Source organism: Leuresthes tenuis, unplaced genomic scaffold (genome assembly GCF_036924035.1).
Source record: "Leuresthes tenuis unplaced genomic scaffold, fLeuTen1.0.hap1 SCAF_8, whole genome shotgun sequence".
Lineage (NCBI taxonomy): Eukaryota > Metazoa > Chordata > Actinopteri > Atheriniformes > Atherinopsidae > Leuresthes > Leuresthes tenuis.
The window spans coordinates 28444237-28588415 of NW_027325362.1; positions in this window are offsets into that span (position 1 = coordinate 28444237).

Genomic DNA, 144179 nt, shown 5'->3' on the forward strand with positions numbered 1-144179 from the left:
CACATCTTTTAGTAGCCGAACAACTCCGCTCCCGCTATTGATTGTGTACAGTCGGGTATTTTAACCTTTTCTTACCCGCTTTTTACCAACTATGGTCGGATATTCACACCTTCTTACAGCGGAACACCTCCGCTCCCTCTTTTGATGGTGTATGTTCGGGCAGTCAAACCTTTTCTTACCCGCTTTTTACAAACTATGGTCGGACATTCAAACCTTCTTGTAGCCGAACAAATCCACTCCTGCTTTTGATTATGTATAGTTGGGCATTCGAACCTACTTGTTGCCCGCTTTTCATTAATTATGGGTGGACATTCACACCTTGTCTCAGCCAAACACCTCCGCTCCCTGTTTTGATCATGTATGGTTTGACATTCGCACCTTTGCTTACCCTCTTTTTATACTGATTGCTCAAGATTAAGCTGTTCTTTCTCAAACTACAAAATTTTTTTAATTGTTGAAACTTGATTTGAAGTGGATAAATAAGGAAGACAAACAGTTTTAAGTCAGGCTGATAGCAATTAATTTTATAGCAAAATCTGTATTTCGTCATTTGTCGAGAGATGCTTATTGCTGAAGAAGTTCTTTCTCATTCTACAAAGTACAACGTTGTTTATCATTGAAACTTGATTAGACATGAATAAATATGAAGGACAAAGCAGTCTTAACTTGGTTTGAGTTAAGGAATTCGTTTTATAGGAGAATCCGAATTCGTGCATAACTCGTAAAATAGAGCTTATTTTCGGATTCCTGAAGAATGAGTCTGGTTCTTTCTCATAATACAAAGTTTGTTGTTTATTGTTGAAACTTCATCAGACCGTTAGATATAGTCGGACTCACCTCGACGCACGGCTTGGGATCTGGAACCAGTACTCTTGAGAGGGGTTGGACTCTCTTCCACTCTGGAGTTGCCCGTGGTGAGAGGCGCAGAGCAGGTGTGGGCATACTTATTGCCCCCCGGCTGTGTGCCAGTACATTGGGGTTTACCCCAGTACCCTTTTTGGAGTCTCTGGGGGAGGCACTGGAGAATGCTCCTACCGGAGACTCCCTCATTCTGCTGGGGGACTTCAATGCTCACGTGGGCAATGACAGTGAGACCTGGAGGGGTGTGATTGGGAGGAACGGCCCCCCCGATCTGAATCAGAGTGGTGTTATGTTGTTGGACTTCTGTGCCAGTCATAGACTGTCCATAACGAACACCATGTTCAGGCATAAGGGTGTCCATATGTGCACTTGGCACCAGGACACCCTTGGCCGCAGTTCGATGATCGACTTTGTGGTTGTATCATCGGACTTGCGGCCGTATGTCCTGGACACTCGGGTGAAGAGAGGGGCGGAGCTGTCAACTGATCACCACCTGGTGGTGAGTTGGCTCCGCTGGTGGGGGAGGATGCCGATCAGACCTGGCAGGCCCAAACGTATTGTGAGGGTCTGCTGGGCGCGTTTGTCAGAATCCCCCGTCAGAAGGAGCTTTAACTTCCACCTCCGGCAGAGCTTCAACCATATTTGAGGTGGGGGACATTGAGTCCGAATGGGCCATGTTCCGTGACTCCATTGCCGAGGCAGCTGGTCGGAGTTGTGGCCGTAAGGTGGTCGGTGCCTGTCGTGGCGGCAACCCTCGAACCTGCTGGTGGACACCAGTGGTGAGGGAAGCCGTCAAGCTGAAGAAGGAGTCCTATCGGGCCTTTTTGGCCAGTGGGACCCTGGAAGAAGCTGATAGGTACCGACGGGCCAGACGGGCCACGGCTTCGGTGGTTGCTGAGGCAAAAACTCGGGCCTGGGAGGAGTTCGGTGAGACCATGGAGAACGATTTCCGGACGGCCTCGAAAAGATTCTGGTCCACCATCCGGCGTCTCAGGGGGGGGGAGTGGCTCACAGTCAACACTGTTTATAGTGGGGACGGGGCTTTGCTGACCTCAACTAGGGATGTTGTGAGTTTCGGTGGGGGGAGTACTTCGAGGAACTCCTCAATCCTACCAACACGTGCTCGGAAGAGGCAGAGTCGGAGAGCTCGGAGACGGGGCCTCCCATTTCTGGGGCTGAGGTTGCCGAGGTGGTTAAAAAGCTCCTCGGTGGCAAGGCCCCGGGGGTGGATGAGGTCCGTCCTGAGTTTCTCAAGGCTCTGGATGTTGTAGGGCTGTCTTGGCTGACACGCCTCTGCAGTATCGCGTGGACATCGGGGACAGTGCCTCTGGACTGGCAGATTGGGGTGGTGGTCCCCCTCTTTAAAAAGGGGGACCGGAGGGTGTGTTCCAACTATAGGGGTATCACACTCCTCAGCCTCCCTGGTAAGGTCTATTCGGGGGTATTGGAGAGGAGGATCCGTCGGATAATCGAGCCTCGGATTCAGGAGATGCAGTGTGGCTTTCGTCCTGGCCGTGGAACAGTGGACCAGCTCTATACCCTCGGCAGGATCCTGGAGGGTGCATGGGAGTTCGCCCAACCAGTCTACATGTGTTTTGTGGACTTGGAGAAAGCGTTCGACCGTGTCCCTCGTGGAGTCCTGTGGGGGGTGCTCCGGGAATATGGAGTGCCGGACCCCTTGATAGGGGCCGTTCGGTCTCTGTATGACCGGTGCCAGAGTTTGGTCCGCATTGCCGGCAGTAAGTCGGATACGTTTCCGTTGAGAGTTGGACTCCGTCAGGGCTGCCCTTTGTCACCGATTCTGTTCCTAACTTTTATGGACAGAATTTCTAGGCGGAGCCAGGGCGTTGAGGGTGTCCCATTTGGCGACCTCAGAATCGGGTCTCTGCTTTTTGCAGATGATGTGGTTCTGTTAGCGTCGTCAGGCCGTGACCTTCAGCTCTCACTGGAGTGATTCGCAGCCGAGTGTGAAGCGGCTGGGATGAGAATCAGCACCTCCAAATCCGAGACTATGGTTCTCAGCCGGAAAAGGGTGGAATGCTCTCTCCGGGTCGGGAATGAGATCCTTCCCCAAGAGGAGGAGTTCAAGTATCTCGGGGTCTTGTTCACGAGTGACGGACGAATGGAGCGGGAGATTGACGGGCGGATCGGTGCGGCGCCTGCAGTGTTGCAGGCTCTGCACCGACCCGTCGTTGTGAAGAGGGAGCTGAGCCAGAAGGCGAAGCTCTCTACTTACTGGTCAATCTACGTTCCAATCCTCACCTATGGTCAAGAGTTGTGGGTAGTGACCGAAAGAACAAGATCGCGAATACAAGCGGCCGAAATGGGTTTCCTCCGCAGGGTGTCTGGGCTCTCCCTTAGAGATAGGGTGAGAAGCTCAGTCATCCGGGAGGGGCTCGGAGTAGAACCGCTGCTCCTCCGCATTGAGAGGAGTCAGATGAGGTGGCTCGGGCATCTGGTTAGGATGCCCCCTGGGCGCCTCCCTGGGGAGGTGTTCCGGGCACGTCGCACTGGGAGGAGACCCCGGGGGAGACCCAGGACACGTTGGAGAGACTAAGTCTCTCGGCTGGCCTGGGAACGCCTCGGGGTCCCCCCGGAAGAGCTGGAGGAAGTGGCCGGGGACAGAGACGTCTGGGTTTCTCTGCTCAAGCTGCTGCCCCCGCGACCCGACCCCCGGATAAGCGGCAGATGATGGATGGATGGATGGATATATCCTCCACCAACCAGACTTACAACCCCCGTCTAGGGTAGCAGAATTTCTAAGCATCTGTACCCCAAAACTACTATCAAAAATATATAAATTATTGTCTAAGATAGATGACACAATGTCTCTTCCATCCTCAAAATGGGAGGCAGATTTATCCATCAGTTCTGGTCATAGCTTCTAACCACAAATATGTTTGAACACCTTCATAAAGACTCGAAATCCTAATTTACAGCTCATACAATACAAAATCCTTCATAGAACACACTATACAGGACAAAGGATGTTCAGGATGGGTCTAACACACTCAAACATCTGCTCACATTGCACAGATAACACACCTGATGATTATGCACACGCTTTGTGGTTTTCTGCGCCTGTCCAGAAGTTCTGGCTTGAAGTCTGTGAGGACCTATCAACATGGCTAAAGTGTAGCATCCCTGCATGCCCCACACTGTGCATACTGGGTGACTTAGACAACATCAACATGGAAATTAACTCAGCACACATGGTTGTCACAGTGTTATGTATCGCAAAGAAAACTATTCTCATGAACTGGAAAGCGAAGAACAATCTGTGTATTAACCAGTTTAGAAATTTTCTTTTAGATTATATTAGCATGGAAACAATGTCTGCCTCCTCAAAACATCAATTGGCTGAATTTCATTCTCTCTGGTCCCCTCTGATTAGTTTTATCACATAGTGGTGGTGGTGGGTTGCTGGGTGATGGTGGGTCTCAGGCCCGGGCTGCTGCGACAGGTGTGACCGGGTGGTTTGTTTGTTTGTTTTTTGATGTTGTTTGTTTGTTTTTTGTAGAGGTCCTCCTGGGTGGGGTTGGGTTGAGTGGGGTGGGGCGGGATGGCTACCTTCTGGGGGTACAGTAGCTCCCGGAATATGGTCGCTGCAGTCCCCGAGCCTGGTGGACATCAGGCCCTCCTGCCCATTGTTGGCTCCCAGTCCCTGGCTGCCCTCTCTGGGGGAGAGTAGCTCCCCCGGTATATATCCCCATACCCCTCTCCCTTCTGGCTCCTGTACACAGCACACACTCACACATGAAGGGTTTTGGGGGCGTGTGTTTTCGGTGGGGTGTAGTGGATGGGGCCACGTAGGTGGTCCCCTTTGGTTGCACTCTGCAGTTCCCTGCCCCTGTTTTAATTACCACTTAGACATTACTACTTATCAAACACACTCACACACACACATTAGGTCTTGGGGGGTGGTTACACTGAGTGGCATCTGGTGGGCGGGGCTCTTTGGGTATGTAGGCTGCCCAGAGTGCCACGCTCCCAGTTCTACAAGTTTGGCTGCCCCTCAATTTTAATTGCTCACTATTAGAAAATATTGTAGAGCCAGAAGGGTGAGGGGAGGGGTCTTCTTCGCACACCCCTGCTTCCTGGTGTCTGCTCGGGGCAGGAGGGGCCAGGAGGATTAATTAATTGTTCTGCTGGTTCGGGGTCTGTGGTGGCTGGGGGGTTGCTGGCCTCCTGGTGTGCCCGCTGCACTACACCCCAGCAGAGTCGAGGGAGGTAGGATGTGTGGATGTGTGGATGTATGGGACGTGAAAGTGTGTGTGGTAATGATTGGGCCTGGATCTGGGACTTGCTGTCGCCTGGCCTGCCTGTGTTTCTCCCGATGGGGCATCAGCGTTGCCTCTCCCCACTGCTCGCGACTTCACCCACCTGTGGGCACGTCTTGACTCCCAGGGCACTTGGCCAGGGGCGCTGGGGCAGGCGCTGACCCACTTTGTGGCTGTCTGGGGCGCTTGGCCCTCCTGGGTATTGGGTGGGGCCTCTGCCGGGGGGTTTGGGGGCGCTCGGGCTCCTGGGGCCCAGGTCCAGTGCACGGCCCATGTCTGGGCGGCTGGGGCCTGGCGGGGTCGGTGGGCTGTTACCCCTGGTTCCCGGAGTGCCTCTGCCCTATGCTTATGGGGGCTCTTTCCGGGGGCTTCCTCTGCAGTCTTCTGGGTGGATGCGTGGTTGCCCCTGCAGTGGGCTGCCTGGGTTCTGTGCTCTGTGGGGGCTGCTGGTGGCCTGGGTCTTGTGGCCCTCTCTGCCTGCTTCTGATTGCTTGGGGGGGGGGCTGTGGATTGTGGCCCTGTACGCTTATACACTCATAACTAAGCACGGTTATCATGTAGGTCCTGTGCCATGGGTGTTGCATGTTCTCACACACACACACACACATTCATTAGTCCAGTAGCATGGTCACTAAGCAGTTGATGTATTATCATGTCGTCTCAGGTCATCTATATCCACAGCTGTGTTGTATGCGATTGCCGCTTCTTGTGCTTGTTTTTGTTTGTTTGTGTGTTTGTTTTTTCTCTGCTTGTCTGCTTTCAGGTGCTCCTGGTGGCGCTAAGGCTGGATTCCCCTCATAGGCCATGGATTGTTGTCTGTTTTGTTTTTTACAGGTGTAGCAGCTGGTTGTCTGGTTTTTGTTTCTATTTTTGTTCTGTTTCCTCTTCTTTCCTCTTCTTCTTTCCTTGTCCCCCGGTCCGGTTCAGTTCAGTTCATGTCATATATTGTAAACAGAAATAAATAAATGGGCATCAAGGGGAGCTTTACATTTATAAAACTTCCCTTGGCAAAACCAATCTGTTTGGCATCAAAGGTATTCAGACTACAATTCTTCTGACATAATGCTGAACAGGACAAGGGGAAAAAAAAGTAAAGAAGACAGTTCTGCCGAAAGCCAGGGATAGACCTGTTCTAAGTTCTATACTTTTTAAAAGGGGCGTGTTTATCAACTATGGAATTAGAAGATTTACAAAAATGGTCAAGTGCTAGATCTTCATCTGGGATTTTAACAGTGTCATATAACTATTCAACAGATCAGTTAAAAAAAAGCCTGCTCATGGAGATGTTTCAGGATCTGGATACCAAGCGTGGACCTAATGTTTTCATTTTTGCAATTCTGATACAGGCTATTGAGCAGTGATAACTAACACCAAGTTCAGATACTGCGGATTTTCTACCTTTGATATGTTAAGATTGAGCCAATCAGGGACAACCTTGAAGGATCTCTTTGGTTTTGTAGGATCAGTAATTACCTGAGAAAGGTTGATATTGGTACACACCTTTTTTAAATGATCAGAGGCAGAGTTCAACTTGTTTAAATTAAAATTGCCACACAGAGATTGGGTTTAGGCCACATGCACACAGAATGACATCAACAAATATAAGAAATATTAAATATTTACACATAGATTTTTGAATACATGTAGAGGAATGATACTTTGAAATGTGCTCATTGCAGAGTTATGATCAGTTGAGTAATGAAGGTTGACCTATTCTAGGAAAGAGGTTCTATTCCCAGCATCATGATGGACACTCCTGATATAGAAGGTTTCGCTAACGCATTGGAATTGTTTTACTATTTTCATATGCATGTGCAATGAAGAATTGCTTGCTGCTGATAAATGCAAAGAAGAACAGCTTACACATAGATGCTCACATATAGGCTGCTGAATGCAATGAAGACCTGCTTATCAAGTAAAGTTCAATGTCAATGTGTAATATTCAATTAGGATTTGCAAAACAGTGAAGTTAAACAATGAATGGGTCCATAGTCGGTATGAGAAGACTACAGGAATATTTACCTGGGTGTACGTTCAAACAGAGATGAGAAAATTGCGATAAATAATTGTTTGTTTGTTTGTTAGTATGTATAGGAATGTTATGTGTATAAACTGTGTTGAGTTATAGTTACTCAGTAGTGTCTCAGTGAAACAACCGACGGGGGAAGCCTTGCGGTGACAACAAAAGCAGTGTTTTACTGATCAGTCAAGTTGCTCCAGTGTACTCCATACAAACTGGTTGGCTACTGAAGGGATAGAAAATGGGGAATACTTGTTTTAAAGCAAACAAGGAATTAGATGGGAAAAATACATGTTTTAACGGGACCCAGACAATATTAAATACTCAGACAGATGGGAGAAGAAGTGTAGTTTTGTAGGAAATCACAAAATTATTACATAGAATTAGTGAAATCAATTGAAGAATGCCTTTCTGAAGAGCTGTTTACCACAGATGAGCAGCTTTGCGACCAAGCACATTGTAGATCGCTTTACTGCCAAAATGATCTAATTTAATGGATTGGTTTAGACATGCATAACAGCATTTTAAGAACAAAGAGAGAAACAAAAAGGGACAACGCTTCATGGTGGAAGGGGATGTATAAATAACTGTGTATATGATGAAGGGGGTGGCAACACCCATTCCGAAATCCCGCCATTCCGACATCCCGCTATTCCGACATCCCACCATTCCGACATACCACCATTCTGACATGCAAACGTCCCACCATTCCGACATCCCACCATTGCGACATCCCGCTATTCTGACGTTCAAATGTCCCACCATTCCGACAAGGCTTTCCGTATAAGGAAATGTGTGTTACTCAACAGGTGAGTCCCTTCTTTCTGTTCATGCAATTTATATGTTTAACACATGTTTATAGACAAGCGTTATTAAAAACACAAAGTCTCGGCAACTGGAGGAGGAGAAGCAGTCCGCGGTGGTTTTCAATCACACACTCCAATGCCACTTGTTTCAACTTCCGAAAATTTAATCCAGGAAAAAAAGGCTTACAAACATGGACCAAAACGGCTCCATAACACGCACAAGAATCCAAAAGAAACGAAAGTTAACTAAAAGAAAGCAAATAAACAGTATGAAGTGGTCAAAATTGGTTTTACGCATGCCTATGTGCGTCTGGCACATGCGTCTTCGGGCTCTCCCACGTTGGTTTGTGGATGAAAGCTATATGTTCAGCTGTAATGTCATGTAAAAACAATCTCTACATGACATTTAGTCCCAGGTGTGACCAGTTAGGTCCTTAAGATATCAACAGGCTGTATAAAGCTACAACCGTTGCGGCTGTGTGTTTGTGCCAAATGCGCAAAGCCCATCCGCGCTTCCCAAAATTGGAGTGAGTACTCATAAATCTCGTGAATAACATGAATAAACGTTTTTACTGAATTTTGTTGTGTTTTATACGTTCTATGCTGTCATTTCTCTCTTCTCCTATTGGCAAGGCAAGGCAGAGTGCTCGCAACTGTGTCCTGTGCAGTAGCCGTGATATCTATAATTGCAATTATTACTTTTGCATATGATGACAGCGTGCAAAAGACGCATGGGCTCTGTGGAGAGCTCCGCTCCAGCTGGCTGCTGTGACAGCTCACTGACACTGTATTTCTGCTTAATCAGTTTCAGTCTCGCCAGAGTTACATTAATATCTGTATTTTTATATTTGAAATTCAGGGGATTTTGATCATAGATTATTAAAGTTTGTTTGCGAGGCTGTGGCCTCTGCATGTGCAAAGCTTGTGCGCCAAACTTTAGGGCGTATTTGCGCCGGCATATCATTAGTGCAAAATGTTTTGGGTAAAAAATAGGCTATTAAAAGGAACTGTCGGAATGTTAAAAAAAAACAAAAAACATACCGCCATTCCGACCATAGGAGGAAAAAAGTGTTGTTCGGGCATTCGAACCTTTTCTTACCCGCTTTTTACAAACTATGGTCGGACATTCAAACCTTCTTGTAGCCGAACACATCCACTCCTGCTTTTGATGATGTATGGTTGGGCATTTTCACCTTTTCTTACCCATTTTTCAGTAATTATGGGTGGACATTCACACCTTCTTGCAGCTGAACAACTCCTCTCCCGCTTATGATCATGTGCGGTTTGATATTCGAAAATTTTCTTTCATGTTTTAAAGCAATTATTGATGGACATTCAAATCTTCTTGTAGCCGAACACATCCACTCCTGCTTTTGATGATGTATGGTTTGGCATTCGCACCCTTTTTTTACCCATTTTTCAGGAATTTTGGGTGGACATTCAGACCTTCTTGCAGCCGAAAACCTCCGCTCCCTCTTTTGATCATACATTGTCGGGCATTCGCACCTTATCTTACCCGCTTTTTACAAACTATAGTCAGACATTCACACCTTGCAGCTGAACCACCTCCGCTCCCTGTTTTGATCATGTATGGTCTGGCAATACTACCTTTTCTTACCCGTTTGTGAGTAATTAATCCCAAAATATTGAGCATAAAATAAGTCTTTATGCTGATGATGTATTACTTTTCCTTCAGAACTCACAGACGTCTCTCAGTCACACGATCACACTCATAAATAAATTCTCAGCACTTTCTGACTACTCTATCAACTGGTCTAAGACCACAGTTCTGCCCATTAACTGTAGGGTCCATAATATACCTGCGATCACTTTACAGTCAGGAAATATTAGATATTTAGGCATAAACATTTCCTCCAGGCTCTCAGAGCTAACAAAGCTAAATTATGTGCAATTATTAAAGACAGTAGAGGACGATCTCTCGTTGGAAGTCCTTACCTATATCACTTATGGGGAGAGTTACATCCATTAAAATGATGATTCTACCAAAAGTTAACTATTTGTTCTCAATGATCCCCATAAAACCATCTGCTACTTGGTTTAAGTCACTAGATTCATGCATCTCCAAATTTCTGTGGAAAAACAAACCACCACGTATTAGTTTAATAACCCTACAGAAGACCAAGGACAGTGGTGGATTAGATTTACCTCATTTTCAGCACTATTCCTTAGACAATAGGTTACAATATATATCAAAATGGTTTAAACCTTGTTGTTGTCACAGTTCCCAGAGACGTTGTAATCGTTGAGGATTCTATATTCACCCCCTCATTAGAGGCACGTAATGCAGATTGATGACACTGAATCTTCTTCTCTGTTCATTGCTGGCATCATTCCCAGCATCGTAAGTGTTCGTGGCATTGTTAGCCTCTTCTTCTGGATCTTGATATCGAGAATCCTTTTGTATTTCTGGTTTGTCAGTCCTCTGTCTTCGTTCACCGGAGTCTTTGTCTTTTTGTCCTTGAGTTTGGTGATTTTTTCTTCTTTTGATGCCTTGACACAATGTGACAGGTGATACCACGTGGGAGATCCTGTAACTTGGACTGCTGTCCCTGTGCTGCGAAATGGCTGTGCTGCTCAAATGGTCTCTCCTTCATCATGGTTACATGCTGCCATTCCGACATCTCGCCATTCCGACATGGGTCTCCAATTGTCGGAATGGCGACACTTAATTTTTTATCAAACGTCCCACCATTCCGACACTTTTTTTTCATCATATTTCATCACATTTTTTTTATATTTTATAAAATGAATTCCTTCACTCAAACCAAGTTAAAACTGCTTTGTCCTTCATATTTATCAATGTCTAGATCGACTTCAACAAAGAACAACACTGGATTTTGCAGTAGAAGAAAGAGCAACACTGAAGGATCAGTAATCCGAGAATAAACTTATTTTCATACGTTCTGCATGATTTGGGATTTTAAGTATAAAATGAATTCCTTCACTCAAACCAAGTTAAAACTGCTTTGTCCTTCATATTTATCAATGTCTAGATCGACTTCAACAAAGAACAACATTGTATTTTGCAGTAGAAGAAAAAGCAACACTGAAGGATCAGGAATCCGAGAATAAGCTTCTTTTCATACGTTCTGCATGATTTGGGATTTTATGTATAAAATGAATTCCTTCACTCAAACTATGTTAAAACTGCTTTGTCCTTCATATTTATCAATGTCTAGATTTACTTCAACAAAGAACAACATTGTATTTTGCAGTAGAAGAAATAGCAACACTGAAGGAACAGGAATCCGAAAACACGCTTATTTTCATACGTTCTGCTTGATTTGGGATTTTGCTATAAAATTAATTCCTTCACTCAAACAAAGTGGAAACTGCTTTGTCCTTCATATTTATCAATGTCTATATCGATTTCAACAAAGAACAAGGCTGTATTTTGCAGTATAGGAAAGAGCAACACTGGAGGATCAGGAATCCGAGAATAAGCTTACTTTCATGAGTCCTGCACGATTTCGGATTTTCCTATAAAATGAATTGCTTTGCTCAAACCAAGTTAAAATTGCTTTGTCCTTCATAGTTATCCATGTCTAAAATGTATCAAGCATAAAGTTCCTCATATTACCCTGAATGAGAAAGAAGCATCCCTTTGGTTGAGCAATACGTTCCTTATGCGGAGTTATGCATGATTTCGGATTTTGCTATAAAATTCATTCCTTCACACCTTTTTTTTTCACCGCATTTTATAGATTATGGTTGGAAATTTCAACCACTCTAATCCGAAGACCTCTCCTCCCGCTTTTGTTAATATATTTGAACTTTAGTTGGACATTCACCCCTTTTTGCAGCTAAACCACCTCCGCTCCCTGTTTTGATCATGTATGGTCTGGCAATACTACATTTTCTTACCCGTTTGTGAGTAATTATGGCTGGATATTGACACCTACTTGCAGCTGAACACAATCTCTCTCGCTTTTAATTATGTTTGGATATTCGAACCTTTTCTTTACTGCTTTTTGCCAACTTTGGTCGGACGTTCACACCTTCTTGCAGCCGAACACCTCCGCTTCCGCTTTTGATGGTATATATTCGGGCATTCGAACCTTTCCTTACCAGCTTTTTACAAACGATGGTTGGACATTCACACCTTCTTGTAGCCGAACAACTCCGCTCCCGCTATTGATTGTGTACAGTCGGGTATTTTAACCTTTTCTTACCCGCTTTTTACCAACTATGGTCGGACATTCACACCGTCTTACAGCGGAACATCTCCGCTCCCGCTTTTGATGGTGTATAGTCAGGCATTTGAACCTTTTCTTACCCGCTTTTTACAAACTATGGTCGGACATTCAAACCTTCGTGTAGCCGAAAACCTCTACTCCCTCTTTTGATTATACATTGTCGGGCATTCGCACCTTATCTTACCCGCTTTTTACAAACTATAGTCAGACATTCACACCTTGCAGCTGAACCACCTCAGCTCCCTGTTTTGATCATGTATGGTCTGGCAATACTACCTTTTCTTACCCCTTTGTGAGTAATTATGGCTGGACATTCACACCTACTTGCAGTCGAACAGCTCCGCTCCCGCTTTTGATTATGTTTGGTTGGATATTCGAACCTTTTCTTAACTGCTTTTTACAAACTTTGGTCGGACGTTCACACCTTCTTGCAGCCGAACACCTCCGCTTCAGCTTTTGATGGTATATATTCGGGCATTCGAACCTTTTCTTACCAGCTTTTTACAAACCATGGTTGGACTTTCACATCTTCTTGTAGCCGAACAACTCCGCTCCCCCTATTGATTGTGTACAGTCGGGTATTTTAACCTTTTCTTACCCACTTTTTACCAACTATGGTCGGACATTCACACCTTCTTACAGCGGAACACCTCCGTTCCCTCTTTTGATGGTGTATGTTTGGGCATTCGAACCTTTTCTTACCCGCTTTTTACAAACTATGCTCGGACATTGAAACCTTCTTGTAGCCGAACACATCCACTCCTTCTTTTGATGATGTATGCTTGGGCATTCAAACCTACTTTTTGCCCGCTTTTCATTAATTTTGGGTGGACATTCACACCTTGTCACAGCCAAACACCTCCGCTCCCTGTTTTGATCATGTATGGTTGGACATTCGCACCTTGTCTCACCCGCTTTTTGCAAACTATGGTCGGCTGTTCACAGCTTCCTCTCCACCATACTTGTATGGTGGGATGTTCACACCCAGTTGCATCCGAAGACCTCCGCCCCCACTTTTGTTGATATTTAGTTGGTCATTCGCAGCTTACCCGCTTTTGGCAAACTATGGCCTTCATGCAGCCAAACACCTCTGATCTCGCTTTTGATGATGTAAGGTTGGGCATTCAGACCTTGCTTCACCTGCTTTTCACCAAATATAGTCGGACATTCACACCTTCTTGCAGCCGAACACTTCCGCTCCACCTTTTAGTGTTCTATCAAACCTTTTTTTCACCGAATTTTATAGATTATGGTTGGAAATTCTCAACCACTCTCATCCGAAGACCTCTCCTCCCGCTTTTGTTAATATATTTGAACTTTAGTGAGACATTCACACCTTCTTGCAGCTGAACCACCTCCGCTCCCTGTTTTGATCATGTATGGTCTGGCAATACTACCTTTTCTTACCCGTTTGTGAGTAATTCTGGCTGGACATTCACACCTACTTGCAGCCGAACACCACCTCTCTCGCTTTTGATGATGTATGGACCGGCATTCTTACCTTTTCTAACACATTTTTCAGAAATTACGGTCGGAGATTCACACCTACTCACAGCCGAACAACTCCGCTCCCGCATTTGATGGTGTGCAGTCGGACATTCTCACCCTTTCTCATCAGCTTTTTGCAAATTATGATCTGACATTCACACCTACTTGCAGTCGAAAAGCTATGCTCCCGCTTTTGATTATGTTTGGTTGGATATTCAAACCTTTTCTTAACTGCTTTTTACAAACTTTGGTTGGACGTTCATACCTTCTTGTAGCCAAACACATCCACTCCTGCTTTTGATGATGTATGGTTGGGCATTCGCACCTTTTTTTTACCCATTTGTCAGGAATAATGGGTGGACATTCACACCTTCTTGCAGCTGAACACCTCCTCTCCCACTTATGATCATATGCGGTTTGATTTTCGAAAATTTTCTTTCATATTTTCTAGCAATTATTGATGGACATTTAGACCTTCTTGCAGCTGAACACCTCCGCTCCTGCTTTTGATCATACCTTGTCAGGCATTCGCACCATGTCTTACCCGCTTTTTACAAACTTTAGTCGAACATTTACACCTTTTTGCAGCCGAACACCACCTCTCTCGCTTTTGATGATGTATGGTCCGGCATTCTTTCCTTTTCTAACACATTTTTCAGCAATTATGGTCGGACATTCACACCTACTCAGAGCCGAACACCTCCGCTCCCGCATTTGATGGTGTATAGTCGGGCATTCTCACCCTTTCTCATCAGCTTTTTGCAAATTATGATCTGACATTCACACCTGCTTTTGATAATGTATGGTTGGGCATTCGCACCTTTTTTTACCCATTTTTCAGGAATTATGGGTGGACATTCACACCTTCTTGCAGCTGAACACCTCCTCTCCTTCTTATGATCATGTGCGGATGATATTCGAAAATTTTCTTTCATGTTTTAAAGCAATTATTGATGGACATTCAGACCTTCTTGCAGCTGAACCACTCTGCTCCCGCTTTTGATGGTGTATAGTCGGGCTTTCGAGCCTTTCCTTCCCGGTTTTTACAAATTATGGTTGGACATTCAGACCTTCTTGCCGCCGAACACCTCCGCTCCCTCTTTTGATGGTGTATGTTCGGGCAGTCAAACCTTTTCTTACCTGCTTTTTACAAACTATGGTCAGACATTCAACCCTTCTTGGAGCCGAACACATCCACTCCTGCTTTTGATTATGTATAGTTGGGCATTCGCATCTTTTCTTACCCATTTTTCAGTAATTATGGGTGTACATTCACACCTTCTTGCATCCAAACACCTCCGCTCCCTATTTTGATCATACATTTTCGGGCATTCGCACCTTTTCTTACCCGCTTTTTACAAACCATGGTTGGACTTTCACACCTTTTAGTAGCCGAACAACTCCGCACCCGCTACTGATTGTGTACAGTCGGGTATTTTAACCTTTTCTTACCCGTTTTTTACCAACTATGGTCGGACATTCACACCTTCTTACAGCGGAACACCTCCGCTCCCTCCTTTGATGGTGTATGTTCGGGCATTCGAACCTTTTCTTACCCGCTTTTTACAAACTATGGTCAGACGTTCAAACCTTCTTGTAGCCGAACATATCCACTCCTGCTTTTGATGATGTATGGTTGGGCATTCGAACCTACTTGTTGCCCGCTTTTCATTAATTATGGGTGGACATTCACACCTTGTCTCAGCCAAACACCTCCGCTCCCTGTTTTGATCATGTATGGTTTGACATTCGCACCTTTGCTTACCCTCTTTTTATACTGATTGCTCAAGATTAAGTTGTTCTTTCTCAAACTACAAAATTTTTTTATTTGTTGAAACTTGATTTGAAGTGGATAAATAAGGAAGACAAACAGTTTTAAGTCAGGCTGATAGCAATTAATTTTATAGCAAAATCTGTATTTCGTCATTTGTCGAGAGATGCTTATTGCTGAAGAAGTTCTTTCTCATTCTACAAAGTACAACGTTGTTTATCATTGAAACTTGATTAGACATGAATAAATATGAAGGACAAAGCAGTCTTAACATGGTTTGAGTTAAGGAATTCGTTTTATAGGAGAATCCGAATTCGTGCATAACTCGTAAAATAGAGCTTATTTTCGGATTCCTGAAGAATGAGTCTGGTTCTTTCTCATAATACAAAGTTTGTTGTTTATTGTTGAAACTTCATCAGACCGTTAGATATAGTCGGACTCACCCCGACGCACGGCTTGGGATCTGGAACCAGTACTCTTGAGAGGGGTTGGACTCTCTTCCACTCTTGCCCGTGGTGAGAGGCGCAGAGCAGGTGTGGGCATACTTAATGCCCCCCGGCTGTGTGCCAGTACATTGGGGTTTACCCCAGTGAACGAGAGGGTAGCCTCCCTCCGCCTTTGGGTGGGGGGACGAGTCCTGACTGTTGTTTGTGCCTATGCGCCAAACAGCAGTTCAGAGTACCTACCCTTTTTGGAGTCTCTGGGGGAGGCACTGGAGAATGCTCCTACCGGAGACTCCCTCATTCTGCTGGGGGACTTCAATGCTCACGTGGGCAATGACAGTGAGACCTGGAGGGGTGTGATTGGGAGGAACGGCCCCCCCGATCTGAATCAGAGTGGTGTTATGTTGTTGGACTTCTGTGCCAGTCATAGACTGTCCATAACGAACACCATGTTCAGGCATAAGGGTGTCCATATGTGCACTTGGCACATATGGACACCCTTGGCCGCAGTTCGATGATCGACTTTGTGGTTGTATCATCGGACTTGCGGCCGTATGTCCTGGACACTCGGGTGAAGAGAGGGGCGGAGCTGTCAACTGATCACCACCTGGTGGTGAGTTGGCTCCGCTGGTGGGGGAGGATGCCGATCAGACCTGGCAGGCCCAAACGTATTGTGAGGGTACTGGGAGAATCCCCCGTCAGAAGGAGCTTTAACTCCCACCTCCGGCAGAGCTTCAACCATATTTGAGGTGGGGGACATTGAGTCCGAATGGGCCATGTTCCGTGACTCCATTGCCGAGGCAGCTGGTCGGAGTTGTGGCCGTAAGGTGGTCGGTGCCTGTCGTGGCGGCAACCCTCGAACCTGCTGGTGGACAGCTGAAGAAGGAGTCCTATCGGGCCTTTTTGGCCAGTGGGACCCTGGAAGAAGCTGATAGGTACCGACGGGCCAGACGGGCCACGGCTTCGGCGGTTGCTGAGGCAAAAACTCGGGCCTGGGAGGAGTTCGGTGAGACCATGGAGAACGATTTCCGGACGGCCTCGAAAAGATTCTGGTCCACCATCCGGCGTCTCAGGGGGGGGGAAGCGGCTCACAGTCAACACTGTTTACAGTGGGGACGGGGCTTTGCTGACCTCAACTAGGGATGTTGTGAGTCGGTGGGGGGAGTACTTCGAGGAACTCCTCAATCCTACCAACACGTGCTCGGAAGAGGCAGAGTCGGAGAGCTCGGAGACGGGGCCTCCCATTTCTGGGGCTGAGGTTGCCGAGGTGGTTAAAAAGCTCCTCGGTGGCAAGGCCCCGGGGGTGGATGAGGTCCGTCCTGAGTTTCTCAAGGATCTGGATGTTGTAGGGCTGTCTTGGCTGACACGCCTCTGCAGTATCGCGTGGACATCGGGGACAGTGCCTCTGGACTGGCAGATTGGGGTGGTGGTCCCCCTCTATACCCTCGGCAGGATCCTGGAGGGTGCATGGGAGTTCGCCCAACCAGTCTACATGTGTTTTGTGGACTTGGAGAAAGCGTTCGACCGTGTCCCTTGTGGAGTCCTGTGGGGGGTGCTCCGGGAATATGGAGTGCCGGACCCCTTGATAGGGGCCGTTCGGTCTCTGTATGACCGGTGCCAGAGTTTGGTCCGCATTGCCGGCAGTAAGTCGGATACGTTTCCGGTGAGAGTTGGACTCCGTCAGGGCTGCCCTTTGTCACCGATTCTGTTCCTAACTTTTATGGACAGAATTTCTAGGCGGAGCCAGGGCGTTGAGGGTGTCCCATTTGGCGACCTCAGAATCGGGTCTCTGCTTTTTGCAGATGATGTGGTTCTGTTAGCGTCGTCAGGCCGTGACCTTCAGCTCTCACTGGAGTGATTCGCAGCCGAGTGTGAAGCGGCTGGGATGAGAATCAGCACCTCCAAATCCGAGACTATGGTTCTCAGCCGGAAAAGGGTGGAATGCTCTCTCCGGGTCGGGAATGAGATCCTTCCCCAAGAGGAGGAGTTCAAGTATCTCGGGGTCTTGTTCACGAGTGACGGACGAATGGAGCGGGAGATTGACGGGCGGATCGGTGCGGCGCCTGCAGTGTTGCAGGCTCTGCACCGACCCGTCGTTGTGAAGAGGGAGCTGAGCCAGAAGGCGAAGCTCTCTACTTACTGGTCAATCTACGTTCCCATCCTCACCTATGGTCACGAGTTGTGGGTAGTGACCGAAAGAACAAGATCGCGAATACAAGCGGCCGAAATGGGTTTCCTCCGCAGGGTGTCTGGGCTCTCCCTTAGAGATAGGGTGAGAAGCTCAGTCATCCGGGAGGGGCTCGGAGTAGAACCGCTGCTCCTCCGCATTGAGAGGAGTCAGATGAGGTGGCTCGGGCATCTGGTTAGGATGCCCCCTGGGCGCCTCCCTGGGGAGGTGTTCCGGGCACGTCCCACTGGGAGGAGACCCCGGGGGAGACCCAGGACACGTTGGAGAGACTATGTCTCTCGGCTGGCCTGGGAACGCCTCGGGGTCCCCCCGGAAGAGCTGGAGGAAGTGGCCGGGGACAGAGACGTCTGGGTTTCTCTGCTCAAGCTGCTGCCCCCGCGACCCGACCCCCGGATAAGCGGCAGATGATGGATGGATGGATGGATATATCCTCCACCAACCAGACTTACAACCCCCGACTAGGGTAGCAGAATTTCTAAGCATCTGTACCCCAAAACTACTATCAAAAATATATAAATTATTGTCTAAGATAGATGACACAATGTCTCTTCCATCCTCAAAATGGGAGGCAGATTTATCCATCAGTTCTGGTCATAGCTTCTAACCACAAATATGTTTGAACACCTTCATAAAGACTCGAAATCCTAATTTACAGCTCATACAATACAAAATCCTTCATAGAACACACTATACAGGACAAAGGATGTTCAGGATGGGTCTAACACACTCAAACATCTGCTCACATTGCACAGATAACACACCTGATGATTATGCACACGCTTTGTGGTTTTTCTGCGCCTGTCCAGAAGTTCTGGCTTGAAGTCTGTGAGGACCTATCAACATGGCTAAAGTGTAGCATCCCTGCATGCCCCACACTGTGCATACTGGGTGACTTAGACAACATCAACATGGAAATTAACTCAGCACACATGGTTGTCACAGTGTTATGTATCGCATATCACTATTCTCATGAACTGGAAAGCGAAGAACAATCTGTGTATTAACCAGTTTAGAAATTTTCTTTTAGATTATATTAGCATGGAAACAATGTCTGCCTCCTCAAAACATCAATTGGCTGAATTTCATTCTCTCTGGTCCCCTCTGATTAGTTTTATCACATAGTGGTGGTGGTGGGTTGCTGGGTGATGGTGGGTCTCAGGCCCGGGCTGCTGCGACTGGTGTGACCGGGTGGTTTGTTTGTTTGTTTTTTGATGTTTTTTGTTTGTTTTTTGTAGAGGTCCTCCTGGGTGGGGTTGGGTTGAGTGGGGTGGGGCGGGATGGGTACCTTCTGGGGGTACAGTAGCTCCCAGAATATGGTCGCTGCAGCCTCGAGCCTGGTGGACATCAGGCCCTCCTGCCCATTTTTGGCTCCCAGGTAGCGGGGATGCCTATTGCAGCCAGTCCCTGGCTGCCCTCTCTGGGGGAGAGTAGCTCCCCCGGTATATATCCCCATACCCCTCTCCCTTCTGGCTCCTGTACACAGCACACACTCACACATGAAGGGTTTTGGGGGCGTGTGTGTTTGGTGGGGTGTAGTGGATGGGGCCACGTAGGTGGTCCCCTTTGGTTGCACTCTGCAGTTCCCTGCCCCTGTTTTAATTACACCTTAGACATTACTACTTATCAAACACACTCACACACACACATTAGGTCTTGGGGGGTGGTTACACTGAGTGGCATCTGGTGAGCGGGGCTCTTTGGGTATGTAGGCTGCCCAGAGTGCCGCGCTCCCAGTTCTACAAGTTTGGCTGCCCCTCAATTTTAATTGCTCACTATTAGAAAATATTGAAGAGCCAGAAGGGTGAGGGGAGGGGTCTTCTTCGCACACCCCTGCTTCCTGGTGTCTGCTCGGGGCAGGAGGGGCCAGGAGGATTAATTAATTGTTCTGCTGGTTCGGGGTCTGTGGTGGCTGGGGGGTTGCTGGCCTCCTGGTGTGCCCGCTGGACTACACCCCAGCAGAGTCGAGGGAGGTAGGATATGTGGATGTGTGGATGTATGGGACGTGAAAGTGTGTGTGGTAATGATTGGGCCTGGATCTGGGACTTGCTGTCGCCTGGCCTGCCTGTGTTTCTCCCGATGGGGCATCAGCGTTGCCTCTCCCCACTGTTCGCGACTTCACCCACCTGTGGGCACGTCTTGACTCCCAGGGCACTTGGCCAGGGGCGCTGGGGCAGGCGCTGACCCACTTTGTGGCTGTCTGGGGCGCTTGGCCCTCCTGGGTATTGGGTGGGGCCTCTGCCGGGGGGTTTGGGGGCGCTCGGGCTCCTGGGGCCCAGGTCCAGTGCACGGCCCATGTCTGGGCGGCTGGGGCCTGGCGGGGTCGGTGGGCTGTTACCCCTGGTTCCCGGAGTGCCTCTGCCCTATGCTTATGGGGGCTCTTTCCGGGGGCTTCCTCTGCAGTCTTCTGGGTGGATGCGTGGTTGCCCCTGCGGTGGGCTGCCTGGGTTCTGTGCTCTGTGGGGGCTGCTGGTGGCCTGGGTCTTGTGGCCCTCTCTGCCTGCTTCTGATTGCTTGGGGGGGGGGCTGTGGATTGTGGCCCTGTACGCTTATACACTCATAACTAAGCACGGTTATCATGTAGGTCCTGTGCCATGGGTGTTGCATGTTCTCACACACACACACACACATTCATTAGTCCAGTAGCATGGTCACTAAGCAGTTGATGTATTATCATGTCGTCTCAGGTCATCTATATCCACAGCTGTGTTGTATGCGATTGCCGCTTCTTGTGCTTGTTTTTGTTTGTTTGTGTGTTTGTTTTTTCTCTGCTTGTCTGCTTTCAGGTGCTCCTGGTGGGGCTAAGGCTGGATTCCCCTCATAGGCCATGGATTGTTGTCTGTTTTATTTTTTACAGGTGTAGCAGCTGGTTGTCTGGTTTTTGTTTCTATTTTTGTTCTGTTTCCTCTTCTTTCCTCTTCTTCTTTCCTTGTCCCCCGGTCCGGTTCAGTTCAGTTCATGTCATATATTGTAAACAGAAATAAATAAATGGGCATCAAGGGGAGCTTTACATTTATAAAACTTCCCTTGGCAAAGCAAATCTGTTTGGCATCAAAGGTATTCAGACTACAATTCTTCTGACATAATGCTGAACAGGACAAGGGAAAAAAAAAAAAAAAGTAAAGAAGACAGTTCTGCCGAAAATCAGGGACTAGACCTGTTCTAAGTTCTATACTTTTTAAAAGGGGCATGTTTATCAACTATGGAATTAGAAGATTTACAAAAATGGTCAAGTGCTAGATCTTCATCTGAGATTTTAACAGTGTCATATAACTATTCAACAGATCAGTTAAAAAAAAGCCTGCTCATGGAGATGTTTCAGGATCTGGATACCAAGCGTGGACCTAATGTTTTCATTTTTGCAATTCTGATACAGGCTATTGAGCAGTGATAACTAACACCAAGTTCAGATACTGCGGATATTCTACCTTTGATTTGTTAACATTGCCACACAGAGATTGGGTTTAGGCCACATGCACACAGAATGACATCAACAAATATAAGAAATATTAAACATTTACACATAGATTTTTGAATACATGTAGAGGAATGATACTTTGAAATGTGCTCATTGCGGAGTTATGATCAGTTGAGTAATGAAGGTTGAACTATTCTGGGAACTATTCTATTCCCAGCATCATGATGGACACTCCTGATATAGAAGGTTTTGCTAACCCATTGGAATTGTTTTACTATTTTCATATGCATGTGCAATGAAGAATTGCTTGCTGCTGATAAATGAAAAGAAGAACAGCTTACACATAGATGCTCACATATAGGTTGCTGAATGCAATGAAGACCTGCTTATCCAGTAAAGTTCAATGTCAATGTGTAATATTCAATTAGGATTTGCAAAACAGTGAAGTTAAACAATGAATGGGTCCATAGTCGGTATGAGAAGACTACAGGAATATTTACCTGGGTGTACGTTCAAACAGAGATGAGAAAATCGCGATAAATAATTGTTTGTTTGTTTGTTAGTATGTATATGAATGTTACGTGTATAAACTGTGTTGAGTTATAGTTACTCAGTAGTGTCTCAGTGAAACAACCGACGGGGGATGCCTTGCGGTGACAACAAAAGCAGTGTTTTACTGATCAGTCAAGTTGCTCCAGTGTACTCCATACAAACTGGTTGGCTACTGAAGGGATAGAAAATGGGGAATTCTTGTTTTAAAGCAAACAAGGAATTAGATGGGAAAAATACATGTTTTAACGGGACCTAGACAATATTAAATACTCAGACAGATGGGAGAAGAAGTGTAGTTTTGTAGGAAATCACAAAATTATTACATAGAATTAGTGAAATCAATTGAAGAATGCCTTTCTGAAGAGCTGTTTACCACAGATGAGCAGCTTTGCGACCAAGCACAATGTAGATCGCTTTACTGACAAAATGATCTAATTTAATGGATTGGTTTAGAGATGCATAACAGCATTTTAAGAACAAAGAGAGAAACAAAAAGGGACAACGCTTCATGGTGGAAGGTGATGTATAAATAAAAGTGTATATGATGAAGGGGGTGGCAACACCCATTCCGAAATCCCGCCATTCCGACATCCCGCTATTCCGACATCCCACCATTCCGACATACCACCATTCCGACATACCACCATTCCGACATGCAAACGTCCCACCATTCCGACGTTCAAATGTCCCACCATTCCGACAAGGCTTTCTGTATAAGGAAATGTGTGTTACTCAACAGGTGAGTCCCTTCTTTCTGTTCATGCAATTTATATGTTTAACACATGTTTATAGACAAGCGTTATTAAAAACACAAAGTCTCGCTAACTGGAGGAGGAGAAGCAGTCCGCGGTGGTTTTCAATCACACACTCCAATGCCACTTGTTTCAACTTCCGAAAATTTAATCCAGGAAAAAAAGGCTTACAAACATGGACCAAAACGGCTCCATAACACGCACAAGAATCCAAAAGAAACGAAAATTAACTAAAAGAAAGCAAATAAACAGTATGAAGTGGTCAAAATTGGTTTTACGCATGCCTATGTGCGTCTGGCACATGCGTCTTCGGGCTCTCCCACATTGGTTTGTGGATGAAAGCTATATGTTCAGCTGTAATGTCATGTAAAAACAATCTCTACATGACATTTACTCCCAGGTGTGACCAGTTACGTCCTTAAGATATCAACAGGCTGTATAAAGCCTTGCGCAACGGCTGTGTGTTTGTGCCAAATGCGCAAAGCCCATCCGCGCTTCCCAAAATTGGAGCGAGTACTCATAAATCACGTGAATAACATGAATAAACGTTTTTACTGCATTTTGTTGTGTTTTATACGTTCTATGCTGTCATTTCTCTCTTCTCCTATTGGCAAGGCAAGGCAGAGTGCTCGCAACTGTGTCCTGTGCCGTAGCCGTGATATCTGTGCAATTATTACTTTTGCATATGATGACAGCGTGCAAAAGACGCATGGGCTCTGTGGAGAGCTCCGCTCCAGCTGGCTGCTGTGACAGCTCACTGACAATGTATTTCTGCTTAATCAGTTTCAGTCTCGCCAGAGTTACATTAATATCTGTATTTTTATATTTGAAATTCAGGGGATTTTGATAATAGATTATTAAAGTTTGTTTGCGAGGCTGTGGCCTCTGCATGTGCAGAGCTTGTGCGCCAAACTTTAGGGCGTATTTGCGCCGGCATATCATTAGTGCAAAATGTTTTGGGTAAAAAATAGGCTATTAAAAGGAACTGTCGGAATGGCGGTATGTTAAAAAAAAAAAAAAACATACCGCCATTCCGACCATATGAGGAAAAAAGTGTCGGAATGGTGGGACGTTTGATAAAAAATTAAGTGTCGCCATTCCGACAATTGGAAACCCATGTCGGAATGGCGAGATGTCGGAATGGCAGCATGTAACCATGATGAAGGAGAGACCATTTGAGCAGCACAGCCATTTCGCAGCACAGGGACAGCAGTCCAAGTTACAGGATCTCCCACGTGGTATCACCTGTCACATTGTGTCAAGGCATCAAAAGAAGAAAAAATCAGCAAACTCAAGGACAAAAAGACGAAGACGCCGGTGAACGAAGAGAGAGCACTGACAAACCAGAAATACAAAAGGATTCTCGATATCAAGATCCAGAAGAAGAGGCTAACAATGCCACGAACACTTACGATGCTGGGAATGATGCCAGCAATGAACAGAGAAGAAGATTCAGTGTCATCAATCTGCAACACGTGCCTCTAATGAGGGGGTGAATATAGAATCCTCAACGATTACAACGTCTCTGGGAACTGTGACAAAAACAAGGTTTAAACCATTTTGATATATATTGTAACCTATTGGCTAAGGAATAGTGCTGAAAATGAGGTAAATCTAATCCACCATTGTCCTTGGTCTTCTGTAGGGTTTTTAAACTAATACGTGGTGGTTTGTTTTTCCACAGAAATTTGGAGATGCATGAATCTAGTGACTTAAACCAAGTAGCAGATGGTTTTATGGGGATCATTGAGAACAAATAGTTAACTTTTGGTAGTATCATCATTTTAATGGATGTAATTCTCCCCATAAGTGATATAGGTAAGGACTTCCAACGAGAGAGATCGTCCTCTACTGTCTTTAATAATTGCACATAATTTAGCTTTGTTAGCTCTGAGAGCCTGGAGGAAATGTTTATGCCTAAATATCTAATATTTCCTGACTGTAAAGTGATCGCAGGTATATTATGGACCCTACAGTTAATGGGCAGAACTGTGGTCTTAGACCAGTTGATAGAGTAGTCAGAAAGTGTTGAGAATTTATTTATGAGTGTGATCGTGTGAGTGAGAGACGTCTGTGAGTTCTGAAGGAAAAGTAATACATCATCAGCATAAAGACTTATTTTATGCTCAATATTTTGGGATTAATTACTCACAAACGGGTAAGAAAAGGTAGTATTGCCAGACCATACATGATCAAAACAGGGAGCGGAGGTCGTTCAGCTGCAAGAAGGTGTGAATGTCCAACTAAAGTTTATAAAAAGCGGGTAAGACAAGGTGCGAATGCCCGACAATGCATGATCAAAAGAGGGAGCGGAGGTTTTCGGCTGCAAGAAGGTCTGAATGTCCACCCATAATTCCTGAAAAATGGGTAAAAAAAGGGTGCGAATGCCAAACCATACATCATCAAAAGCAGGAGTGGATGTGTTCGGCTACAAGAAGGTTTGAATGTCCGACCATAGTTTGTAAAAAGCGGGTAAGAAAAGGTTCGAATGCCCAAACATAAACCATCAAAAGAGGGAGCGGAGGTGTTCCGCTGTAAGAAGGTGTAAATGTCCGACCATAGTTGGTAAAAAGCGGGTAAGAAAAGGTTAAACTACCCGACTGTACACAATCAATAGCGGGAGCGGAGTTGTTCGGCTACAAGAAGGTGTGAAAGTCCGACCACGGTTTGTAAAAAGCGGGTAAGAAAAGGTTCGAATGCCCGAATATATACCATCAAAAGTGGAAGTGGAGGTGTTCGGCTGCAAGAAGGTGTGAACGTCCGACCAAAGTTTGTAAAAAGCAGTTAAGAAAAGGTTCGAATATCCAACCAAACATAATCAAAAGCGGGAGCAGAGCTGTTCGACTGCAAGTAGGTGTGAATGTCAGATCATAATTTGCAAAAAGCTGATGAGAAAGGGTGAGAATGCCCGGCTATACACCATCAAATGCGGGAGCGGAAGTGTTCGGCTGTGAGTAGGTGTGAATGTCCGACCATAATTGCTGAAAAATGTGTTAGAAGAGACTAGAATGCCGGACAATACATCATCAAAAGCGGGAGAGGTGGTGTTCGGCTGCAAGTAGGTGTGAATGTCCAGCCATAATTACTCACAAATGGGTAAGAAAAGGTAGTATTGCCAGACCATACATGATCAAAAGAGGGAGCAGAGGTGTTCAGCTGCAAGAAGGTCTGAATGTCCACCAATAATTACTGAAAAATGGGTAAGAAAAGGTGCGAATGCCCAACCATACATCATCAAAAGCAGGAGTGGATGTGTTCGGCTACAAGAAGGTTTGAATGTCCGACCAAAGTTTGTAAAAAGCAGGTAAGAAAAGGTGAAAATACCCGACTGCACACAATCAAAAGAGGGAGCGGAGTTGTTCAGCAACAAAGAGTGAAAGTCTGACCATGGTTTGTAAAAAGTGGGTAAGAAAAGGTTTGTATGCCCGAATATACAACATCAAAAGCGGAAGCGGAGGTGTTCGGCTGCTTGAAAGTTTGAACGTCCGACCAAACTTTGTAAAAAGCAGTTAAGAAAAGTTTCGCATATCCAACCAAACATAATCAAAAGCGGGAGCAGAGCATTTCGACTGCAAGTAGGTGTGAATGTCAGATAATAATTTGCAAAAAGCTGATGAGAAAGGGTGAGAATGCCCGACTATACACCATCAAATGCGGGAGCGGAGTTGTTCGGCTGTGAGTAGGTGTGAATCTCCGAGCATATTTTGTAAAAAGGGGGTAAGAATAGATTCGAATGCCCGAACATACACTATCAAAAGAGGGAGCGGAGGTGTTCCGCTGTAAGAAGGTGTGAATGTCCGACCATAGTTGGTAAAAAAACGGGTAAGAAAAGGTTAAAATACCCGACTGTACACAATCAATAGTGGGAGCGGATGTGTTTGGCTACAAGAATGTGTGACAGTCCGACCATGGTTTGTAAAAAACGGGTAAGAAAAGGTGCGAATGCCCGACAATGTATGATCAAAAGAGGGAGCGGAGGTTTTCGGCTACAAGAAGGTTTAAATTTCCGACCATAGTTTGTAAAAAGCGGGTAAGAAAAGGTTCGAATGCCCGAACATACACCATCAAAGGAGGGAGCGGAGGTGTTCCGCTGTAAGAAGGTGTGAATGTCCGACCATAGTTGGTAAAAAGCGGGTAAGAAAAGGTTAAAATACCTGACTGTACACAATCAATAGCGGGAGCGGAGTGGTTCGGCTACAAGAAGGTGTGAAAGTTCAACCATGGTTTGTAAAAAGCTGGTAAGAAAAGGTTCGAATGCCCGAATATATACCATCAAAAGCGGAAGCGGAGGTGTTCGGCTGCAAGAAGGTGTGAATGTCCGACCATAGTTTGTAAAAAGCAGTTAAGAAAAGTTTCGAATATCCAACCAAACATAATCAAAAGCGGGAGCAGAGCTTTTCGACTGCAAGTAGGTGTGAATGTCCAGCCATAATTACTCACAAACGGGTAAGAAAAGGTAGTATTGCCAGACCATACATGATCAAAACAGGGAGCTGAGGTTGTTCAGCTGCAAGGTGTGAATGTCTGACTATAGTTTGTAAAAAGCGGGTAAGATAAGGTGCGAATGCCCAACATTGTATAATCAAAAGAGAGAGCAGAGGTTTTCGGCTACAAGAAGGTTTGAATGTCCGACCATAGTTTGTAAAAAGCGGGTAAGAAAAGGTTCAAATGCCTGACTATACACCATCAAAAGCACGGAGCGGAGGTGTTCCGCTGTAAGACGGTGTGAATGTCCGACCATAGTTGGTAAAAAGCGGATAAGAAAAGGTTAAAATATCTGACTGTACACAATCAATAGCGGGAGCGGAGTGGTTCGGCTACAAGAAGGTGTGAAAGTTCAACCATGGTTTGTAAAAAGCTGGTAAGAAAAGGTTCGAATGCCCGAATATATACCATCAAAAGCGGAAGCGGAGGTGTTCGGCTGCAAGAAGGTGTGAATGTCCGACCATAGTTTGTAAAAAGCAGTTAAGAAAAGTTTCGAATATCCAACCAAACATAATCAAAAGCGGGAGCAGAGCTTTTCGACTGCAAGTAGGTGTGAATGTCCAGCCATAATTACTCACAAACGGGTAAGAAAAGGTAGTATTGCCAGACCATACATGATCAAAACAGGGAGCTGAGGTTGTTCAGCTGCAAGGTGTGAATGTCTGACTATAGTTTGTAAAAAGCGGGTAAGATAAGGTGCGAATGCCCAACATTGTATAATCAAAAGAGAGAGCAGAGGTTTTCGGCTACAAGAAGGTTTGAATGTCCGACCATAGTTTGTAAAAAGCGGGTAAGAAAAGGTTCAAATGCCTGACTATACACCATCAAAAGCACGGAGCGGAGGTGTTCCGCTGTAAGACGGTGTGAATGTCCGACCATAGTTGGTAAAAAGTGGGTAAGAAAAGGTTAAAATACCCGACTGTACACAATCAATAGGGGGAGCGGAGTTGTTCGGCTACAAGAAGATGTGAAAGTCCAACCATGGTTTGTAAAAAGCTGGTAAGAAAAGGTTCGAATGCCCGAATATATACCATCAAAAGCGGAAGCGGAAGTGTTCGGCTGCAAGAAGGTGTGAACGTCCGACCAAAGTTTGTAAAAAGCAGTTAAGAAAAGGTTCGAATATCAAAACGTAATTAAAAGCGAGAGAGATTGTGTTCAGCTGCAAGTAGGTGTGAATATCCAGCCATAATTACTCACAAACGGGTAAGAAAATGTAGTATTGCTTGACCATACATGATCAAAACAGGGAGCGGAGGTGGTTTAGCTGCAAAAAGGGGTGAATGTCCAACTAAAGTTCAAATATATTAACAAAAGCGGGAGGACAGGTCTTCGGATTAGAGTGGTTGAGAATTTCCAACCATAATCTATAAAATGTGGTGAAAAAAAAAGGTGTGAAGGAATGAATTTTATAGCAAAATCTGAAATCATGCATAACTCCGCAAAAGGAACGTATTGCTCAACCAAAGGGATGCTTCTTTCTCATTCAGGGTAATATGAGGAACTTTATGCTTGATACATTTTAGACATGGATAACTATGAAGGACAAAGCAATTTTAACTTGGTTTGAGCAAAGCAATTCATTTTATAGGAAAATCCGAAATCGTGCAGGACTCATGAAAGTAAGCTTTTTCTCGGATTCCTGATCCTCCAGTGTTGCTCTTTCCTATAATGAAAAATACCGCCTTGTTCTTTGTTGAAATTTATATAGACATTGATAAATATGAAGGACAAAGCAGTTTCCACTTTGTTTGAGTGAAGGAATTAATTTTATAGCAAAATCCCAAATCAAGCAGAACGTATGAAAATAAGCTTGTTTTCGGATTCCTGATCCTTCAGTGTTGCTATTTCTTCTACTGCAAAATACAATGTTGTTCTTTGTTGAAGTCAATCTAGACATTGATAAATATGAAGGACAAAGCAGTTTTAACATAGTTTGAGTAAAGGAATTCATTTTATACATAAAATCCCAAATCATGCAGAACGTATGAAAATAAGCTTATTCTCGGATTCCTGATCCTTCAGTGTTGCTCTTTCTACTACTGCAAAATACAATGTTGTTCTTTGTTGAAGTAAATCTAGACATTGATAAATATGAAGGACAAAGCAGTTTTCACTTGGTTTGAGTGAAGGAATTAATTTTATACATAAAATCCCAAATCATTCAAAACGTATGAAAAGAAGCTTATTCTCGGATTCCTGATCCTTCAGTGTTGCTTTTTCTTCTACTGCAAAATACAATGTTGTTCTTTGTTGAAGTCGATCTAGACATTGATAAATGTGAAGGACAAAGCAGTTTTAACTTGGTTTGAGTGAAGGAATTCATTTTATACATAAAATCCCAAATCATGCAGAACGTATGAAAATAAGCTTATTCTCGGATTCCTAAAACTTTTGATTTGCTCTTTCTTTACTGCAAAGTACAATGTTGTTCTTTGTTGAAGTCGATCTAGACATTGATAAATATGAAGGACAAAGCAGTTTTCACTTGGTTTGAGTGAAGGATTTGCAGCTGAAAACCTCCCGCTCCCGCTTTTGATTGTGTATAGTCGGGCTTTCGAGCCTTTTCTTACCCGGTTTTTAGAAATTATGGTTGGACATTCAGACCTTGCAGCCGAAGACCTCCACTCCCTCTTTTGATCATACATTGTTGGGCATTCGCACCTTGTCTTACCCGCTTTTTACAAACTATAGTCAGACATTCACACCTTGCAGCTGAACCACCTCAGCTCCCTGTTTTGATCATGTATGGTCTGGCAATACTACATTTTCTTACCCATTTGTGAGTAATTATGGCTGGACATTCACACCTACTTGCAGTCGAACAGCTCTGCTCCCGCTTTTGATGGTATATATTCGGGCATTCGAACCTTTTCTTAACTGCTTTTTGCAAACTTTGGTCGAACGTTCACACCTTCTTGCAGCCGAACACCTCCGCTTCCGCTTTTGATGGTATATATTCGGGCATTCGAACCTTTTCTTAGCAGCTTTTTACAAACCATGGTTGAACTTTCACACCTTCTTGTAGCCGAACAACTCCGCTCCCGCTATTGATTGTGTACAGTCAGGTATTTTAACCTTTTCTTACCCGCTTTTTACCAACTATGGTCGGACATTCACACCGTCTTACAGCGGAACACCTCCGCTCCCTCTTTTGATGGTGTATAGTCAGGCATTTGAACCTTGTCTTACCCGCTTTTTACAAACTATAGTCAGACATTCACAACTTGCAGCTGAACCACCTCAGCTCCCTGTTTTGATCATGTATGGTCTGGCAATACTACATTTTCTTACCCATTTGTGAGTAATTATGGCTGGACATTCACACCTACTTGCAGTCGAACAGCTCTGCTCCCGCTTTTGATGGTATATATTCGGGCATTCGAACCTTTTCTTAACTGCTTTTTGCAAACTTTGGTCGAACGTTCACACCTTCTTGCAGCCGAACACCTCCGCTTCCGCTTTTGATGGTATATATTCGGGCATTCGAACCTTTTCTTAGCAGCTTTTTACAAACCATGGTTGAACTTTCACACCTTCTTGTAGCCGAACAACTCCGCTCCCGCTATTGATTGTGTACAGTCAGGTATTTTAACCTTTTCTTACCCGCTTTTTACCAACTATGGTCGGACATTCACACCGTCTTACAGCGGAACACCTCCGCTCCCTCTTTTGATGGTGTATAGTCAGGCATTTGAACCTTTTCTTACCCGCTTTTTACAAACTATGGTCGGACATTCAAACCTTCTTGTAGCCGAAAACCTCCGCTCCCTCTTTTGATCATACATTGTCGGGCATTCGCACCTTTTCTTACCCGTTTTTTACAAACCATGGTCGGACTGTCACACATTCTTGTAGCCAAACACATCCGCTCCCGCTATTGATTGTGTACAGTCGGGTATTTTAACCTTTTCTTACCCGTTTTTTTACCAACTATGGTCGGACATTCACACCTTCTTACAGCGGAACACCTCCGCTCCCTCTTTTGATGGTGTATGTTTGGGCATTCGAACCTTTTCTTACCCGCTTTTTACAAACTATGCTCGGACATTCAAACCTTGTAGCCGAACACATCCACTCCTGCTTTTGCTGATGTATGGTTGGGCATTCAAACCTACTTGTTGCCCGCTTTTCATTTATTTTGGGTGGACATTCACACCTTGTCACAGCCAAACACCTCCGCTCCCTGTTTTGATCATGTATGGTTGGACATTCGCACCTTTTCTCACCCGCTTTTTGCCAACTATGGTCAGCTGTTCACAGCTTCCTCTCCACCATACCTGTATGGTGGGATATTCACACCCACTTGCATCCGAAGACCTTTTGTTGATATTTAGTCGGTCATTCGCAGCTTACCCGCTTTTGGCAAACTATGGCCTTCATGCAGCCAAACACCTCTGATCTCGCTTTTGATGATGTAAGGTTGGGCATTCAGACCTTGCTTCACCTGCTTTTCACCAAATATAGTCGGACATTCACACCTTCTTGCAGCCGAACACTTCCGCTCCACCTTTTAGTGTTCTATCACACCTTTTTTTTCACCGAATTTTATAGATTATGGTTGGAAATTCTCAACCACTCTCATCCGAAGACCTCTCCTCCCGCTTTTGTTAATATATTTGAACTTTAGTCGGACATTCACACCTTCTTGCAGCTGAACCACCTCCGCTCCCTGTTTTGATCATGTATGGTCTGGCAATACTACCTTTTCTTACCCGTTTGTTAGTAATTCTGGCTGGACATTCACACCTACTTGCAGCCGAACACCACCTCTCCCGCTTTTGATGATGTATGGACCGGCATTCTTACCTTTTCTAACACATTTTTCAGCAATTATGGTCGGAGATTCACACTTACTCACAGCCGAACAACTCCGCTCCCGCATTTGATGGTGTATAGTCGGGCATTCTCACCCTTTCTCGTCAGCTTTTTGCAAATTATGATCTGACATTCACACCTGCTTTTGATAATGTATGGTTGGGCATTCGCACCTTTTCTTACCCATTTTTCAGTAATTATGGGTGGACATTCACACCTTCTTGCAGCTGAACACCTCCTCTCCCGCTATTGATTGTGTACAGTCGGGTATTTTAACCTTTTCTTACCCGCTTTTTACCAACTATGGTCGGACATTCACACCGTCTTACAGCGGAACACCTCTGCTCCCGCTTTTGATGGTGTATAGTCAGGCGCTTGAACCTTTTCTTACCCGCTTTTTACAAACTATGGTCGGACATTCAAACCTTCTTGTAGCCGAAAACCTCCGCTCCCTCTTTTGATTATACATTGTTGGGCATTCGCACCTTATTTACAAACTATAGTCAAACATTCACACCTTGCAGTTGAGCCACCTCAGCTCCCTGTTTTGATAGTGTATGTTTGGGCATTCGAACCTATTCTTACCCCCTTTTTACAAACTATGCTCGGAGATTCACACCTACTCACAGCCGAACAACTCCGCTCCCGCATTTGATGATGTATTGTCCGGCATTCTAGTCTCTTCTAACACATTTTTCAGCAATTATGGTCGGACATTCACACCTACTCACAGCCAAAAACTTCCGCTCCCGCATTTGATGGTGTATAGCCGGGCATTCTCACCCTTTCTCATCAGCTTTTTGCAAATTATGATCTGACATTCACACCTACTTGCAGTCGAACAGCTCTTTTCCCGCTTTTGATTATGTTTGGTTGGATATTCGAACCTTTTCTTAACTGTTTTTTACAAACTTTGGTCGGACGTTCACACCTTCTTGCAGCCGAACACATCCACTTCCACTTTTGATGGTATATATTCGGGCATTCGAACCTTTTCTTACCCGCTTTTTACAAACCGTGGTCGGACTTTCACACCTTCTTGTAGCCAAACAACTCCGCTCCCGCTATTGATTGTGTACAGTCGGGTATTTTAACCTTTTCTTACCCGCTTTTTACCAACTATGGTCGGACATTTACACATTCTTACAGCGGAACACCTCCGCTCCCTCTTTTGATGGTCTATGTTCGGGCATTCGAACCTTTTCTTACCCGCTTTTTACAAACTATGGTCGGACATTCAAACCTTCTTGTAGCCGAACACATCCACTCCTGCTTTTGATGATGTATGGTTTGGCATTTTCACCTTTTCTTACCCATTTTTCAGTAATTATGGGTGGACATTCACACCTTCTTGCAGCTGAACAACTCCTCTCCCGCTTATGATCATGTGCGGTTTGATATTCGAAAATTTTCTTTCATGTTTTAAAGCAATTATTGATGGACATTCAAATCTTCTTGTAGCCGAACACATCCACTCCTGCTTTTGATGATGTATGGTTTGGCATTCGCACCCTTTTTTTACCCATTTTTCAGGAATTTTGGGTGGACATTCAGACCTTCTTGCAGCCGAAAACCTCCGCTCCCTCTTTTGATCATACATTGTCGGGCATTCGCACCTTATCTTACCCGCTTTTTACAAACTATAGTCAGACATTCACACCTTGCAGCTGAACCACCTCCGCTCCCTGTTTTGATCATGTATGGTCTGGCAATACTGCCTTTTCTTACCCGTTTGTGAGTAATTAATCCCAAAATATTGAGCATAAAATAAGTCTTTATGCTGATGATGTATTACTTTTCCTTCAGAACTCACAGACGTCTCTCAGTCACACGATCACACTCATAAATAAATTCTCAGCACTTTCTGACTACTCTATCAACTGGTCTAAGACCACAGTTCTGCCCATTAACTGTAGGGTCCATAATATACCTGCGATCACTTTACAGTCAGGAAATATTAGATATTTAGGCATAAACATTTCCTCCAGGCTCTCAGAGCTAACAAAGCTAAATTATGTGCAATTATTAAAGACAGTAGAGGACGATCTCTCTCGTTGGAAGTCCTTACCTATATCACTTATGGGGAGAATTACATCCATTAAAATGATGATACTACCAAAAGTAAACTATTTGTTCTCATTGATCCCCATAAAACCATCTGCTACTTGGTTTAAGTCACTAGATTCATGCATCTCCAAATTTCTGTGGAAAAACAAACCACCACGTATTAGTTTAAAAACCCTACAGAAGACCAAGGACAGTGGTGGATTAGATTTACCTCATTTTCAGCACTATTCCTTAGACAATAGGTTACAATATATATCAAAATGGTTTAAACCTTGTTGTTGTCACAGTTCCCAGAGACGTTGTAATCGTTGAGGATTCTATATTCACCCCCTCATTAGAGGCACGTAATGCAGATTGATGACACTGAATCTTCTTCTCTGTTCATTGCTGGCATCATTCCCAGCATCGTAAGTGTTCGTGGCATTGTTAGCCTCTTCTTCTGGATCTTGATATCGAGAATCCTTTTGTATTTCTGGTTTGTCAGTCCTCTGTCTTCGTTCACCGGAGTCTTTGTCTTTTTGTCCTTGAGTTTGGTGATTTTTTCTTCTTTTGATGCCTTGACACAATGTGACAGGTGATACCACGTGGGAGATCCTGTAACTTGGACTGCTGTCCCTGTGCTGCGAAATGGCTATGCTGCTCAAATAGTCTCTCCTTCATCATGGTTACATGCTGCCATTCCGACATCTCGCCATTCCGACATGGGTCTCCAATTGTCGGAATGGCGACACTTAATTTTTTATCAAACGTCCCACCATTCCGACACTTTTTTCCTCCTATGGTCGGAATGGCGGTATGTTTTTTGTTTTTTTTAACATACCGCCATTCCGACAGTTCCTTTTAATAGCCTATTTTTTACCCAAAACATTTTGCACTAATGATATGCCGGCGCAAATACGCCCTAAAGTTTGGCGCACAAGCTTTGCACATGCAGAGGCCACAGCCTCGCAAACAAACTTTAATAATCTATGATCAAAATCCCCTGAATTTCAAATATAAAAATACAGATATTAATGTAACTCTGGCGAGACTGAAACTGATTAAGCAGAAATACAGTGTCAGTGAGCTGTCACAGCAGCCAGCTGGAGCGGAGCTCTCCACAGAGCCCATGCGTCTTTTGCACGCTGTCATCATATGCAAAAGTAATAATTGCAATTACAGATATCACGGCTACTGCACAGGACACAGTTGCGAGCACTCTGCCTTGCCTTGCCAATAGGAGAAGAGAGAAATGACAGCATAGAACGTATAAAACACAACAAAATTCAGTAAAAACGTTTATTCATGTTATTCACGTGATTTATGAGTACTCACTCCAATTTTTGGAAGCGTGGATGGGCTTTGCGCATTTGGCACAAACACACAGCCGCAACGGTTGTAGCTTTATACAGCCTGTTGATATCTTAAGGACCTAACTGGTCACACAATGTCATGTAGAGATTGTTTTTACATGACATTACAGCTGAACATATAGCTTTCATCCACAAACCAACGTGGGAGAGCCCGAAGACGCATGTGCCAGACGCACATAGGCATGCGTAAAACCAATTTTGACCACTTCATACTGTTTATTTGCTTTCTTTTAGTTAACTTTCGTTTCTTTTGGATTCTTGTGCGTGTTATGGAGCCGTTTTGGTCCATGTTTGTAAGCCTTTTTTTCCTGGATTAAATTTTCGGAAGTTGAAACAAGTGGCATTGGAGTGTGTGATTGAAAACCACCGCGGACTGCTTCTCCTCCTCCAGTTGCCGAGACTTTGTGTTTTTAATAACGCTTGTCTATAAACATGTGTTAAACATATAAATTGCATGAACAGAAAGAAGGGACTCACCTGTTGAGTAACACACATTTCCTTATACGGAAAGCCTTGTCGGAATGGTGGGACATTTGAACGTCAGAATAGCGGGATGTCGCAATGGTGGGATGTCGGAATGGTGGGACGTTTGCATGTCGGAATGGTGGTATGTCGGAATGGTGGGATGTCGGAATAGCGGGATGTCGGAATGGCGGGATTTCGGAATGGGTGTTGCCACCCCCTTCATCATATACACAGTTATTTATACATCACCTTCCACCATGAAGCGTTGTCCCTTTTTGTTTCTCTCTTTGTTCTTAAAATGCTGTTATGCATGTCTAAACCAATCCATTAAATTAGATCATTTTGGCAGTAAAGCGATCTACAATGTGCTTGGTCTCAAAGCTGCTCATCTGTGGTAAACAGCTCTTCAGAAAGGCATTCTTCAATTGATTTCACTAATTCTATGTAATAATTTTGTGATTTCCTACAAAACTACACTTCTTCTCCCATCTGTCTGAGTATTTAATATTGTCTGGGTCCCGTTAAAACATGTATTTTTCCCATCTAATTCCTTGTTTGCTTTAAAACAAGTATTCCCCATTTTCTATCCCTTCAGTAGCCAACCAGTTTGTATGGAGTACACTGGAGCAACTTGACTGATCAGTAAAACACTGCTTTTGTTGTCACCGCAAGGCTTCCCCCGTCGGTCGTTTCACTGAGACACTACTGAGTAACTATAACTCAACACAGTTTATACACATAACATTCCTATACATACTAACAAACAAACAAACAATTATTTATCGCAATTTTCTCATCTCTGTTTGAACGTACACCCAGGTAAATATTCCTGTAGTCTTCTCATACCGACTATGGACCCATTCATTGTTTAACTTCACTGTTTTGCAAATCCTAATTGAATATTACACATTGACATTGAACTTTACTTGATAAGCAGGTCTTCATTGCATTCAGCAGCCTATATGTGAGCATCTATGTGTAAGCTGTTCTTCTTTGCATTTATCAGCAGCAAGCAATTCTTCATTGCACATGCATATGAAAATAGTAAAACAATTCCAATGCGTTAGCGAAACCTTCTATATCAGGAGTGTCCATCATGATGCTGGGAATAGAACCTCTTTCCCAGAATAGTTCAACCTTCATTACTCAACTGATCATAACTCCGCAATGAGCACATTTCAAAGTATCATTCCTCTACATATATTCAAAAATCTACGTGTAAATGTTTAATATTTCTTATATTTGTTGATGTCATTCTGTGTGCATGTGGCCTAAACCCAATCTCTGTGTGGCAATTTTAATTTAAACAAGTTGAACTCTGCCTCTGATCATTTAAAAAAGGTGTGTACAAATATCAACCTTTCTCAGGTAATTACAGATCCTACAAAACCAAAGAGATCCTTCAAGGTTGTCCCTGATTGGCTCAATCTTAACAAATCAAAGGTAGAAAATCCGCAGTATCTGAACTTGGTGTTAGTTATCACTGCTCAATAGCCTGTATCAGAATTGCAAAAATGAAAACATTAGGTCCACGCTTGGTATCCAGATCCTGAAACATCTCCATGAGCAGGCTTTTTTTTAACTGATCTGTTGAATAGTTATATGACACTGTTAAAATCCCAGATGAAGATCTAGCACTTGACCATTTTTGTAAATCTTCTAATTCCACAGTTGATAAACACGCCCCTTTTAAAAAGTATAGAACTTAGAACAGGTCTATCCCTTGCTTTCGGCAGAACTGTCTTCTTTACTTTTTTTTCCCCTTGTCCTGTTCAGCATTATGTCAGAAGAATTGTAGTCTGAATACCTTTGATGCCAAACAGATTTGTTTTGCCAAGGGAAGTTTTATAAATGTAAAACTCCCCTTGATGCCCATTTATTTATTTCTGTTTACAATATATTACATGAACTGAACTGAACCGGACCGGGGGACAAGGAAAGAAGAAGAGGAAAGAAGAGGAAACAGAACAAAAATAGAAACAAAAACCAGACAACCAGCTGCTACACCTGTAAAAAACAAAACAGACAACAATCCATGGCCTATGAGGGGAATCCAGCCTTAGCGCCACCAGGAGCACCCGAAAGCAGACAAGCAGAGAAAAAACAAACACACAAACAAACAAAAACAAGCACAAGAAGCGGCAATCGCATACAACACAGCTGTGGATATAGATGACCTGAGACGACATGATAATACATCAACTGCTTAGTGACCATGCTACTGGACTAATGAATGTGTGTGTGTGTGTGTGAGAACATGCAACACCCATGGCACAGGACCAACATGATAACCGTGCTTAGTTATGAGTGTATAAGCGTACAGGGCCACAATCCACAGCCCCCCCCCCCAAGCAATCAGAAGCAGGCAGAGAGGGCCACAAGACCCAGGCCATCAGCATCCCCCACAGAGCACAGAACCCAGGCAGCCCACCGCAGGGGCAACCACGCATCCACCCAGAAGACTGCAGAGGAAGCCCCCGGAAAGAGCCCCCATAAGCATAGGGCAGAGGCACTCCGGGAACCAGGGGTAACAGCCCACCGACCCCGCCAGGCCCCAGCCGCCCAGACATGGGCCGTGCACTGGACCTGGGCCCCAGGAGCCCGAGCGCCCCCAAACCCCCCGGCAGAGGCCCCACCCAATACCCAGGAGGGCCAAGCGCCCCAGACAGCCACAAAGTGGGTCAGCGCCTGCCCCAGCGCCCCTGGCCAAGTGCCCTGGGAGTCAAGACGTGCCCACAGGTGGGTGAAGTCGCGAGCAGTGGGGAGAGGCAACGCTGATGCCCCATCGGGAGAAACACAGGCAGGCCAGGCGACAGCAAGTCCCAGAGTCAGGCCCAATCATTACCACACACACTTTCACGTCCCATACATCCACACATCCACACATCCTACCTCCCTCGACTCTGCTGGGGTGTAGTGCAGCGGGCACACCAGGAGGCCAGCAACCCCCCAGCCACCACAGACCCCGAACCAGCAGAACAATTAATTAATCCTCCTGGCCCCTCCTGCCCCAAGCAGACACCAGGAAGCAGGGGTGTGCGAAGAAGACCCCTCCCCTCACCCTTCTGGCTCTTCAATATTTTCTAATAGTGAGCAATTAAAATTGAGGGGCAGCCAAACTTGTAGAACTGGGAGCGCGGCACTCTGGGCAGCCTACATACCCAAAGAGCCCCGCCCACTAGATGCCACTCAGTGTAACCACCCCCCAAGACCTAATGTGTGTGTGTGAGTGTGTTTGATAAGTAGTAATGTCTAAGGTGAAATTAAAACAGGGGCAGGGAACTGCAGAGTGCAACCAAAGGGGACCACCTACGTGGCCCCATCCACTACACCCCACCGAACACACACGCCCCCAAAACCCTTCATGTGTGAGTGTGTGCTGTGTACAGGAGCCAGAAGGGAGAGGGGTATGGGGATATATACCGGGGGAGCTACTCTCCCCCAGAGAGGGCAGCCAGGGACTGGCTGCAATAGGCATCCCCGCTACCTGGGAGCCAACAATGGGCAGGAGGGCCTGATGTCCACCAGGCTCGGGGCCTGCAGCGACCATATTCCGGGAGCTACTGTACCCCCAGAAGGTACCCATCCCGCCCCACCCCACTCAACCCAACCCCACCCAGGAGGACCTCTACAAAAAACAAACAAACAAACCACCCGGTCACACCAGTCGCAGCAGCCCGGGCCTGAGACCCACCATCACCCAGCAACCCACCACCACCACTATGTGATAAAACTAATCAGAGGGGACCAGAGAGAATGAAATCCAGCCAATTGATGTTTTGAGGAGGCAGACATTGTTTCCATGCTAATATAATCTAAAAGAAAATTTCTAAACTGGTTAATACACAATTGTTCTTCGCTTTCCAGTTCATGAGAATAGTTTTCTTTGCGATACATAACACTGTGACAACCATGTGTGCTGAGTTAATTTCCATGTTGATGTTGTCTAAGTCACCCAGTATGCACAGTGTGGGGCATGCAGGGATGCTACACTTTAGCCATGTTGATAGGTCCTCACAGACTTCAAGCCAGAACTTCTGGACAGGCGCAGAAAACCACAAAGCGTGTGCATAATCATCAGGTGTGTTATCTGTGCAATGTGAGCAGATGTTTGAGTGTGTTAGACCCATCCTGAACATCCTTTGTCCTGTATAGTGTGTTCTATGAAGGATTTTGTATTGTATGAGCTGTAAATTAGGATTTCGAGTCTTTATGAAGGTGTTCAAACATATTTGTGGTTAGAAGCTATGACCAGAACTGATGGATAAATCTGCCTCCCATTTTGAGGATGGAAGAGACATTGTGTCATCTATCTTAGACAATAATTTATATATTTTTGATAGTAGTTTTGGGGTACAGATGCTTAGAAATTCTGCTACCCTAGTCGGGGGTTGTAAGTCTGGTTGGTGGAGGATATATCCATCCATCCATCCATCATCTGCCGCTTATCCGGGGGTCGGGTCGCGGGGGCAGCAGCTTGAGCAGAGAAACCCAGACGTCTCTGTCCCCGGCCACTTCCTCCAGCTCTTCCGGGGGGACCCCGAGGTGTTCCCAGGCCAGCCGAGAGACATAGTCTCTCCAACGTGTCCTGGGTCTCCCCCGGGGTCTCCTCCCAGTGGGACGTGCCCGGAACACCTCCCCAGGGAGGCGCCCAGGGGGCATCCTAACCAGATGCCCGAGCCACCTCATCTGACTCCTCTCAATGCGGAGGAGCAGCGGTTCTACTCCGAGCCCCTCCCGGATGACTGAGCTTCTCACCCTATCTCTAAGGGAGAGCCCAGACACCCTGCGGAGGAAACCCATTTCGGCCGCTTGTATTCGCGATCTTGTTCTTTCGGTCACTACCCACAACTCGTGACCATAGGTGAGGATGGGAACGTAGATTGACCAGTAAGTAGAGAGCTTCGCCTTCTGGCTCAGCTCCCTCTTCACAACGACGGGTCGGTGCAGAGCCTGCAACACTGCAGGCGCCGCACCGATCCGCCCGTCAATCTCCCGCTCCATTCGTCCGTCACTCGTGAACAAGACCCCGAGATACTTGAACTCCTCCTCTTGGGGAAGGATCTCATTCCCGACCCGGAGAGAGCATTCCACCCTTTTCCGGCTGAGAACCATAGTCTCGGATTTGGAGGTGCTGATTCTCATCCCAGCCGCTTCACACTCGGCTGCGAATCACTCCAGTGAGAGCTGAAGGTCACGGCCTGACGACGCTAACAGAACCACATCATATGCAAAAAAGCAGAGTCCCGATTCTGAGGTCGCCAAATGGGACACCCTCAACGCCCTGGTTCCGCCTAGAAATTCTGTCCATAAAAGTTAGGAACAGAATCGGTGACAAAGGGCAGCCCTGACGGAGTCCAACTCTTACCGGAAACGTATCCGACTTACTGCCGGCAATGCGGACCAAACTCTGGCACCGGTCATACAGAGACCGAACGGCCCCTATCAAGGGGTCCGGCACTCCATATTCCCGGAGCACCCCCCACAGGACTCCACGAGGGACACGGTCGAACGCTTTCTCCAAGTCCACAAAACACATGTAGACTGGTTGGGCGAACTCCCATGCACCCTCCAGGATCCTGCCGAGGGTATAGAGCTGGTCCACTGTTCCACGGCCAGGACGAAAGCCACACTGCATCTCCTGAATCCGAGGCTTGATTATCCGACGGATCCTCCTCTCCAATACCCCCGAATAGACCTTACCAGGGAGGCTGAGGAGTGTGATACCCCTATAGTTGGAACACACCCTCCGGTCCCCCTTTTATAAGAGGGGGACCACTAACCCAATCTGCCAGTCCAGAGGCACTGTCCCCGATGTCCACGCGATACTGCAGAGACAGCCCTACAACATCCAGAGCCTTGAGAAACTCAGGACGGACCTCATCCACCCCCGGGGCCTTGCCACCGAGGAGCTTTTTAACCACCTCGGCAACCTCAGCCCCAGAAATGGGAGGCCCCGTCTCCGAGCTCTCCAACTCTGCCTCTTCCGAGCACGTGTTGGTAGGATTGAGGAGTTCCTCGAAGTACTCCCCCCACCGACTCACAACATCCCTAGTTGAGGTCAGCAAAGCCCCGTCCCCACTGTAAACAGTGTTGACTGTGAGCCGCTTCCCCCCCCCTGAGACGCCGGATGGTGGACCAGAATCTTTTCGAGGCCGTCCGGAAATCGTTCTCCATGGTCTCACCGAACTCCTCCCAGGCCCGAGTTTTTGCCTCAGCAACGGCCGAAGCCGTGGCCCGTCTGGCCCGTCGGTACCTATCAGCTTCTTCCAGGGTCCCACTGGCCAAAAAGGCCCGATAGGACTCCTTCTTCAGCTTGACGGCTTCCCTCACCACTGGTTCCAGCAGGTTCGAGGGTTGCCGCCACGACAGGCACCGACCACCTTACGGCCACAACTCCGACCAGCTGCCTCGGCAATGGAGTCACGGAACATGGCCCGTTCGGACTCAATATCCCCCACCTCAAATATGGTTGAAGCTCTGCCGGAGGTGGGAGTTAAAGCTCCTTCTGACGGGGGATTCTGACAAACGTTCCCAGCAGACCCTCACAATACGTTTGGGCCTGCCAGGTCTGATCGGCATCCTCCCCCACCAGCGGAGCCAACTCACCAGCAGGTGGTGATCAGTTGACAGCTCCGCCCCTCTCTTCACCCGAGTGTCCAGGACATACGGCCGCAAGTCCGATGATACAACCACAAAGTCGATCATCGAACTGCGGCCAAGGGTGTCCTGGTGCCAAGTGCACATATGGACACCCTTATGCCTGATCATGGTGTTCGTTATGGACAGTCTATGACTGGCACAGAAGTCCAACAACATAACACCACTCTGATTCAGATCGGGGGGGCCGTTCCTCCCAATCACACCCCTCCAGGTCTCACTGTCATTGCCCACGTGAGCATTGAAGTCCCCCAGCAGAATGAGGGAGTCTCCGGTAGGAGCATTCTCCAGTGCCTCCCCCAGAGACTCCAAAAAGGGTAGGTACTCTGAACTGCTGTTTGGCGCATAGGCACAAACAACAGTCAGGACTCGTCCCCCCACCCAAGGCGGAGGGAGGCTACCCTCTCGTTCACTGGGGTAAACCCCAATGTACTGGCACACAGCCGGGGGGCAATAAGTATGCCCACACCTGCTCTGCGCCTCTCACCACGGGCAACTCCAGAGTGGAAGAGAGTCCAACCCCTCTCAAGAGTACTGGTTCCAGATCCCAAGCCGTGCGTCGAGGTGAGTCCGACTATATCTAACGGTCTGATGAAATTTCAACAATAAACAACAAACTTTGTATTATGAGAAAGAACCAGACTCATTCTTCAGGAATCCGAAAATAAGCTCTATTTTACGAGTTATGCACGAATTCGGATTCTCCTATAAAACGAATTCCTTAACTCAAACCAAGTTAAGACTGCTTTGTCCTTCATATTTATTCATGTCTAATCAAGTTTCAATGATAAACAACGTTGTACTTTGTAGAATGAGAAAGAACTTCTTCAGCAATAAGCATCTCTCGACAAATGACGAAATACAGATTTTGCTATAAAATTGATTGCTATCAGCCTGACTTAAAACTGTTTGTCTTCCTTATTTATCCACTTCAAATCAAGTTTCAACAATTAAAAAAATTTTGTAGTTTGAGAAAGAACAACTTAATCTTGAGCAATCAGTATAAAAAGAGGGTGGGCAAAGGTGCGAATGTCAAACCATACATGATCAAAACAGGGAGCGGAGGAGTTTGGCTGAGACAAGGTGTGAATGTCCAGCCATAATTAATGAAAAGCGGGCAACAAGAAGGTTCGAATGCCCAACCATACTTCATCAAAAGCAGGAGTGGATATGTTCGGCTACAAGAAGGTTTGAACGTCTGACCATAGTTTGTAAAAAGCGGGTAAGAAAAGGTTCGAATGCCCGAACATACACCATCAAAGGAGGGAGCAGGAGGTGTTCCGCTGTAAGAAGGTGTGAATGTCCGACCATAGTTGGTAAAAAGCGGGTAAGAAAAGGTTAAAATACCCGACTGTACACAATCAATAGCGGGAGCGGAGTTGTTCGGCTACTAAAAGATGTGAAAGTCCGACTATGGTTTGTAAAAAGCGGGTAAGAAAAGGTGCTAATGCCCGACAATGTATGATCAAAAGAGGGAGCGGAGGTTTTCGGCTACAAGAAGGTTTGAATGTCCGACCATAGTTTGTAAAAAGCGGGTAAGAAAAGGTTCAAATGCCTGACTATACACCATCAAAAGCGGGAGCGGAGGTGTTCCGCTGTAAGAAGGTGTAAATGTCCGACCATAGTTGGTAAAAAGCGGGTAAGAAAAGGTTAAAATACCCGACTGTACACAATCAATAGCGGGAGCGGAGTTGTTTGGCTACAAGAAGGTGTGAAAGTCCTACCACGGTTTGTAAAAAGCGGGTAAGAAAAGGTTCGAATGCCCGAATATATACCATCAAAAGTGGAAGTGGATGTGTTCGGCTGCAAGAAGGTGTGAACGTCCGACCAAAGTTTGTAAAAAGCAGTTAAGAAAAGGTTCGAATATCCAACCAAACATAATCAAAAGCGGGAGCAGAGCTGTTCAACTGCAAGTAGGTGTGAATGTCAGATCATAATTTGCAAAAAGCTGATGAGAAAGGGTGAGAATGCCCGGCTATACACCATCAAATGCGGGAGCGGAAGTGTTCGGCTGTGAGTAGGTGTGAATGTCCGACCATAATTGCTGAAAAATGTGTTAGAAGAGACTAGAATGCCGGACAAGACATCATCAAATACGGGAGCGGAGTTGTTCAGCTGTGAGTAGGTGTGAATCTCCGAGCATAGTTTGTAAAAAGGGGGTAAGAATAGGTTCGAATGCCCGAACATACACTATCGAAACAGGGAGCTGAGGTGGCTCAGCTGCAAGGTGTGAATGTGTGACTATAGTTTGTAAATAAGGTGCGAATGCCCAACAATGTATAATCAAAAGAGGGAGCGGAGGTTTTCGGCTACAAGAAGGTTTGAATGTCCGACCATAGATTGTAAAAAGCGGGTAAGAAAAGGTTCAAATGCCTGACTATACACCATCAAAAGCGGGAGCAGAGGTGTTCCGCTGTAAGACGGTGTGAATGTCCGACCATATTTGGTAAAAAGCGCGTAAGAAAAGGTTAAAATACCCGACTGTACACAATCAATAGCGGGAGAGGAGGTGTTCAGCTGCAAGAAGGTGTGAATGTCCACCCATAATTACTGAAAAATGGGTAAGAAAAGGTGCGAATGCCCAACCATACATTATCAAAAGCAGGTGTGAATGTCAGATCATAATTTGCAAAAAGCTGATGAGAAAGGGTGAGAATTCCCGACTATACACCATCAAATGCGGGAGCGGAGTTGTTCGGCTGTGAGTAAGTGTGAATCTCCGACCATAATTGCTGAAAAATGTGTTAGAAAAGGTAAGAATGCCGGTCCATACATCATCAAAAGCGGGAGAGGTGGTGTTCGGCTGCAAGTAGGTGTGAATGTCCAGCCAGAATTACTAACAAACGGGTAAGAAAAGGTAGTATTGCCAGACCATACATGATCAAAACAGGGAGCGGAGGTGGTTCAGCTGCAAGAAGGTGTGAATGTCCGACTAAAGTTCAAATATATTAACAAAAGCGGGAGGAGAGGTCTTCGGATGAGAGTGGTTGAGAATTTCCAACCATTGGATATTCGAACCTTTTCTTTACTGCTTTTTGCCAACTTTGGTCGGACGTTCACACCTTCTTGCAGCCGAACACCTCCGCTTCCGCTTTTGATGGTATATATTCGGGCATTTGAACCTTTTCTTACCCACTTTTTACCAACTATGGTCGGACATTCAAACCTTCTTGTAGCCGAAAACCTCTGCTCCCTCTTTTGATTATACATTGCCGGGCATTCGCACCTTTTCTTACCCGTTTGTGAGTAATTATGGCTGGACATTCACACCTACTTGCAGTCGAACAGCTCTGCTCCCGCTTTTGATTATATTTGGTTGGATATTCGAACCTTTTCTTAACTGCTTTTTACAAACTCCGCTCCCCCTATTGATTGTGTACAGTCGGGTATTTTAACCTTTTCTTACCCACTTTTTACCAACTATGGTCGGACATTCACACCTTCTTACAGCGGAACACCTCCGCTCCCTCCTTTGATGGTGTATGTTCGGGCATTCGAACCTTTTCTTACCCGCTTTTTACAAACTATGGTCAGACGTTCAAACCTTCTTGTAGCCGAACATATCCACTCCTGCTTTTGATGATGTATGGTTGGGCATTCGAACCTACTTGTTGCCCGCTTTTCATTAATTATGGGTGGACATTCACACCTTGTCTCAGCCAAACACCTCCGCTCCCTGTTTTGATCATGTATGGTTTGACATTCGCACCTTTGCTTACCCTCTTTTTATACTGATTGCTCAAGATTAAGTTGTTCTTTCTCAAACTACAAAATTTTTTTATTTGTTGAAACTTGATTTGAAGTGGATAAATAAGGAAGACAAACAGTTTTAAGTCAGGCTGATAGCAATTAATTTTATAGCAAAATCTGTATTTCGTCATTTGTCGAGAGATGCTTATTGCTGAAGAAGTTCTTTCTCACTCTACAAAGTACAACGTTGTTTATCATTGAAACTTGATTAGACATGAATAAATATGAAGGACAAAGCAGTCTTAACATGGTTTGAGTTAAGGAATTCGTTTTATAGGAGAATCCGAATTCGTGCATAACTCGTAAAATAGAGCTTATTTTCGGATTCCTGAAGAATGAGTCTGGTTCTTTCTCATAATACAAAGTTTGTTGTTTATTGTTGAAACTTCATCAGACCGTTAGATATAGTCGGACTCACCTCGACGCACGGCTTGGGATCTGGAACCAGTACTCTTGAGAGGGGTTGGACTCTCTTCCACTCTGGAGTTGCCCGTGGTGTGAGGCGCAGAGCAGGTGTGGGCATACTTATTGCCCCCCGGCTGTGTGCCAGTACATTGGGGTTTACCCCAGTGAACGAGAGGGTAGCCTCCCTTCGCCTTTGGGTGGGGGGACGAGTCCTCACTGTTGTTTGTGCCTATGCGCCAAACAGCAGTTCAGAGTACCTACCCTTTTTGGAGTCTCTGGGGGAGGCACTGGAGAATGCTCCTACCGGAGACTCCCTCATTCTGCTGGGGGACTTCAATGCTCACGTGGGCAATGACAGTGAGACCTGGAGGGGTGTGATTGGGAGGAACGGCCCCCCCGATCTGAATCAGAGTGGTGTTATGTTGTTGGACTTCTGTGCCAGTCATAGACTGTCCATAACGAACTCCATGTTCAGGCATAAGGGTGTCCATATGTGCACTTGGCACCAGGACACCCTTGGCCGCAGTTCGATGATCGACTTTGTGGTTGTATCATCGGACTTGCGGCCGTATGTCCTGGACACTCGGGTGAAGAGAGGGGCGGAGCTGTCAACTGATCACCACCTGGTGGTGAGTTGGCTCCGCTGGTGGGGGAGGATGCCGATCAGACCTGGCAGGCCCAAACGTATTGTGAGGGTCTGCTGGGAGCGTTTGTCAGAATCCCCCGTCAGAAGGAGCTTTAACTCCCACCTCCGGCAGAGCTTCAACCATATTTGAGGTGGGGGACATTGAGTCCGAATGGGCCATGTTCCGTGACTCCATTGCCGAGGCAGCTGGTCGGAGTTGTGGCCGTAAGGTGGTCGGTGCCTGTCGTGGCGGCAACCCTCGAACCTGCTGGTGGACACCAGTGGTGAGGGAAGCCGTCAAGCTGAAGAAGGAGTCCTATCGGGCCTTTTTGGCCAGTGGGACCCTGGAAGAAGCTGATAGGTACCAACGGGCCAGACGGGCCACGGCTTCGGTGGTTGCTGAGGCAAAAACTCGGGCCTGGGAGGAGTTCGGTGAGACCATGGAGAACGATTTCCGGACGGCCTCGAAAAGATTCTGGTCCACCATCCGGCGTCTCGGGGGGGGGGAGTGGCTCACAGTCAACACTGTTTACAGTGGGGACGGGGCTTTGCTGACCTCAACTAGGGATGTTGTGAGTTTCGGTGGGGGGAGTACTTCGAGGAACTCCTCAATCCTACCAACACGTGCTCGGAAGAGGCAGAGTCGGAGAGCTCGGAGACGGGGCCTCCCATTTCTGGGGCTGAGGTTGCCGAGGTGGTTAAAAAGCTCCTCGGTGGCAAGGCCCCGGGGGTGGATGAGGTCCGTCCTGAGTTTCTCAAGGCTCTGGATGTTGTAGGGCTGTCTTGGCTGACACGCCTCTGCAGTATCGCGTGGACATCGGGGACAGTGCCTCTGGACTGGCAGATTGGGGTGGTGGTCCCCCTCTTTAAAAAGGGGGACCGGAGGGTGTGTTCCAACTATAGGGGTATCACACTCCTCAGCCTCCCTGGTAAGGTCTATTCGGGGGTATTGGAGAGGAGGATCCGTCGGATAATCGAGCCTCGGATTCAGGAGATGCAGTGTGGCTTTCGTCCTGGCCGTGGAACAGTGGACCAGCTCTATACCCTCGGCAGGATCCTGGAGGGTGCATGGGAGTTCGCCCAACCAGTCTACATGTGTTTTGTGGACTTGGAGAAAGCGTTCGACCGTGTCCCTCGTGGAGTCCTGTGGGGGGTGCTCCGGGAATATGGAGTGCCGGACCCCTTGATAGGGGCCGTTCGGTCTCTGTATGACCGGTGCCAGAGTTTGGTCCGCATTGCCGGCAGTAAGTCGGATACGTTTCCGGTGAGAGTTGGACTCCGTCAGGGCTGCCCTTTGTCACCGATTCTGTTCCTAACTTTTATGGACAGAATTTCTAGGCGGAGCCAGGGCGTTGAGGGTGTCCCATTTGGCGACCTCAGAATCGGGTCTCTGCTTTTTGCAGATGATGTGGTTCTGTTAGCGTCGTCAGGCCGTGACCTTCAGCTCTCACTGGAGTGATTCGCAGCAGAGTGTGAAGCGGCTGGGATGAGAATCAGCACCTCCAAATCCGAGACTATGGTTCTCAGCCGGAAAAGGGTGGAATGCTCTCTCCGGGTCGGGAATGAGATCCTTCCCCAAGAGGAGGAGTTCAAGTATCTCGGGGTCTTGTTCACGAGTGACGGACGAATGGAGCGGGAGATTGACGGGCGGATCGGTGCGGCGCCTGCAGTGTTGCAGGCTCTGCACCGACCCGTCGTTGTGAAGAGGGAGCTGAGCCAGAAGGCGAAGCTCTCTACTTACTGGTCAATCTACATTCCAATCCTCACCTATGGTCAAGAGTTGTGGGTAGTGACCGAAAGAACAAGATCGCGAATACAAGCGGCCGAAATGGGTTTCCTCCGCAGGGTGTCTGGGCTCTCCCTTAGAGATAGGGTGAGAAGCTCAGTCATCCGGGAGGGGCTCGGAGTAGAACCGCTGCTCCTCCGCATTGAGAGGAGTCAGATGAGGTGGCTCGGGCATCTGGTTAGGATGCCCCCTGGGCGCCTCCCTGGGGAGGTGTTCCGGGCACGTCGCACTGGGAGGAGACCCCGGGGGAGACCCAGGACACGTTGGAGAGACTAAGTCTCTCGGCTGGCCTGGGAACGCCTCGGGGTCCCCCCGGAAGAGCTGGAGGAAGTGGCCGGGGACAGAGACGTCTGGGTTTCTCTGCTCAAGCTGCTGCCCCCGCGACCCGACCCCCGGATAAGCGGCAGATGATGGATGGATGGATGGATATATCCTCCACCAACCAGACTTACAACCCCCGTCTAGGGTAGCAGAATTTCTAAGCATCTGTACCCCAAAACTACTATCAAAAATATATAAATTATTGTCTAAGATAGATGACACAATGTCTCTTCCATCCTCAAAATGGGAGGCAGATTTATCCATCAGTTCTGGTCATAGCTTCTAACCACAAATATGTTTGAACACCTTCATAAAGACTCGAAATCCTAATTTACAGCTCATACAATACAAAATCCTTCATAGAACACACTATACAGGACAAAGGATGTTCAGGATGGGTCTAACACACTCAAACATCTGCTCACATTGCACAGATAACACACCTGATGATTATGCACACGCTTTGTGGTTTTCTGCGCCTGTCCAGAAGTTCTGGCTTGAAGTCTGTGAGGACCTATCAACATGGCTTAAGTGTAGCATCCCTGCATGCCCCACACTGTGCATACTGGGTGACTTAGACAACATCAACATGGAAATTAACTCAGCACACATGGTTGTCACAGTGTTATGTATCGCAAAGAAAACTATTCTCATGAACTGGAAAGCGAAGAACAATCTGTGTATTAACCAGTTTAGAAATTTTCTTTTAGATTATATTAGCATGGAAACAATGTCTGCCTCCTCAAAACATCAATTGGCTGAATTTCATTCTCTCTGGTCCCCTCTGATTAGTTTTATCACATAGTGGTGGTGGTGGGTTGCTGGGTGATGGTGGGTCTCAGGCCCGGGCTGCTGCGACTGGTGTGACCGGGTGGTTTGTTTGTTTGTTTTTTTATGTTGTTTGTTTGTTTTTTGTAGAGGTCCTCCTGGGTGGGGTTGGGTTGAGTGGGGTGGGGCGGGATGGGTACCTTCTGGGGGTACAGTAGCTCCCGGAATATGGTCGCTGCAGGCCCCGAGCCTGGTGGACATCAGGCCCTCCTGCCCATTGTTGGCTCCCAGGTAGCGGGGATGCCTATTGCAGCCAGTCCCTGGCTGCCCTCTCTGGGGGAGAGTAGCTCCCCCGTTATATATCCCCATACCCCTCTCCCTTCTGGCTGCTCTACACAGCACACACTCACACATGAAGGGTTTTGGGGGCGTGTGTGTTCGGTGGGGTGCAGTGGATGGGGCCACGTAGGTGGTCCCCTTTGGTTGCACTCTGCAGTTCCCTGCCCCTGTTTTAATTACACCTTAGACATTAGTACTTATCAAACACACTCACACACACACATTAGGTCTTGGGGGGTGGTTACACTGAGTGGCATCTGGTGGGCGGGGCTCTTTGGGTATGTAGGCTGCCCAGAGTGCCGCGCTCCCAGTTCTACAAGTTTGGCTGCCCCTCAATTTTAATTGCTCACTATTAGAAAATATTGAAGAGCCAGAAGGGTGAGGGGAGGGGTCTTCTTCGCACACCCCTGCTTCCTGGTGTCTGCTCGGGGCAGGAGGGGCCAGGAGGATTAATTAATTGTTCTGCTGGTTCGGGGTCTGTGGTGGCTGGGGGTTGCTGGCCTCCTGGTGTGCCCGCTGCACTACACCCCAGCAGAGTCGAGGGAGGTAGGATGTGTGGATGTGTGGATGTATGGGACGTGAAAGTGTGTGTGGTAATGATTGGGCCTGGATCTGGGACTTGCTGTCGCCTGGCCTGCCTGTGTTTCTCCCGATGGGGCATCAGCGTTGCCTCTCCCCACTGCTCGCGACTTCACCCACCTGTGGGCACGTCTTGACTCCCAGGGCACTTGGCCAGGGGCGCTGGGGCAGGCGCTGACCCACTTTGTGGCTGTCTGGGGCGCTTGGCCCTCCTGGGTATTGGGTGGGGCCTCTGCCGGGGGGGTTGGGGGCTCTCGCGCTCCAGTGCACGGCCCATGTCTGGGCGGCTGGGGCCTGGCGGGGTCGGTGGGCTGTTACCCCTGGTTCCCGGAGTGCCTCTGCCCTATGCTTATGGGGGCTCTTTCCGGGGGCTTCCTCTGCAGTCTTCTGGGTGGATGCGTGGTTGCCCCTGCGGTGGGCTGCCTGGGTTCTGTGCTCTGTTGGGGCTGCTGGTGGCCTGGGTCTTGTGGCCCTCTCTGCCTGCTTCTGATTGCTTGGGGGGGGGGGCTGTGGATTGTGGCCCTGTACGCTTATACACTCATAACTAAGCACGGTTATCATGTAGGTCCTGTGCCATGGGTGTTGCATGCTCTCACACACACACACACACATTCATTAGTCCAGTAGCATGGTCACTAAGCAGTTGATGTATTATCATGTCGTCTCAGGTCATCTATATCCACAGCTGTGTTGTATGCGATTGCCGCTTCTTGTGCTTGTTTTTGTTTGTTTGTGTGTTTGTTTTTTCTCTGCTTGTCTGCTTTCAGGTGCTCCTGGTGGCGCTAAGGCTGGATTCCCCTCATAGGCCATGGATTGTTGTCTGTTTTATTTTTTACAGGTGTAGCAGCTGGTTGTCTGGTTTTTGTTTCTATTTTTGTTCTGTTTCCTCTTCTTTCCTCTTCTTCTTTCCTTGTCCCCCGGTCCGGTTCAGTTCAGTTCATGTCATATATTGTAAACAGAAATAAATAAATGGGCATCAAGGGGAGCTTTACATTTATAAAACTTCCCTTGGCAAAACAAATCTGTTTGGCATCAAAGGTATTCAGACTACAATTCTTCTGACATAATGCTGAACAGGACAAGGGGGAAAAAAAGTAAAGAAGACAGTTCTGCCGAAAGCCAGGGATAGACCTGTTCTAAGTTCTATACTTTTTAAAAGGGGCGTGTTTATCAACTATGGAATTAGAAGATTTACAAAAATGGTCAAGTGCTAGATCTTCATCTGGGATTTTAACAGTGTCATATAACTATTCAACAGATCAGTTAAAAAAAAGCCTGCTCATGGAGATGTTTCAGGATCTGGATACCAAGCGTGGACCTAATGTTTTCATTTTTGCAATTCTGATACAGGCTATTGAGCAGTGATAACTAACACCAAGTTCAGATACTGCGGATTTTCTACCTTTGATTTGTTAAGATTGAGCCAATCAGGGACAACCTTGAAGGATCTCTTTGGTTTTGTAGGATCTGTAATTACCTGAGAAAGGTTGATATTGGTACACACCTTTTTTAAATGATCAGAGGCAGAGTTCAACTTGTTTAAATTAAAATTGCCACACAGAGATTGGGTTTAGGCCACATGCACACAGAATGACATCAACAAATATAAGAAATATTAAACATTTACACATAGATTTTTGAATATATGTAGAGGAATGATACTTTGAAATGTGCTCATTGCGGAGTTATGATCAGTTGAGTAATGAAGGTTGAACTATTCTGGGAAAGAGGTTCTATTCCCAGCATCATGATGGACACTCCTGATATAGAAGGTTTCGCTAACGCATTGGAATTGTTTTACTATTTTCATATGCATGTGCAATGAAGAATTGCTTGCTGCTGATAAATGCAAAGAAGAACAGCTTACACATAGATGCTCACATATAGGCTGCTGAATGCAATGAAGACCTGCTTATCAAGTAAAGTTCAATGTCAATGTGTAATATTCAATTAGGATTTGCAAAACAGTGAAGTTAAACAATGAATGGGTCCATAGTCGGTATGAGAAGACTACAGGAATATTTACCTGGGTGTACGTTCAAACAGAGATGAGAAAATTGCGATAAATAATTGTTTGTTTGTTTGTTAGTATGTATAGGAATGTTATGTGTATAAACTGTGTTGAGTTATAGTTACTCAGTAGTGTCTCAGTGAAACGACCGACGGGGGAAGCCTTGCGGTGACAACAAAAGCAGTGTTTTACTGATCAGTCAAGTTGCTCCAGTGTACTCCATACAAACTGGTTGGCTACTGAAGGGATAGAAAATGGGGAATACTTGTTTTAAAGCAAACAAGGAATTAGATGGGAAAAATACATGTTTTAACGGGACCCAGACAATATTAAATACTCAGACAGATGGGAGAAGAAGTGTAGTTTTGTAGGAAATCACAAAATTATTACATAGAATTAGTGAAATCAATTGAAGAATGCCTTTCTGAAGAGCTGTTTACCACAGATGAGCAGCTTTGCGACCAAGCACATTGTAGATCGCTTTACTGCCAAAATGATCTAATTTAATGGATTGGTTTAGACATGCATAACAGCATTTTAAGAACAAAGAGAGAAACAAAAAGGGACAACGCTTCATGGTGGAAGGTGATGTATAAATAACTGTGTATATGATGAAGGGGGTGGCAACACCCATTCCGAAATCCCGCCATTCCGACATCCCGCTATTCCGACATCCCACCATTCCGACATACCACCATTCCGACATACCACCATTCCGACATGCAAACGTCCCACCATTCCGACATCCCACCATTGCGACATCCCGCTATTCTGACGTTCAAATGTCCCACCATTCCGACAAGGCTTTCCGTATAAGGAAATGTGTGTTACTCAACAGGTGAGTCCCTTCTTTCTGTTCATGCAATTTATATGTTTAACATGTTTATAGACAAGCGTTATTAAAAACACAAAGTCTCGGCAACTGGAGGAGGAGAAGCAGTCCGCGGTGGTTTTCAATCACACACTCCAATGCCACTTGTTTCAACTTCCGAAAATTTAATCCAGGAAAAAAAGGCTTACAAACATGGACCAAAACGGCTCCATAACACGCACAAGAATCCAAAAGAAACGAAAGTTAACTAAAAGAAAGCAAATAAACAGTATGAAGTGGTCAAAATTGGTTTTACGCATGCCTATGTGCGTCTGGCACATGCGTCTTCGGGCTCTCCCACGTTGGTTTGTGGATGAAAGCTATATGTTCAGCTGTAATGTCATGTAAAAACAATCTCTACATGACATTTAGTCCCAGGTGTGACCAGTTAGGTCCTTAAGATATCAACAGGCTGTATAAAGCTACAACCGTTGCGGCTGTGTGTTTGTGCCAAATACGCAAAACCCATCTGCGCTTCCCAAAATTGGAGTGAGTACTCATAAATCACGTGAATAACATGAATAAACGTTTTTACTGCATTTTGTTGTGTTTTATACGTTCTATGCTGTCATTTCTATCTTCTCCTATTGGCAAGGCAAGGCAGAGTGCTCGCAACTGTGTCCTGTGCAGTAGCCGTGATATCTGTAATTGCAATTATTACTTTTGCATATGATGACAGCGTGCAAAAGACGCATGGGCTCTGTGGAGAGCTCCGCTCCAGCTGGCTGCTGTGACAGCTCACTGACACTGTATTTCTGCTTAATCAGTTTCAGTCTCGCCAGAGTTACATTAATATCTGTATTTTTATATTTGAAATTCAGGGGATTTTGATAATAGATTATTAAAGTTTGTTTGCGAGGCTGTGGCCTCTGCATGTGCAAAGCTTGTGCGCCAAACTTTAGGGCGTATTTGCGCCGGCATATCATTAGTGCAAAATGTTTTGGGTAAAAAATAGGCTATTAAAAGGAACTGTCGGAATGGCGGTATGTTAAAAAAAAGAAAAAACATACCGCCATTCCGACCATAGGAGGAAAAAAGTGTCGGAATGGTGGGACGTTTGATAAAAAATTAAGTGTCGCCATTCCGACAATTGGAGACCCATGTCGGAATGGCGAGATGTCGGAATGGCAGCATGTAACCATGATGAAGGAGAGACCATTTGAGCAGCACAGCCATTTCGCAGCACAGGGACAGCAATCCAAGTTACAGGATCTCCCACGTGGTATCACCTGTCACATTGTGTCAAGGCATCAAAAGAAGAAAAAATCACCAAACTCAAGGACAAAAAGACAAAGACTCCGGTGAACGAAGACAGAGGACTGACAAACCAGAAATACAAAAGGATTCTCGATATCAAGATCCAGAAGAAGAGGCTAACAATGCCACGAACACTTACGATGCTGGGAATGATGCCAGCAATGAACAGAGAAGAAGATTCAGTGTCATCAATCTGCATTACGTGCCTCTAATGAGGGGGTGAATATAGAATCCTCAACGATTACAACGTCTCTGGGAACTGTGACAACAACAAGGTTTAAACCATTTTGATATATATTGTAACCTATTGTCTAAGGAATAGTGCTGAAAATGAGGTAAATCTAATCCACCACTGTCCTTGGTCTTCTGTAGGGTTTTTAAACTAATACGTGGTGGTTTGTTTTTCCACAGAAATTTGGAGATGCATGAATCTAGTGACTTAAACCAAGTAGCAGATGGTTTTATGGGGATCATTGAGAACAAATAGTTAACTTTTGGTAGTATCATCATTTTAATGGATGTAACTCTCCCCATAAGTGATATAGGTAAGGACTTCCAACGAGAGATCGTCCTCTACTGTCTTTAATAATTGCACATAATTTAGCTTTGTTAGCTCTGAGAGCCTGGAGGAAATGTTTATGCCTAAATATCTAATATTTCCTGACTGTAAAGTGATCGCAGGTATATTATGGACCCTACAGTTAATGGGCAGAACTGTGGTCTTAGACCAGTTGATAGAGTAGTCAGAAAGTGCTGAGAATTTATTTATGAGTGTGATCGTGTGACTGAGAGACGTCTGTGAGTTCTGAAGGAAAAGTAATACATCATCAGCATAAAGACTTATTTTATGCTCAATATTTTGGGATTAATTACTCACAAACGGGTAAGAAAAGGTAGTATTGCCAGACCAGACATGATCAAAACAGGGAGCGGAGGTGGTTCAGCTGCAAGGTGTGAATGTCTGACTATAGTTTGTAAAAAGCGGGTAAGATAAGGTGCGAATGCCCGACAACGTATGATCAAAAGAGGGAGTGTTTTGGCTACAAGAAGGTTTGAATATCCGACCATAGTTTGTAAAAAGCGGGTAAGAAAAGGTTACCATACGTCATCAAAAGCAGGAGTGGATGTGTTCGGCTACAAGAAGATTTGAATGTCCATCAATAATTGCTTTAAAACATGAAAGAAAATTTTCGAATATCAAACCGCACATGATCATAAGCGGGAGAGGAGTTGTTCAGCTGCAAGAAGGTGTGAATGTCCACCATAATTACTGAAAAATGGGTAAGAAAAGGTGAAAATGCCAAACCATACATCATCAAAAGCAGGAGTGGATGTGTTCGGCTACAAGAAGGTTTGAATGTCCGACCATAGTTTGTAAAAAGCGGGTAAGAAAAGGTTCGAATGCCCGAACATAGACATTCAAAAGAGGGAGCGGAGGTGTTCCGCTGTAAGAAGGTCTAAATGTCCGACCATAGTTGGTAAAAAAACGGGTAAGAAAAGGTTAAAATACCCGACTGTACACAATCAATAGGGGGAGCGGAGTTGTTCGGCTACAAGAAGGTGTGAAAGTCCAACCATGGTTTGTAAAAAGCTGGTAAGAAAATGTTCGAATGCCCGAATATATACCATCAAAAGCGGAAGCGGAGGTGTTCGACTGCAAGTAGGTGTGAATGTCCAGCCATAATTACTCACAAACGGGTAAGAAAAGGTAGTATTGCCAGACCATACATGATCAAAACAGGGAGCTGAGGTGGTTCAGCTGCAAGGTGTCTGACTATAGTTTGTAAAAAGCGGGTAAGACAAGGTGCGAATGCCCGACAATATATGATCAAAAGAGGGAGTGGAGGTCTTCGGCTGCAAGGTCTGAATGTCCAACCATAATTTCTAAAAACCAGGTAAGAAAAGGCTCGAAATTCCGACTATACACAATCAAAAGCGGGAGCGGGAGGTTTTCAGCTGCAAATCCTTCACTCAAACCAAGTGAAAACTGCTTTGTCCTTCATATTTATCAATGTCTAGATCGACTTCAACAAAGAACAACATTGTACTTTGCAGTAAAGAAAGAGCAAATCAAAAGTTTTAGGAATCCGAGAATAAGCTTATTTTCATGAGTTCTGCACGATTATTGATTTTACTATAAATGAATGCCTTCACTCAAACTATGTTAAAACTGCTTTGTCCTTCATATTTATCAATGTCTAGATTGACTTCAACAAAGAACAACACTGGATTTTGCAGTAGAAGAAAAAGCAACACTGAAGGATCAGGAATTCGAGAATAAGCTTCTTTTCATACGTTCTGCATGATTTGGGATTTTATGTATAAAATGAATTCCTTCACTCAAACCAAGTGAAAACTGCTTTGTCCTTCATATTTATCAATGTCTATTTACTTCAACAAAGAACAACATTGTATTTTGCAGTAGTAGAAAGAGCAACACTTGAAGGAACAGGAATCCGAGAATAAGCTTATTTTCATACGTTCTGCATGATTTGGGATTTTATGTATAAAATGAATTCCTTTACTCAAACTATGTTAAAACTGCTTTGTCCTTCATATTTATCAATGTCTTGATTGACTTCAACAAAGAACAACATTGTATTTTGCAGTAGAAGAAATAGCAACACTGAAGGATCAGGAATCCGAAAACACGCTTATTTTCATACGTTCTGCTTGATTTGGGATTTTGCTATAAAATTAATTCCTTCACTCAAACAAAGTAGAAACTGCTTTGTCCTTCATATTTATCAATGTCTATATCGATTTCAACAAAGAACAAGGCTGTATTTTGCAGTATAGGAAAGAGCAACACTGGAGGATCAGGAATCCGAGAATAAGCTTACTTTCATGAGTCCTGCACGATTTCGGATTTCCTATAAAATGAATTGCTTTGCTCAAACCAAGTTGAAATTGCTTTGTCCTTCATAGTTATCCATGTCTAAAATGTATCAAGCATAAAGTTCCTCATATTACCCTGAATGAGAAAGAAGCATCCCTTTGGTTGAGCAATACGTTCCTTATGCGGAGTGTTGAGGTTAACCTGTACCTCTTTCCGAGTCCGTTGATGCAGTGAAGGAGGAAGACAGAGGAGACGATATAAGAATCATCACAGTTTTATTTGCGCAGTTTGCAAAGTGCGGAGAGCAGTTCAGTACAATGCATGCGAACAGCACAAAGTACGGAAAAGCTCTGTCTTTGTCTAGGGGTGTGATGTTATATAGACTTGAGTTCAGTCTCCGCCTTATGAGATGTGTGTGCGTCAATATCTTATCTCTTCCTCTATGTGTGTGCGTGTGTGTACTGGTATAAGGCGTTACTTTCAGAAGACCGTTGTAGGTGCGGTCCTAGTTTTACAACCTGTTGTTCTCAGAGATATTTCCTTATCAGGCTGCTGTGCAAGCACAGAAATGAGCAAGTCGGTTATACAGGATATCACCTTATACAGCTATCCTCACTCACAATACCCCCTTTTGATCTCTATTAAGAGATCACACAAATAGTTGAGTAACAATACATGACTAAAAAGAAATTGAAAAACCCCACGCCCCCTTTTGATAACAACAAGATGATCACACAATCTCCGACATTCTGATGATATCATCTTCATCTGTATCAGGATCGGGAGGGTTCAGACCTTATCTATCAGGGTGCTCTAGGCGGGGTTACCCCTAGAGGAGCTTTAAACCTTATAGTTTGTCAACATTACCCAACTCCTTAGCAAATAGCACACATTATTAAAAGATAACATAAGGGTGATACTGCAATGATTATAATTTGGTATGACCTGTAAGAGCAAGTTTAAGCAAAGCCCCAGCAAACACGATTATGAGTATAACAAATCCAAAAATAAACGAATTCAACTGCGATGACGTCATCTGGTCCCGTTCTTCTGAGAAGCACAACTCCGGGTGCTCTTTAAGGAAAGTCAGTCGCTGGTAATATGAAGAAGGTGAGGGCTGACGTTTCCAGATGAGGGTTGAGTTGGAGCCCGGGTCTAACACCCTTCCTGCTCGTAAATGATGTCGTTGCAAGGAGGCAGAAGTGTACTACTTCTGCCTGCAAAATGCCACCAGGGGATTATTCTGCCCCTTGTTGGTTGGTGGTCTTTTCCTCTGTACCAGCCGGTACAGTGTACAAATCTTTCAGCGCCTGGTGAGTCGCTGCTAGGGAGCGTTGAGGTTCCTCGGCTGCCGCACACTGGCTCCAATGGAACCACGTATCACCTTTCCCTTTGACTCGGACTGCGTGGGAGGTCCTCTCGGTCACCTGATAGGGCCCTGTCCACCTTGGCTCCAACCACTTTCTTTTGATGACCCTCAGCAATACCCACTCAGCCTCTGGAGCCGGCGCTGGTTGGCCCTCTCCTCTGCTACTCGCCACCTGCTTTGAAAATTCTGCAACGAGACTTTGGAGTTCATGGAAATACATTTTGTGGGTTAGGTGTTGTTCAATATGTCCTGTTCCTGGCAACTTAGATTGAGGTCCAGGAAAAGCTCTCCCTGTCTGGAGCTCATGTGGTGTAAACCTTGTGGACTGATTAACAGAGCTCCTGATGGACATTAAGGCTAAGGGCAACGCATCTAGCCAATTCATTTTGGTCTGTGCACAGATTTTAGCCAATTTGCTCTTCACTGTCTGATTCATTCTCTCAACCTTACCCTGTGATTGTGGATGGTAGACAGTACCAAACTTGTGTTTTAGCCCTAGCATGGCCTCAACCTGTTGCAACTCTTGGTTTTTGAAGTGAGTGCCGTTGTCTGACCTGATCCTTTCTGGAAATCCATACCTGGGGATATAATGGTTGATCAGAAATTTTATTACCGACTTACCATCCTCTTTCTTGGTAGGCCATGCTTCAGGCCATCCTGAATATGCGTCCACACACATCAGAATATACCTATACCCTTTCACCGGTGTGATCATGTCTGTGTAATCAATGATGATTTCTTTCCCTGGCTTTACCTCCAATGGATAACATCCAGGGTGTGGTTTCACTGTTGGTCTGACATTGTACTTTAGACACTCCTCGCATGACCCCACAAAATGTTTGGCCATGTCCTTTAGGTATGGATGCCACCAGTGCTCTAGATTTCTCATCATTTGAGCTACCCCCACATGTCCCACTCCATGTGCCTCCGCCAACGCTGTCTGTCTGATCCCTGGAGGTAGTATAGGTCGTCCATCTGGGCCCCTCCAGAGGCCGTGTACTTCTGTCGCCCCTCTCGCTTTCCATAATGTCTTTTCTTGTGGAGAGGCCGCAGCTTGCTCAGCTATCAGTGCGGTCATGTCTGTGTCTTTCTCTGTCTCAGCGCACATGAGGATCGCCTTCACCACATATCCTGCCGCGGTTTTAGCTGCCCTATCTGCTGCGTCGTTTCCCTTTTTTGTAGGTGAGTCATTTTTCTCATGGCCCTTACATTTGATAACAGCTACTTTGCTCGGGAGTAGTAGGGCCTCCGCTAGCTCTTTCATTTCTGCCTCATGTCTGATGGGTTTATTTGTTGCGGTTAGAAATCCAGCCCTCAACCACTGTTTCAGTTCCACATGTACTGCTCCTGCTGCATAGGCTGAATCTGTGTAAATGTTTACTTCCTGCCCTTCCCCTAGCCTCAGTGCTGCTATTACTGCCAGTACTTCTGCTCTTTGTGCTGACTGCTGTCCTTCCAGTCTCTCTGTTTGTCGTGTGATCAGTTCCCCTTGCACGTCCTCTACAACTGCATATGCTGCTTTCAGTCCTTCTCGTTCATCCCTGAAGCAACAGCCGTCTGTGTACAGTTCTCTGGCCCCTGGTATCGGTTCTGTTTGTAGGTCCAGTCGTACTTTCTCCTCTTTCTGCACTCTGTCCGTACACTCATGTGGCTCACCTGTTCCTAGCTGATCTGCCATGTTTATGCCTTCATGAGTGAAAGTCAGGTTTGGTGCCTCGAGAATTTTGCTCAGTCGTCTTTGTCTCAGAGCAGTCAGCGTAAAAGTCTGTGAGTTCACATAGGCCACAACGCTATGTGTGGTCAGAATGTGCAGTTGATGTCCCATGACAATGTGTGCAGTTTTTTGAATGAGCTTTGCTATCCCTGCTGCCTGTTGTGTACACATAGGATGGCGCTTTTCCATATTGTCTAGCATCACACTGATATACATTAGTACTACTCTCTCACCCCCTTTTCTCTGGAACAGGACGCCATTAGTGCAAAGTTCTGTTCCAGAGACATCCAAGTAGAATGGTAAGCTATAATCGGGTATAGCTAGGTCTGCTGCTGTGGAGAGGGCCTGTTTTAGTGCAATAAAGGCTTCCTCCGCCTCCTGAGTCCAATTCAGGGTCGCTGACAGGTTGCGCATGCCTTGTTCTTTCACTAGGGCCCGCAGAGGTCTAGTTAAGCCGGTGTAATTGGCTATGTAAGTCCTACTATAGCCCGTCAACCCTAAGAAAGACAACATGTCCTTTACCTTCACTGGCTTAGAGTGATGGAGAATAGTAGACCTGTGCTGAGGGGAGAGCCCTGCTCCTTTTTGGGAAATTTGCCTGCCCAAAAACGCTACCTGCCGCCGTGCAACCTGAAGTTTGGCTTTGCTGACCTTGAACCCTGTTCTTGCAAGATGTAAAAGGACATTTTTAGTTGCTTCCAAACACAGAGCCGCAGTGGGCGCTGCCAACAACAAATCATCTACATACTGAACGAGAGTCACCTGCTCTGGTAGTGGGCAATCACTCAGGATATCTTTTAAAACCTGGTTAAAAATCCCTGGGGACAAAGCGAACCCTTGTGGCAGCCTGGTGTACTGTAGCTGCTTGTGCTGATACGAAAACGAGAAAATGTGCCTGCAGTCTTCCGCCAAGGGAAGACAAAAGAATGCATTAGCCAAGTCAATGCAGGTAAACCACTCATGTTTAGGATCCAAATTGGTTAGAGCCACATATGGATTCGGAACAGGAACTGTAGGAGTGAGGAGAATATCGTTGATTGCCCGTAGGTCATGTGCCATGCGATATTTACCTGTCCCTTTCTTTTCAATAGGTAAAATGGGTGTGTTCCACTCTGAGGACGAGGGTTCTAACACCCCCTTTTGTAACAGGCCATCAATAGTGTCCCTAAGTCCTTCTTCCGCCTGAGGTTTATGAGGATACTGCCTTATCCAAATAGGGGGACCCTCACGCACCTGGAATGTAATGGGCTTGTACTTAACTTGTCCAACATCTGTCGGACCCTGTGCCCATAGGTGTTCAGGGAGGCTGGCGAGTAGAGCTGCCGCCTCCACGTGATCTGTACGTTCACGGCCATGATGTCTAGAGATCTGTGCATGCTCTAATGTGACTGTATCTTCCCCTGAAACCTGAATGCGATATGTGCGAGCTTGCGCAGAATACTGAACTTGTGGAAGTTGTGTATTTACCCAATCGGATTGTAGGAGTGCCCGTTTAACAATACTCCCTAGCTCTTTTGCCTGATGCTGTGGGTGTAATGCCAATGATACATGTGGGGCCGCTTCTTCTGCCATCATACACCAGGGAAGTTGTGCAGAGGTCAGGGCAACACCTGCCGCCACGCCTTCAGGCGCCACATAAATATTATGTGTCTTAATTTGCCAATCTCGACCTTCAAGTTGGTCCTGAAAATTTTCCTGATACCAATCTGTCTGTAACCCATCATAGAATAGAGTAACATGGGGGGAATCTGGAGGTGAGACATAGGGTTCGAGTTGGGAAATCCAGGGTTTCCACTGGAGGTAAGCCGAGAGGATACCACGCCGCTCAGATGTTTCCGGCTGTAATAGACCCCAGTATATGTCCGCGTATTGTTCATTCACTGGCTGCACAAGATATTGACCAGTGATGTTCTCCATCGGTCCAGAGCACGGCAAATGAGATCCATCAGGCATGACAACAACCAGGCCATCGGCGCTGCAGAGTATCGTGGCCCCCAGTTTTATCAGGAGATCTCTTCCCAGCAAGTTCATCGGTACAGAAGGTGAATGTACAAATGGATGTGTCACAGTCTGTTTTCCCACCTGGGTGAGTAGCGGCTTAGTGAACGGCAGTGTCTTTTTCTCCCCAGAGAAGCCCATAAGCGTGATGGTATGCGATGACAGGGAACCAGCTGGTACAACTTTCAATGTGGAACATGTGGCTCCAGTGTCAACCAAGAAAGGCAGATCTTTTTTCTCAATCTGAACTGACAGCATCGGTTCTGCCGTAGTGATGCTGTCTGAGAGTCTCTGTGGGGTGTGTCAATACTGACCGGACTGGTCAGGGTTCTCCCCATTGTCCCACAATGGGAACTGACCAGCAGCAGCTGCTCCCCAAGGCTGTTGAGGATACATAGGTGCAGTAACAGGAGGTCCGGAGCCGCGACCCCTGCCTCTCCCAGGAGGACCACTATCCACACCTTTCTGTGCTCTTGGATTATGTGGGCAGCTTCTTATCCAATGATTAGGGTCTCCACAGAGATAACAACAACGAGTCTCCCCTGACTGTCCTCTTCCTGTACCGCCCCTTAGTCCCCGACCTCTCCCCCAAAGCCTCCACCCCGCATTGGTCCTCCCCCATGTCTTCTCCCGCCTGATGGGGGCTGCGGTACCCATGGTGGGACCGGAAATAAATCAGGAACCTGTGGTGGCTCGGCAGCCAACATGACCTTCGCAGCTTCCCCTTTTTGTTTTTTATTTTTATCATTACATTTCTGTCTAGCTTCCGTTAACTGTAATTTTAACAGCTGAACCTGCAATTCTTTTAAGTCATCCTGTTCTTTCTGTGTATTATCTTGAGCACGGGTGAGGTGGTGTATTAAGTGTTTCTCCCAGACATGGGATTCACTACCGAGCATGTCCGGGTTATTTACCATGGCTGTTTTGACATTCTCCGGCACTCCTTCCAGTATAGCCTGTCTAAACCACTCTCTCTGAGCTCCAGCTCTCCCTGGGTGGCATCCTGTGTGTTTCAACCATAAATCCTTGCTCTGATCCACATACTCCCTGGGATTTTGTTTGGGGTCCCATCTCATCTTTGGCATTACGGTGGCGTTAGGTAGTGGATATTTTTCTCTCATAGCTTTCCCTATTTCAGTGCTATGATGCGTGAAAGGGGTGTCATCTGTCACCCTGTCTGTATGAGCGATAGTCTCAATTTCTCTCATGTCCCCACCCGTCATGCATCGTCCTGCAATAGCTCTAAAGTCCCCCAATGCCAATTTCTGTCCTGCCGTCAGAGAATCCAATTTGCTGAGCCACAAATTTCCACCCTCGGCTACAGGTGGTAATTTCTCCACTATGGCCTGTATGTCCCCTATAGTAAATGGTCGGTACCGGTCACCTTGTCCTGGTACTGCTGTTAGTGGGTACATTGTGACCGGAAGGATTGTCCCACCACGTCGGCGCTGGCTAACTCTTCTGCCTATCGTATCTGTCAGTTCCTCTGCCACCTTCATTCCTTTCTCTACACTTCTCACCAGTCCGTCCCTTTTTTGACAGAGCTCTTCTATCTCTCTCCGACATAACTCATCTAGCTCTCTCTCTTTCCTGACGGCTGAATCTTCCTCCTCTTCCCTCCATGATCCTGCCAAGCTAAAACTTACTGGTACTTCTTGTCTTTCACCTTCCCACTGTCCCTTTCCTTGAAAGAAGCTGTCCCTGCTGCTTCTGCTTCCTCCTCACAATCTGAAATCTCACTTCCCCTCATGACCTGCCTCCGTGGCTGTGGTGTGACTTTTCGTTTTACCGTGTGCTGTGGAGCCTGTTCTCTTGCCTGTCTCTGCGAGAATGGGTCTGGGGGCGCCGAAAGGTTATCACCTGTGAAGGGGTTATAAGAGGATTTGGACGTCGTCCCTGTCCTTACTGAAGTCTCAGGGCTTGATGCTGTAGGAGTGGCTGCACCTGCTTCAGTCACCCTGTCACTTACAAGTGTCTCTTCTGAGGATCCAACCTGAAGTGTACCACTAGTCACATATAGTGTGGGATATAACCCTGGTGTCGGTGCAGCAGGCGGTGCATATGGAGGTGGGCATGTAGGAGTGTCAGGTGCAGTTACCATTTGTTTGCCTCCTGGTTTTCCTGCGTTCTCATGGAGATGTCTCACACTTTGCCAGAAGACCGCCAGCTCAGACCAGCCCCGTCGTCGCTCCTCCTGCTCTTTCGCCTCCTTTTTTTTTTTTTTAATTTTGAACGTTGCAGCACACCTGCCTTTTGTCCCTGCTCTGCCAGCTCTTCTTTCCTCACCTTACCTTCTTTCTCCTTTTCCCACAACCAGGCCCCTAACGGACCGGGGTCTGACATTTTCTTGCCCTTATATCTCACCAATTGTTCCACTTGTCCCTTTATGTCGGCTAATTTCCTGTCCCTACCCTTTTTAGGTAACACTGCCCCTGCTGCTTTTAACGTATTCTCTAACTGCAGCTCGAGGGGCCTCCAGGCACCCGTACCTGGGCCCCATCCCCCATCATCTATTTCCCTGTCAAACTCTCCCTCCATTTTACTTCTCTTTTTCTAAATTCTGAGGCCAGCCGGTTTGTATGACGTACGTCCGAGCAACAGGCCTTGTAAGGTGATGATTTATTAACGGCCAGTCAGTTTGTATGGCATAACACCCGAGCAACTGACCCTTTTGACAAACCAAGCCACTTATGTTAGCACCGCTAGGTTTCGATGGCTCAGACAGATTACGTTATCACCGTTAGGTTTCCTCTGTCTGATTGTCGAGTTTGTCAAGACACCGTTTTATGCACCATTCACCTTTAGACACCTCAGAATTTTATTCTTCCCACAGCCCGCTTCTCCTTATTTCTCTCAAACAAATACAAAACACAAAAAACACGTTAAAATCTTCACACACTCTTTCAAAATGCACTTATAGAAAAATACCTCAGGAAACCTGTTCCTGTACTCTAGTATAGGGGACTCTAGCCCCAAACAGACTTCAAGAATTTATGAGGAGTATAACCTCAAGGGACTCTAACCCAACTCCGTAGAGTATACTACTTTAGGGGACTCTAACCCCAAACAGACTTCAAGAATTTATGAGGAGTATAACCTCAAGGGACTCTAACCCAACTCCGTAGAGTATACTACTTTAGGGGACTCTAACCCCAGGGACTCAAACCCAGTAGAATTCGGGGTGTCTTCACCTCCCCGGGACTCTAACCCAGCAGCCTCTCAGGCTTCCGGTTCCTCGTCAGGAAACCGGTGGGGTCCGCCACGACCAAAGACAGTCTGTTTTATCCTCTTTTTATATTCACTTTTCTTTTATAGTTTTTTTTTTTTTTTTTTTTTTTTTTACGCAGTTCTCGACATTAATTCTTATCGTCTTTTGCTGATTCAACCACCAGTTTCAGGACAGGACACGTTGTTTTAAAATATTCAATGTGCAGAGTTTGATAAAACAGGTTCTGCTTACCTCTGTGTTAACGTGCCGGCTCGTGTCCCGTCTCTGTCACCGTGAAGGAATCTTTTATCCGAATGAACTCCGTCCTCTCCTCACCACATCCCGGACGAGCCCCCAAAATTGTTGAGGTTAACCTGTACCTCTTTCCGAGTCCGTTGATGCAGTGAAGGAGGAAGACAGAGGAGACGATATAAGAATCATCACAGTTTTATTTGCGCAGTTTGCAAAGTGCGGAGAGCAGTTCAGTACAATGCATGCGAACAGCACAAAGTACGGAAAAGCTCTGTCTTTGTCTAGGGGTGTGATGTTATATAGACTTGAGTTCAGTCTCCGCCTTATGAGATGTGTGTGCGTCAATATCTTATCTCTTCCTCTATGTGTGTGCGTGTGTGTACTGGTATAAGGCGTTACTTTCAGAAGACCGTTGTAGGTGCGGTCCTAGTTTTACAACCTGTTGTTCTCAGAGATATTTCCTTATCAGGCTGCTGTGCAAGCACAGAAATGAGCAAGTCGGTTATACAGGATATCACCTTATACAGCTATCCTCACTCACAGGAGTTATGCATGATTTCGGATTTTGCTATAAAATTCATTCCTTCACACCTTTTTTTTTCACCGCATTTTATAGATTATGGTTGGAAATTTCAACCACTCTAATCCGAAGACCTCTCCTCCCGCTTTTGTTAATATATTTGAACTTTAGTTGGACATTCACCCCTTTTTGCAGCTAAACCACCTCCGCTCCCTGTTTTGATCATGTATGGTCTGGCAATACTACATTTTCTTACCCGTTTGTGAGTAATTATGGCTGGATATTGACACCTACTTGCAGCTGAACACAATCTCTCTCGCTTTTAATTATGTTTGGATATTCGAACCTTTTCTTTACTGCTTTTTACAAACTTTGGTCGGACGTTCACACCTTCTTGCAGCCGAACACCTCCTCTTCCGCTTTTGATGGTATATATTCGGGCATTCGAACCTTTTCTTACCAGCTTTTTACAAACGATGGTTGGACTTTCACACCTTCTTGTAGCCGAACAACTCCGCTCCCGCTATTGATTGTGTACAGTCGGGTATTTTAACCTTTTCTTACCCGCTTTTTACCAACTATGGTCGGACATTCACACCGTCTTACAGCGGAACATCTCCGCTCCCGCTTTTGATGGTGTATAGTCAGGCATTTGAACCTTTTCTTACCCGCTTTTTACAAACTATGGTCGGACATTCAAACCTTCGTGTAGCCGAAAACCTCTGCTCCCTCTTTTGATTATACATTGTCGGGCATTCGCACCTTATCTTACCCGCTTTTTACAAACTATAGTCAGACATTCACACCTTGCAGCTGAACCACCTCAGCTCCCTGTTTTGATCATGTATGGTCTTGGCAATACTACCTTTTCTTACCCCTTTGTGAGTAATTATGGCTGGACATTCACACCTACTTGCAGTCGAACAGGTCTGCTCCCACTTTTGATTATGTTTGGTTGGATATTCAAACCTTTTCTTAACTGCTTTTTACAAACTTTTGTCGGACGTTCACACCTTCTTGCAGCCGAACACCTCCGCTTCCGCTTTTGATGGTATATATTCGGGCATTCGAACCTTTTCTTACCAGCTTTTTACAAACCATGGTTGGACTTTCACATCTTCTTGTAGCCGAACAACTCCGCTCCCCCTATTGATTGTGTACAGTCGGGTATTTTAACCTTTTCTTACCCACTTTTTACCAACTATGGTCGGACATTCACACCTTCTTACAGCGGAACACCTCCGCTCCCTCTTTTGATGGTGTATGTTTGGGCATTCGAACCTTTTCTTACCCGCTTTTTACAAACTATGCTCGGACATTGAAACCTTCTTGTAGCCGAACACATCCACTCCTTCTTTTGATGATGTATGCTTGGGCATTCAAACCTACTTTTTGCCCGCTTTTCATTAATTTTGGGTGGACATTCACACCTTGTCACAGCCAAACACCTCCGCTCCCTGTTTTGATCATGTATGGTTGGACATTCGCACCTTGTCTCACCCGCTTTTTGCAAACTATGGTCGGCTGTTCACAGCTTCCTCTCCACCATACTTGTATGGTGGGATGTTCACACCCAGTTGCATCCGAAGACCTCCGCCCCCACTTTTGTTGATATTTAGTTGGTCATTCGCAGCTTACCCGCTTTTGGCAAACTATAGCCTTCTTGCAGCCAAACACCTCTGATCTCGCTTTTGATAATGTAAGGTTGGGCATTCAGACCTTGCTTCACCTGCTTTTCACCAAATATAGTCGGACATTCACACCTTCTTGCAGCCGAACACTTCCGCTCCACCTTTTAGTGTTCTATCAAACCTATTTTTCACCGAATTTTATAAATTATGGTTGGAAATTCTCAACCACTCTCATCCGAAGACCTCTCCTCCCGCTTTTGTTAATATATTTGAACTTTAGTGAGACATTCACACCTTCTTGCAGCTGAACCACCTCCGCTCCCTGTTTTGATCATGTATGGTCGGGCAATACTACCTTTTCTTACCCGTTTGTGAGTAATTATGGCTGGACATTCACACCTACTTGCAGCCGAACACCACCTCTCTCGCTTTTGATGATGTATGGACCGGCATTCTTACCTTTTCTAACACATTTTTCAGAAATTACGGTCGGAGATTCACACCTACTCACAGCCGAACAACTCCGCTCCCGCATTTGATGGTGTGCAGTCGGACATTCTCACCCTTTCTCATCAGCTTTTTGCAAATTATGATCTGACATTCACACCTACTTGCAGTCGAAAAGCTATGCTCCCGCTTTTGATTATGTTTGGTTGGATATTCAAACCTTTTCTTAACTGCTTTTTACAAACTTTGGTCGGACGTTCACACCTTCTTGTAGCCGAACACATCCACTCCTGCTTTTGATGATGTATGGTTGGGCATTCGCACCTTTTTTTTACCCATTTGTCAGGAATAATGGGTGGACATTCACACCTTCTTGCAGCTGAACACCTCCTCTCCCACTTATGATCATGTGCGGTTTGATTTTCGAAAATTTTCTTTCATGTTTTCTAGCAATTATTGATGGACATTTAGACCTTCTTGCAGCTGAACACCTCCGCTCCTGCTTTTGATCATACCTTGTCAGGCATTCGCACCATGTCTTACCCGCTTTTTACAAAATTTAGTCGAACATTTACACCTTTTTGCAGCCGAACACCACCTCTCTCGCTTTTGATGATGTATAGTCGGGCATTCTCACCCTTTCTCATCAGCTTTTTGCAAATTATGATCTGACATTCACACCTGCTTTTGATAATGTATGGTTGGGCATTCGCACCTTTTTTTACCCATTTTTCAGGAATTATGGGTGGACATTCACACCTTCTTGCAGCTGAACACCTCCTCTCCTTCTTATGATCATGTGCGGATGATATTCGAAAATTTTCTTTCATGTTTTAAAGCAATTATTGATGGACATTCAGACCTTCTTGCAGCTGAACCACTCTGCTCCCGCTTTTGATGGTGTATAGTCGGGCTTTCGAGCCTTTCCTTCCCGGTTTTTACAAATTATGGTTGGACATTCAGACCTTCTTGCAGCCGAACACCTCCGCTCCCTCTTTTGATCATACATTGTCGGGCATTAGCACCTTTTCTTACCCGCTTTTTACAAACCATAGTCGGACTTTCACATCTTTTAGTAGCCGAACAACTCCTCTCCCGCTATTGATTGTGTACAGTCGGGTATTTTAACCTTTTCTTACCCGCTTTTTACCAACTATGGTCGGACATTCACACCTTCTTACAGCGGAACACCTCCGCTCCCTCTTTTGATGGTGTATGTTCGGGCAGTCAAACCTTTTCTTACCTGCTTTTTACAAACTATGGTCAGACATTCAACCCTTCTTGGAGCCGAACACATCCACTCCTGCTTTTGATTATGTATAGTTGGGCATTCGCACCTTTTCTTACCCATTTTTCAGTAATTATGGGTGTACATTCACACCTTCTTGCAGCCGAACACCTCCGCTCCCTCTTTTGATCATACATTTTCGGGCATTCGCACCTTTTCTTACCCGCTTTTTACAAACCATGGTCGGACTTTCACACCTTTTAGTAGCCAAACAACTCCGCACCCGCTACTGATTGTGTACAGTCGGGTATTTTAACCTTTTCTTACCCGTTTTTTACCAACTATGGTCGGACATTCACACCTTCTTACAGCGGAACACCTCCGCTCCCTCCTTTGATGGTGTATGTTTGGGCATTCGAACCTTTTCTTACCCGCTTTTTACAAACTATGGTCAGACGTTCAAACCTTCTTGTAGCCGAACATATCCACTCCTGCTTTTGATGATGTATGGTTGGGCATTCAAACCTACTTGTTGCCCGCTTTTCATTAATTATGGGTGGACATTCACACCTTGTCTCAGCCAAACACCTCCGCTCCCTGTTTTGATCATGTATGGTTTGACATTCGCACCTTTGCTTACCCTCTTTTTATACTGATTGCTCAAGATTAAGTTGTTCTTTCTCAAACTACAAAATTTTTTTAATTGTTGAAACTTGATTTGAAGTGGATAAATAAGGAAGACAAACAGTTTTAAGTCAGGCTGATAGCAATTAATTTTATAGCAAAATCTGTATTTCGTCATTTGTCGAGAGAAACTTATTGCTGAAGAAGTTCTTTCTCATTCTACAAAGTACAACGTTGTTTATCATTGAAACTTGATTAGACATGAATAAATATGAAGGACAAAGCAGTCTTAACTTGGTTTGAGTTAAGGAATTCGTTTTATAGGAGAATCCGAATTCGTGCATAACTCGTAAAATAGAGCTTATTTTCGGATTCCTGAAGAATGAGTCTGGTTCTTTCTCATAATACAAAGTTTGTTGTTTATTGTTGAAACTTCATCAGACCGTTAGATATAGTCGGACTCACCTCGACGCACGGCTTGGGATCTGGAACCAGTACTCTTGAGAGGGGTTGGACTCTCTTCCACTCTGGAGTTGCCCGTGGTGAGAGGCGCAGAGCAGGTGTGGGCATACTTATTGCCCCCCGGCTGTGTGCCAGTACATTGGGGTTTACCCCAGTGAACGAGAGGGTAGCCTCCCTCCGCCTTTGGGTGGGGGGACGAGTCCTGACTGTTGTTTGTGCCTATGCGCCAAACAGCAGTTCAGAGTACATACCCTTTTTGGAGTCTCTGGGGGAGGCACTGGAGAATGCTCCTACCGGAGACTCCCTCATTCTGCTGGGGGACTTCAATGCTCACGTGGGCAATGACAGTGAGACCTGGAGGGGTGTGATTGGGAGGAACGGCCCCCCCGATCTGAATCAGAGTGGTGTTATGTTGTTGGACTTCTGTGCCAGTCATAGACTGTCCATAACGAACACCATGTTCAGGCATAAGGGTGTCCATATGTGCACTTGGCACCAGGACACCCTTGGCCGCAGTTCGATGATACACTTTGTGGTTGTATCATCGGACTTGCGGCCTTATGTCCTGGACACTCGGGTGAAGAGAGGGGCGGAGCTGTCAACTGATCACCACCTGGTGGTGAGTTGGCTCCGCTGGTGGGGGAGGATGCCGATCAGACCTGGCAGGCCCAAACGTATTGTGAGGGTCTGCTGGGAGCGTTTGTCAGAATCCCCCGTCAGAAGGAGCTTTAACTCCCACCTCCGGCAGAGCTTCAACCATATTTGAGGTGGGGGACATTGAGTCCGAATGGGCCATGTTCCGTGACTCCATTGCCGAGGCAGCTGGTCGGAGTTGTGGCCGTAAGGTGGTCGGTGCCTGTCGTGGCGGCAACCCTCGAACCTGCTGGTGGACAGCTGAAGAAGGAGTCCTATCGGGCCTTTTTGGCCAGTGGGACCCTGGAAGAAGCTGATAGGTACCGACGGGCCAGACGGGCCACGGCTTCGGCGGTTGCTGAGGCAAAAACTCGGGCCTGGGAGGAGTTCGGTGAGACCATGGAGAACGATTTCCGGACGGCCTCGAAAAGATTCTGGTCCACCATCCGGCGTCTCAGGGGGGGGGAAGCGGCTCACAGTCAACACTGTTTACAGTGGGGACGGGGCTTTGCTGACCTCAACTAGGGATGTTGTGAGTCGGTGGGGGGAGTACTTCGAGGAACTCCTCAATCCTACCAACACGTGCTCGGAAGAGGCAGAGTCGGAGAGCTCGGAGACGGGGCCTCCCATTTCTGGGGCTGAGGTTGCCGAGGTGGTTAAAAAGCTCCTCGGTGGCAAGGCCCCGGGGGTGGATGAGGTCCGTCCTGAGTTTCTCAAGGCTCTGGATGTTGTAGGGCTGTCTTGGCTGACACGCCTCTGCAGTATCGCGTGGACATCGGGGACAGTGCCTCTGGACTGGCAGATTGGGGTGGTGGTCCCCCTCTTTAAAAAGGGGGACCGGAGGGTGTGTTCCAACTATAGGGGTATCACACTCCTCAGCCTCCCTGGTAAGGTCTATTCGGGGGTATTGGAGAGGAGGATCCGTCGGATAATCGAGCCTCGGATTCAGGAGATGCAGTGTGGCTTTCGTCCTGGCCGTGGAACAGTGGACCAGCTTTATACCCTCGGCAGGATCCTGGAGGGTGCATGGGAGTTCGCCCAACCAGTCTACATGTGTTTTGTGGACTTGGAGAAAGCGTTCGACCGTGTCCCTCGTGGAGTCCTGTGGGGGGTGCTCCGGGAATATGGAGTGCCGGACCCCTTGATAGGGGCCGTTCGGTCTCTGTATGACCGGTGCCAGAGTTTGGTCCGCATTGCCGGCAGTAAGTCGGATACGTTTCCGGTGAGAGTTGGACTCCGTCAGGGCTGCCCTTTGTCACCGATTCTGTTCCTAACTTTTATGGACAGAATTTCTAGGCGGAGCCAGGGCGTTGAGGGTGTCCCATTTGGCGACCTCAGAATCGGGTCTCTGCTTTTTGCAGATGATGTGGTTCTGTTAGCGTCGTCAGGCCGTGACCTTCAGCTCTCACTGGAGTGATTCGCAGCCGAGTGTGAAGCGGCTGGGATGAGAATCAGCACCTCCAAATCCGAGACTATGGTTCTCAGCCGGAAAAGGGTGGAATGCTTTCTCCGGGTCGGGAATGAGATCCTTCCCCAAGAGGAGGAGTTCAAGTATCTCGGGGTCTTGTTCACGAGTGACGGACGAATGGAGCGGGAGATTGACGGGCGGATCGGTGCGGCGCCTGCAGTGTTGCAGGCTCTGCACCGACCCGTCGTTGTGAAGAGGGAGCTGAGCCAGAAGGCGAAGCTCTCTACTTCCTGGTCAATCTACGTTCCCATCCTCACCTATGGTCACGAGTTGCGGGTAGTGACCGAAAGAACAAGATCGCGAATACAAGCGGCCGAAATGGGTTTCCTCCGCAGGGTGTCTGGGCTCTCCCTTAGAGATAGGGTGAGAAGCTCAGTCATCCGGGAGGGGCTCGGAGTAGAACCGCTGCTCCTCCGCATTGAGAGGAGTCAGATGAGGTGGCTCGGGCATCTGGTTAGGATGCCCCCTGGGCGCCTCCCTGGGGAGGTGTTCCGGGCACGTCCCACTGGGAGGAGACCCCGGGGGAGACCCAGGACACGTTGGAGAGACTATGTCTCTCGGCTGGCCTGGGAACGCCTCGGGGTCCCCCCGGAAGAGCTGGAGGAAGTGGCCGGGGACAGAGACGTCTGGGTTTCTCTGCTCAAGCTGCTGCCCCCGCGACCCGACCCCCGGATAAGCGGCAGATGATGGATGGATGGATGGATGGATATATCCTCCACCAACCAGACTTACAACCCCCGACTAGGGTAGCAGAATTTCTAAGCATCTGTACCCAAAACTACTATCAAAAATATATAAATTATTGTCTAAGATAGATGACACAATGTCTCTTCCATCCTCAAAAGGGGAGGCAGATTTATCCATCAGTTCTGGTCATAGCTTCTAACCACAAATATGTTTGAACACCTTCATAAAGACTCGAAATCCTAATTTACAGCTCATACAATACAAAATCCTTCATAGAACACAATATACAGGACAAAGGATGTTCAGGATGGGTCTAACACACTCAAACATCTGCTCACATTGCACAGATAACACACCTGATGATTATGCACACGCTTTGTGGTTTTCTGCGCCTGTCCAGAAGTTCTGGCTTGAAGTCTGTGAGGACCTATCAACATGGCTAAAGTGTCGCATCCCTGCATGCCCCACACTGTGCATACTGGGTGACTTAGACAACATCAACATGGAAATTAACTCAGCACACATGGTTGTCACAGTGTTATGTATCGCAAAGAAAACTATTCTCATGAACTGGAAAGCGAAGAACAATCTGTGTATTAACCAGTTTAGAAATTTTCTTTTAGATTATATTAGCATGGAAACAATGTCTGCCTCCTCAAAACATCAATTGGCTGAATTTCATTCTCTCTGGTCCCCTCTGATTAGTTTTATCACATAGTGGTGGTGGTGGGTTGCTGGGTGATGGTGGGTCTCAGGCCCGGGCTGCTGCGACTGGTGTGACCGGGTGGTTTGTTGGTTTGTTTTTTTATGTTGTTTGTTTGTTTTTTGTAGAGGTCCTCCTGGGTGGGGTTGGGTTGAGTGGGGTGGGGTGGGATGGGTACCTTCTGGGGGTACAGTAGCTCCCGGAATATGGTCGCTGCAGGCCCCGAGCCTGGTGGACATCAGGCCCTCCTGCCCATTGTTGGCTCCCAGGTAGCGGGGATGCCTATTGCAGCCAGTCCCTGGCTGCCCTCTCTGGGGGAGAGTAGCTCCCCCGGTATATATCCCCATACCCCTCTCCCTTCTGGCTCCTGTACACAGCACACACTCACACATGAAGGGTTTTGGGGGCGTGTGTGTTCGGTGGGGTGTAGTGGATGGGGCCACGTAGGTGGTCCCCTTTGGTTGCACTCTGCAGTTCCCTGCCCCTGTTTTAATTACACCTTAGACATTACTACTTATCAAACACACTCACACACACACATTAGGTCTTGGGGGGTGGTTACACTGAGTGGCATCTGGTGGGCGGGGCTCTTTGGGTATGTAGGCTGCCCAGAGTGCCGCGCTCCAAGTTCTACAAGTTTGGCTGCCCCTCAATTTAAATTGCTCACTATTAGAAAATATTGAAGAGCCAGAAGGGTGAGGGGAGGGGTCTTCTTCGCACACCCCTGCTTCCTGGTGTCTGCTCGGGGCAGGAGGGGCCAGGAGGATTAATTAATTGTTCTGCTGGTTCGGGGTCTGTGGTGACTGGGGGGTTGCTGGCCTCCTGGTGTGCCCGCTGCACTACACCCCAGCAGAGTCGAGGGAGGTAGGATGTGTGGATGTGTGGATGTATGGGACGTGAAAGTGTGTGTGGTAATGATTGGGCCTGGATCTGGGACTTGCTGTCGCCTGGCCTGCCTGTGTTTCTCCCGATGGGTCATCAGCGTTGCCTCTCCCCACTGCTCGCGACTTCACCCACCTGTGGGCACGTCTTGACTCCCAGGGCACTTGGCCAGGGGCGCTGGGGCAGGCGCTGACCCACTTTGTGGCTGTCTGGGGCGCTTGGCCCTCCTGGGTATTGGGTGGGGCCTCTGCCGGGGGGTTTGGGGGCGCTCGGGCTCCTGGGGCCCAGGTCCAGTGCACGGCCCATGTCTGGGCGGCTGGGGCCTGGCGGGGTCGGTGGGCTGTTACCCCTGGTTCCCCGAGTGCCTCTGCCCTATGCTTATGGGGGCTCTTTCCGGGGGCTTCCTCTGCAGTCTTCTGGGTGGATGCGTGGTTGCCCCTGCAGTGGGCTGCCTGGGTTCTGTGCTCTGTGGGGGCTGCTGGTGGCCTGGGTCTTGTGGCCCTCTCTGCCTGCTTCTGATTGCTTGGGGGGGGGGGCTGTGGATTGTGGCCCTGTACGCTTATACACTCATAACTAAGCACGGTTATCATGTAGGTCCTGTGCCATGGGTGTTGCATGTTCTCACACACACACATTCATTAATCCAGTAGCATGGTCACTAAGCAGTTGATGTATTATCATGTCGTCTCAGGACATCTATATCCACAGCTGTGTTGTATGCGATTGCCGCTTCTTGTGCTTGATTTTGTTTGTTTGTGTGTTTGTTTTTTCTCTGCTTGTCTGCTTTCAGGTGCTCCTGGTGGCGCTAAGGCTGGATTCCCCTCATAGGCCATGGATTGTTGTCTGTTTTATTTTTTACAGGTGTAGCAGCTGGTTGTCTGGTTTTTGTTTCTATTTTTGTTCTGTTTCCTCTTCTTTCCTCTTCTTCTTTCCTTGTCCCCCGGTCCGGTTCAGTTCAGTACATGCCATATATTGTAAACAGAAATAAATAAATGGGCATCAAGGGGAGCTTTACATTTATAAAACTTCCCTTGGCAAAACAAATCTGTTTGGCATCAAAGGTATTCAGACTACAATTCTTCTGACATAATGCTGAACAGGACAAGGGGAAAAAAAAGTAAAGAAGACAGTTCTGCCGAAAGCCAGGGATAGACCTGTTCTAAGTTCTATACTTTTTAAAAGGGGCGTGTTTATCAACTATGGAATTAGAAGATTTACAAAAATGGTCAAGTGCTAGATCTTCATCTGGGATTTTAAAAGTGTCATATAACTATTCAACAGATCAGTTAAAAAAAAGCCTGCTCATGGAGATGTTTCAGGATCTGAATACCAAGCGTGGACCTAATGTTTTCATTTTTGCAATTCTGATACAGGCTATTGAGCAGTGATAACTAACACCAAGTTCAGATACTGCAGATTTTCTACCTTTGATATGTTAAGATTGAGCCAATCAGGGACAACCTTGAAGGATCTCTTTGGTTTTGTAGGATCAGTAATTACCTGAGAAAGGTTGATATTGGTACACACCTTTTTTAAATGATCAGAGGCAGAGTTCAACTTGTTTAAATTAAAATTGCCACACAGAGATTGGGTTTAGGCCACATGCACACAGAATGACATCAACAAATATAAGAATTTTGAATATATGTAGAGGAATGATACTTTGAAATGTGCTCATTGCGGAGTTATGATCAGTTGAGTAATGAAGGTTGAACTATTCTAGGAAAGAGGTTCTATTCCCAGCATCATGATGGACACTCCTGATATAGAAGGTTTCGCTAACGCATTGGAATTGTTTTACTATTTTCATATGCATGTGCAATGAAGAATTGCTTGCTGCTGATAAATGCAAAGAAGAACAGCTTACACATAGATGCTCACATATAGGCTGCTGAATGCAATGAAGACCTGCTTATCAAGTAAAGTTCAATGTCAATGTGTAATATTCAATTAGGATTTGCAAAACAGTGAAGTTAAACAATGAATGGGTCCATAGTCGGTATGAGAAGACTACAGGAATATTTACCTGGGTGTACGTTCAAACAGAGATGAGAAAATTGCGATAAATAATTGTTTGTTTGTTTGTTAGTATGTATAGGAATGTTATGTGTATAAACTGTGTTGAGTTATAGTTACTCAGTAGTGTCTCAGTGAAACAACCGACGGGGGAAGCCTTGCGGTGACAACAAAAGTAGTGTTTTACTGATCAGTCAAGTTGCTCCAGTGTACTCCATACAAACTGGTTGGCTACTGAAGGGATAGAAAATGGGGAATACTTGTTTTAAAGCAAACAAGGAATTAGATGGGAAAAATACATGTTTTAACGGGACCCAGACAATATTAAATACTCAGACAGATGGGAGAAGAAGTGTAGTTTTGTAGGAAATCACAAAATTATTACATAGAATTAGTGAAATCAATTGAAGAATGCCTTTCTGAAGAGCTGTTTACCACAGATGAGCAGCTTTGCGACCAAGCACATTGTAGATCGCTTTACTGCCAAAATGATCTAATTTAATAGATTGGTTTAGACATGCATAACAGCATTTTAAGAACAAAGAGAGAAACAAAAAGGGACAACGCTTCATGGTGGAAGGGGATGTATAAATAACTGTGTATATGATGAAGGGGGTGGCAACACCCATTCCGAAATCCCGCCATTCCGACATCCCGCTATTCCGACATCCCACCATTCCGACATCCCACCATTCCGACATACCACCATTCCGACATGCAAACGTCCCACCATTCCGACATCCCACCATTGCGACATCCCGCTATTCTGACGTTCAAATGTCCCACCATTCCGACAAGGCTTTCCGTATAAGGAAATGTGTGTTACTCAACAGGTGAGTCCCTTCTTTCTGTTCATGCAATTTATATGTTTAACACATGTTTATAGACAAGCGTTATTAAAAACACAAAGTCTCGGCAACTGGAGGAGGAGAAGCAGTCCGCGGTGGTTTTCAATCACACACTTGTTTCAACTTCCGAAAATTTAATCCAGGAAAAAAAGGCTTACAAACATGGACAAAAACGGCTCCATAACACGCACAAGAATCCAAAAGAAACGAAAGTTAACTAAAAGAAAGCAAATAAACAGTATGAAGTGGTCAAAATTGGTTTTACGCATGCCTATGTGCGTCTGGCACATGCGTCTTCGGGCTCTCCCACGTTGGTTTGTGGATGAAAGCTATATGTTCAGCTGTAATGTCATGTAAAAACAATCTCTACATGACATTTACTCCCAGGTGTGACCAGTTAGGTCCTTAAGATATCAACAGGCTGTATAAAGCTACAACCGTTGCGGCTGTGTGTTTGTGCCAAATGCGCAAAGCCCATCCGCGCTTCCCAAAATTGGAGTGAGTACTCATAAATCACGTGAATAACATGAATAAACGTTTTTACTGAATTTTGTTGTGTTTTATACGTTCTATGCTGTCATTTCTCTCTTCTCCTATTGGCAAGGCAAGGCAGAGTGCTCGCAACTGTGTCCTGTGCAGTAGCCGTGATATCTGTAATTGCAATTATTACTTTTGCATATGATGACAGCGTGCAAAAGACGCATGGGCTCTGTGGAGAGCTCCGCTCCAGCTGGCTGCTGTGACAGCTCACTGACACTGTATTTCTGCTTAATCAGTTTCAGTCTCGCCAGAGTTACATTAATATCTGTATTTTTATATTTGAAATTCAGGGGATTTTGATAATAGATTATTAAAGTTTGTTTGCGAGGCTGTGGCCTCTGCATGTGCAAAGCTTGTGCGCCAAACTTTAGGGCGTATTTGCGCCGGCATATCATTAGTGCAAAATGTTTTGGGTAAAAAATAGGCTATTAAAAGGAACTGTCGGAATGGCGGTATGTTAAAAAAAACAAAAAACATACCGCCATTCCGACCATAGGAGGAAAAAAGTGTCGGAATGGTGGGACGTTTGATAAAAAATTAAGTGTCGCCATTCCGACAATTGGAGACCCATGTCGGAATGGCGAGATGTCGGAATGGCAGCATGTAACCATGATGAAGGAGAGACCATTTGAGCAGCACAGCCATTTCGCAGCACAGGGACAGCAGTCCAAGTTACAGGATCTCCCACGTGGTATCACCTGTCACATTGTGTCAAGGCATCAAAAGAAGAAAAAATCACCAAACTCAAGGACAAAAAGACAAAGACTCCGGTGAACGAAGACAGAGGACTGACAAACCAGAAATACAAAAGGATTCTCGATATCAAAATCCAGAAGAAGAGGCTAACAATGCCACGAACACTTACGATGCTGGGAATGATGCCAGCAATGAACAGAGAAGAAGATTCAGTGTCATCAATCTGCATTACGTGCCTCTAATGAGGGGGTGAATATAGAATCCTCAACGATTACAACGTCTCTGGGAACTGTGACAACAACAAGGTTTAAACCATTTTGATATATATTGTAACCTATTGTCTAAGGAATAGTGCTGAAAATGAGGTAAATCTAATCCACCACTGTCCTTGGTCTTCTGTAGGGTTTTTAAACTAATACGTGGTGGTTTGTTTTTCCACAGAAATTTGGAGATGCATGAATCTAGTGACTTAAACCAAGTAGCAGATGGTTTTATGGGGATCATTGAGAACAAATAGTTAACTTTTGGTAGTATCATCATTTTAATGGATGTAACTCTCCCCATAAGTGATATAGGTAAGGACTTCCAACGAGAGATCGTTCTCTACTGTCTTTAATAATTGCACATAATTTAGCTTTGTTAGCTCTGAGAGCCTGGAGGAAATGTTTATGCCTAAATATCTAATATTTCCTGACTGTAAAGTGATCGCAGGTATATTATGGACCCTACAGTTAATGGGCAGAACTGTGGTCTTAGACCAGTTGATAGAGTAGTCAGAAAGTGCTGAGAATTTATTTATGAGTGTGATCATGTGACTGAGAGACGTCTGTGAGTTCTGAAGGAAAAGTAATACATCATCAGCATAAAGACTTATTTTATGCTCAATATTTTGGGATTAATTACTCACAAACGGGTAAGAAAAGGTAGTATTGCCAGACCATACATGATCAAAACAGGGAGCGGAGGTGGTTCAGCACCAAGGTGTGAATGTCTGACTATAGTTTGTAAAAAGCGGGTAAGATAAGGTGCGAATGCCCGACAATGTATAATCAAAAGAGGGAGCAGAGGTTTTCGGCTACAAGAAGGTTTGAATGTCCGACCATAGTTGGTAAAAAGCGGGTAAGAAAAGGTTAAAATACCCGACTGTACACAATCAATAGCGGGAGCGGAGTTGTTCGGCTACAAGAAGGTGTGAAAGTCCAACCATCGTTTGTAAAAAGCTGGTAAGAAAAGGTTCGAATGCCCGAATATATACCATCAAAAGCGGAAGCGGAGGTGTTAATTTTATAGCAAAATCCCAAATCATGCAGAACGTATGAAAATAAGCTTGTTTTCGGATTCCTGATCCCTCAGTGTTGCTATTTCTTCTACTGCAAAATACAATGTTGTTCTTTGTTGAAGTCAATCTAGACATTGATAAATATGAAGGACAAAGCAGTTTGAACATAGTTTGAGTAAAGGAATTCATTTTATACATAAAATCCCAAATCATGCAGAACGTATGAAAATAAGCTTATTCTCGGATTCCTGATCCTTCAGTGTTGCTCTTTCTACTACTGCAAAATACAATGTTGTTCTTTGTTGAAGTAAATCTAGATATTGATAAATATGAAGGACAAAGCAGTTTTCACTTGGTTTGAGTGAAGGAATTCATTTTATACATAAAATCCCAAATCATGCAGAACGTATGAAAAGAAGCTTATTCTCGGATTCCTGATCCTTCAGTGTTGCTTTTTCTTCTACTGCAAAAAACAATGTTGTTCTTTGTTGAAGTCGATCTAGACATTGATAAATATGAAGGACAAAGCAGTTTTAACTTGGTTTGAGTGAAGGAATTCATTTTATACATAAAATCCCAAATCATGCAGAACGTATGAAAATAAGCTTATTCTCGGATTACTGATCCTTCAGTGTTGCTCTTTCTTCTACTGCAAAATCCAGTGTTGTTCTTTGTTGAAGTCAATCTAGACATTGATAAATATGAAGGACAAAGCAGTTTTAACATAGTTTGAGTGAAGGCATTCATTTATAGTAAAATCAATAATCGTGCAGAACTCATGAAAATAAGCTTATTCTCGGATTCCTACAACTTTTGATTTGCTCTTTCTTTACTGCAAAGTACAATGTTGTTCTTTGTTGAAGTCGATCTAGACATTGATAAATATGAAGGACAAAGCAGTTTTCACTTGGTTTGAGTGAAGGATTTGCAGCTGAAAACCTCCCGCTCCAGCTTTTGATTGTGTATAGTCGGGCTTTCGAGCCTTTTCTTACCCGGTTTTTAGAAATTATGGTTGGACATTCAGACCTTGCAGCCGAAGACCTCCACTCCCATTTTTGATCATACATTGTCGGGCATTCGCACCTTGTCTTACCCGCTTTTTACAAACTATAGTCAGACATTCACACCTTGCAGCTGAACCACCTCAGCTCCCTGTTTTGATCATGTATGGTCTGGCAATACTACCTTTTCTTACCCGTTTGTGAGTAATTATGGCTGGACATTCACACCTACTTGCAGTCGAACAGCTCTGCTCCCGCTTTTGATGGTATATATTCGGGCATTCGAACCTTTTCTTAACTTCTTTTTTCTAAACTTTGGTCGGACGTTCACACCTTCTTGCAGCGGAACACCTCCGCTTCCGCTTTTGATGGTATATATTCGGGCATTCGAACCTTTTCTTAGCAGCTTTTTACAAACCATGGTTGAACTTTCACACCTTCTTGTAGCCGAACACCTCCGCTCCCGCTTTTGATGGTGTATAGTCAGGCATTTGAACCTTTTCTTACCCGCTTTTTACCAACTATGGTCGGACATTCAAACCTTCTTGTAGCCGAAAACCTCCGCTCCCTCTTTTGATCATACATTGTCGGACATTCGCACCTTTTCTTACCCGTTTTTTACAAACCATGGTCGGACTGTCACACATTCTTGTAGCCAAACACCTCCTCTCCCGCTATTGATTGTGTACAGTCGGGTATTTTAACCTTTTCTTACCCGTGTTTTACCAACTATGGTCGGACATTCACACCTTCTTACAGCGGAACACCTCCGCTCCCTCTTTTGATGGTGTATGTTTGGGCATTCGAACCTTTTCTTACCCGCTTTTTACAAACTATGCTCGGACATTCAAACCTTCTTGTAGCCGAACACATCCACTCCTGCTTTTGATGATGTATGGTTGGGCATTCAAACCTACTTGTTGCCCGCTTTTCATTAATTTTGGGTGGACATTCACACCTTGTCACAGCCAAACACCTCCGCTCCCTGTTTTGATCATGTGTTGTTGGACATTCGCACCTTTTCTCACCCGCTTTTTGCCAACTATGGTCGGCTGTTCACAGCTTCCTCTCCACCATACTTGTATGGTGGGATATTCACACCCACTTGAATCCGAAGACCTTTTGTTGATATTTAGTCGGTCATTCGCAGCTTACCCGCTTTTGGCAAACTATGGCCTTCATGCAGCCAAACACCTCTGATCTCGCTTTTGATGATGTAAGGTTGGGCATTCAGACCTTCCTTCACCTGCTTTTCACCAAATATAGTCGGACATTCACACCTTCTTGCAGCCGAACACTTCCGCTCCACCTTTTAGTGTTCTATCACACCTTTTTTTTCACCGCATTTTATAGATTATGGTTGGAAATTCTCAACCACTCTCATCCGAAGACCTCTCCTCCCGCTTTTGTTAATATATTTGAACTTTAGTCGGACATTCACACCTTCTTGCAGCTGAACCACCTCCGCTCCCTGTTTTGATCATGTATGGTCTGGCAATACTACCTTTTCTTACCCGTTTGTTAGTAATTATGGCTGGACATTCACACCTACTTGCAGCCGAACACCACCTCTCCCGCTTTTGATGATGTATGGACCGGCATTCTTACCTTTTCTAACACATTTTTCAGCAATTATGGTCGGAGATTCACACTTACTCACAGCCGAACAACTCCGCTCCCGCATTTGATGATGTCTTGTCCGGCATTCTAGTCTCTTCTAACACATTTTTCAGCAATTATGGTCGGACATTCACACCTACTCACAGCCGAACACTTCCGCTCCCGCATTTGATGGTGTATAGCCGGGCATTCTCACCCTTTCTCATCAGCTTTTTGCAAATTATGATCTGACATTCACACCTACTTGCAGTCGAACAGCTCTGCTCCCGCTTTTGATTATGTTTGGTTGGATATTCGAACCTTTTCTTAACTGCTTTTTACAAACTTTGGTCGGACGTTCACACCTTCTTGCAGCCGAACACATCCATTTCCACTTTTGATGGTATATATTCGGGCATTCGAACCTTTTCTTACCCGCTTTTTACAAACCGTGGTCGGACATTCAAACCTTCTTGTAGCCGAACACATCCACTCCTGCTTTTGATGATGTATGGTTGGGCATTTTCACCTTTTCTTACCCATTTTTCAGTAATTATGGGTGGACATTCACACCTTCTTGCAGCTGAACAACTCCTCTCCCGCTTATGATCATGTGCGGTTTGATATTCGAAAATTTTCTTTCATGTTTTAAAGCAATTATTGATCGACATTCAAATCTTCTTGTAGCCGAACACATCCACTCCTGCTTTTGATGATGTATGGTTTGGCATTTGCACCCTTTTTTTACTCATTTTTCAGGAATTTTGGGAGGACATTCAGACCTTCTTGCAGCCGAAAACCTCCGCTCCCTCTTTTGATCATACATTGTCGGGCATTCGCACCTTATCTTACCCGCTTTTTACAAACTATAGTCAGACATTCACATCTTGCAGCTGAACCACCTCCGCTCCCTGTTTTGATCATGTATGGTCTGGCAATACTACCTTTTCTTACCCGTTTGTGAGTAATTAATACCAAAATATTGAGCATAAAATAAGTCTTTATGCTGATGATGTATTACTTTTCCTTCAGAACTCACAGACGTCTCTCAGTCACACGATCACACTCATAAATAAATTCTCAGCACTTTCTGACTACTCTATCAACTGGTCTAAGACCACAGTTCTGCCCATTAACTGTAGGGTCCATAATATACCTGCGATCACTTTACAGTCAGGAAATATTAGATATTTAGGCATAAACATTTCCTCCAGGCTCTCAGAGCTAACAAAGCTAAATTATGTGCAATTATTAAAGACAGTAGAGGACGATCTCTCGTTGGAAGTCCTTACCTATATCACTTATGGGGAGAGTTACATCCATTAAAATGATGATACTACCAAAAGTTAACTATTTGTTCTCAATGATCCCCATAAAACCATCTGCTACTTGGTTTAAGTCACTAGATTCATGCATCTCCAAATTTCTGTGGAAAAACAAACCACCACGTATTAGTTTAAAAACCCTACAGAAGACCAAGGACAGTGGTGGATTAGATTTACCTCATTTTCAGCACTATTCCTTAGACAATAAGTTACAATATATATCAAAATGGTTTAAACCTTGTTGTTGTCACAGTTCCCAGAGACGTTGTAATCGTTGAGGATTCTATATTCACCCCCTCATTAGAGGCACGTAATGCAGATTGATGACACTGAATCTTCTTCTCTGTTCATTGCTGGCATCATTCCCAGCATCGTAAGTGTTCGTGGCATTGTTAGCCTCTTCTTCTGGATCTTGATATCGAGAATCCTTTTGTATTTCTGGTTTGTCAGTCCTCTGTCTTCGTTCACCGGAGTCTTTGTCTTTTTGTCCTTGAGTTTGGTGATTTTTTCTTCTTTTGATGCCTTGACACAATGTGACAGGTGATACCACGTGGGAGATCCTGTAACTTGGATTGCTGTCCCTGTGCTGCGAAATGGCTGTGCTGCTCAAATGGTCTCTCCTTCATCATGGTTACATGCTACCATTCCGACATCTCACCATTCCGACATGGGTCTCCAATTGTCCAATTATCAAACGTCCCACCATTCCGACACTTTTTTCCTCATATGGTCGGAATGGCGGTATGTTTTTTTTTTTTTTTAACATACCGCCATTCCGACAGTTCCTTTTAATAGCCTATTTTTTACCCAAAACATTTTGCACTAATGATATGCCGGCGCAAATACGCCCTAAAGTTTGGCGCACAAGCTTTACACATGCAGAGGCCACAGCCTCGCAAACAAACTTTAATAATCTATTATCAAAATCCCCTGAATTTCAAATATAAAAATACAGATATTAATGTAACTCTGGCGAGACTGAAACTGATTAAGCAGAAATACAGTGTCAGTGAGCTGTCACAGCAGCCAGCTGGAGCGGAGCTCTCCACAGAGCCCATGCGTCTTTTGCACGCTGTCATCATATGCAAAAGTAATAATTGCAATTACAGATATCACGGCTACTGCACAGGACACAGTTGCGAGCACTCTGCCTTGCCTTGCCAATAGGAGAAGAGAGAAATGACAGCATAGAACGTATAAAACACAACAAAATGCAGTAAAAACGTTTATTCATGTTATTCACGTGATTTATGAGTACTCACTCCAATTTTGGGAAGCGCGGATGGGTTTTGCGCATTTGGCACAAACACACAGCCGCAACGGTTGTAGCTTTATACAGCCTGTTGATATCTTAAGGACCTAACTGGTCACACCTGGGACTAAATGTCATGTAGAGATTGTTTTTACATGACATTACAGCTGAACATATAGCTTTCATCCACAAACCAACGTGGGAGAGCCCGAAGACGCATGTGCCAGACGCACATAGGCATGCGTAAAACCAATTTTGACCACTTCATACTGTTTATTTGCTTTCTTTTAGTTAACTTTCGTTTCTTTTGGATTCTTGTGCGTGTTATGGAGCCGTTTTGGTCCATGTTTGTAAGCCTTTTTTTCCTGGATTAAATTTTCGGAAGTTGAAACAAGTGGCATTGGAGTGTGTGATTGAAAACCACCGCGGACTGCTTCTCCTCCTCCAGTTGCCGAGACTTTGTGTTTTTAATAACGCTTGTCTATAAACATGTGTTAAACATATAAATTGCATGAACAGAAAGAAGGGACTCACCTGTTGAGTAACACACATTTCCTTATACGGAAAGCCTTGTCGGAATGGTGGGACATTTGAACGTCAGAATAGCGGGATGTCGCAATGGTGGGATGTCGGAATGGTGGGACGTTTGCATGTCGGAATGGTGGTATGTCGGAATGGTGGGATGTCGGAATGGTGGGATGTCGGAATAGCGGGATGTCGGAATGGCGCGATTTCGGAATGGGTGTTGCCACCCCCTTCATCATATACACAGTTATTTATACATCACCTTCCACCATGAAGCGTTGTCCCTTTTTGTTTCTCTCTTTGTTCTTAAAATGCTGTTATGCATGTCTAAACCAATCCATTAAATTAGATCATTTTGGCAGTAAAGCGATCTACAATGTGCTTGGTCGCAAAGCTGCTCATCTATGGTAAACAGCTCTTCAGAAAGGCATTCTTCAATTGATTTCACTAATTCTATGTAATAATTTTGTGATTTCGTACAAAACTACACTTCTTCTCCCATCTGTCTGAGTATTTAATATTGTCTGGGTCCCGTTAAAACATGTATTTTTCCCATCTAATTCCTTGTTTGCTTTAAAACAAGTATTCCCCATTTTCTATCCCTTCAGTAGCCAACCAGTTTGTATGGAGTACACTGGAGCAACTTGACTGATCAGTAAAACACTGCTTTTGTTGTCACCGCAAGGCTTCCCCCGTCGGTTGTTTCACTGAGACACTACTGAGTAACTATAACTCAACACAGTTTATACACATAACATTCATATACATACTAACAAACAAACAAACAATTATTTATCGCAATTTTCTCATCTCTGTTTGAACGTACACCCAGGTAAATATTCCTGTAGTCTTCTCATGCCGACTATGGACCCATTCATTGTTTAACTTCACTGTTTTGCAAATCCTAATTGAATATTACACATTGACATTGAACTTTACTTGATAAGCAGGTCTTCATTGCATTCAGCAGCCTATATGTGAGCATCTATGTGTAAGCTGTTCTTCTTTGCATTTATCAGCAGCAAGCAATTCTTCATTGCACATGCATATGAAAATAGTAAAACAATTCCAATGCGTTAGCGAAACCTTCTATATCAGGAGTGTCCATCATGATGCTGGGAATAGAACCTCTTTCCCAGAATAGTTCAACCTTCATTACTCAACTGATCATAACTCCGCAATGAGCACATTTCAAAGTATCATTCCTCTACATATATTCAAAATTCTTATATTTGTTGATGTCATTCTGTGTGCATGTGGCCTAAACCCAATCTCTGTGTGGCAATTTTAATTTAAACAAGTTGAACTCTGCCTCTGATCATTTAAAAAAGGTGTGTACCAATATCAACCTTTCTCAGGTAATTACTGATCCTACAAAACCAAAGAGATCCTTCAAGGTTGTCCCTGATTGGCTCAATCTTAACAAATCAAAGGTAGAAAATCCGCAGTATCTGAACTTGGTGTTAGTTATCACTGCTCAATAGCCTGTATCAGAATTGCAAAAATGAAAACATTAGGTCCACGCTTGGTATCCAGATCCTGAAACATCTCCATGAGCAGGCTTTTTTTTAACTGATCTGTTGAATAGTTATATGACACTGTTAAAATCCCAGATGAAGATCTAGCACTTGACCATTTTTGTAAATCTTCTAATTCCATAGTTGATAAACACGCCCATTTTAAAAAGTATAGAACTTAGAACAGGTCTATCCCTGGCTTTCGGCAGAACTGTCTTCTTTACTTTTTTTTCCCCTTGTCCTGTTCAGCATTATGTCAGAAGAATTGTAGTCTGAATACCTTTGATGCCAAACAGATTTGTTTTGCCAAGGGAAGTTTTATAAATGTAAAGCTCCCCTTGATGCCCATTTATTTATTTCTGTTTACAATATATGACATGAACTGAACTGAACCGGACCGGGGGACAAGGAAAGAAGAAGAGGAAAGAAGAGGAAACAGAACAAAAATAGAAACAAAAACCAGACAACCAGCTGCTACACCTGTAAAAAACAAAACAGACAACAATCCATAGCCTATGAGGGGAATCCAGCCTTAGCGCCACCAGGAGCACCTGAAAGCAGACAAGCAGAGAAAAAACAAACACACAAACAAACAAAAACAAGCACAAGAAGCGGCAATCGCATACAACACAGCTGTGGATATAGATGACCTGAGACGACATGATAATACATCAACTGCTTAGTGACCATGCTACTGGACTAATGAATGTGTGTGTGTGTGTGTGTGTGAGAACATGCAACACCCATGGCACAGGACCTACATGATAACCGTGCTTAGTTATGAGTGTATAAGCGTACAGGGCCACAATCCACAGCCCCCCCCCAAGCAATCAGAAGCAGGCAGAGAGGGCCACAAGACCCAGGCCACCAGCAGCCCCCAGAGAGCACAGAACCCAGGCAGCCCACCGCAGGGGCAACCACGCATCCACCCAGAAGACTGCAGAGGAAGCCCCCGGAAAGAGCCCCCATAAGCATAGGGCAGAGGCACTCCGGGACCTGGGCCCCAGGAGCCCGAGCGCCCCCAAACCCCCCGGCAGAGGCCCCACCCAATACCCAGGAGGGCCAAGCGCCCCAGACAGCCACAAAGTGGGTCAGCGCCTGCCCCAGCGCCCCTGGCCAAGTGCCCTGGGAGTCAAGACGTGCCCACAGGTGGGTGAAGTCGCGAGCAGTGGGGAGAGGCAACGCTGATGCCCCATCGGGAGAAACACAGGCAGGCCAGGCGACAGCAAGTCCCAGATCCAGGCCCAATCATTACCACACACACTTTCACGTCCCATACATCCACACATCCACACATCCTACCTCCCTCGACTCTGCTGGGGTGTAGTGCAGCGGGCACACCAGGAGGCCAGCAACCCCCCAGCCACCACAGACCCCGAACCAGCAGAAAAATTAATTAATCCTCCTGGCCCCTCCTGCCCCGAGCAGACACCAGGAAGCAGGGGTGTGCGAAGAAGACCCCTCCCCTCACCCTTCTGGCTCTTCAATATTTTCTAATAGTGAGCAATTAAAATTGAGGGGCAGCCAAACTTGTAGAACTGGGAGCGCGGCACTCTGGGCAGCCTACATACCCAAAGAGCCCCGCCCACCAGATGCCACTCAGTGTAACCACCCCCCAAGACCTAATGTGTGTGTGTGAGTGTGTTTGATAAGTAGTAATGTCTAAGGTGTAATTAAAACAGGGGCAGGGAACTGCAGAGTGCAACCAAAGGGGACCACCTACGTGGCCCCATCCACTACATCACGTCATCTATCTTAGACAATAATTTATATATTTTTGATAGTAGTTTTGGGGTACAGATGCTTAGAAATTCTGCTACCCTAGTCGGGGGTTGTAAGTCTGGTTGGTGGAGGATATATCCATCCATCCATCCATCATCTGCCGCTTATCCGGGGGTCGGGTCGCGGGGGCAGCAGCTTGAGCAGAGAAACCCAGACGTCTCTGTCCCCGGCCACTTCCTCCAGCTCTTCCGGGGGGACCCCGAGGCGTTCCCAGGCCAGCCGAGAGACATAGTCTCTCCAACGTGTCCTGGGTCTCCCCCGGGGTCTCCTCCCAGTGGGACGTGCCCGGAACACCTCCCCAGGGAGGCGCCCAGGGGGCATCCTAACCAGATGCCCGAGCCACCTCATCTGACTCCTCTCAATGCGGAGGAGCAGCGGTTCTACTCCGAGCCCCTCCCGGATGACTGAGCTTCTCACCCTATCTCTAAGGGAGAGCCCAGACACCCTGCGGAGGAAACCCATTTCGGCCGCTTGTATTCGCGATCTTGTTCTTTCGGTCACTACCCACAACTCGTGACCATAGGTGAGGATGGGAACGTAGATTGACCAGTAAGTAGAGAGCTTCGCCTTCTGGCTCAGCTCCCTCTTCACAGCGACGGGTCGGTGCAGAGCCTGCAACACTGCAGGCGCCGCACCGATCCGCCCGTCAATCTCCCGCTCCATTCGTCCGTCACTCGTGAACAAGACCCCGAGATACTTGAACTCCTCCTCTTGGGGAAGGATCTCATTCCCGACCCGAAGAGAGCATTCCACCCTTTTCCGGCTGAGAACCATAGTCTCGGATTTGGAGGTGCTGATTCTCATCCCAGCCGCTTCACACTCGGCTGCGAATCACTCCAGTGAGAGCTGAAGGTCACGGCCTGACGACGCTAACAGAACCACATCATCTGCAAAAAGCAGAGACCGGATTCTGAGGTCGCCAAATGGGACACCCTCAACGCCCTGGCTCCGCCTAGAAATTCTGTCCATAAAAGTTAGGAACAGAATCGGTGACAAAGGGCAGCCCTGACGGAGTCCAACTCTCACCGGAAACGTATCCGACTTACTGCCGGCAATGCGGACCAAACTCTGGCACCGGTCATACAGAGACCGAACGGCCCCTATGAAGGGGTCCGGCACTCCATATTCCCGGAGTACCCCCCACAGGACTCCACGAGGGACACGGTCGAACGCTTTCTCCAAGTCCACAAAAAACATGTAGACTGGTTGGGCGAACTCCCATGCACCCTCCAGGATCCTGCCGAGGGTATAGAGCTGGTCCACTGTTCCACGGCCAGGACGAAAGCCACACTGCATCTCCTGAATCCGAGGCTCGATTATCCGACGGATCCTCCTCTCCAATACCCCCGAATAGACCTTACCAGGGAGGCTGAGGAGTGTGATACCCCTATAGTTGGAACACACCCTCCGGTCCCCCTTTTTAAAGAGGGGGACCACCACCCCAATCTGCCAGTCCAGAGGCACTGTCCCCGATGTCCACGCGATACTGCAGAGGCGTGTCAGCCAAGACAGCCCTACAACATCCAGAGCCTTGAGAAACTCAGGACGGACCTCATCCACCCCCGGGGCATAGCCACCGAGGAGCTTTTTAACCACCTCGGCAACCTCAGCCCCAGAAATGGGAGGCCCCGTCTCCGAGCTCTCCGACTCTGCCTCTTCCGAGCACGTGTTGGTAGGATATAGGAGTTCCTCGAAGTACTCCCCCCACCGACTCACAACATCCCGAGTTGAGGTCAGCAAAGCCCCGTCCCCACTGTAAACAGTGTTGACTGTGAGCCGCTTCCCCCCCCTGAGACGCCGGATGGTGGACCATAATCTTTTCGAGGCCGTCCGGAAATCGTTCTCCATGGTCTCACCGAACTCCTCCCAGGCCCGAGTTTTTGCCTCAGCAACCGCCGAAGCCGCGGCCCGTCTGTCCCGTCGGTACCTATCAGCTTCTTCCAGGGTCCCACTGGCCAAAAAGGCCCGATAGGACTCCTTCTTCAGCTTGACGGCTTCCCTCACCACTGGTGTCCACCAGCAGGTTCGAGGGTTGCCGCCACGACAGGCACCGACCACCTTACGGCCACAACTCCGACCAGCTGCCTCGGCAATGGAGTCACGGAACATGGCCCATTCAATGTCCCCCACCTCAAATATGGTTGAAGCTCTGCCGGAGGTGGGAGTTAAAGCTCCTTCTGACGGGGGATTCTGACAAACGCTCCCAGCAGACCCTCACAATACGTTTGGGCCTGCCAGGTCTGATCGGCATCCTCCCCCACCAGCGGAGCCAACTCACCACCAGGTGGTGATCAGTTGACAGCTCCGCCCCTCTCTTCACCCGAGTGTCCAGGACATACGGCCGCAAGTCCGATGATACAACCACAAAGTCGATCATCGAACTGCGGCCAAGGGTGTCCTGGTGCCAAGTGCACATATGGACACCCTTATGCCTGAACATGGTGTTCGTTATGGACAGTCTATGACTGGCACAGAAGTCCAACAACATAACACCACTCTGATTCAGATCGGGGGGGCCGTTCCTCCCAATCACACCCCTCCAAGTCTCACTGTCATTGCCCACGTGAGCATTGAAGTCCCCCAGCAGAATGAGGGAGTCTCCGGTAGGAGCATTCTCCAGTGCCTACCCCAGAGACTCCAAAAAGGGTAGGTACTCTGAACTGCTGTTTGGCGCATAGGCACAAACAACAGTCAGGACTAGTCCCCCCACCCAAGGCGGAGGGAGGCTACCCTCTCGTTCACTGGGGTAAACCCCAATGTACTGGCACACAGCCGGGGGGCAATAAGTATGCCCACACCTGCTCTGCGCCTCTCACCACGGGCAACTCCAGAGTGGAAGAGAGTCCAACCCCTCTCAAGAGTACTGGTTCCAGATCCCAAGCCGTGCGTCGAGATGAGTCCGACTATATCTAACGGTCTGATGAAGTTTCAACAATAAACAACAAACTTTGTATTATGAGAAAGAACCAGACTCATTCTTCAGGAATCCGAAAATAAGCTCTATTTTACGAGTTATGCACGAATTCGGATTCTCCTATAAAACGAATTCCTTAACTCAAACCAAGTTAAGACTGCTTTGTCCTTCATATTTATTCATGTCTAATCAAGTTTCAATGATAAACAACGTTGTACTTTGTAGAATGAGAAAGAACTTCTTCAGCAATAAGTTTCTCTCGACAAATGACGAAATACAGATTTTGCTATAAAATTAATTGCTATCAGCCTGACTTAAAACTGTTTGTCTTCCTTATTTATCCACTTCAAATCAAGTTTCAACAATTAAAAAAATTTTGTAGTTTGAGAAAGAACAACTTAATCTTGAGCAATCAGTATAAAAAGAGGGTAAGCAAAGGTGAGAATGTCAAACCATACATGATCAAAACAGGGAGCGGAGGTGTTTGGCTGAGACAAGGTGTGAATGTCCACCCATAATTAATGAAAAGCGGGCAACAAGTAGGTTTGAATGCCCAACCATACATCATCAAAAGCAGGAGTGGATATGTTCGGCTACAAGAAGGTTTGAACGTCTGACCATAGTTTGTAAAAAGCGGGTAAGAAAAGGTTCGAATGCCCAAACATACACCATCAAAGGAGGGAGCGGAGGTGTTCCGCTGTAAGAAGGTGTGAATGTCCACCCAAAATTCCTGAGAAATGGGTAAAAAATAGGTGCGAATGCCAAACCACACATCATCAAAAGCAGGAGTGGATGTGTTCGGCTACAAGAAGATTTGAATGTCCATCAATAATTACTTTAAAACATGAAAGAAAATTTTCGAATATCAAACCGCACATGATCATAAGCGGGAGAGGAGTTGTTCAGCTGCAAGAAGGTGTGAATGTCCACCCATAATTACTGAAAAATGGGTAAGAAAAGGTGAAAATGCCCAACCATACATCATCAAAAGCAGGAGCGGATGTGTTCGGCTACAAGAAGGTTTGAATGTCCGACCATAGTTTGTAATAAGCGGGTAAGAAAAGGTTCGAATGCCCGAACATAGACCATCAAAAGAGGGAGCGGAGGTGTTCCGCTGTAAGAAGGTGTAAATGTCCGACCATAGTTGGTAAAAAGCGGGTAAGAAAAGGTTAAAATACCCGACTGTACACAATCAATAGCGGGAGCGGAGTTGTTTGGCTACAAGAAGGTGTGAAAGTCCGACCACGGTTTGTAAAAAGCGGGTAAGAAAAGGTTCGAATGCCCGAATATATACCATCAAAAGTGGAAGTGGATGTGTTCGGCTGCAAGAAGGTGTGAACGTCCGACCAAAGTTTGTAAAAAGCAGTTAAGAAAAGGTTCGAATATCCAACCAAACATAATCAAAAGCGGGAGCAGAGCTGTTCGACTGCAAGTAGGTGTGAATGTCAGATCATAATTTGCAAAAAGCTGATGAGAAAGGGTGAGAATGCCCGGCTATACACCATCAAATGCGGGAGCGGAAGTGTTCGGCTGTGAGTAGGTGTGAATGTCCGACCATGATTGCTGAAAAATGTGTTAGAAAAGGTAAGAATGCCGGTCCATACATCATCAAATGCGGGAGCGGAGTTGTTCGACTGTGAGTAGGTGTGAATCTCCGAGCATAGTTTGTAAAAAGGGGGTAAGAATAGGTTCGAATGCCCGAACATACACTATCAAAACAGGGAGCTGAGGTGGCTCAGCTGCAAGGTGTGAATGTCTGACTATAGTTTGTAAATAAGGTGCGAATGCCCAACAATGTATAATCAAAAGAGGGAGCGGAGGTTTTCGGCTACAAGAAGGTTTGAATGTCCGACCATAGTTTGTAAAAAGCGGGTAAGAAAAGGTTCAAGCGCCTGACTATACACCATCAAAAGCGGGAGCAGAGGTGTTCCGCTGTAAGACGGTGTGAATGTCCGACCATATTTGGTAAAAAGCGGGTAAGAAAAGGTTAAAATACCCGACTGTACACAATCAATAGCGGGAGAGGAGGTGTTCAGCTGCAAGAAGGTGTGAATGTCCACCCATAATTACTGAAAAATGGGTAAGAAAAGGTGCGAATGCCCAACCATACATTATCAAAAGCAGGTGTGAATGTCAGATCATAATTTGCAAAAAGCTGATGAGAAAGGGTGAGAATGCCCGACTATACACCATCAAATGCGGGAGCGGAGTTGTTCGGCTGTGAGTAAGTGTGAATCTCCGACCATAATTGCTGAAAAATGTGTTAGAAAAGGTAAGAATGCCGGTCCATACATCATCAAAAGCGGGAGAGGTGGTGTTCGGCTGCAAGTAGGTGTGAATGTCCAGCCATAATTACTAACAAACGGGTAAGAAAAGGTAGTATTGCCAGACCATACATGATCAAAACAGGGAGCGGAGGTGGTTCAGCTGCAAGAAGGTGTGAATGTCCGACTAAAGTTCAAATATATTAACAAAAGCGGGAGGAGAGGTCTTCGGATGAGAGTGGTTGAGAATTTCCCACCATAATCTATAAAATGCGGTGAAAAAAAAGGTGTGATAGAACACTAAAAGGTGGAGCGGAAGTGTTCGGCTGCAAGAAGGTGTGAATGTCCGACTATATTTGGTGAAAAGCAGGTGAAGCAAGGTCTGAATGCCCAACCTTACATCATCAAAAGCGAGATCAGAGGTGTTTGGCTGCATGAAGTCCATAGTTTGCCAAAAGCGGGTAAGCTGCGAATGACCGACTAAATATCAACAAAAGGTCTTCGGATGCAAGTGGGTGTGAATATCCCACCATACAAGTATGGTGGAGAGGAAGCTGTGAACAGCCGACAATAGTTGGCAAAAAGCGGGTGAGAAAAGGTGCGAATGTCCAACCATACATGATCAAAACAGGGAGCGGAGGTGTTTGGCTGTGACAAGGTGTGAATGTCCACCCAAAATTAATGAAAAGCGGGCAACAAGTAGGTTTGAATGCCCAACCATACCTCATCAAAAGCAGGAGTGGATGTTTTCGGCTACAAGAAGGTTTGAATGTCCGAGCATAGTTTGTAAAAAGCGGGTAAGAAAAGGTTCGAATGCCCAAACATACACCATCAAAAGAGGGAGCGGACGTATTCCGCTGTAAGAAGGTGTGAATGTCCGACCATAGTTGGTAAAAAGTGGGTAAGAAAAGGTTAAAATACCCGACTGTACACAATCAATAGCGGGAGCGGATGTGTTTGGCTACAAGAATGTGTGACAGTCCGACCATGGTTTGTAAAAAACGGGTAAGAAAAGGTGCGAATGCCCGACAATGTATGATCAAAAGAGGGAGCGGAGGTTTTCGGCTACAAGAAGGTTTGAATGTCCGACCATAGTTTGTAAAAAGCTGCTAAGAAAAGGTTCAAATGCCTGAATATATACCATCAAAAGCGGAAGCGGAGGTGTTCGGCTACAAGAAGGTGTGAAAGTTCAACCATGGTTTGTAAAAAGCTGCTAAGAAAAGGTTCGAATGCCCGAATATATACCATCAAAAGCGGAAGCGGAGGTGTTCGGCTGCAAGAAGGTGTGAACGTCCGACCAAAGTTTGCAAAAAGCAGTTAAGAAAAGGTTCGAATGCCCGAATATATACCATCAAAAGCGGGAGCAGAGCTGTTCGACTGCAAGTAGGTGTGAATGTCCAGCCATAATTACTCACAAACGGGTAAGAAAAGGTAGTATTGCCAGACCATACATGATCAAAACAGGGAGCTGAGGTGGTTCAGCTGCAAGGTGTGAATGTCTGACTATAGTTTGTAAAAAGCGGGTAAGACAAGGTGCGAATGCCCGACAATGTATGATCAAAAGAGGGAGTGGAGGTCTTCGGCTGCAAGGTCTGAATGTCCATCCATAATTTCTAAAACCGGGTAAGAAAAGGCTCGAAAGCCCGACTATACACAATCAAAAGCGGGAGCGGGAGGTTTTCAGCTGCAAATCCTTCACTCAAACCAAGTGAAAACTGCTTTGTCCTTCATATTTATCAATGTCTAGATTGACTTCAACAAAGAACAACACTGGATTTTGCAGTAGAAGAAAGAGCAACACTGAAGGATCAGGAATCCGAGAATAAGCTTATTTTCATACGTTCTGCATGATTTGGGATTTTATGTATAAAATGAATTCCTTCACTCAAACCAAGTTAAAACTGCTTTGTCCTTCATATTTATCAATGTCTAGATCGACTTCAACAAAGACCAACATTGTATTTTGCAGTAGAAGAAATAGCAACACTGAAGGAGCAGGAATCCGAAAACACGCTTATTTTCATACGTTCTGCTTGATTTGGGATTTTGCTATAAAATTAATTCCTTCACTCAAACAAAGTGGAAACTGCTTTGTCCTTCATATTTGTCAATGTCTATATCGATTTCAACAAAGAACAAGGCTCTATTTTGCAGTATAGGAAAGAGCAACACTGGAGGATCAGGAATCCGAGAATAAGCTTACTTTCATGAGTCCTGCACGATTTCGGATTTTCCTATAAAATGAATTGCTTTGCTCAAACCTGCTTTGTCCTTCATAGTTATCCATGTCTAAAATGTATCAAGCATAAAGTTCCTCATATTACCCTGAATGAGAAAGAAGCATCCCTTTGGTTGAGCAATACGTTCCTTATGCGGAGTTATGCATGATTTCGGATTTTGCTATAAAATTCATTCCTTCACACCTTTTTTTTTCACCGCATTTTATAGATTATGGTTGGAAATTTCAACCACTCTAATCCGAAGACCTCTCCTCCCGCTTTTGTTAATATATTTGAACTTTAGTTGGACATTCACCCCTTTTTGCAGCTAAACCACCTCAGCTCCCTGTTTTGATCATGTATGGTCTGGCAATACTACATTTTCTTACCCGTTTGTGAGTAATTATGGCTTGATATTCACACCTACTTGCAGCTGAACACAATCTCTCTCGCTTTTAATTATGTTTGGATATTCGAACCTTTTCTTTACTGCTTTTTGCCAACTTTGGTCGGACGTTCACACCTTCTTGCAGCCGAACACCTCCGCTTCCGCTTTTGATTGTATATATTCGGGCATTCGAACCTTTTCTTACCAGCTTTTTACAAACGATGGTTGGACTTTCACACCTTCTTGTAGCCGAACAACTCCGCTCCCGCTATTGATTGTGTACAGTCGGGTATTTTAACCTTTTCTTACCCGCTTTTTAGCAACTATGGTCGGACATTCACACCGTCTTACAACGGAACATCTCCGCTCCCGCTTTTGATGGTGTATAGTCAGGCATTTGAACCTTATCTTACCCGCTTTTTACAAACTATAGTCAGACATTCACACCTTGGTGCTGAACCACCTCAGCTCCATGTTTTGATCATGTATGGTCTGGCAATAAACCTTTTCTTACCCGTTTGTGAGTAATTATGGCTGGACATTCACACCTACTTGCAGTCGAACATCTCCGCTCCCGCTTTTGATGGTGTATTGTCAGGCATTTGAACCTTTTCTTACCCGCTTTTTACAAACTATGGTCGGACATTCAAACCTTCTTGTAGCCAAAAACCTCCGCTCCCTCTTTTGATCATACATTGTCGGGCATTCGCACCTTTTCTTACCCGTTTTTTACAAACCATGGTCGGACTTTCAAACCTTCTTGTAGCCCAACACATCCACTCCTGCTTTTGATGATGTATGTTTGGGCATTCGCACCTTTTCTTACCCATTTTTCAGTAATTATGGGTGGACATTCACACCTTCTTGCAGCTGAACACCTCCTCTCCCGCTTATGATGGTGTATAGTCGGGCTTTCAAGCCTTTTCTTACCCGTTTTTTACAAATTATAGTTGGACATTCAGACCTTACAGCCGAAAACCTCCACTCCCTCTTTTGATCATACATTGTCGGGCATTAGCACCTTTTCTTACCCGCTTTTTACAAACCATAGTCGGACTTTCACATCTTTTAGTAGCCGAACAACTCCGCTCCCGCTATTGATTGTGTACAGTCGGGTATTTTAACCTTTTCTTACCCGCTTTTTACCAACTATGGTCGGACATTCACACCTTCTTACAGCGGAACACCTCCGCTCCCTCTTTTGATGGTGTATGTTCGGGCAGTCAAACCTTTTCTTACCTGCTTTTTACAAACTATGGTCAGACATTCAACCCTTCTTGGAGCCGAACACATCCACTCCTGCTTTTGATTATGTATAGTTGGGCATTCGCACCTTTTCTTACCCATTTTTCAGTAATTATGGGTGTACATTCACACCTTCTTGCAGCCGAACACCTCCGCTCCCTCTTTTGATCATACATTTTCGGGCATTCGCACCTTTTCTTACCCGCTTTTTACAAACCATAGTCGGACTTTCACATCTTTTAGTAGCCGTACAACTCCGCTCCCGCTATTGATTGTGTACAGTCGGGTATTTTAACCTTTTCTTACCCGCTTTTTACCAACTATGGTCGGACATTCACACCTTCTTACAGTGGAACACCTCCGCTCCCTCTTTTGATGGTGTATGTTCGGGCAGTCAAACCTTTTCTTACCTGCTTTTTACAAACTATGGTCAGACATTCAACCCTTCTTGGAGCCGAACACATCCACTCCTGCTTTTGATTATGTATAGTTGGGCATTCGCACCTTTTCTTACCCATTTTTCAGTAATTATGGGTGTACATTCACACCTTCTTGCAGCCGAACACCTCCGCTCCCTCTTTTGATCATACATTTTCGGGCATTCGCACCTTTTCTTACCCGCTTTTTACAAACCATGGTCGGACTTTCACACCTTTTAGTAGCCGAACAACTCCGCACCCGCTACTGATTGTGTACAGTCGGGTATTTTAACCTTTTCTTACCCGTTTTTTACCAACTATGGTCGGACATTCACACCTTCTTACAGCGGAACACCTCCGCTCCCTCCTTTGATGGTGTATGTTCGGGCATTCGAACCTTTTCTTACCCGCTTTTTACAAACTATGGTCAGACGTTCAAACCTTCTTGTAGCCGAACATATCCACTCCTGCTTTTGATGATGTATGGTTGGGCATTCCAACCTACTTGTTGCCCGCTTTTCATTAATTATGGGTGGACATTCACACCTTGTCTCAGCCAAACACCTCCGCTCCCTGTTTTGATCATGTATGGTTTGACATTCGCACCTTTGCTTACCTTCTTTTTATACTGATTGCTCAAGATTAAGTTGTTCTTTCTCAAACTACAAAATTTTTTTAATTATTGAAACTTGATTTGAAGTGGATAAATAAGGAAGACAAACAGTTTTAAGTCAGGCTGATAGCAATTAATTTTATAGCAAAATCTGTATTTCGTCATTTGTCGAGAGATGCTTATTGCTGAAGAAGTTCTTTCTCATTCTACAAAGTACAACGTTGTTTATCATTGAAACTTGATTAGACATGAATAAATATGAAGGACAAAGCAGTCTTAACTTGGTTTGAGTTAAGGAATTCGTTTTATAGGAGAATCCGAATTCGTGCATAACTCGTAAAATAGAGCTTATTTTCGGATTCCTAAAGAATGAGTCTGGTTCTTTCTCATAATACAAAGTTGAAACTTCATCAGACCGTTAGATATAGTCGGACTCACCTCGACGCACGGCTTTGGATCTGGAACCAGTACTCTTGAGAGGGGTTGGACTCTCTTCCACTCTGGAGTTGCCCGTGGTGAGAGGCGCAGAGCAGGTGTGGGCATACTTATTGCCCCCCGGCTGTGTGCCAGTACATTGGGGTTTACCCCAGTGAACGAGAGGGTAGCCTCCCTCCGCCTTGGGTGGGGGGACGAGTCCTGACTGTTGTTTGTGCCTATGCGCCAAACAGCAGTTCAGAGTACCTACCCTTTTTGGAGTCTCTGGGGGAGGCACTGGAGAATGCTCCTACCGGAGACTCCCTCATTCTGCTGGGGGACTTCAATGCTCACGTGGGCAATGACAGTGAGACCTGGAGGGGTGTGATTGGGAGTAACGGCCCCCCCGATCTGAATCAGAGTGGTGTTATGTTGTTGGACTTCTGTGCCAGTCATAGACTGTCCATAACGAACACCATGTTCAGGCATAAGGGTGTCCATATGTGCACTTGGCACCAGGACGATGATGGACTTTGTGGTTGTATCATCGGACTTGCGGCCGTATGTCCTGGACACTCGGGTGAAGAGAGGGGCGGAGCTGTCAACTGATCACCACCTGGTGGTGAGTTGGCTCCGCTGGTGGGGGAGGATGCCGATCAGACCTGGCAGGCCCAAACGTATTGTGAGGGTCTGCTGGGAGCGTTTGTCAGAATCCCCCGTCAGAAGGAGCTTTAACTCCCACCTCCGGCAGAGCTTCAACCATATTTGAGGTGGGGGACATTGAATGGGCCACGGCTTCGGCGGTTGCTGAGGCAAAAACTCGGGCCTGGGAGGAGTTCGGTGAGACCATGGAGAACGATTTCCGGACGGCCTCGAAAAGATTCTGGTCCACCATCCGGCGTCTCAGGGGGGGGAAGCGGCTCACAGTCAACACTGTTTACAGTGCGGACGGGGCTTTGCTGACCTCAACTAGGGATGTTGTGAGTCGGTGGGGGGAGTACTTCGACGAACTCCTCAATCCTACCAACACGTGCTCGGAAGAGGCAGAGTCGGAGAGCTCGGAGACGGGGCCTCCCATTTCTGGGGCTGAGGTTGCCGAGGTGGTTAAAAAGTTCCTCGGTGGCAAGGCCCCGGGGGTGGATGAGGTCCGTCCTGAGTTTCTCAAGGCACTGGATGTTGTAGGGCTGTCTTGGCTGACACGCCTCTGCAGTATCGCGTGGACATCGGGGACAGTGCCTCTGGACTGGCAGATTGGGGTGGTGGTCCCCCTCTTTAAAAAGGGGGACCGGAGGGTGTGTTCCAACTATAGGGGTATCACACTCCTCAGCCTCCCTGGTAAGGTCTATTCGGGGGTATTGGAGAGGAGGATCCGTCGGATAATCGAGCCTCGGATTCAGGAGATGCAGTGTGGCTTTCGTCCTGGCCGTGGAACAGTGGACCAGCTCTATACCCTCGGCTAGGGTAGCAGAATTTCTAAGCAGCTGTACCCCAAAACTACTATCAAAAATATATAAATTATTGTCTAAGATAGATGACACAATGTCTCTTCCATCCTCAAAATGGGAGGCAGATTTATCCATCAGTTCTGGTCATAGCTTCTAACCACAAATATGTTTGAACACCTTCATAAAGACTCGAAATCCTAATTTACAGCTCATACAATACAAAATCCTTCATAGAACACACTATACAGGACAAAGGATGTTCAGGATGGGTCTAACACACTCAAACATCTGCTCACATTGCACAGATAACACACCTGATGATTATGCACACGCTTTGTGGTTTTCTGCGCCTGTCCAGAAGTTCTGGCTTGAAGTCTGTGAGGACCTATCAACATGGCTTAAGTGTAGCATCCCTGCATGCCCCACACTGTGCATACTGGGTGACTTAGACAACATCAACATGGAAATTAACTCAGCACACATGGTTGTCACAGTGTTATGTATCGCAAAGAAAACTATTCTCATGAACTGGAAAGCGAAGAACAATCTGTGTATTAACCAGTTTAGAAATTTTCTTTTAGATTATATTAGCATGGAAACAATGTCTGCCTCCTCAAAACATCAATTGGCTGAATTTCATTCTCTCTGGTCCCCTCTGATTAGTTTTATCACATAGTGGTGGTGGTGGGTTGCTGGGTGATGGTGGGTCTCAGGCCCGGGCTGCTGCGACTGGTGTGACCGGGTGGTTTGTTTGTTTGTTTTTTGTAGAGGTCCTCCGGGGTGGGGTTGGGTTGAGTGGGGTGGGGCGGGATGGGTACCTTCTGGGGGTACAGTAGCTCCTGGAATATGGTTGCTGCAGGCCCCGAGCCTGGTGGACATCAGGCCCTCCTGCCCATTGTTGGCTCCCAGGTAGCGGGGATGCCTATTGCAGCCAGTCCCTGGCTGCCCTCTCTGGGGGAGAGTAGCTCCCCCGGTATATATCCCCATACCCCTCTCCCTTCTGGCTCCTGTACACAGCACACACTCACACATGAAGGGTTTTGGGGGCGTGTGTGTTCGGTGGGGTGTAGTGGATGGGGCCACGTAGGTGGTCCCCTTTGGTTGCACTCTGCAGTTCCCTGCCCCTGTTTTAATTACACCTTAGACATTACTACTTATCAAACACACTCACACACACACATTAGGTCTTGGGGGGTGGTTACACTGAGTGGCATCTGGTGGGCGGGGCTCTTTGGGTATGTAGGCTGCCCAGAGTGCCGCGCTCCCAGTTCTACAAGTTTGGCTGCCCCTCAATTTAAATTGCTCACTATTAGAAAATATTGAAGAGCCAGAAGGGTGAGGGGAGGGGTCTTCTTCGCACACCCCTGCTTCCTGGTGTCTGCTCGGGGCAGGAGGGGCCAGGAGGATTAATTAATTGTTCTGCTGGTTCGGGGTCTGTGGTGGCTGGGGGGTTGCTGGCCTCCTGGTGTGCCCGCTGCACTACACCCCAGCAGAGTCGAGGGAGGTAGGATGTGTGGATGTGTGGATGTATGGGACGTGAAAGTGTGTGTGGTAATGATTGGGCCTGGACTTGGAGAAAGCGTTCGACCGTGTCCCTCGTGGAGTCCTGTGGGGGGTGCTCCGGGAATATGGAGTGCCGGACCCCTTGATAGGGGCCGTTCGGTCTCTGTATGACCGGTGCCAGAGTTTGGTCCGCATTGCCGGCAGTAAGTCGGATACGTTTCCGGTGAGAGTTGGACTCCGTCAGGGCTGCCCTTTGTCACCGATTCTGTTCCTAACTTTTATGGACAGAATTTCTAGGCGGAGCCAGGGCGTTGAGGGTGTCCCATTTGGCGACCTCAGAATCGGGTCTCTGCTTTTTGCAGATGATGTGGTTCTGTTAGCGTCGTCAGGCCGCGACCTTCAGCTCTCACTGGAGTGATTCGCAGCCGAGTGTGAAGCGGCTGGGATGAGAATCAGCACCTCCAAATCCGAGACTATGGTTCTCAGCCGGAAAAGGGTGGAATGCTCTCTCCGGGTCGGGAATGAGATCCTTCCCCAAGAGGAGGAGTTCAAGTATCTCGGGGTCTTGTTCACGAGTGACGGACGAATGGAGCGGGAGATTGACGGGCGGATCGGTGCGGCACCTGCAGTGTTGCAGGCTCTGCACCGACCCGTCGTTGTGAAGAGGGAGCTGAGCCAGAAGGCGAAGCTCTCTACTTACTGGTCAATCTACGTTCCCATCCTCACCTATGGTCACGAGTTGTGGGTAGTGACCGAAAGAACAAGATCGCGAATACAAGCGGCCGAAATGGGTTTCCTCCGCAGGGTGTCTGGGCTCTCCCTTAGAGATAGGGTGAGAAGCTCAGTCATCCGGGAGGGGCTCGGAGTAGAACCGCTGCTCCTCCGCATTGAGAGGAGTCAGATGAGGTGGCTCGGGCATCTGGTTAGGATGCCCCCTGGGCGCCTCCCTGGGGAGGTGTTCCGGGCACGTCCCACTGGGAGGAGACCCCGGGGGAGACCCAGGACACGTTGGAGAGACTATGTCTCTCGGCTGGCCTGGGAACGCCTCGGGGTCCCCCCGGAAGAGCTGGAGGAAGTGGCCGGGGACAGAGACGTCTGGGTTTCTCTGCTCAAGCTGCTGCCCCCGCGACCCGACCCCCGGATAAGCGGCAGATGATGGATGGATGGATGGATATATCCTCCACCAACCAGACTTACAACCCCCGACTAGGGTAGCAGAATTTCTAAGCAGCTGTACCCCAAAACTACTATCAAAAATATATAAATTATTGTCTAAGATAGATGACACAATGTCTCTTCCATCCTCAAAATGGGAGGCAGATTTATCCATCAGTTCTGGTCATAGCTTCTAACCACAAATATGTTTGAACACCTTCATAAAGACTCGAAATCCTAATTTACAGCTCATACAATACAAAATCCTTCATAGAACACACTATACAGGACAAAGGATGTTCAGGATGGGTCTAACACACTCAAACATCTGCTCACATTGCACAGATAACACACCTGATGATTATGCACACGCTTTGTGGTTTTCTGCGCCTGTCCAGAAGTTCTGGCTTGAAGTCTGTGAGGACCTATCAACATGGCTTAAGTGTAGCATCCCTGCATGCCCCACACTGTGCATACTGGGTGACTTAGACAACATCAACATGGAAATTAACTCAGCACACATGGTTGTCACAGTGTTATGTATCGCAAAGAAAACTATTCTCATGAACTGGAAAGCGAAGAACAATCTGTGTATTAACCAGTTTAGAAATTTTCTTTTAGATTATATTAGCATGGAAACAATGTCTGCCTCCTCAAAACATCAATTGGCTGAATTTCATTCTCTCTGGTCCCCTCTGATTAGTTTTATCACATAGTGGTGGTGGTGGGTTGCTGGGTGATGGTGGGTCTCAGGCCCGGGCTGCTGCGACTGGTGTGACCGGGTGGTTTGTTTGTTTGTTTTTTGTAGAGGTCCTCCGGGGTGGGGTTGGGTTGAGTGGGGTGGGGCGGGATGGGTACCTTCTGGGGGTACAGTAGCTCCTGGAATATGGTTGCTGCAGGCCCCGAGCCTGGTGGACATCAGGCCCTCCTGCCCATTGTTGGCTCCCAGGTAGCGGGGATGCCTATTGCAGCCAGTCCCTGGCTGCCCTCTCTGGGGGAGAGTAGCTCCCCCGGTATATATCCCCATACCCCTCTCCCTTCTGGCTCCTGTACACAGCACACACTCACACATGAAGGGTTTTGGGGGCGTGTGTGTTCGGTGGGGTGTAGTGGATGGGGCCACGTAGGTGGTCCCCTTTGGTTGCACTCTGCAGTTCCCTGCCCCTGTTTTAATTACACCTTAGACATTACTACTTATCAAACACACTCACACACACACATTAGGTCTTGGGGGGTGGTTACACTGAGTGGCATCTGGTGGGCGGGGCTCTTTGGGTATGTAGGCTGCCCAGAGTGCCGCGCTCCCAGTTCTACAAGTTTGGCTGCCCCTCAATTTAAATTGCTCACTATTAGAAAATATTGAAGAGCCAGAAGGGTGAGGGGAGGGGTCTTCTTCGCACACCCCTGCTTCCTGGTGTCTGCTCGGGGCAGGAGGGGCCAGGAGGATTAATTAATTGTTCTGCTGGTTCGGGGTCTGTGGTGGCTGGGGGGTTGCTGGCCTCCTGGTGTGCCCGCTGCACTACACCCCAGCAGAGTCGAGGGAGGTAGGATGTGTGGATGTGTGGATGTATGGGACGTGAAAGTGTGTGTGGTAATGATTGGGCCTGGACTTGGAGAAAGCGTTCGACCGTGTCCCTCGTGGAGTCCTGTGGGGGGTGCTCCGGGAATATGGAGTGCCAGACCCCTTGATAGGGGCCGTTCGGTCTCTGTATGACCGGTGCCAGAGTTTGGTCCGCATTGCCGGCAGTAAGTCGGATACGTTTCCGGTGAGAGTTGGACTCCGTCAGGGCTGCCCTTTGTCACCGATTCTGTTCCTAACTTTTATGGACAGAATTTCTAGGCGGAGCCAGGGCGTTGAGGGTGTCCCATTTGGCGACCTCAGAATCGGGTCTCTGCTTTTTGCAGATGATGTGGTTCTGTTAGCGTCGTCAGGCCGCGACCTTCAGCTCTCACTGGAGTGATTCGCAGCCGAGTGTGAAGCGGCTGGGATGAGAATCAGCACCTCCAAATCCGAGACTATGGTTCTCAGCCGGAAAAGGGTGGAATGCTCTCTCCGGGTCGGGAATGAGATCCTTCCCCAAGAGGAGGAGTTCAAGTATCTCGGGGTCTTGTTCACGAGTGACGGACGAATGGAGCGGGAGATTGACGGGCGGATCGGTGCGGCACCTGCAGTGTTGCAGGCTCTGCACCGACCCGTCGTTGTGAAGAGGGAGCTGAGCCAGAAGGCGAAGCTCTCTACTTACTGGTCAATCTACGTTCCCATCCTCACCTATGGTCACGAGTTGTGGGTAGTGACCGAAAGAACAAGATCGCGAATACAAGCGGCCGAAATGGGTTTCCTCCGCAGGGTGTCTGGGCTCTCCCTTAGAGATAGGGTGAGAAGCTCAGTCATCCGGGAGGGGCTCGGAGTAGAACCGCTGCTCCTCCGCATTGAGAGGAGTCAGATGAGGTGGCTCGGGCATCTGGTTAGGATGCCCCCTGGGCGCCTCCCTGGGGAGGTGTTCCGGGCACGTCCCACTGGGAGGAGACCCCGGGGGAGACCCAGGACACGTTGGAGAGACTATGTCTCTCGGCTGGCCTGGGAACGCCTCGGGGTCCCCCCGGAAGAGCTGGAGGAAGTGGCCGGGGACAGAGACGTCTGGGTTTCTCTGCTCAAGCTGCTGCCCCCGCGACCCGACCCCCGGATAAGCGGCAGATGATGGATGGATGGATGGATATATCCTCCACCAACCAGACTTACAACCCCCGACTAGGGTAGCAGAATTTCTAAGCAGCTGTACCCCAAAACTACTATCAAAAATATATAAATTATTGTCTAAGATAGATGACACAATGTCTCTTCCATCCTCAAAATGGGAGGCAGATTTATCCATCAGTTCTGGTCATAGCTTCTAACCACAAATATGTTTGAACACCTTCATAAAGACTCGAAATCCTAATTTACAGCTCATACAATACAAAATCCTTCATAGAACACACTATACAGGACAAAGGATGTTCAGGATGGGTCTAACACACTCAAACATCTGCTCACATTGCACAGATAACACACCTGATGATTATGCACACGCTTTGTGGTTTTCTGCGCCTGTCCAGAAGTTCTGGCTTGAAGTCTGTGAGGACCTATCAACATGGCTTAAGTGTAGCATCCCTGCATGCCCCACACTGTGCATACTGGGTGACTTAGACAACATCAACATGGAAATTAACTCAGCACACATGGTTGTCACAGTGTTATGTATCGCAAAGAAAACTATTCTCATGAACTGGAAAGCGAAGAACAATCTGTGTATTAACCAGTTTAGAAATTTTCTTTTAGATTATATTAGCATGGAAACAATGTCTGCCTCCTCAAAACATCAATTGGCTGAATTTCATTCTCTCTGGTCCCCTCTGATTAGTTTTATCACATAGTGGTGGTGGTGGGTTGCTGGGTGATGGTGGGTCTCAGGCCCGGGCTGCTGCGACTGGTGTGACCGGGTGGTTTGTTTGTTTGTTTTTTGTAGAGGTCCTCCGGGGTGGGGTTGGGTTGAGTGGGGTGGGGCGGGATGGGTACCTTCTGGGGGTACAGTAGCTCCTGGAATATGGTTGCTGCAGGCCCCGAGCCTGGTGGACATCAGGCCCTCCTGCCCATTGTTGGCTCCCAGGTAGCGGGGATGCCTATTGCAGCCAGTCCCTGGCTGCCCTCTCTGGGGGAGAGTAGCTCCCCCGGTATATATCCCCATACCCCTCTCCCTTCTGGCTCCTGTACACAGCACACACTCACACATGAAGGGTTTTGGGGGCGTGTGTGTTCGGTGGGGTGTAGTGGATGGGGCCACGTAGGTGGTCCCCTTTGGTTGCACTCTGCAGTTCCCTGCCCCTGTTTTAATTACACCTTAGACATTACTACTTATCAAACACACTCACACACACACATTAGGTCTTGGGGGGTGGTTACACTGAGTGGCATCTGGTGGGCGGGGCTCTTTGGGTATGTAGGCTGCCCAGAGTGCCGCGCTCCCAGTTCTACAAGTTTGGCTGCCCCTCAATTTTAATTGCTCACTATTAGAAAATATTGAAGAGCCAGAAGGGTGAGGGGAGGGGTCTTCTTCGCACACCCCTGCTTCCTGGTGTCTGCTCGGGGCAGGAGGGGCCAGGAGGATTAATTAATTGTTCTGCTGGTTCGGGGTCTGTGGTGGCTGGGGGGTTGCTGGCCTCCTGGTGTGCCCGCTGCACTACACCCCAGCAGAGTCGAGGGAGGTAGGATGTGTGGATGTGTGGATGTATGGGACGTGAAAGTGTGTGTGGTAATGATTGGGCCTGGACTTGGAGAAAGCGTTCGACCGTGTCCCTCGTGGAGTCCTGTGGGGGGTGCTCCGGGAATATGGAGTGCCGGACCCCTTGATAGGGGCCGTTCGGTCTCTCTATGACCGGTGCCAGAGTTTGGTCCGCATTGCCGGCAGTAAGTCGGATACGTTTCCGGTGAGAGTTGGACTCCGTCAGGGCTGCCCTTTGTCACCGATTCTGTTCCTAACTTTTATGGACAGAATTTCTAGGCGGAGCCAGGGCGTTGAGGGTGTCCCATTTGGCGACCTCAGAATCGGGTCTCTGCTTTTTGCAGATGATGTGGTTCTGTTAGCGTCGTCAGGCCGCGACCTTCAGCTCTCACTGGAGTGATTCGCAGCCGAGTGTGAAGCGGCTGGGATGAGAATCAGCACCTCCAAATCCGAGACTATGGTTCTCAGCCGGAAAAGGGTGGAATGCTCTCTCCGGGTCGGGAATGAGATCCTTCCCCAAGAGGAGGAGTTCAAGTATCTCGGGGTCTTGTTCACGAGTGACGGACGAATGGAGCGGGAGATTGACGGGCGGATCGGTGCGGCACCTGCAGTGTTGCAGGCTCTGCACCGACCCGTCGTTGTGAAGAGGGAGCTGAGCCAGAAGGCGAAGCTCTCTACTTACTGGTCAATCTACGTTCCCATCCTCACCTATGGTCACGAGTTGTGGGTAGTGACCGAAAGAACAAGATCGCGAATACAAGCGGCCGAAATGGGTTTCCTCCGCAGGGTGTCTGGGCTCTCCCTTAGAGATAGGGTGAGAAGCTCAGTCATCCGGGAGGGGCTCGGAGTAGAACCGCTGCTCCTCCGCATTGAGAGGAGTCAGATGAGGTGGCTCGGGCATCTGGTTAGGATGCCCCCTGGGCGCCTCCCTGGGGAGGTGTTCCGGGCACGTCCCACTGGGAGGAGACCCCGGGGGAGACCCAGGACACGTTGGAGAGACTATGTCTCTCGGCTGGCCTGGGAACGCCTCGGGGTCCCCCCGGAAGAGCTGGAGGAAGTGGCCGGGGACAGAGACGTCTGGGTTTCTCTGCTCAAGCTGCTGCCCCCGCGACCCGACCCCCGGATAAGCGGCAGATGATGGATGGATGGATGGATATATCCTCCACCAACCAGACTTACAACCCCCGACTAGGGTAGCAGAATTTCTAAGCAGCTGTACCCCAAAACTACTATCAAAAATATATAAATTATTGTCTAAGATAGATGACACAATGTCTCTTCCATCCTCAAAATGGGAGGCAGATTTATCCAACAGTTCTGGTCATAGCTTCTAACCACAAATATGTTTGAACACCTTCATAAAGACTCGAAATCCTAATTTACAGCTCATACAATACAAAATCCTTCATAGAACACACTATACAGGACAAAGGATGTTCAGGATGGGTCTAACACACTCAAACATCTGCTCACATTGCACAGATAACACACCTGATGATTATGCACACGCTTTGTGGTTTTCTGCGCCTGTCCAGAAGTTCTGGCTTGAAGTCTGTGAGGACCTATCAACATGGCTTAAGTGTAGCATCCCTGCATGCCCCACACTGTGCATACTGGGTGACTTAGACAACATCAACATGGAAATTAACTCAGCACACATGGTTGTCACAGTGTTATGTATCGCAAAGAAAACTATTCTCATGAACTGGAAAGCGAAGAACAATCTGTGTATTAACCAGTTTAGAAATTTTCTTTTAGATTATATTAGCATGGAAACAATGTCTGCCTCCTCAAAACATCAATTGGCTGAATTTCATTCTCTCTGGTCCCCTCTGATTAGTTTTATCACATAGTGGTGGTGGTGGGTTGCTGGGTGATGGTGGGTCTCAGGCCCGGGCTGCTGCGACTGGTGTGACCGGGTGGTTTGTTTGTTTGTTTTTTGTAGAGGTCCTCCGGGGTGGGGTTGGGTTGAGTGGGGTGGGGCGGGATGGGTACCTTCTGGGGGTACAGTAGCTCCTGGAATATGGTTGCTGCAGGCCCCGAGCCTGGTGGACATCAGGCCCTCCTGCCCATTGTTGGCTCCCAGGTAGCGGGGATGCCTATTGCAGCCAGTCCCTGGCTGCCCTCTCTGGGGGAGAGTAGCTCCCCCGTTATATATCCCCATACCCCTCTCCCTTCTGGCTCCTGTACACAGCACACACTCACACATGAAGGGTTTTGGGGGCGTGTGTGTTCGGTGGGGTGCAGTGGATGGGGCCACGTAGGTGGTCCCCTTTGGTTGCACTCTGCAGTTCCCTGCCCCTGTTTTAATTACACCTTAGACATTAGTACTTATCAAACACACTCACACACACACATTAGGTCTTGGGGGGTGGTTACACTGAGTGGCATCTGGTGGGCGGGGCTCTTTGGGTATGTAGGCTGCCCAGAGTGCCGCGCTCCCAGTTCTACAAGTTTGGCTGCCCCTCAATTTTAATTGCTCACTATTAGAAAATATTGAAGAGCCAGAAGGGTGAGGGGAGGGGTCTTCTTCGCACACCCCTGCTTCCTGGTGTCTGCTCGGGGCGGGAGGGGCCAGGAGGATTAATTAATTGTTCTGCTGGTTCGGGGTCTGTGGTGGCTGGGGGGTTGCTGGCCTCCTTGTGTGCCCGCTGCACTACACCCCAGCAGAGTCAAGGGAGGTAGGATGTGTGGATGTGTGGATGTATGGGACGTGAAAGTGTGTGTGGTAATGATTGGGCCTGGATCTGGGACTTGCTGTCGCCTGGCCTGCCTGTGTTTCTCCCGATGGGGCATCAGCGTTGCCTCTCCCCACTGCTCGCGACTTCACCCACCTGTGGGCACGTCTTGACTCCCAGGGCACTTGGCCAGGGGCGCTGGGGCAGGCGCTGACCCACTTTGTGGCTGTCTGGGGCGCTTGGCCCTCCTGGGTATTGGGTGGGGCCTCTGCCGGGGGGTTTGGGGGCGCTCGGGCTCCTGGGGCCCAGGTCCAGTGCACGGCCCATGTCTGGGCGGCTGGGGCCTGGCGGGGTCGGTGGGCTGTTGCCCCTGGTTCCCGGAGTGCCTCTGCCCTATGCTTATGGGGGCTCTTTCCGGGGGCTTCCTCTGCAGTCTTCTGGGTGGATGCGTGGTTGCCCCTGCGGTGGGCTGCCTGGGTTCTGTGCTCTGTGGGGGCTGCTGGTGGCCTGGGTCTTGTGGCCCTCTCTGCCTGCTTCTGATTGCTTGGGGGGGGGGCTGTGGATTGTGGCCCTGTACGCTTATACACTCATAACTAAGCACGGTTATCATGTAGGTCCTGTGCCATGGGTGTTGCATGTTCTCACACACACACACACACATTCATTAGTCCAGTAGCATGGTCACTAAGCAGTTGATGTATTATCATGTCGTCTCAGGTCATCTATATCCACAGCTGTGTTGTATGCGATTGCCGCTTCTTGTGCTTGTTTTTGTTTGTTTGTGTGTTTGTTTTTTCTCTGCTTGTCTGCTTTCAGGTGCTCCTGGTGGCGCTAAGGCTGGATTCCCCTCATAGGCCATGGATTGTTGTCTGTTTTGTTTTTTACAGGTGTAGCAGCTGGTTGTCTGGTTTTTGTTTCTATTTTTGTTCTGTTTCCTCTTCTTTCCTCTTCTTCTTTCCTTGTCCCCCGGTCCGGTTCAGTTCAGTTCATGTCATATATTGTAAACAGAAATAAATAAATTGGCATCAAGGGGAGCTTTACATTTATAAAACTTCCCTTGGCAAAACAAATCTGTTTGGCATCAAAGGTATTCAGACTACAATTCTTCTGACATAATGCTGAACAGGACAAGGGGAAAAAAAAGTAAAGAAGACAGTTCTGCCGAAAGCCAGGGATAGACCTGTTCTAAGTTCTATACTTTTTAAAAGGGGCATGTTTATCAACTATGGAATTAGAAGATTTACAAAAATGGTCAAGTGCTAGATCTTCATCTGGGATTTTAACAGTGTCATATAACTATTCAACAGATCAGTTAAAAAAAAGCCTGCTCATGGAGATGTTTCAGGATCTGGATACCAAGCGTGGACCTAATGTTTTCATTTTTGCAATTCTGATACAGGCTATTGAGCAGTGATAACTAACACCAAGTTCAGATACTGCGGATTTTCTACCTTTGATTTGTTAAGATTGAGCCAATCAGGGACAACCTTGAAGGATCTCTTTGGTTTTGTAGGATCTGTAATTACCTGAGAAAGGTTGATATTGGTACACACCTTTTTTAAATGATCAGAGGCAGAGTTCAACTTGTTTAAATTAAAATTGCCACACAGAGATTGGGTTTAGGCCACATGCACACAGAATGACATCAACAAATATAAGAAATATTAAACATTTACACATAGATTTTTGAATATATGTAGAGGAATGATACTTTGAAATGTGCTCATTGCGGAGTTATGATCAGTTGAGTAATGAAGGTTGAACTATTCTGGGAAAGAGGTTCTATTCCCAGCATCATGATGGACACTCCTGATATAGAAGGTTTCGCTAACGCATTGGAATTGTTTTACTATTTTCATATGCATGTGCAATGAAGAATTGCTTGCTGCTGATAAATGCAAAGAAGAACAGCTTACACATAGATGCTCACATATAGGCTGCTGAATGCAATGAAGACCTGCTTATCAAGTAAAGTTCAATGTCAATGTGTAATATTCAATTAGGATTTGCAAAACAGTGAAGTTAAACAATGAATGGGTCCATAGTCGGTATGAGAAGACTACAGGAATATTTACCTGGGTGTACGTTCAAGCAGAGATGAGAAAATTACGATAAATAATTGTTTGTTTGTTTGTTAGTATGTATATGAATGTTATGTGTATAAACTGTGTTGAGTTATAGTTACTCAGTAGTGTCTCAGTGAAACAACCGACGGGGGAAGCCTTGCGGTGACAACAAAAGCAGTGTTTTACTGATCAGTCAAGTTGCTCCAGTGTACTCCATACAAACTGGTTGGCTACTGAAGGGATAGAAAATGGGGAATACTTGTTTTAAAGCAAACAAGGAATTAGATGGGAAAAATACATGTTTTAACGGGACCCAGACAATATTAAATACTCAGACAGATGGGAGAAGAAGTGTAGTTTTGTAGGAAATCACAAAATTATTACATAGAATTAGTGAAATCAATTGAAGAATGCCTTTCAGAAGAGCTGTTTACCACAGATGAGCAGCTTTGCGACCAAGCACATTGTAGATCGCTTTACTGCCAAAATGATCTAATTTAATGGATTGGTTTAGACATGCATAACAGCATTTTAAGAACAAAGAGAGAAACAAAAAGGGACAACGCTTCATGGTGGAAGGTGATGTATAAATAACTGTGTATATGATGAAGGGGGTGGCAACACCCATTCCGAAATCCCGCCATTCTGACATCCCGCTATTCCGACATCCCACCATTCCGACATACCACCATTCCGACATACCACCATTCCGACATGCAAACGTCCCACCATTCCGACATCCCACCATTGCGACATCCCGCTATTCTGACGTTCAAATGTCCCACCATTCCGACAAGGCTTTCCGTATAAGGAAATGTGTGTTACTCAACAGGTAAGTCCCTTCTTTCTGTTCATGCAATTTATATGTTTAACACATGTTTATAGACAAGCGTTATTAAAAACACAAAGTCTCGGCAACTGGAGGAGGAGAAGCAGTCCGCGGTGGTTTTCAATCACACACTCCAATGCCACTTGTTTCAACTTCCGAAAATTTAATCCAGGAAAAAAAGGCTTACAAACATGGACCAAAACGGCTCCATAACACGCACAAGAATCCAAAAGAAACGAAAGTTAACTAAAAGAAAGCAAATAAACAGTATGAAGTGGTCAAAATTGGTTTTACGCATGCCTATGTGCGTCTGGCACATGCGTCTTCGGGCTCTCCCACATTGGTTTGTGGATGAAAGCTATATGTTCAGCTGTAATGTCATGTAAAAACAATCTCTACATGACATTTACTCCCAGGTGTGACCAGTTAGGTCCTTAAGATATCAACAGGCTGTATAAAGCTACAACCGTTGCGGCTGTGTGTTTGTGCCAAATGCGCAAAACCCATCCGCGCTTCCCAAAATTGGAGTGAGTACTCATAAATCACGTGAATAACATGAATAAACGTTTTTACTGCATTTTGTTGTGTTTTATACGTTCTATGCTGTCATTTCTCTCTTCTCCTATTGGCAAGGCAAGGCAGAGTGCTCGCAACTGTGTCCTGTGCAGTAGCCGTGATATCTGTAATTGCAATTATTACTTTTGCATATGATGACAGCGTGCAAAAGACGCATGGGCTCTGTGGAGAGCTCCGCTCCAGCTGGCTGCTGTGACAGCTCACTGACACTGTATTTCTGCTTAATCAGTTTCAGTCTCGCCAGAGTTACATTAATATCTGTATTTTTATATTTGAAATTCAGGGGATTTTGATCATAGATTATTAAAGTTTGTTTGCGAGGCTGTGGCCTCTGCATGTGCAAAGCTTGTGCGCCAAACTTTAGGGCGTATTTGCGCCGGCATATCATTAGTGCAAAATGTTTTGGGTAAAAAATAGGCTATTAAAAGGAACTGTCGGAATGTTAAAAAAAAACAAAAAACATACCGCCATTCCGACCATAGGAGGAAAAAAGTGTCGGAATGGTGGGACGTTTGATAAAAAATTAAGTGTCGCCATTCCGACAATTGGAGACCCATGTCGGAATGGCGAGATGTCGGAATGGCAGCATGTAACCATGATGAAGGAGAGACCATTTGAGCAGCACAGCCATTTCGCAGCACAGGGACAGCAATCCAAGTTACAGGATCTCCCACGTGGTATCACCTGTCACATTGTGTCAAGGCATCAAAAGAAGAAAAAATCACCAAACTCAAGGACAAAAAGACAAAGACTCCGGTGAACGAAGACAGAGGACTGACAAACCAGAAATACAAAAGGATTCTCGATATCAAGATCCAGAAGAAGAGGCTAACAATGCCACGAACACTTACGATGCTGGGAATGATGCCAGCAATGAACAGAGAAGAAGATTCAGTGTCATCAATCTGCATTACGTGCCTCTAATGAGGGGGTGAATATAGAATCCTCAACGATTACAACGTCTCTGGGAACTGTGACAACAACAAGGTTTAAACCATTTTGATATATATTGTAACCTATTGTCTAAGGAATAGTGCTGAAAATGAGGTAAATCTAATCCACCACTGTCCTTGGTCTTCTGTAGGGTTTTTAAACTAAGACGTGGTGGTTTGTTTTTCCACAGAAATTTGGAGATGCATGAATCTAGTGACTTAAACCAGATCATTGAGAACAAATAGTTAACTTTTGGTAGTATCATCATTTTAATGGATGTAACTCTCCCCATAAGTGATATAGGTAAGGACTTCCAACGAGAGATCGTCCTCTACTGTCTTTAATAATTGCACATAATTTAGCTTTGTTAGCTCTGAGAGCCTGGAGGAAATGTTTATGCCTAAATATCTAATATTTCCTGACTGTAAAGTGATCGCAGGTATATTATGGACCCTACAGTTAATGGACAGAACTGTGGTCTTAGACCAGTTGATAGAGTAGTCAGAAAGTGCTGAGAATTTATTTATGAGTGTGATCGTGTGACTGAGAGACGTCTGTGAGTTCTGAAGGAAAAGTAATACATCATCAGCATAAAGACTTATTTTATGCTCAATATTTTGGGATTAATTACTCACAAACGGGTAAAAAAAGGTAGTATTGCCAGACCATACATGATCAAAACAGGGAGCGGAGGTGGTTCAGCTGCAAGGTGTGAATGTCTGACTATAGTTTGTAAAAAGCGGGTAAGATAAGGTGCGAATGCCCGACAATGTATGATCAAAAGAGGAAGCGGAGGTTTTTGGCTACAAGAAGGTTTGAATGTCCGACCATAGTTTGTAAAAAGCGGGTAAGAAAAGGTTACCATACATCATCAAAAGCAGGAGTGGATGTGTTCGGCTACAAGAAGATTTGAATGTCCATCAATAATTGCTTTAAAACATGAAAGAAAATTTTCGAATATCAAACCGCACATGATCATAGTTGTTCAGCTGCAAGAAGGTGTGAATGTCCACCCATAATTACTGAAAAATGGGTAAGAAAAGGTGAAAATGCCCAACCATACATCATCAAAAGCAGGAGTGGATGTGTTCGGCTACAAGAAGGTTTGAATGTCCGACCATAGTTTGTAAAAAGCGGGTAAGAAAAGGTTCGAATGCCCGAACATAGACCATCAAAAGAGGGAGCGGAGGTGTTCCGCTGTAAGAAGGTGTAAATGTCCGACCATAGTTGGTAAAAAGCGGGTAAGAAAAGGTTAAAATACCCGACTGTACACAATCAATAGCGGGAGCGGAGTTGTTTGGCTACAAGAAGGTGTGAAAGTCCGACCACGGTTTGTAAAAAGCGGGTAAGAAAAGGTTCGAATGCCCGAATATATACCATCAAAAGTGGAAGTGGATGTGTTCGGCTGCAAGAAGGTGTGAACGTCCGACCAAAGTTTGTAAAAAGCAGTTAAGAAAAGGTTCGAATATCCAACCAAACATAATCAAAAGCGGGAGCAGAGCTGTTCGACTGCAAGTAGGTGTGAATGTCAGATCATAATTTGGAAAAAGCTGATGAGAAAGGGTGAGAATGCCCGGCTATACACCATCAAATGCGGGAGCGGAAGTGTTCGGCTGTGAGTAGGTGTGAATGTCCAACCATAATTGCTGAAAAATGTGTTAGAAGAGACTAGAATGCCGGCCAAGACATCATCAAATGCGGGAGCGGAGTTGTTCGGCTGTGAGTAGGTGTGAATCTCCGAGCATAGTTTGTAAAAAGGGGGTAAGAATAGGTTTGAATGCCCGAACATACACTACCAAAACAGGGAGCTGAGGTGGCTCAGCTGCAAGGTGTGAATGTCTGACTATAGTTTGTAAATAAGGTGCGAATGCCCAACAATGTATAATCAAAAGAGGGAGCGGAGGTTTTCGGCTACAAGAAGGTTTGAATGTCCGACCATAGTTTGTAAAAAGCGTGTAAGAAAAGGTTCAAATGCCTAACTATACACCATCAAAAGCGGGAGCAGAGGTGTTCCGCTGTAAGACGGTGTGAATGTCTGACCATATTTGGTAAAAAGCGGGAAAGAAAAGGTTAAAATACCCGACTGTACACAATCAATAGCGGGAGAGGAGGTGTTCAGCTGCAAGAAGGTGTGAATGTCCACCCATAATTACTGAAAAATGGGTAAGAAAAGGTGCGAATGCCAAACCATACATTATCAAAAGCAGGTGTGAATGTCAGATCATAATTTGCAAAAAGCTGATGAGAAAGGGTGAGAATGCCCGACTATACACCATCAAATGCGGGAGCGGAGTTGTTCGGCTGTGAGTAAGTGTGAATCTCCGACCATAATTGCTGAAAAATGTGTTAGAAAAGGTAAGAATGCCGGTCCATACATCATCAAAAGCGGGAGAGGTGGTGTTCGGCTGCAAGTAGGTGTGAATGTCCAGCCATAATTACTAACAAACGGGTAAGAAAAGGTAGTATTGCCAGACCATACATGATCAAAACAGGGAGCGGAGGTGGTTCAGCTGCAAGAAGGTGTGAATGTCCGACTAAAGTTCAAATATATTAACAAAAGCGGGAGGAGAGGTCTTCGGATGAGAGTGGTTGAGAATTTCCAACCATAATCTATAAAATGCGGTGAAAAAAAAGGTGTGATAGAACACTAAAAGGTGGAGCGGAAGTGTTCGGCTGCAAGAAGGTGTGAATGTCCGACTATATTTGGTGAAAAGCAGGTGAAGCAAGGTCTGAATGCCCAACCTTACATCATCAAAAGCGAGATCAGAGGTGTTTGGCCGCATGAAGTCCATAGTTTGCCAAAAGCGGGTAAGCTGCGAATGACCGACTAAATATCAACAAAAGGTCTTCGGATGCAAGTGGGTGTGAATATCCCACCATACAAGTATGGTGGAGAGGAAGCTGTGAACAGCCGACCATAGTTGGCAAAAAGCGGGTGAGAAAAGGTGCGAATGTCCAACCATACATGATCAAAACAGGGAGCGGAGGTGTTTGGCTGTGACAAGGTGTGAATGTCCACCCAAAATTAATGAAAAGCGGGCAACAAGTAGGTTTGAATGCCCAACCATACATCATCAAAAGCAGGAGTGGATGTGTTCGGCTACAAGAAGGTTTGAATGTCCGAGCATAGTTTGTAAAAAGCGGGTAAGAAAAGGTTCGAATGCCCAAACATACACCATCAAAAGAGGGAGCGGAGGTGTTCCGCTGTAAGAAGGTGTGAATGTCCGACCATAGTTGGTAAAAAACGGGTAAGAAAAGGTTAAAATACCCGACTGTACACAATCAATAGCGGGAGCGGATGTGTTTGGCTACAAGAATGTGTGACAGTCCGACCATGGTTTGTAAAAAACGGGTAAGAAAAGGTGCGAATGCCCGACAATGTATGATCAAAAGAGGGAGCGGAGGTTTTCGGCTACAAGAAGGTTTGAATGTCCGACCATAGTTTGTAAAAAGCGGGTAAGAAAAGGTTCAAATGCCTGACTATACACCATAAAAAGCGGGAGCGGAGGTGTTCGGCTACAAGAAGGTGTGAAAGTTCAACCATGGTTTGTAAAAAGCTGCTAAGAAAAGGTTCGAATGCCCGAATATATACCATCAAAAGCGGGAGCAGAGCTGTTCGACTGCAAGTAGGTGTGAATGTCCAGCCATAATTACTCACAAACGGGTAAGAAAAGGTAGTATTGCCAGACCATACATGATCAAAACAGGGAGCTGAGGTGGTTCAGCTGCAAGGTGTGAATGTCTGACTATAGTTTGTAAAAAGCGGGTAAGACAAGGTGCGAATGCCCGACAATGTATGATCAAAAGAGGGAGTGGAGGTCTTCGGCTGCAAGGTCTGAATGTCCAACCATAATTTCTAAAAACCGGGTAAGAAAAGGCTCTAAAGCCCGACTATACACAATCAAAAGCGGGAGCGGGAGGTTTTCAGCTGCAAATCCTTCACTCAAACCAAGTGAAAACTGCTTTGTCCTTCATATTTATCAATGTCTAGATCGACTTCAACAAAGAACAACATTGTACTTTGCAGTAAAGAAAGAGCAAATCAAAAGGTTTAGGAATCCGAGAATAAGCTTATTTTCATGAGTTCTGCACGATTATTGATTTTACTATAAATTAATGCTTTCACTCAAACTATGTTAAAACTGCTTTGTCCTTCATATTTATCAATGTCTAGATTGACTTCAACAAAGAACAACACTGGATTTTGCAGTAGAAGAAAGAGCAACACTGAAGGATCAGTAATCCAAAAATAAGCTTATTTTCATACGTTCTGCATGATTTGGGATTTTATGTATAAAATGAATTCCTTCACTCAAACCAAGTTCAAACTGCTTTGTCCTTCATATTTATCAATGTCTAGATTGACTTCAACAAAGAACAACATTGTATTTTGCAGTAGAAGAAATAGCAACACTGAAGGATCAGGAATCCGAAAACACGCTTATTTTCATACGTTCTGCTTGATTTGGGATTTTGCTATAAAATTAATTCCTTCACTCAAACAAAGTGGAAACTGCTTTGTCCTTCATATTTATCAATGTCTATATCGATTTCAACAAAGAACAAGGCTGTATTTTGCAGTATAGGAAAGAGCAACACTGGAGGATCAGGAATCCGAGAATAAGCTTACTTTCATGAGTCCTGCACGATTTCGGATTTTCCTATAAAATGAATTGCTTTGCTCAAACCAAGTTAAAATTGCTTTGTCCTTCATAGTTATCCATGTCTAAAATGTATCAAGCATAAAGTTCCTCATATTACCCTGAATGAGAAAGAAGCATCCCTTTGGTTGAGCAATACGTTCCTTTTGCGGAGTTATGCATGATTTCGGATTTTGCTATAAAATTCATTCCTTCACACCTTTTTTTTTCACCACATTTTATAGATTATGGTTGGAAATTTCAACCACTCTAATCCGAAGACCTCTCCTCCCGCTTTTGTTAATATATTTGAACTTTAGTTGGACATTCACCCCTTTTTGCAGCTAAACCACCTCCGCTCCCTGTTTTGATCATGTATGGTCTGGCAATACTACATTTTCTTACCCGTTTGTGAGTAATTATGGCTGGATATTCACACCTACTTGCAGCTGAACACAATCTCTCTCGCTTTTGATTATGTTTGGATATTCGAACCTTTACTGCTTTTTGCCAACTTTGGTCGGACGTTCACACCTTCTTGCAGCCGAACACCTCCGCTTCCGCTTTTGATGGTATATATTCGGGCATTCGAACCTTTTCTTACCAGCTTTTTACAAACCATGGTTGGACTTTCACACCTTCTTGTAGCCGAACAACTCCGCTCCCCCTATTTTTGTGTACAGTCGGGTATTTTAACCTTTTCTTACCCACTTTTTACCAACTATGGTCGGACATTCACACCTTCTTACAGCGGAACACCTCCGCTCCCTCTTTTGATGGTGTATGTTTGGGCATTCGAACCTTTTCTTACCCGCTTTTTACAAACTATGCTCGGACATTCAAACCTTCTTGTAGCCGAACACATCCACTCCTTCTTTTGATGATGTATGCTTGAGCATTCAAACCTACTTTTTGCCCGCTTTTCATTAATTTTGGGTGGACATTCACACCTCCGCTCCCTGTTTTGATCATGTATGGTTGGACATTCGCACCTTGTCTCACCGGCTTTTTGCAAACTATGGTCGGCTGTTCACAGCTTCCTCTCCACCATACTTGTATGGTGGGATATTCACAACCACTTGCATCCGAAGACCTTTTGTTGATATTTAGTCGGTCATTCGCAGCTTACCCGCTTTTTACAAACTATAGTCAGACATTCACACCTTCTTGCAGCTGAACCACCTCCGCTCCCTGTTTTGATCATGTATGGTCTGGCAATACTACCTTTTCTTACCCGTTTGTGAGTAATTATGGCTGGATATTCACACCTACTTGCAGTCGAAAAGCTCTGCTCCCGCTTTTGATTATGTTTGGTTGGATATTCGAACCTTTTCTTAACTGCTTTTTACAAACTTTGGTCGGACGTTCACACCTTCTTGCAGCCGAACACCTCCGCTTCCGCTTTTGATGGTATATATTCGGGCATTCGAAGCTTTTCTTAGCAGCTTTTTACAAACCATGGTTGGACTTTCACACCTTCTTGTAGCCGAACAACTCCGCTCCCGCTATTGATTGTGTACAGTCGGGTATTTTAACCTTTTCTTACCCGCTTTTTACCAACTATGGTCGGACATTCACACCGTCTTACAGCGGAACATCTCCGCTCCCGCTTTTGATGGTGTATTGTCAGGCATTTGAACCTTTTCTTACCCGCTTTTTACCAACTATGGTCGGACATTCACACCGTCTTACAGCGGAACATCTCCGCTCCCGCTTTTGATGGTGTATTGTCAGGCATTTGAACCTTTTCTTACCCGCTTTTTACAAACTATGGTCGGACATTCAAACCTTCTTGTAGCCAAAAACCTCCGCTCCCTCTTTTGATCATACATTGTCGGGCATTCGCACCTTTTCTTACCCGTTTTTTACAAACCATGGTGGGACTTTCAAACCTTCTTGTAGCCCAACACATCCACTCCTGCTTTTGATGATGTATGTTTGGGTATTCGCACCTTTTCATACCCATTTTTCAGTAATTATGGGTGGACATTCACACCTTCTTGCAGCTGAACACCTCCTCTCCCGCTTATGTTGGTGTATAGTCGGGCTTTCAAGCCTTTTCTTACCCGGTTTTTACAAAATATAGTTGGACATTCAGACCTTCTTACAGCCGAAAACCTCCACTCCCTCTTTTGATCATACATTGTCGGGCATTAGTACCTTTTCTTACCCGCTTTTTACAAACCATAGTCGGACTTTCACATCTTTTAGTAGCCGAACAACTCCGCTCCCGCTTTTGATTGTGTACAGTCGGGTATTTTAACCTTTTCTTACCCGCTTTTTACCAACTATGGTCGGACATTCACACCTTCTTACAGCAGAACACCTCCGCTCCCTCTTTTGATGGTGTATGTTCGGGCAGTCAAACCTTTTCTTACCTGCTTTTTACAAACTATGGTCAGACATTCAACCCTTCTTGGAGCCGAACACATCCACTCCTGCTTTTGATTATGTATAGTTGGGCATTCGCACCTTTTCTTACCCATTTTTCAGTAATTATGGGTGTACATTCACACCTTCTTGCAGCCGAACACCTCCGCTCCCTCTTTTGATCATACATTTTCGGGCATTCGCACCTTTTCTTACCCGCTTTTTACAAACCATGGTCGGACTTTCACACCTTTTAGTAGCCGAACAACTCCGCACCCGCTACTGATTGTGTACAGTCGGGTATTTTAACCTTTTCTTACCCGTTTTTTACCAACTATGGTCGGACATTAACACCTTCTTACAGCGGAACACCTCCGCTCCCTCCTTTGATGGTGTATGTTCGGGCATTCGAACCTTTTCTTACCCGCTTTTTACAAACTATGGTCAGACGTTCAAACCTTCTTGTAGCCGAACATATCCACTCCTGCTTTTGATGATGTATGGTTGGGCATTCGAACCTACTTGTTGCCCCCTTTTCATTAATTATGGGTGGACATTCACACCTTGTCTCAGCCAAACACCTCCGCTCCCTGTTTTGATCATGTATGGTTTGACATTCGCACCTTTGCTTACCTTCTTTTTATACTGATTGCTCAAGATTAAGTTGTTCTTTCTCAAACTACAAAATTTTTTTAATTGTTGAAACTTGATTTGAAGTGGATAAATAAGGAAGACAAACAGTTTTAAGTCAGGCTGATAGCAATTAATTTTATAGCAAAATCTGTATTTCGTCATTTGTCGAGAGATGCTTATTGCTGAAGAAGTTCTTTCTCATTCTAAAAAGTACAACTTTGTTTATCATTGAAACTTGATTAGACATGAATAAATATGAAGTACAAAGCAGTCTTAACTTGGTTTGAGTTAAGGAATTCGTTTTATAGGAGAATCCGAATTCGTGCATAACTCGTAAAATAGAGCTTATTTTCGGATTCCTGAAGAATGAGTCTGGTTCTTTCTCATAATACAAAGTTTGTTGTTTATTGTTGAAACTTCATCAGACCGTTAGATATAGTCGGACTCACCTCGACGCACGGCTTGGGATCTGGAACCAGTACTCTTGAGAGGGGTTGGACTCTCTTCCACTCTGGAGTTGCCCGTGGTGAGAGGCGCAGAGCAGGTGTGGGCATACTTATTGCCCCCCGGCTGTGTGCCAGTACATTGGGGTTTACCCCAGTGAACGAGAGGGTAGCCTCCCTCCGCCTTTGGGTGGGGGGACGAGTCCTGACTGTTGTTTGTGCCTATGCGCCAAACAGCAGTTCAGAGTACCTACCCTTTTTGGAGTCTCTGGGGGAGGCACTGGAGAATGCTCCTACCGGAGACTCCCTCATTCTGCTGGGGGACTTCAATGCTCACGTGGGCAATGAGAGTGAGACCTGGAGGGGTGTGATTGGGAGGAACGGCCCCCCCGATCTGAATCAGAGTGGTGTTATGTTGTTGGACTTCTGTGCCAGTCATAGACTGTCCATAACGAACACCATGTTCAGGCATAAGGGTGTCCATATGTGCACTTGGCACCAGGACACCCTTGGCCGCAGTTCGATGATCGACTTTGTGGTTGTATCATCGGACTTGCGGCCGTATGTCCTGGACACTCGGGTGAAGAGAGGGGCGGAGCTGTCAACTGATCACCACCTGGTGGTGAGTTGGCTCCGCTGGTGGGGGAGGATGCCGATCAGACCTGGCAGGCCCAAACGTATTGTGAGGGTCTGCTGGGAGCGTTTGTCAGAATCCCCCGTCAGAAGGAGCTTTAACTCCCACCTCCGGCAGAGCTTCAACCATATTTGAGGTGGGGGACATTGAGTCCGAATGGGCCATGTTCCGTGACTCCATTGCCGAGGCAGCTGGTCGGAGTTGTGGCCGTAAGGTGGTCGGTGCCTGTCGTGGCGGCAACCCTCCAACCTGCTGGTGGACACCAGTGGTGAGGGAAGCCGTCAAGCTGAAGAAGGAGTCCTATCGGGCCTTTTTGGCCAGTGGGACCCTGGAAGAAGCTGATAGGTACCGACGGGCCAGACGGTCCACGGCTTCGGCGGTTGTGAGGCAAAAACTCGGGCCTGGGAGGAGTTCGGTGAGACCATGGAGAACGTTTTCCGGACGGCCTCGAAAAGATTCTGGTCCACCATCCGGCGTCTCAGGGGGGGGGAAGCGGCTCACAGTCAACACTGTTTACAGTGGGGACGGGGCTTTGCTGACCTCAACTAGGGATGTTGTGAGTCGGTGGGGGGAGTACTTCGAGGAACTCCACAATCCTACCAACACGTGCTCGGAAGAGGCAGAGTCGGAGAGCTCGGAGACGGGGCCTCCCATTTCTGGGGCTGAGGTTGCCGAGGTGGTTAAAAAGCTCCTCGGTGGCAAGGCCCCGGGGGTGGATGAGGTCCGTCCTGAGTTTCTCAAGGCTCTGGATGTTGTAGGGCTGTCTTGGCTGACACGCCTCTGCAGTATCGCGTGGACATCGGGGACAGTGCCTCTGGACTGGCAGATTGGGGTGGTGGTCCCCCTCTTTAAAAAGGGGGACCGGAGGGTGTGTTCCAACTATAGGGGTATCACACTCCTCAGCCTCCCTGGTAAGGTCTATTCGGGGGTATTGGAGAGGAGGATCCGTCGGATAATCGAGCCTCGGATTCAGGAGATGCAGTGTGGCTTTCGTCCTGGCCGTGGAACAGTGGACCAGCTCTATACCCTCGGCAGGATCCTGGAGGGTGCATGGGAGTTCGCCCAACCAGTCTACATGTGTTTTGTGGACTTGGAAAAAGCGTTCGACCGTGTCCCTCGTGGAGTCCTGTGGGGGGTGCTCCGGGAATATGGAGTGCCGGACCCCTTGATAGGGGCCGTTCGGTCTCTGTATGACCGGTGCCAGAGTTTGGTCCGCATTGCCGGCAGTAAGTCGGATACGTTTCCGGTGAGAGTTGGACTCCGTCAGGGCTGCCCTTTGTCACCGATTCTGTTCCTAACTTTTATGGACAGAATTTCTAGGCAGGGCCAGGGCGTTGAGGGTGTCCCATTTGGCGACCTCAGAATCGGGTCTCTGCTTTTTGCAGATGATGTGGTTCTGTTAGCGTCGTCAGGCCGTGACCTTCAGCTCTCACTGGAGTGATTCGCAGCCGAGTGTGAAGCGGCTGGGATGAGAATCAGCACCTCCAAATCCGAGACTATGGTTCTCAGCCGGAAAAGGGTGGAATGCTCTCTCCGGGTCGGGAATGAGATCCTTCCCCAAGAGGAGGAGTTCCAGTATCTCGGGGTCTTGTTCACGAGTGACGGACGAATGGAGCGGGAGATTGACGGGCGGATCGGTGCGGCGCCTGCAGTGTTGCAGGCTCTGCACCGACCCGTCGTTGTGAAGAGGGAGCTGAGCCAGAAGGCGAAGCTCTCTACTTACTGGTCAATTTACGTTCCCATCCTCACCTATGGTCACGAGTTGTGGGTAGTGACCGAAAGAACAAGATCGCGAATACAAGCGGCCGAAATGGGTTTCCTCCGCAGGGTGTCTGGGCTCTCCCTTAGAGATAGGGTGAGAAGCTCAGTCATCCGGGAGGGGCTCGGAGTAGAACCGCTGCTCCTCCGCATTGAGAGGAGTCAGATGAGGTGGCTCGGGCATCTGGTTAGGATGCCCCCTGGGCGCCTCCCTGGGGAGGTGTTCCGGGCACGTCCCACTGGGAGGAGACCCCGGGGGAGACCCAGGACACGTTGGAGAGACTATGTCTTTCGGCTGGCCTGGGAACGCCTCGGGGTCCCCCCGGAAGAGCTGGAGGAAGTGGCCGGGGACAGAGACGTCTGGGTTTCTCTGCTCAAGCTGCTGCCCCCGCGACCCGACCCCCGGATAAGCGGCAGATGATGGATGGATGGATGGATATATCCTCCACCAACCAGACTTACAACCCCCGACTAGGGTAGCAGAATTTCTAAGCAGCTGTACCCCAAAACTACTATCAAAAATATATAAATTATTGTCTAAGATAGATGACACAATGTCTCTTCCATCCTCAAAATGGGAGGCAGATTTATTCATCAGTTCTGGTCATAGCTTCTAACCACAAATATGTTTGAACACCTTCATAAAGACTCGAAATCCTAATTTACAGCTCATACAATACAAAATCCTTCATAGAACACACTATACAGGACAAAGGATGTTCAGGATGGGTCTAACACACTCAAACATCTGCTCACATTGCACAGATAACACACCTGATGATTATGCACACGCTTTGTGGTTTTCTGCGCCTGTCCAGAAGTTCTGGCTTGAAGTCTGTGAGGACCTATCAACATGGCTTAAGTGTAGCATCCCTGCATGCCCCACACTGTGCATACTGGGTGACTTAGACAACATCAACATGGAAATTAACTCAGCACACATGGTTGTCACAGTGTTATGTATCGCAAAGAAAACTATTCTCATGAACTGGAAAGCGAAGAACAATCTGTGTATTAACCAGTTTAGAAATTTTCTTTTAGATTATATTAGCATGGAAACAATGTCTGCCTCCTCAAAACATCAATTGGCTGAATTTCATTCTCTCTGGTCCCCTCTGATTAGTGTTATCACATAGTGGTGGTGGTGGGTTGCTGGGTGATGGTGGGTCTCAGGCCCGGGCTGCTGCGACTGGTGTGACCGGGTGGTTTGTTTGTTTGTTTTTTGTAGAGGTCCTCCGGGGTGGGGTTGGGTTGAGTGGGGTGGGGCGGGATGGGTACCTTCTGGGGGTACAGTAGCTCCTGGAATATGGTTGCTGCAGGCCCCGAGCCTGGTGGACATCAGGCCCTCCTGCCCATTGTTGGCTCCCAGGTAGCGGGGATGCCTATTGCAGCCAGTCCCTGGCTGCCCTCTCTGGGGGAGAGTAGCTCCCCCGTTATATATCCCCATACCCCTCTCCCTTCTGGCTCCTGTACACAGCACACACTCACACATGAAGGGTTTTGGGGGCGTGTGTGTTCGGTGGGGTGCAGTGGATGGGGCCACGTAGGTGGTCCCCTTTGGTTGCACTCTGCAGTTCCCTGCCCCTGTTTTAATTACACCTTAGACATTAGTACTTATCAAACACACTCACACACACACATTAGGTCTTGGGGGGTGGTTACACTGAGTGGCATCTGGTGGGCGGGGCTCTTTGGGTATGTAGGCTGCCCAGAGTGCCGCGCTCCCAGTTCTACAAGTTTGGCTGCCCCTCAATTTTAATTGCTCACTATTAGAAAATATTGAAGAGCCAGAAGGGTGAGGGGAGGGGTCTTCTTCGCACACCCCTGCTTCCTGGTGTCTGCTCGGGGCGGGAGGGGCCAGGAGGATTAATTAATTGTTCTGCTGGTTCGGGGTCTGTGGTGGCTGGGGGGTTGCTGGCCTCCTGGTGTGCCCGCTGCACTACACCCCAGCAGAGTCGAGGGAGGTAGGATGTGTGGATGTGTGGATGTATGGGACGTGAAAGTGTGTGTGGTAATGATTGGGCCTGGATCTGGGACTTGCTGTCGCCTGGCCTGCCTGTGTTTCTCCCGATGGGGCATCAGCGTTGCCTCTCCCCACTGCTCGCGACTTCACCCACCTGTGGGCACGTCTTGACTCCCAGGGCACTTGGCCAGGGGCGCTGGGGCAGGCGCTGACCCACTTTGTGGCTGTCTGGGGCGCTTGGCCCTCCTGGGTATTGGGTGGGGCCTCTGCCGGGGGGTTTGGGGGCGCTCGGGCTCCTGGGGCCCAGGTCCAGTGCACGGCCCATGTCTGGGCGGCTGGGGCCTGGCGGGCTAGGTGGGCTGTTGCCCCTGGTTCCCGGAGTGCCTCTGCCCTATGCTTATGGGGGCTCTTTCCGGGGGCTTCCTCTGCAGTCTTCTGGGTGGATGCGTGGTTGCCCCTGCGGTGGGCTGCCTGGGTTCTGTGCTCTGTGGGGGCTGCTGGTGGCCTGGGTCTTGTGGCCCTCTCTGCCTGCTTCTGATTGCTTGGGGGGGGGGGGCTGTGGATTGTGGCCCTGTACGCTTATACACTCATAACTAAGCACGGTTATCATGTAGGTCCTGTGCCATGGGTGTTGCATGTTCTCACACACACACACACACACATTCATTAGTCCAGTAGCATGGTCACTAAGCAGTTGATGTATTATCATGTCGTCTCAGGTCATCTATATCCACAGCTGTGTTGTATGCGATTGCCGCTTCTTGTGCTTGTTTTTGTTTGTTTGTGTGTTTGTTTTTTCTCTGCTTGTCTGCTTTCAGGTGCTCCTGGTGGCGCTAAGGCTGGATTCCCCTCATAGGCCATGGATTGTTGTCTGTTTTGTTTTTTACAGGTGTAGCAGCTGGTTGTCTGGTTTTTGTTTCTATTTTTGTTCTGTTTCCTCTTCTTTCTTCTTCTTCTTTCCTTGTCCCCCGGTCCGGTTCAGTTCAGTTCATGTCATATATTGTAAACAGAAATAAATAAATTGGCATCAAGGGGAGCTTTACATTTATAAAACTTCCCTTGGCAAAACAAATCTGTTTGGCATCAAAGGTATTCAGACTAAAATTCTTCTGACATAATGCTGAACAGGACAAGGGGAAAAAAAAGTAAAGAAGACAGTTCTGCCGAAAGCCAGGGATAGACCTGTTCTAAGTTCTATACTTTTTAAAAGGGGCATGTTTATCAACTATGGAATTAGAAGATTTACAAAAATGGTCAAGTGCTAGATCTTCATCTGGGATTTTAACAGTGTCATATAACTATTCAACAGATCAGTTAAAAAAAAGCCTGCTCATGGAGATGTTTCAGGATCTGGATACCAAGCGTGGACCTAATGTTTTCATTTTTGCAATTCTGATACAGGCTATTGAGCAGTGATAACTAACACCAAGTTCAGATACTGCGGATTTTCTACCTTTGATTTGTTAAGATTGAGCCAATCAGGGACAACCTTGAAGGATCTCTTTGGTTTTGTAGGATCTGTAATTACCTGAGAAAGGTTGATATTGGTACACACCTTTTTTAAATGATCAGAGGCAGAGTTCAACTTGTTTAAATTAAAATTGCCACACAGAGATTGGGTTTAGGCCACATGCACACAGAATGACATCAACAAATATAAGAAATATTAAACATTTACACATAGATTTTTGAATATATGTAGAGGAATGATACTTTGAAATGTGCTCATTGCGGAGTTATGATCAGTTGAGTAATGAAGGTTGAACTATTCTGGGAAAGAGGTTCTATTCCCAGCATCATGATGGACACTCCTGATATAGAAGGTTTCGCTAACGCATTGGAATTGTTTTACTATTTTCATATGCATGTGCAATGAAGAATTGCTTGCTGCTGATAAATGCAAAGAAGAACAGCTTACACATAGATGCTCACATATAGGCTGCTGAATGCAATGAAGACCTGCTTATCAAGTAAAGTTCAATGTCAATGTGTAATATTCAATTAGGATTTGCAAAACAGTGAAGTTAAACAATGAATGGGTCCATAGTCGGTATGAGAAGACTACAGGAATATTTACCTGGGTGTACGTTCAAGCAGAGATGAGAAAATTACGATAAATAATTGTTTGTTTGTTTGTTAGTATGTATATGAATGTTATGTGTATAAACTGTGTTGAGTTATAGTTACTCAGTAGTGTCTCAGTGAAACAACCGACGGGGGAAGCCTTGCGGTGACAACAAAAGCAGTGTTTTACTGATCAGTCAAGTTGCTCCAGTGTACTCCATACAAACTGGTTGGCTACTGAAGGGATAGAAAATGGGGAATACTTGTTTTAAAGCAAACAAGGAATTAGATGGGAAAAATACATGTTTTAACGGGACCCAGACAATATTAAATACTCAGACAGATGGGAGAAGAAGTGTAGTTTTGTAGGAAATCACAAAATTATTACATAGAATTAGTGAAATCAATTGAAGAATGCCTTTCAGAAGAGCTGTTTACCACAGATGAGCAGCTTTGCGACCAAGCACATTGTAGATCGCTTTACTGCCAAAATGATCTAATTTAATGGATTGGTTTAGACATGCATAACAGCATTTTAAGAACAAAGAGAGAAACAAAAAGGGACAACGCTTCATGGTGGAAGGTGATGTATAAATAACTGTGTATATGATGAAGGGGGTGGCAACACCCATTCCGAAATCCCGCCATTCCGACATCCCGCTATTCCGACATCCCACCATTCCGACATACCACCATTCCGACATACCACCATTCCGACATGCAAACGTCCCACCATTCCGACATCCCACCATTGCGACATCCCGCTATTCTGACGTTCAAATGTCCCACCATTCCGACAAGGCTTTCCGTATAAGGAAATGTGTGTTACTCAACAGGTAAGTCCCTTCTTTCTGTTCATGCAATTTATATGTTTAACACATGTTTATAGACAAGCGTTATTAAAAACACAAAGTCTCGGCAACTGGAGGAGGAGAAGCAGTCCGCGGTGGTTTTCAATCACACACTCCAATGCCACTTGTTTCAACTTCCGAAAATTTAATCCAGGAAAAAAAGGCTTACAAACATGGACCAAAACGGCTCCATAACACGCACAAGAATCCAAAAGAAACGAAAGTTAACTAAAAGAAAGCAAATAAACAGTATGAAGTGGTCAACATTGGTTTTACGCATGCCTATGTGCGTCTGGCACATGCGTCTTCGGGCTCTCCCACGTTGGTTTGTGGATGAAAGCTATATGTTCAGCTGTAATGTCATGTAAAAACAATCTCTACATGACATTTACTCCCAGGTGTGACCAGTTAGGTCCTTAAGATATCAACAGGCTGTATAAAGCTACAACCGTTGCGGCTGTGTGTTTGTGCCAAATGCGCAAAACCCATCCGCGCTTCCCAAAATTGGAGTGAGTACTCATAAATCACGTGAATAACATGAATAAACGTTTTTACTGCATTTTGTTGTGTTTTATACGTTCTATGCTGTCATTTCTCTCTTCTCCTATTGGCAAGGCAAGGCAGAGTGCTCGCAACTGTGTCCTGTGCAGTAGCCGTGATATCTGTAATTGCAATTATTACTTTTGCATATGATGACAGCGTGCAAAAGACGCATGGGCTCTGTGGAGAGCTCCGCTCCAGCTGGCTGCTGTGACAGCTCACTGACACTGTATTTCTGCTTAATCAGTTTCAGTCTCGCCAGAGTTACATTAATATCTGTATTTTTATATTTGAAATTCAGGGGATTTTGATCATAGATTATTAAAGTTTGTTTGCGAGGCTGTGGCCTCTGCATGTGCAAAGCTTGTGCGCCAAACTTTAGGGCGTATTTGCGCCGGCATATCATTAGTGCAAAATGTTTTGGGTAAAAAATAGGCTATTAAAAGGAACTGTCGGAATGTTAAAAAAAAACAAAAAACATACCGCCATTCCGACCATAGGAGGAAAAAAGTGTCGGAATGGTGGGACGTTTGATAAAAAATTAAGTGTCGCCATTCCGACAATTGGAGACCCATGTCGGAATGGCGAGATGTCGGAATGGCAGCATGTAACCATGATGAAGGAGAGACCATTTGAGCAGCACAGCCATTTCGCAGCACAGGGACAGCAATCCAAGTTACAGGATCTCCCACGTGGTATCACCTGTCACATTGTGTCAAGGCATCAAAAGAAGAAAAAATCACCAAACTCAAGGACAAAAAGACAAAGACTCCGGTGAACGAAGACAGAGGACTGACAAACCAGAAATACAAAAGGATTCTCGATATCAAGATCCAGAAGAAGAGGCTAACAATGCCACGAACACTTACGATGCTGGGAATGATGCCAGCAATGAACAGAGAAGAAGATTCAGTGTCATCAATCTGCATTACGTGCCTCTAATGAGGGGGTGAATATAGAATCCTCAACGATTACAACGTCTCTGGGAACTGTGACAACAACAAGGTTTAAACCATTTTGATATATATTGTAACCTATTGTCTAAGGAATAGTGCTGAAAATGAGGTAAATCTAATCCACCACTGTCCTTGGTCTTCTGTAGGGTTTTTAAACTAAGACGTGGTGGTTTGTTTTTCCACAGAAATTTGGAGATGCATGAATCTAGTGACTTAAACCAGATCATTGAGAACAAATAGTTAACTTTTGGTAGTATCATCATTTTAATGGATGTAACTCTCCCCATAAGTGATATAGGTAAGGACTTCCAACGAGAGATCGTCCTCTACTGTCTTTAATAATTGCACATAATTTAGCTTTGTTAGCTCTGAGAGCCTGGAGGAAATGTTTATGCCTAAATATCTAATATTTCCTGACTGTAAAGTGATCGCAGGTATATTATGGACCCTACAGTTAATGGACAGAACTGTGGTCTTAGACCAGTTGATAGAGTAGTCAGAAAGTGCTGAGAATTTATTTATGAGTGTGATCGTGTGACTGAGAGACGTCTGTGAGTTCTGAAGGAAAAGTAATACATCATCAGCATAAAGACTTATTTTATGCTCAATATTTTGGGATTAATTACTCACAAACGGGTAAGAAAAGGTAGTATTGCCAGACCATACATGATCAAAACAGGGAGCGGAGGTGTTTGGTTGTGACAAGGTGTGAATGTCCACCCAAAATTAATGAAAAGCGGGCAACAAGTAGGTTTGAATGCCCAACCATACATCATCAAAAGCAGGAGTGGATGTGTTCGGCTACAAGAAGGTTTGAATGTCCGAGCATAGTTTGTAAAAAGCGGGTAAGAAAAGGTTCGAATGCCCAAACATACACCATCAAAAGAGGGAGCGGAGGTGTTCCACTGTAAGAAGGTGTGAATGTCCGACCATAGTTGGTAAAAAACGGGTAAGAAAAGGTTAAAATACCCGACTGTACACAATCAATAGCGGGAGCGGATGTGTTTGGCTACAAGAATGTGTGACAGTCCGACCATGGTTTGTAAAAAACGGGTAAGAAAAGGTGCGAATGCCCGACAATGTATGATCAAAAGAGGAAGCGGAGGTTTTTGGCTACAAGAAGGTTTGAATGTCCGACCATAGTTTGTAAAAAGCGGGTAAGAAAAGGTTACCATACATCATCAAAAGCAGGAGTGGATGTGTTCGGCTACAAGAAGATTTGAATGTCCATCAATAATTGCTTTAAAACATGAAAGAAAATTTTCGAATATCAAACCGCACATGATCATAGTTGTTCAGCTGCAAGAAGGTGTGAATGTCCACCCATAATTACTGAAAAATGGGTAAGAAAAGGTGAAAATGCCCAACCATACATCATCAAAAGCAGGAGTGGATGTGTTCGGCTACAAGAAGGTTTGAATGTCCGACCATAGTTTGTAAAAAGCGGGTAAGAAAAGGTTCGAATGCCCGAACATAGACCATCAAAAGAGGGAGCGGAGGTGTTCCGCTGTAAGAAGGTGTAAATGTCCGACCATAGTTGGTAAAAAGCGGGTAAGAAAAGGTTAAAATACCCGACTGTACACAATCAATAGCGGGAGCGGAGTTGTTTGGCTACAAGAAGGTGTGAAAGTCCGACCACGGTTTGTAAAAAGCGGGTAAGAAAAGGTTCGAATGCCCGAATATATACCATCAAAAGTGGAAGTGGATGTGTTCGGCTGCAAGAAGGTGTGAACGTCCGACCAAAGTTTGTAAAAAGCAGTTAAGAAAAGGTTCGAATATCCAACCAAACATAATCAAAAGCGGGAGCAGAGCTGTTCGACTGCAAGTAGTTGTGAATGTCAGATCATAATTTGGAAAAAGCTGATGAGAAAGGGTGAGAATGCCCGGCTATACACCATCAAATGCGGGAGCGGAAGTGTTCGGCTGTGAGTAGGTGTGAATGTCCAACCATAATTGCTGAAAAATGTGTTAGAAGAGACTAGAATGCCGGCCAAGACATCATCAAATGCGGGAGCGGAGTTGTTCGGCTGTGAGTAGGTGTGAATCTCCGAGCATAGTTTGTAAAAAGGGGGTAAGAATAGGTTCGAATGCCCGAACATACACTACCAAAACAGGGAGCTGAGGTGGCTCAGCTGCAAGGTGTGAATGTCTGACTATAGTTTGTAAATAAGGTGCGAATGCCCAACAATGTATAATCAAAAGAGGGAGCGGAGGTTTTCGGCTACAAGAAGGTTTGAATGTCCGACCATAGTTTGTAAAAAGCGTGTAAGAAAAGGTTCAAATGCCTAACTATACACCATCAAAAGCGGGAGCAGAGGTGTTCCGCTGTAAGACGGTGTGAATGTCCGACCATATTTGGTAAAAAGCGGGAAAGAAAAGGTTAAAATACCCGACTGTACACAATCAATAGCGGGAGAGGAGGTGTTCAGCTGCAAGAAGGTGTGAATGTCCACCCATAATTACTGAAAAATGGGTAAGAAAAGGTGCGAATGCCAAACCATACATTATCAAAAGCAGGTGTGAATGTCAGATCATAATTTGCAAAAAGCTGATGAGAAAGGGTGAGAATGCCCGACTATACACCATCAAATGCCGGAGCGGAGTTGTTCGGCTGTGAGTAAGTGTGAATCTCCGACCATAATTGCTGAAAAATGTGTTAGAAAAGGTAAGAATGCCGGTCCATACATCATCAAAAGCGGGAGAGGTGGTGTTCGGCTGCAAGTAGGTGTGAATGTCCAGCCATAATTACTAACAAACGGGTAAGAAAAGGTAGTATTGCCAGACCATACATGATCAAAACAGGGAGCGGAGGTGGTTCAGCTGCAAGAAGGTGTGAATGTCCGACTAAAGTTCAAATATATTAACAAAAGCGGGAGGAGAGGTCTTCGGATGAGAGTGGTTGAGAATTTCCAACCATAATCTATAAAATGCGGTGAAAAAAAAGGTGTGATAGAACACTAAAAGGTGGAGCGGAAGTGTTCGGCTGCAAGAAGGTGTGAATGTCCGACTATATTTGGTGAAAAGCAGGTGAAGCAAGGTCTGAATGCCCAACCTTACATCATCAAAAGCGAGATCAGAGGTGTTTGGCTGCATGAAGGCCATAGTTTGCCAAAAGCGGGTAAGCTGCGAATGACCGACTAAATATCAACAAAAGGTCTTCGGATGCAAGTGGGTGTGAATATCCCACCATACAAGTATGGTGGAGAGGAAGCTGTGAACAGCCGACCATAGTTGGCAAAAAGCGGGTGAGAAAAGGTGCGAATGTCCAACCATACATGATCAAAACAGGGAGCGGAGGTGTTTGGTTGTGACAAGGTGTGAATGTCCACCCAAAATTAATGAAAAGCGGGCAACAAGTAGGTTTGAATGCCCAACCATACATCATCAAAAGCAGGAGTGGATGTGTTCGGCTACAAGAAGGTTTGAATGTCCGAGCATAGTTTGTAAAAAGCGGGTAAGAAAAGGTTCGAATGCCCAAACATACACCATCAAAAGAGGGAGCGGAGGTGTTCCGCTGTAAGAAGGTGTGAATGTCCGACCATAGTTGGTAAAAAACGGGTAAGAAAAGGTTAAAATACCCGACTGTACACAATCAATAGCGGGAGCGGATGTGTTTGGCTACAAGAATGTGTGACAGTCCGACCATGGTTTGTAAAAAACGGGTAAGAAAAGGTGCGAATGCCCGACAATGTATGATCAAAAGAGGGAGCGGAGGTTTTCGGCTACAAGAAGGTTTGAATGTCCGACCATAGTTTGTAAAAAGCGGGTAAGAAAAGGTTCAAATGCCTGACTATACACCATCAAAAGCGGGAGCGGAGGTGTTCCGCTGTAAGACGGTGTGAATGTCCGACCATAGTTGGTAAAAAGCGGGTAAGAAAAGGTTAAAATACCCGACTGTACACAATCAATAGCGGGAGCGGATGTGTTTGGCTACAAGAATGTGTGACAGTCCGACCATGGTTTGTAAAAAACGGGTAAGAAAAGGTGCGAATGCCCGACAATGTATGATCAAAAGAGGGAGCGGAGGTTTTCGGCTACAAGAAGGTTTGAATGTCCGACCATAGTTTGTAAAAAGCGGGTAAGAAAAGGTTCAAATGCCTGACTATACACCATAAAAAGCGGGAGCGGAGGTGTTCGGCTACAAGAAGGTGTGAAAGTTCAACCATGGTTTGTAAAAAGCTGCTAAGAAAAGGTTCGAATGCCCGAATATATACCATCAAAAGCGGGAGCAGAGCTGTTCGACTGCAAGTAGGTGTGAATGTCCAGCCATAATTACTCACAAACGGGTAAGAAAAGGTAGTATTGCCAGACCATACATGATCAAAACAGGGAGCTGAGGTGGTTCAGCTGCAAGGTGTGAATGTCTGACTATAGTTTGTAAAAAGCGGGTAAGACAAGGTGCGAATGCCCGACAATGTATGATCAAAAGAGGGAGTGGAGGTCTTCGGCTGCAAGGTCTGAATGTCCAACCATAATTTCTAAAAACCGGGTAAGAAAAGGCTCTAAAGCCTGACTATACACAATCAAAAGCGGGAGCGGGAGGTTTTCAGCTGCAAATCCTTCACTCAAACCAAGTGAAAACTGCTTTGTCCTTCATATTTATCAATGTCTAGATCGACTTCAACAAAGAACAACATTGTACTTTGCAGTAAAGAAAGAGCAAATCAAAAGGTTTAGGAATCCGAGAATAAGCTTATTTTCATGAGTTCTGCACGATTATTGATTTTACTATAAATGAATGCTTTCACTCAAACTATGTTAAAACTGCTTTGTCCTTCATATTTATCAATGTCTAGATTGACTTCAACAAAGAACAACACTGGATTTTGCAGTAGAAGAAAGAGCAACACTGAAGGATCAGTAATCCGAGAATAAGCTTATTTTCATACGTTCTGCATGATTTGGGATTTTATGTATAAAATGAATTCCTTCACTCAAACCAAGTTCAAACTGCTTTGTCCTTCATATTTATCAATGTCTAGATTGACTTCAACAAAGAACAACATTGTATTTTGCAGTAGAAGAAATAGCAACACTGAAGGATCAGGAATCCGAAAACACGCTTATTTTCATACGTTCTGCTTGATTTGGGATTTTGCTATAAAATTAATTCCTTCACTCAAACAAAGTGGAAACTGCTTTGTCCTTCATATTTATCAATGTCTATATCGATTTCAACAAAGAACAAGGCTGTATTTTGCAGTATAGGAAAGAGCAACACTGGAGGATCAGGAATCCGAGAATAAGCTTACTTTCATGAGTCCTGCACGATTTCGGATTTTCCTATAAAATGAATTGCTTTGCTCAAACCAAGTTAAAATTGCTTTGTCCTTCATAGTTATCCATGTCTAAAATGTATCAAGCATAAAGTTCCTCATATTACCCTGAATGAGAAAGAAGCATCCCTTTGGTTGAGCAATACGTTCCTTTTGCGGAGTTATGCATGATTTCGGATTTTGCTATAAAATTCATTCCTTCACACCTTTTTTTTTCACCACATTTTATAGATTATGGTTGGAAATTTCAACCACTCTAATCCGAAGACCTCTCCTCCCGCTTTTGTTAATATATTTGAACTTTAGTTGGACATTCACCCCTTTTTGCAGCTAAACCACCTCCGCTCCCTGTTTTGATCATGTATGGTCTGGCAATACTACATTTTCTTACCCGTTTGTGAGTAATTATGGCTGGATATTCACACCTACTTGCAGCTGAACACAATCTCTCTCGCTTTTGATTATGTTTGGATATTCGAACCTTTTCTTTACTGCTTTTTGCCAACTTTGGTCGGACGTTCACACCTTCTTGCAGCCGAACACCTCCGCTTCCGCTTTTGATGGTATATATTCGGGCATTCGAACCTTTTCTTACCAGCTTTTTACAAACCATGGTTGGACTTTCACACCTTCTTGTAGCCGAACAACTCCGCTCCCCCTATTGATTGTGTACAGTCGGGTATTTTAACCTTTTCTTACCCACTTTTTACCAACTATGGTCGGACATTCACACCTTCTTACAGCGGAACACCTCCGCTCCCTCTTTTGATGGTGTATGTTTGGGCATTCGAACCTTTTCTTACCCGCTTTTTACAAACTATGCTCGGACATTCAAACCTTCTTGTAGCCGAACACATCCACTCCTTCTTTTGATGATGTATGCTTGAGCATTCAAACCTACTTTTTGCCCGCTTTTCATTAATTTTGGGTGGACATTCACACCTCCGCTCCCTGTTTTGATCATGTATGGTTGGACATTCGCACCTTGTCTCACCGGCTTTTTGCAAACTATGGTCGGCTGTTCACAGCTTCCTCTCCACCATACTTGTATGGTGGGATATTCACAACCACTTGCATCCGAAGACCTTTTGTTGATATTTAGTCGGTCATTCGCAGCTTACCCGCTTTTTACAAACTATAGTCAGACATTCACACCTTGGTGCTGAACCACCTCAGCTCCCTGTTTTGATCATGTATGGTCTGGCAATACTACCTTTTCTTACCCGTTTGTGAGTAATTATGGCTGGATATTCACACCTACTTGCAGTCGAAAAGCTCTGCTCCCGCTTTTGATTATGTTTGGTTGGATATTCGAACCTTTTCTTAACTGCTTTTTACAAACTTTGGTCGGACGTTCACACCTTCTTGCAGCCGAACACCTCCGCTTCCGCTTTTGATGGTATATATTCGGGCATTCGAAGCTTTTCTTAGCAGCTTTTTACAAACCATGGTTGGACTTTCACACCTTCTTGTAGCCGAACAACTCCGCTCCCGCTATTGATTGTGTACAGTCGGGTATTTTAACCTTTTCTTACCCGCTTTTTACCAACTATGGTCGGACATTCACACCGTCTTACAGCGGAACATCTCCGCTCCCGCTTTTGATGGTGTATTGTCAGGCATTTGAACCTTTTCTTACCCGCTTTTTACCAACTATGGTCGGACATTCACACCGTCTTACAGCGGAACATCTCCGCTCCCGCTTTTGATGGTGTATTGTCAGGCATTTGAACCTTTTCTTACCCGCTTTTTACAAACTATGGTCGGACATTCAAACCTTCTTGTAGCCAAAAACCTCCGCTCCCTCTTTTGATCATACATTGTCGGGCATTCGCACCTTTTCTTACCCGTTTTTTACAAACCATGGTGGGACATTCAAACCTTCTTGTAGCCCAACACATCCACTCCTGCTTTTGATGATGTATGTTTGGGTATTCGCACTTTTTCATACCCATTTTTCAGTAATTATGGGTGGACATTCACACCTTCTTGCAGCTGAACACCTCCTCTCCCGCTTATGTTGGTGTATAGTCGGGCTTTCAAGCCTTTTCTTACCCGGTTTTTACAAAATATAGTTGGACATTCAGACCTTCTTACAGCCGAAAACCTCCACTCCCTCTTTTGATCATACATTGTCGGGCATTAGTACCTTTTCTTACCCGCTTTTTACAAACCATAGTCGGACTTTCACATCTTTTAGTAGCCGAACAACTCCGCTCCCGCTTTTGATTGTGTACAGTCGGGTATTTTAACCTTTTCTTACCCGCTTTTTACCAACTATGGTCGGACATTCACACCTTCTTACAGCGGAACACCTCCGCTCCCTCTTTTGATGGTGTATGTTCGGGCAGTCAAACCTTTTCTTACCTGCTTTTTACAAACTATGGTCAGACATTCAACCCTTCTTGGAGCCGAACACATCCACTCCTGCTTTTGATTATGTATAGTTGGGCATTCGCACCTTTTCTTACCCATTTTTCAGTAATTATGGGTGTACATTCACACCTTCTTGCAGCCGAACACCTCCGCTCCCTCTTTTGATCATACATTTTCGGGCATTCGCACCTTTTCTTACCCGCTTTTTACAAACCATGGTCGGACTTTCACACCTTTTAGTAGCCGAACAACTCCGCACCCGCTACTGATTGTGTACAGTCGGGTATTTTAACCTTTTCTTACCCGTTTTTTACCAACTATGGTCGGACATTAACACCTTCTTACAGCGGAACACCTCCGCTCCCTCCTTTGATTGTGTATGTTCGGGCATTCGAACCTTTTCTTACCCGCTTTTTACAAACTATGGTCAGACGTTCAAACCTTCTTGTAGCCGAACATATCCACTCCTGCTTTTGATGATGTATGGTTGGGCATTCGAACCTACTTGTTGCCCCCTTTTCATTAATTATGGGTGGACATTCACACCTTGTCTCAGCCAAACACCTCCGCTCCCTGTTTTGATCATGTATGGTTTGACATTCGCACCTTTGCTTACCTTCTTTTTATACTGATTGCTCAAGATTAAGTTGTTCTTTCTCAAACTACAAATTTTTTTTAATTGTTGAAACTTGATTTGAAGTGGATAAATAAGGAAGACAAACAGTTTTAAGTCAGGCTGATAGCAATTAATTTTATAGCAAAATCTGTATTTCGTCATTTGTCGAGAGATGCTTATTGCTGAAGAAGTTCTTTCTCATTCTAAAAAGTACAACTTTGTTTATCATTGAAACTTGATTAGACATGAATAAATATGAAGGACAAAGCAGTCTTAACTTGGTTTGAGTTAAGGAATTCGTTTTATAGGAGAATCCGAATTCGTGCATAACTCGTAAAATAGAGCTTATTTTCGGATTCCTGAAGAATGAGTCTGGTTCTTTCTCATAATACAAAGTTTGTTGTTTATTGTTGAAACTTCATCAGACCGTTAGATATAGTCGGACTCACCTCGACGCACGGCTTGGGATCTGGAACCAGTACTCTTGAGAGGGGTTGGACTCTCTTCCACTCTGGAGTTGCCCGTGGTGAGAGGCGCAGAGCAGGTGTGGGCATACTTATTGCCCCCCGGCTGTGTGCCAGTACATTGGGGTTTACCCCAGTGAACGAGAGGGTAGCCTCCCTCCGCCTTTGGGTGGGGGGACGAGTCCTGACTGTTGTTTGTGCCTATGCGCCAAACAGCAGTTCAGAGTACCTACCCTTTTTGGAGTCTCTGGGGGAGGCACTGGAGAATGCTCCTACCGGAGACTCCCTCATTCTGCTGGGGGACTTCAATGCTCACGTGGGCAATGAGAGTGAGACCTGGAGGGGTGTGATTGGGAGGAACGGCCCCCCCGATCTGAATCAGAGTGGTGTTATGTTGTTGGACTTCTGTGCCAGTCATAGACTGTCCATAACGAACACCATGTTCAGGCATAAGGGTGTCCATATGTGCACTTGGCACCAGGACACCCTTGGCCGCAGTTCGATGATCGACTTTGTGGTTGTATCATCGGACTTGCGGCCGTATGTCCTGGACACTCGGGTGAAGAGAGGGGCGGAGCTGTCAACTGATCACCACCTGGTGGTGAGTTGGCTCCGCTGGTGGGGGAGGATGCCGATCAGACCTGGCAGGCCCAAACGTATTGTGAGGGTCTGCTGGGAGCGTTTGTCAGAATCCCCCGTCAGAAGGAGCTTTAACTCCCACCTCCGGCAGAGCTTCAACCATATTTGAGGTGGGGGACATTGAGTCCGAATGGGCCATGTTCCGTGACTCCATTGCCGAGGCAGCTGGTCGGAGTTGTGGCCGTAAGGTGGTCGGTGCCTGTCGTGGCGGCAACCCTCCAACCTGCTGGTGGACACCAGTGGTGAGGGAAGCCGTCAAGCTGAAGAAGGAGTCCTATCGGGCCTTTTTGGCCAGTGGGACCCTGGAAGAAGCTGATAGGTACCGACGGGCCAGACGGGCCACGGCTTCGGCGGTTGCTGAGGCAAAAACTCGGGCCTGGGAGGAGTTCGGTGAGACCATGGAGAACGATTTCCGGACGGCCTCGAAAAGATTCTGGTCCACCATCCGGCGTCTCAGGGGGGGGGAAGCGGCTCACAGTCAACACTGTTTACAGTGGGGACGGGGCTTTGCTGACCTCAACTAGGGATGTTGTGAGTCGGTGGGGGGAGTACTTCGAGGAACTCCACAATCCTACCAACACGTGCTCGGAAGAGGCAGAGTCGGAGAGCTCGGAGACGGGGCCTCCCATTTCTGGGGCTGAGGTTGCCGAGGTGGTTAAAAAGCTCCTCGGTGGCAAGGCCCCGGGGGTGGATGAGGTCCGTCCTGAGTTTCTCAAGGCTCTGGATGTTGTAGGGCTGTCTTGGCTGACACGCCTCTGCAGTATCGCGTGGACATCGGGGACAGTGCCTCTGGACTGGCAGATTGGGGTGGTGGTCCCCCTCTTTAAAAAGGGGGACCGGAGGGTGTGTTCCAACTATAGGGGTATCACACTCCTCAGCCTCCCTGGTAAGGTCTATTCGGGGGTATTGGAGAGGAGGATCCGTCGGATAATCGAGCCTCGGATTCAGGAGATGCAGTGTGGCTTTCGTCCTGGCCGTGGAACAGTGGACCAGCTCTATACCCTCGGCAGGATCCTGGAGGGTGCATGGGAGTTCGCCCAACCAGTCTACATGTGTTTTGTGGACTTGGAAAAAGCGTTCGACCGTGTCCCTCGTGGAGTCCTGTGGGGGGTGCTCCGGGAATATGGAGTGCCGGACCCCTTGATAGGGGCCGTTCGGTCTCTGTATGACCGGTGCCAGAGTTTGGTCCGCATTGCCGGCAGTAAGTCGGATACGTTTCCGGTGAGAGTTGGACTCCGTCAGGGCTGCCCTTTGTCACCGATTCTGTTCCTAACTTTTATGGACAGAATTTCTAGGCAGAGCCAGGGCGTTGAGGGTGTCCCATTTGGCGACCTCAGAATCGGGTCTCTGCTTTTTGCAGATGATGTGGTTCTGTTAGCGTCGTCAGGCCGTGACCTTCAGCTCTCACTGGAGTGATTCGCAGCCGAGTGTGAAGCGGCTGGGATGAGAATCAGCACCTCCAAATCCGAGACTATGGTTCTCAGCCGGAAAAGGGTGGAATGCTCTCTCCGGGTCGGGAATGAGATCCTTCCCCAAGAGGAGGAGTTCCAGTATCTCGGGGTCTTGTTCACGAGTGACGGACGAATGGAGCGGGAGATTGACGGGCGGATCGGTGCGGCGCCTGCAGTGTTGCAGGCTCTGC